This window comes from Solanum stenotomum, chromosome 1 (assembly GCF_019186545.1).
Source record: "Solanum stenotomum isolate F172 chromosome 1, ASM1918654v1, whole genome shotgun sequence".
Lineage (NCBI taxonomy): Eukaryota > Viridiplantae > Streptophyta > Magnoliopsida > Solanales > Solanaceae > Solanum > Solanum stenotomum.
This window is the reverse complement of record NC_064282.1, coordinates 17,600,679-17,744,857: the sequence shown is the minus strand read 5'-3', so window position 1 is coordinate 17,744,857 and position 144,179 is coordinate 17,600,679. Positions and strand designations below refer to the sequence as shown.

The window sequence follows — 144,179 nt, the reverse complement described above, 5'->3', positions numbered from 1 at the left end:
TCCTGCTGAAAATGGTAGGCTTGGATTTGAAGCCTTACCTGGACATTTTCAACCTGTCGGCCTGTGCGTGGCGTTGGGTCAAGTGTACCACGCAGATCATTCTGCAACCATTTTTTATATTCATCCACATACCCGGTTTCATATCTATTTTCTGTCATGCTCTCTTTTAGGTTGACCCGTCCGGACCATTCTTGACAAATATCCTTGGCGTGAGGTATCTTGTCGCACCCGTTGTAGTCAAAGACGTAGCGGCTAGTGTCTCCTTTGAAAGGTAGAATCTGTCTTCTGCCGAATTGCCGCATTACCCTGCTAGGATTATAAGGTCGTAACCCTCTAATGCCAGGAAGGATTAGGAAAGGACACTTAGCCCCCTGAATAGCTATTTTTTCTGACATGAAATCTTGAAACATCCATTGTACGTCTTCCTCTTTTATGTCATGGAAGACTTTGGCCCATGATTCCCTAGTGCTGTGGATCTTGAACCTGTTATTGCTCAAATGAAACTCGTAATGGTCGAGGCAGCTTTCTTTTTGTGGTTCGGCCAATTTCTGTTTCTGAGTCTCGTATGTCTTCACCAGATGTTTAGACATCCACCACTGTAGCAAAATATTACAACCTTGAAAAAATGGAAACCCGTTTTTACATTGACCCAAAGATCGGTAGATGTCAGCCAGAATGATCGGGGCTAGGTTGAAGTATTTCTTAACTCGTCCTTTCTTACCAACACCCTCGAAGATGGCGTGTGTAACCATGACAACCCGAGTATCAATTTCATTCCCTTCACCTTGAGGAAATACCATCGTCCCTAAGAGGCATACAGCAAATGCTAAAGTTTGAGTTTGACTCCAACTACTGCGACTGAGAAACTCATTTGGAAAATTCTTATAATAGTTCTCGTGTCCCCACCGTTCGTAGAATTTCAGAAAAGGAATACTCGGGGTGTCTAGCCAGTCTGCATTTACTAGTAACAATATGTTCTTCAGTTCTGTGCTGGTCGGCTTATCTGGTAGCAAAATGTGGTGATCTGGATGATTTTTCCTTTTCTGGCACATTCCGACATTGTCTAGGCAATCTCTGATTTCTTCAATAGTTGGTGTCATTTCAACATCTCCGAAGCGAAACACCATCCTCTTATCGTCCAAAAATCGAGTGACCACTTCAATGAACTTAGGCCAGACTCTGAGATTCATTATTGACGGGAGGTGACCTAAGTGAATGAAGAGTTCTCTTTTCTGATATGCATTGAGATTGTACCACCATACACGGAGGAGGTTTGGCGTCTCGGTGACCATTTTGAAACTCAAGTGTTGCTTAGCCATCTACAAAAACATACAAATAATTAGATACCCCCCAAACCCAAGACACAACACTTTGTCAAATAGCGCATGCATCCTTCAAACACGTAAGTATGAGCGTCCGTTCGGGCCGTGGGCCCTTTGGACTCAAGGTGGTCTTTCTAATGGACCCGACACGCCTTGGGTATTGGGTCATCTTAGGCCAATGCGCTAAATTTCAGGGATTTGGTCTTGCTCTATCCTAGTATGACTAAGAGTGGGTTTTCTTTAAAGTGAATTGGTGACCCAAGCGGACTACTTGGGCTGAGACAATTAACGACCGTTGACTATCCAGTAGCCAACTACATTCGTCAGGGTGTCCCGAGAACAATTTGGTTAACGAACGACTGCGGCCCGCATAATCGTCCTTTAAGTGAACAGAAAAAAATGTCATTTGACGGAATAAATGATATGGATGCAATGACAGTTGATATCACAATTTAAGCAAATAAGGCACATTTGAGGTAAAACAATTCAACAAATATTAGCAAATAGTCAAAGAGAGTCAAGTCATTATGGTTAGAACCTAATTGAATCCCCAGCGGAAGTCGCCACTTCTGTTGTGCCGTAATTTAACTATTTCTAGAAAAATCAGTTTTTGAAATGTTCTAAGTATAAAATAATTTGAGAAAAATACTTAGAAAAGAGTCACCACTTAAATTTTTTAAAGAAATTAAGAAAACTTATAATTTTCAAAGATTTAAACAGAAAAATCATTTGAAAATACCAAAGAGGGTTCGGGGTTCAATTTACACTTCGAGAAGGGTTTAAGCATTCGAAGTGTCCGCTAACATGCGGTTGACCTGCGACTTGACTAAAATATATTTTTGACTATTTTTAGGAAAATGGTTTAACATAAAAGAAAATATGATCATTTACAATATTCAGTTAACTCTGAAGAATAGTTAAATAACGAACATTTTATATTTCATTTTTTACTTTTTTAGAGAAAGAGATCCAAAATGAAATATTTGAACTAAATTACAAGTGGTTAGAATATTAATATAAAACTAGATTAATTAGAATTTATTTTATTCACTTTGAAATAATAATTTAAACCAACTTAATAAGTTAAGGAATAAAAATCATTTTTAAATTAATTGACTATCCTTTTTGAGAAAACGACTAAGTATATATTTTATATATATATTTTTTTATTTTAATTGGAAAAGTTTTGACTAACATTTTTTTTTTTAAAGTTTATTTAAGAAAAATATTTTAACTAAAAATAATAATTTTAGAATGAGTATAATATGAATAGGTGAAGAGGCGTTAAAACATATATCTTAAGAATAAAAGGTTTAACTTAATTAGAAAGTATAATTTGATCAACATATTTGATTAATAAAATAAAAATAGATATTAAAAGTTAACCAACACAAAGAAAATAACCTATCTTTTGGGGAATCTAATTAAGTTAATTAGAAATTATAAAGTTTGAGTTAAACAACGAACAATAAATAATCATAATTAAATAATTAAAGAGTAAGGAGGAAACGAATTTGGGCCTCCTTTGGGCCCATTTCGCTGTAATATCTGGGGATTTACTCAATCCCCTTTTTGGTATACAGCTGATGTATATCAGTGTATATCGGCATGTATATCAGCCCTTTTCATGTATTTCTTGCTTCCGAATAACTGTATTTCGCCTTAGCCCTGTATTTTTCATTTCTTGACCTGTATATCGATGCATATCTGTGGTATACCGTTGTATACAATATGTATACAGTCCATTTCTTGGACTTTTGAATTAATTTCCAGCAGCAAGTTAAGTCTCTGGGGCTGGTAACAACTTCCGAACATGTAGGGGGCCGACTCGAGAAATAGGGACAGCAGATATCGAGCCTTTATGGCTCAACTCGGAAATGTGTGGTAGATAAATCCACCATGGACTCAAAGGGGAATTCACATACACACAAAGAGGAAGAAAAGAATTAGAACAAGAGATGAAACTTTCAACAAGTACATAATCAAACGATTTACTCATGACGAAGATAAACATACACATTATTTTAAAGAGACGAGAGCAGATGCAGATTCATCAAATAATATGCAGATTTAAGATATGGATCATATGCGTCAAATAAGCATTTTTATCTACAGCAAAAGGCAATGCAATGAAATACAATTGAATTCAAACTGTCAATTCATATAGCTCATTTGTTAATCTTTTGGAAAAAGAAAACCATCTGTAAATGTGAAAGGAATTATAGATAAAGCCAAAAAAAAAAAAAAAAAAATAAAATGTATATAGAATGAAATCAACAACTACTAAGAAGATTCCAACACAACAAGGTCAACTACGTTACAGCAAACTTACACGGTCTTTTCTTAGGCATTAATGGGTTATTGGAAGATAATTTTAATAAATTCCAACATTTAAAGGTAAGAGATATTTGAAAGAAACAAAGACTCAATAGCGATGGACAATCTAATCCAACTCGAGGGCAGATGACAAGATTCGATTTTAGCATAATTTATGAGTGAAGATGCTATAATATACAAACAAAACCTTATCGGAACAGAAGGAGTGTTAATGGGAAACAAATTAAACAACACAAATGAAATCAAGCTCCAGTAGCTTGATCTAAACAGCTATTCAGCATATTTATTTATTTCTTCTTTACTCACTTTGACTCGACGAACCCATCACAAGCTAACTCGGCATGACCGAAAATAAAGAATATGCAAACTGACATTATCACAAGCAAGATTTTATAGATGCAAACGACTAGCAAATGGACTAAAATATTCTGTTTTGAACGCGGAAAGTACAGACGCCATAAGAAGGGAGGTAAAACAGTACACTAATCTACTCACACGGTTTGTGCTAACTGAAATAATCAAAGACCTCCTCACGTATTGGATTGAGAAAACAGGCAAACTATATTAACAACTTCAAAACTAAAACAATACTCTCAGATTGAGAAAACAAGCAGACCATATTTAAAGTAATACTCGTAGGCAACAATGTGAGACTAACAATAAAATGAGGAAACCTCAACAGGAACAAACTAAAACAAAATCATCAAGAAACCTAATCAGCAACATTCGAGTAACAGGCAGGTTACACTACCGATTTGCAGTCAAAAGTAAACATTAATATTCTGTAAATATCAATAATTGAACACCTCAATCAGTCAAAAGCAAATAATCGATACACTAAAAATAAAAGAGACCTGAACTAAGATAAATATTACCTTTTGAGGGGAAGCGAACTGAGACAAGACGAGTGATTTGTAGCGACGACTTCTTGCACCGATTTAGACTCGAGCAATAGACAAGAAATTCGAACCAACCTTTGATCAAAGCTCTCTGTAACTCAGAATTAGGAAATCGTTTTGAAATTTCTCAAGTGTAAAACGACTATTGCCTAAAAAAAATTTAACCCCCACCTCTCTTACAGTGAATAATATATATAGCCAAGAAATTAAGGCAGATTTAGGGGGAAGAACGGATAGGAACTTGGGGCAAAATCGGAATTCCCCAATCAAATCAATTCAAATTTTCTCCAAGGGTAAGGAAAAGTTGTTGTTGTATGGAAATTCAACCAAAATCCCCTAAAATTCGGATGGAAAAGATCAAAATGGGCGGTTGTTGCAGAGCAGGGTGTGGGAGCTGATGTTTGTTGACGCGTGAGGGAGAAGAAAACACGTCCTGCTACTGTCTGATTCACACGGAGAAGAAGAGAAAACGCAAGGGTGGGGCATTCGGCTACTGTTTGCTGTTGTTGTATGTATTGTATTGTTTTTGGTTAATTGGGGATTGTTGTATGTATTATGCTGCTGGGAATGGGTTATTGAATTGAATGGATTTGGGTTGGGTTTGTATTGTATGTTGGGTTGGGAATTGGGAATAAGAGTGGGCTGCTGAATGGGTCAATGTTTGGGCCCAATTTGGTTGAAAATCGGCCCAATTGTGGTCTTGTATGTGGGAGATAAAAAAAAGATTGGAATTTAGAATTTGGTCCATTGGATTGCAATTATAGCCATTGAATTAAAGACTTAGCCAATTTGAGTTAATTAGTGAACTCGGCCAAAATTTAAATAAGACGAGTTTATATAAATTAATCAAGGAGCTTCTCAATCTTAACGAAATAAAATAATTAATTTAATTACAACCTAATTAACTTAAAATTATAACTATAATTTAAACTAAATTAAATTAATAAAATATTTAACAAAATGTAAAATCTTTTGGTGATGATTTTCAAATATTCTTAAAATATGCTAATTATATACATAATTATATAAAACACATATATTATTTAAAATTATAAAAATGACACAACTATTTAAGCTAAGTTGCAAACTCTATTATTTTTCTTTATTATTATTATTATTATTATTTTATTTTTTTTAAAAAAAAATTATAAACTAATTATTTTAAATCGTTTGAAATTGGAGAAGCTTGAAATGATTAATTTATATTGTGGAGGGTCAAAATTGGGTGTCAACATATACTATTTTTTTCCAAAACCTTGTATCATTTCATAAATCATATTCATATGTAATGATTGGATTATATTGAGATACAACCAGTGATATTTTTGTAATACAAATAAAAGAAAAATATATTTGGCAATCATATAACTGGAATACAATTTTAGTTTTCATTATGAAAGTAATATACCAATTTTAGTTTGAATGGTAAAGTGATCACATAAAATGTAAAAATTATTGGTATACATTACGAAGAAAACATAATAAAAAAATTCTCTTTTTTGCTATTAAATAATTGTATTCTTTTAAATCAAACAAATAAAAAATACATCAACCACATACATAACAAACTAAAATATTGACATTTTAAATAAATATTAAAAAGGGATAAAGGACAAATATACCCCTGAACTATCGTAAATGGTATCTAAATACCCTCTGTTATACTTTTAGGACTCTCATGTCCTTGCCGTCCAAAATTTGGAACGTATGTACCCTTTCTACTAACGTCAGAACACGTGTCTCAATCTAAAATGCCTATCCGAAATTTATTAAATTTTGACCCATAATTTTGAAGACCCGCCCAAAATAATTTTAAAACCCACCCAAATAAGATAATACCCACCGCAAATTATAACCCAAAAACACTTCTCCATCTTTTGTAGATTTCTCCGATTTCTCAAAGAACTTCCGGCCAAGTTCTTCATTTTTCAAGCTCCAATAAATTAAAAGCTTCAATTTCCTTCCCCACCAAAACACTAGAGCACCCCACTCGCATTCCCAAACTCCATCAACACCGAGCAACTTTCGCTCGTCCTTTTGCCGCCGTCAAAGCATCGGAGGAGGTAGTCCCGCTGCCGTCGTCGCCGTTCTGGTAGAGCAACAACAGATGATCCAGTTGTGGATGAGGTGAAAACGGAATTTGACGTAATACTCAATGATTTTTTCAAGTAATGCTAAAATTTTGTATCTCGCACTTTTCAACTGATCGGGAGAGGTAGCGATTTGGGTGATGAGTGGATATTCGAACTTCACACTACTGAAACTTCCACTTGATACTCAAACCAATGATTGCTTCTGCAAAAACAATAATCGAAAGAAAAACATCACTCAAATGCTAAAATACAATTGAAAATGTGTCATGAAAAGCTAAGAAAAAGAGAGGCATTGAAGAGGCAGTGGTTTTCATTGAAGAAGATGAAATTCGAAAAGATTTCACTGAAGAAGAAGAAGTGATTAATAGATGAAAGAGGCAATGGCTGTTGTTGCCTTTTTCTTTTTCTTTTTCTTTTTCTTTTTTTCATTTGGGTTAGTTGGTAGATTATAATTTTTCGTTTAGGTCAGTCCGTGGGTTATAATTTGGGTCGGGTGTTTAAATTATTCGGGTCACAGGTAATTTTTGGGTTAAAAATTAAATAATTTTAGGTGGGACATTGAGATGATGCCACGTGTCCTACTAAATGTCAAAATATTGACATTTTGAAAATTTTCCCTTTATTTTTATATATATATTAAAATCATTTATTGATTAGATACCCCGTTTAATAAGAAAAAAACTTTTCAAACTTATGACTTAAAACAAATTTATATATTTGTATGATCATAAAATCATCTCATAAAATGAATTTGTTTCAAAATTTCAAGAAATTTCTTATGCTAATTAAAAAGGAAATTCCACATAAATTGAAACGGTTAGAATAATATTTATAAATAAATAATATAGTTATGTAATTTAATCAGCTTGAAATTTTACATTATAAATTATATAAACCTTATTTGATGGATCCATTCTCAAACAAAAACAAAACCAAAAAACTGAAGACAAGTGAAAAACAATTAGGAGAGAAATGTAATAGTAGAGAACAATGTCCCACATCGGCAATAAATAGAATTTTTTTTTATCCCTATAAGCAGCATAAGTAGTCCACTTTGTCGAAGTATAATTTCGACTGAAGGAAGTATAATAACCAAAAATATATCATGGTTAACCTTAACCATTAAGGAGGAGATTAAAAACCATTATGAGTCAGAATAATGGATAAGGATTCGTATTATGTTTTTTAATTGTTGAAAAAATATTCCTACAGATACTTGCTTGTGTATTTTCCCCACAAAAATCTGCAACTAAATTTCTCATTTTCACAAATTTCCATGTAAAATTTTCTTATTTCTTGTGAAAATATTTGCAGGTAATTTACTTGTGAATTAAAATTCTTAGGTAATATACTTGGGATTTTAAAATTTGTAGGTAATAATTACCTACGAGCTTATTTTCAATGGATTTTTTTAGCAAGAAAATCCTTAGGAAACATATTTACCTGCTAATTTTTCTTCAAAATTCCTAAGAAATTCTCCAAGTAATTCAAGGTTTTCTAGTAGTGTTGACTTGTCCATTTTTCTTGATGTTATATTATTTGCTCGAATTGCCCTTTATCATTAACAATGGGGTAATATTTGAACCAACCTTGTATGTAAATTATGTTATTTTAAAATTTTGGACTAATTTTGAAAGTAAGGTCGATTATGTTTTCTTGGATATTTTTTTATCATGCATTGGAGAAAGTTGTGATTTGTGGTGGACGAATAAATTGATCTCATGGATGAAACAAAAAATAAGATAGGATGTGATCGTCAATGACTAGTTAAATAATGAAGACAAAGTAATGATTTGTGAAGATATATAAACTAACTGAAAACAACGAAATTGAGGATCATGATTGATGGTTGAATAGTACGTAGGTGGTGATGTGGTTAAATTGGAAGAAGGAATATGCGATGAAAGTGAATAGACTCTTTATGTAATGCATTTTGTTGGAAGACAAGACATGTTGAAAATTACGAGTATATATTTTAATTTTTTTCTACATAATATTGACTTGTGAGTTAGTTCGAAACGATAAAAACATAAAAAATAAAACTTGAATTGAAAAGTCAAATTAACATCTATTATCACAAAGTACAAAATCAAGTATGAACCTTGTAACAATAGTGATATGGTGTTTAGAAGTTTGAGTATATATATATATATATATTCAATTTTATCATTTTAGAAAATGATACTTAACTATGGTCTACATTTTAAATAAGCAACTGTTATATGTGAAATACTTGGTGTTTACCGTCCTTCTTTAATGATCTGATTGATGCACTGTTAATATTACTCTAATACATTTTATCTTGCATAGATAATATGTAAAATTCTCATAGCTTAATCAATTTAACACCATCAATTCAACAATGAATTACAAAAATAATACTACATGACAAGTGAAATTGTTCAAATAAAGTAAAAATACACATAGTAGTAATTTGGATGGAAAATATGTGAAAATTAAAATGAAAAATAAATAAATTGAAACTAATATTTAGCACAGTGATGGTGAGTTATTGTGAGAATTATGTCTTTCACTTGATTAAAAAAGAAATGATATGTTAAATTTATTTATTTGACTTATGATACTGAAGTTATAATACATTAATTTGTTTGTATTTGGTGAGTTTGAAAGACAAAAACTTGCTAATTGCTTTTTATTTAATGATAAAAAGGGTAAATATATCTCTAAATAATCAAGAATAGATTATTTTATCTTTGACATCAAAATTATCACCACCGTTAGTAAGGTAGACCACATATTTCCTCCAATATAATAGTTGACTATATAATTTGTAAGGTAAAATAAAATTTGGCTAATCCAACTGACACAACAATACATATTTGTATTTGAAATTCATCTCTTTTTCACTTCTTCGTCACTACCTCATATAAATTCAGACTTTTATCCTTAATATACTTAATCATCAAGTCTTACTGAATTTCCCTCCAGCATTTTTAGTGCATCCTAACATGCGCCTGGAAAACTCTCCAACAATTATTTTTTATCTGATATTTTATCTTCTTTTTTAATGTAATTTTTCAAAATAAAATTTTAAAATATCATGTCAAAATTCATTTTGTTGACCTCACCTATTCAAAGGGAGTTTCCGGAGATTGCCTTAGTGGAAGTAAGTTTAAAATCAAATTAAAGATATAAATAGATCTTAATTGGATAAAAAGTAAATGTGAAAAATGATTATCTTACAAAAAATGAGGATATTTCGAGGTAAAAAATAGAGATGAAAATGATGATGAATAAGTAAAAAATAAATAAAGAAGATTCATAATATTGGAGAAGCATGAAAATTGAAATTTTAGCAAAGAAATACTTTTATAAAAATTAGTAGAGTTAGGCGGACGTGTTCGATCAGAGCTCCATGACAAATAATATTTTTTCTAACTTGGTCAAATATGAGTTGAAGTTGCGAGGAAGTGGTCCATTTTACTAACTACAAGATTAGTTTTGATAAAAAAAATAGGTCACGACAAAAGTAAGGGTTTCTTACCTAACCGTGCACACAAAAAAAAATGGTTGTATGGATATGTAATGTATTGATATTGTATAATTACGTATCACATATGTATATACGTCAATATACACTTTATATAATTTTTATACATTGGAGATTGTTTCTTTTCAATCCCGTCCAACTCAAAAATTTCCTCTTAAAAGTCTCAAATTTTAGGTATGAGCTACTCTTAATAATTTGAGTTTTTTGATATATTATTCACTAAAAATAATTTATGTGTGCGACATGTCAAATTTTATTAACATCAAGCTTTGAAGAAGCTTTAATGGAGTCTTTTGAATCCCGACCAACTCAAATTAATTATCCTTTATAAAAGTTCCAAAATTTCAATATGAGCTTCTCTCAAAGTTTTATATTTTTGATAGATTATTCACCCGAAATCATTTATGTTTGCGGTACGTCGAATTTTAAATTCAAGCTTTTAAGAAATTTCAATAGTTGAACATAGAGTCTTAAACACCATTCCCGTTACCAAGATCTAAAACACGACTACCCAACTTCAAATAATTAGTAAACAATAATGTAATCAACAAACTTACTATTCAAGTTCGAAATGAATATTCTAATTTTTTCTGAAGCCCAAACTCAATCAATAATTGTGGAGCATCTATATTCTTCATGTTTTCCTCCCTCTGATTCTGTTCAACTATATGAACAACTCTAAAATAACAGCATTCAACGATTTCTAAACGTTGAGATTTCAAAACTCCCTAATCCTCAAGTCAAACCACAATGAAAAATGAAGAGAGGAAGAAGAAAAAAAGAAATGTGCACTTCGCCAACAATAACAAAGGTTGAGTGGCATTCTCCATAATAATAGTTAATAATTAAGAAATTTTGACTCAATAAATATTCTATCTAATTTTCTCTAAAAGTAGGGGTGAATAAGGTATGGTATGGTACGGTATTTGAAAGTTTTGATACGTTAATTTTGATATTTGATTTTTAAAATATTATATTATTACTATACTAAATTAATTCGGTATGGTTCGGTATATTAAAGTTTGGTTTCGATAGTTTATGGTATGGTAAATTGGTAACCATAATTTGTTCAAGTTCGACTAATATATACTCGTATAATAGAGTATTATGACTTTGACAATTAAAAAAAGGTCTCAATTGTATTATACTAACACATTACATATGTAAAAATATATATGCAAAATAAAGTACAAAGAATTCCTTTTGTTAATCAATTACAATTCAAATATATTTCAATCAAGTTTATACTAATACTAGGTTGCATATTTCTTAGTATTTTAATAATATATATATATGTTATTTATGTAACTATATACTTCGGTATGTTATTTCTAAATACCAACTACCAAAAAAAATTAAAATGTATACCATATACCACACCAAATTTCATAATACCAAAACCACGATATGATATGATATTTCGGTATATACCATACCATGCTGACCTATTTAGTATTTTCCATAGTCGAAACAAAAGTATTTTTCATTTATTTTGTAATTTTTTAAAAAAATTGTTTGTGATCTTTTATTAGAAACTATGAAAAGAAAAAAACTTCTAGGGCCAAATATTATTTTCAAGGGTACAAACCTAAAACCCTCACGAACGAGCAGTAAATCTCACTTTGCTTCTCCTCATTTTTGTACCCAAACATTCCACACTACAAAAGGCTTTCGTATTCTTCGAGAATCCGCGCTTGTCTTCACTCCATAAGACCATAACCCGATCTAGGGTTTTTTCTCGTTGCCGATCTCCTCGCATTCCCAACAGTCTCATCACTTTTCCGGCCAGATATTCAGTCAGAAATGGCGTATTCAGCACAAACTCTTGATATTTCCGGCGACCGCCAGTCCGGTCAGGATGTTCGCACTCAAAATGGTACTTTCATATCTAGCTACCTTTCCCCCCTCTATTTGTATTAGTTTCTCTTTCTGCTTAGTGAAGTAGTGATTGTGTGTTGTATTTTGGGATTTCAGTGACGGCATGTCAAGCAGTAGCCAACATTGTCAAATCTTCGCTTGGACCCGTTGGCCTTGATAAGGTTCGTTTCTATTTTCCCTAGCTCTTGTATATGTTTATGTACTCGTAGTGTACTCGTATCTGCCTCCGGTTGGCCTTACTTGTCAAAGTTGCTAACTATTTCTCTCGTGGTTATGTATCTGGTTGCCAGTTTTGGGAGGATGTTCATGCCTAGGGTTTTGAGATGTTTTTTTTTGTGAAATTTCTAATTTGAAAGATAAATTTTTGAGAACTCAAGCTTTAATGGAATGGTATATTAATGACAGGTAGAATCTATAGGATCCTTAATTGCTGAAGTAAGCTAACTAGCATTTTCACAGTTATGTATGAATGTACAGAGCAATTCAGAGAATATTATGTGAAAGCTTGAGTTCTCTGGAAGCCTCTTGGATTGTTGTTATTTTGTATCAAGTTTGTTCTTCTTTATGTGAATGATTTAAGGATGAGAATAACAAAACGTTAAGTGAGCATATTTGCCATGCTTGCTCATACTGAGCATTTTAGCCTGTGATTATCAATAATCCGTAAGACAGGTGCAATATGGTATGGCTATGGCTTCTGTTCAAGCTCATTTTAGTTTATAAGTATCAGCACTTGGTTAACACGTCAGTTGGTGGGCTAAAAATTAGTTCAGAATCAAAGCTGATGCCTAATGCCCTGATTTGTGACAGTCACAATGTGTACCGGATGTGAAGTGGCATAAATATATAACAGAATAATCTGTTCTAGTTTAGTTTTGTAATCTGAAGATTGATTTTAAATTGAAGTACCAAGGCTGAATAATCATTTACCAACCCAATGCATTATTTTTGACATTGAACATGATGTATCTGCGCTTAACACTTATTTAATATCTTAAAGTATGGAGTGGATTATACTTTACTTAAAATTCATCGAATTAATCATCTTAAACGATTTTTGAGATAACACAATTGGATCTGGCTTATATTAATGAAAAAGAATAAAATGGCTTTGATTTCAACATTTTAAGTGCCCCTCCACCCTCACCTCCACATATATTTAGTGTTTGAATGGTTACTTGATTGTTGACTCACGGGCATTGCTATGAATCTTAGATGCTTGTTGATGATATTGGCGATGTAACAATTACTAATGATGGTGCTACAATTCTGAGGATGTTAGAAGTTGAGCATCCAGCTGCCAAGGTAACCACATGAACCTTCTATTTTCTCACTCAGGCATAGTGTATAAACATTTTGTAAAAAGTGATGGACCATTGTAAGGCACTATCTCACAGGTTCTTGTTGAGTTGGCTGAACTCCAAGATCGAGAAGTTGGTGATGGAACAACCTCAGTTGTTATTATAGCTGCAGAATTGCTTAAGGTATTCTTGCTGACCTATTGCAATGCACACGCTTCTCTGAGTATTTTCAATTCAAACAGTTAGTGCTCATAGTTTTGGTTGATATTCTCTGTGTTAATATTTGCAGGGAGCAAATGAGTTGGTGAGGCACAAAATTCACCCAACCTCGATTATCAGTGGATATAGGGTAACTATCTGCATTCATTTCACATGCAACTTAAAAGAATAATGACAATCCCTTTTTTTCGTGATTCCAAAAACAGAAAGCCTGTCTAATATTATACTGCACTTGTTTCTGGCAGCTCGCAATGAGGGAAGCATGCAAATATGTTGAAGAAAAATTGGCTGTTAAGGTATTGATTCCTGGTATTTGGCCTTCACGTGTGTAATACTGTGTATTATGCTGATGTGTCTACCACATGTGAAGTAGTTTGTTCAAATACTAATCCAGCTTGCATTATCTTTGAACTGTATATTATACCTAGCGGACCTTATAAGAAAAAGGACATTTTCTTAAATCTATGATTATTAAGTCAAGAGTTTCATTCCTAGTGAAATTGTAAGTACAGGTTGCACTTGCAATTTCGAGTGTCTCATGATTTATGTCATTGCTGAGGTGTAAGAACCAGTTTAATCCTTTATCCTATCAGGTTGAAAGCATGAAAAAGGTTTTCATCAATCTACTGCATTAGGAACCTTAGACTGAACATTTTGCCTCCTTATGTGGTGCTTTAGTGCAGCGGCATGGTTAACACATGTCTCTCATCCTTCATGGGCTCTGCTATTAAGAGCATAACATTGGACAATAAATATTATTGGCAGAATGATATATTAGCTGTTGAGGAAATGGTATAAATGAATCTTTTAGTGATCAGGTTTTAGCATCAGATAACTAGTTCCTGGACACTTGTAACTATATCTTTACATGTAATTGGAAATAAATAGTTTTTAACGTGGTTTATGTGTTTTACTTCATAAAATTCTACGATTATATTTTTTTTATTATAGTTATTTATTGTGTTTATAATTATATATTTTTGCATGTATTGCGTAATTACATTCATATATATATATATATTATTTTGTTCTTTATAAAAATCTTTCATTGATATAAAATTTATATTTAATTGGGCTTTGCACTTTAAACCCTAGCAGACCATGGTGCATTTCAACGCTTTTCACTTTTGATGACTATGTTACTGCAGTTCATGATCTTTCCAGTTTGTTCACTGTTTTTTCAGGTCGATAAGCTTGGAAAAGATTCTCTTATAAACTGTGCCAAGACCAGCATGTCATCGAAGTTGATAGCAGATGATAGTGACTTCTTTGCAAATATGGTATGGTGGTTGTTGAAATTGGATTATCTTGAATAAACTGTGCCCATTCTTGGAAAAAACCTAAGGATAAGCTTTTTGATTATTCAAATCAAGTGTATTAATAGTGCTCTGAGCCTTGTCCCAATACAACAGGAGAGTATATCCATGTTCAAATAACCTAACAAAAATCTTATCTCCCATGTATGTGTAGTGTAATGGTTTGGTTTTATTCCCGTTTTAGTCTGAACCACATCTTAGTCTCTTTGATATTGCTGCCTTTAGGCAATCAATTACTAGACTCGTCATATGACTTCTGGTTAGTAACATTCTCATACTTTGCTTGCATACAATTAGTGGGTAAGTTCATATTTCTTATTGTTTGTGATGCTTTGTAAGGGGGAAAGAGTGCGCCTACCACTACTAAACTTCCTGCAGTTTTGTGTATAGTGTTTTGAAATGTTGTAGCTACCTAATTTAATTTCTTGTCCCATTTGAGCTAGCATGATTATTGTAAAAAAGTTACTTCTTTTTTTTTCTGCTTCCTTTTCACATAAATTTCCCAAGATGTACATCTAACTTAAGTTACTGAAATTATACGGTTAGCAATATTGACCTTTTTTAGTCAACTTCTATTTAATTCATTATATTGTGATTCTGTATTTTTTTTTTGCTTATAGGGCCCTAACTGTATGCTTGTTTAACAATTGTACGTTTGCTCCTTGCATAATTTTTCATACTTGTGTATTGTCAATGTTTGAAGATCTTTTTTCGTTGCTATTCCTTCTCCAATGTCAACCTTTATCATGCATGTGCATCTAAATTATTCAACCAGATACATTTTGCTTTCTAAGGGTCTTTTGTATCCATATCTTTTGTGAAACATCATTCCCAGGTACCATAATCTTTAGCAATTGGTATTTTGTAGGTTGTTGAAGCAGTACAGGCAGTCAAGATGACTAATGTTAGGGGTGAAATCAAATATCCTATAAAGGTGTGTTGTTCGTTCAAGAAAACTTGTTCTGATAATTTGGAAGGTCTTCTCTATAGTTTTGTTAATCTGGAAGCACATTAGAACAATTTTGGCCTGTTTTTGTTTCATTTATACTTTCTGTTGCTTTTTGGAGGTTGCCAACATACCCTTACTGTTGAGGAATACAATAATACCAGTTTCAAAAAACTAATTTTGTGCAGTTTGATTTAGTAGATTCCCTAGATTGTTTGACATCTAGATCAAGCACTAATATAAATAAAAATTTATGTCTATCCAGGGTATTAATTTACTTAAAGCACATGGGAAAAGTGCAAAAGATAGCTATCTATTGAAGGGTTATGCACTGAATACTGGGCGTGCTGCCCAAGGAATGCCTCTGAGAGTTGCGCCTGCACGGATTGCTTGTCTTGACTTCAATCTTCAAAAGACAAAAATGCAGATGGGTGTTCAAGTGTTGGTAAATGATCCTAGAGAGCTTGAGAGGATTCGCCAAAGGTGATTTTTTACTGGACCATTCAGTCTTTCTGCTGCTATCTATGTGTTAGCATCAAAACATCGTTCTACTTGTCAACTTCTCATATCTGAAACCAAAGAAATAGCAACTAATATTTGCCACATATGGCCATGATCAGTGTTGGAAATTTTTTATTCAGAAATGTTATCGGGAGCGTTGAGTGTTAAATATTTCCTACAATTATGTGATTGTTTAAATACGTTGAGTATTTGAGTGATTACTACAGAGTACATTGGATATCTTATTGCGGGTACTGAACGAAATATGAGGCTGAGGCTGTTGTTTTTGACTTAACTTTTTTATCTTTAATGATCTCCCAAGGCTGTTTTGCTTATATAACTTGGGATAACCGATGACATTCTGTAGCTATGATTTGCAACACATTGGTTAAACCACAGCAGCATGTTGTTATCTAGCCCTAATGTAAATTTATGTTTACAGAGAAGCTGATATGACAAAAGAACGGATTCAGAAACTTTTGAGTGCGGGAGCAAATGTCGTCTTGACTTCAAAAGGAATTGATGACATGGCACTGAAGGCAAGCTGCTAACTTTGGTTTCACTTTTCATGTTTTGCTGTCTCCTTCAAATGCTCTACTCGGTTGAGAATGAGTTCCTATACCTAACTCATACTAAAGTTCCCTTTTTTTTGATAAAGGTAACATTTGTATATCAATCATCAGCCCAAAGCTGGTATCCAAAAATTTACATCATATCCTCCCTCCACACGTATGTCGGGCATAAACAAAAGATAAAGAAAAGAAAGAAGAAAAAAGAGAACTATCCCTAGATCCTCCTTTCACCTTTATAAGGACCCTAGAATGTCTACAATAGCCACAGGGTCATCTATATACTCTGAACTACACCAATAGCAAAAAGTGATAATTCAATTCATTTTAATCTTGTGCAGAGGGCTGCTCTTGTTATCAAAATTCCTAGAATTCCTTTCTTTCCATATGGTCCACCAAATAACAGCTGGGACAATTTTCCATCTACTCTTGTCTGTGCTGCCACTGCCCTCCATATTCCAGCTTTCTAGAGCCTGTCCTGTTCTCCCTGGAACAGTCCAACTTATACCTCTGAAGCTAGTAAACAAATTCCACAACTGGCCAACCACTTTACAATGCAAGAACAGATGATTAATTGTCTCTGCAACCTGCTCACAAAAACATCTTGGGCACATTTGTATTCCCCTCTTCATAAGATTCTCTTGCGTAAGTACAACCTCTTTCACCACCAACCAATGAAAAGTCAACAAATGCTTTGTTTAATACCAGGGCTTTATTTTGTACATTCTAGATGTTCTCTTAATTTTTCCTGGCATGTTCTTGATAACTGTTACCCTTATTGTGCCAGTACCGTTACAATCAACTTCAATGCATGGGGTCTTTAAGTTTAAGTCTCAGCAGAGCAAAAAACACTAGGTGATTTCTTTCCATCTGCTGAAGGCTTGGTGGGCATAGCTACTCGGTACCTGTTTGTTGGTGGGAGGTAGCAGGTACCTGGTGCTGATATAAAATTTAGCCCTTTTATAAATTATTTACTTTAGATAAAACAAAAAAGGTTAAAAAACTAGCTCTTGTTGTGGATTTACACGTGGCAGTCATGGTAATGCTTGTTTTGGAAGGTTGTGAAGCTAGCAATGCTGACATCTGTCATAACTGTCCCTGCTAGACAAATTCCATCTTGGTTACTTCTGCTTGTTTCTTGTGTTTCTTTCTAAAGTGTGATTGCAGAAGCTGGTGCAGTTATGATCTAATTTCATATTTTTCTGTTTCAGTACTTTGTGGAAGCTGGTGCCATTGCAGTTAGACGTGTACGCAAAGAAGATTTGCGCCATGTTGCCAAGGCAACTGGTGCAACTGTGGTATGTTAACTAGACTGATACCTAGCTTTAGCATGCATTTTTCATGATCATGAATGTCGAAAAGATACAATTTGTGTGGAGAGTTCTATCATGTAATCCACAGTAGACTAAGATGAACAATGAGCGTCATATGAAGGACAAAAAGGTTAGAGATTTCTACTTGAATGGAGTTGGGATCAAGAATGGATAGGACCAACTTTCAGTGAGTTTGTACTTGGTTTATCAATTGTTGGATTAACTGCAGTCCAGTTGTGAGGACATGAAGTCTCTTATCTTGTGAAAGCAGAATATATGATAAGCTGTCTCCTCCTTAGACAGCTGCTGGCTGCCGCCCCCAGTAGGTGGTTGCAGGAACAAAGAGAAACAATATATGAGTAGGATAGTGGCGATAATTTTGGGCGATTGTGATTTGTGATTTGTGGTAATTACTAGCATAATCATTTCTGGGAACATGACATGTGCTCATGTATAATGCTCTACAGGTCTCAACATTTGCTGATATGGAAGGAGAAGAAACTTTTGAACCATCATTTCTTGGACATGCTGATGAGGTGGTGGAGGAGCGAATTGCTGATGATGATGTGATTATGGTTAAAGGAACCAAAACCTCAAGTTCGGTATGTAGTTGCACTGAATTTTGAGTTTATTCTAACTGTGCTCATTACTTGTTTAAAACTGCAAAATAGTTTAAGCCTATTCTTCCCGTGACTCTTATTTGTTGTCTTCGATGTAAAATGTTGTGGCTCGTGGTGTTTTTTCTTTCCAAAATGATGATTGTGTTGAAACTCAAAGGTTATGAATATGGAATCTGATGCTGCTGCTTTTATCAGGTTTCATTAATACTTAGAGGTGCAAATGACTTTATGCTTGATGAGATGGAGAGGGCCCTCCATGATGCTTTATGCATTGTGAAGAGAACACTAGAGTCATCAACTGTAAGTCCATGTATCCAGAAATTACTTCTAAATGCGGTTGTCGTTTACTTTGATGAAATTATACAGATAACAGGGTATGTTGGGGGCATCACAATTTTATGCACGCTGCAAGGAAGCTTATTCTCTTATACTTGCGACTATGTTTAGATCTAGAATAGGTGTAGGTTATCAGTTTAACTTGTTTGATGAACTACTGTACTAGGGTAATTACATAGGCATGATTAAGGGGTGTAACTCCAACAACATACTCAATGTGATTTCACAAGTGGTGTCTAGGTTTGGGGGGGGGGGAGATGCAAACCTTATCCTCCTACCTTGTGTAAGGTAGAGAGGCTGTTTTCGCTAGACCCTTGGCTCAAGAAAAGTTTTTTCAAAAGATGTTTGGAAAAAAATACAAGAGTGAAAAAGCTATGATGAAAATACCAAAAGTTGCAAATCCATATATTAATAGTGTACCAGTCTCTGGTACTTTAATGACCTTATACTTCGACAAGGACAAGCGTGCATCCTGATTTTACTGCTAGTTGCTTGTGGATATCTTCCAGCACAATATTTGATTTGGCCATGGAGGAAATCCACTACTATAATCTCCATTTCCTCTTGGCTATAGAAGGCAGCAGTGAAATTTTGTAGAAGTATAAAGGCCTGATCAGTTTGTTACCGTGGTAAACAGGTCGTTGCTGGTGGTGGAGCTGTTGAGGCTGCTTTATGTGTCTACTTGGAGTACCTAGCTACTACTCTTGGGTCAAGGGAGCAGCTGGCTATTGCACAATTTGCTGAATCCTTACTTGTCATACCAAAGGTCCTTACTAGTTGTATAAAAAAAATAGATGATGCTCTTGCACCACTTATATCTTCATGATCAATTCTGGTGAATTTCTTCTGGTGCAGGTTCTTGCAAATAATGCTGCAAAAGATTCCAGTGACTTGGTATCTAAACTACGTTCTTGCCACTACCTTGCACAAACCAAAGCTGATAAGAAGCATTTGTCAAGGTATTCTTTGTACATCTTTGTGTCATTTGGTCAAGGCTTCTAGCCAAAGCTGATGCACTACTTTTCAAGTTTATACTTTATACATTACTAGGATTTCAAGTTTTAGTTTCGTAAGAATCTGGTTTTTGGGGTTCGTTTGGAGATCCTTGTGGGTTACAGCTTTCAACATTCTCAAAGGCTTCCTTCGGTGAAGGGATGGATGATTGCCTCGAGTAGGATAAAGTAAAGACTACTTCTATGAGATGTAATATTTTCTTACTATGCAAGGCGTTCTTCTGGCTGGTGCTGACCATCTCTTTCTCAAACCTCCTCAGACCCCATCACTGGCATACACATCTACAGTTTCTCAAGGTTGATGGGTCTGAAAGAGAGTTAGTTGGCCATTTTTCCTTACAACCAGCTTATTGTGTGAGCCAACTATTTGCCCCAAAATTTTGTGCTATCTACAGTTTGGACCAATTTTAAGTTTCTAGATTAATGGCCCAAATGTGTAAAATGGCATTAAATAAAAGGGATCTGAAAGTGATCAGCTCATCCTTGAGGCATTTACTTGTGTCATGCCGTCACTTCACCAGAATGAAAATGTCTGCTTATGCCTTTTGCTTTTAATTTTATGTGGGGTCTACACATATTGCTTCCTTTTTTTTTTTTGAAGGATGATGCACTGCTGAGCCGAATGAATGGTGTTAATCAATACATCTACTGTCCTTCCTATGAACTATCATAATCAGGTTTTGTTGTGTTTTACAGCATGGGACTGGACCTATCAAAGGGCACTGTGCGAAATAACTTGGAGGCTGGGGTGATTGAGCCTGCAATGAGCAAAGTAAAAATTATACAGGTACATCTACACTAGAATGCTGATCTGCTGAAAATTGAGGTATTTGTCCCTTCTAATACGGTGTAATTTCTTACCAGTTTGCTACAGAAGCAGCTATTACCATTCTGAGAATTGATGACATGATAAGGCTTGTCAAAGATGAGAGCCAGAATGATGAGTAGGATTACAGTAGCTGTGTTGCATTTTTCATTGCCCTTTTGAGAATTGATCCCACCAGCTCTTGTTGATCCAGAATGGGTTTTTGTTTTTCCCCTGAAATTATTCCTTAATCTTGTGATTTGTTGTGAGTTTAATATTTAAGGGATTTGTTAACACTGTAGGAAAATTTGAAGTAAAATCTTAGGATACTGAATAGGTAAATTTGAAGTTTTGTTTTTTGCTGGTTTATCCCTCTGTTTAAAATGTTGAGACCGGTCCATATTCTGAAGTACTACATTGGTATTTTCCCTTTAAAGAATGTCAAATCACATCTAGTGTGTCAAATGACATTGATGGCAAAGAAAGATACTACACAGGTCGTCTAATCTATTGTTACAGATATGATACTGATGCTTGTTGCAGCTCTTACAAAATTTTCCACTTTGATATTTAGATAAACTGCTACAAAATGCCAACAGTATCACGAAGGAACATAATTTGAGGAACGGTGTATATGTATAGCTAGGGAAGACTGGGCCTTTTCCTATTGCAGTTCCGTTGTGGACTCTGAATAGAGTAAACTATGAACATTTAAAAAACTAATGCAAACGAGTGAGAAACCAAAAAGTTCGTTTGACCTTTGTGTTGCTTGTAATTTCCATCTGCGTAAAACCAAAAAATAAATATAAAAAGACAGCACTTAGTTATTTTTACCCTACGAAGGGGTGGGGGTTTGTGCCGAGGGCATTGTTTTGTGTATTAAATCAAATTTTAAATAATAGAAGGTCAACTTGAAATGCAGAAAATAGTGGCTTCTCCATATGGGCACACGTGAATTTGCCAGCCATGTTAATATATGGTCTGTCACATGACCTTTTTTTTTTCTTTTTCAAGTGTGTGTTCTCAATTCATACTTGAGCACAAATGACATTTTTATGTAGAATTCGTTACTGTTAGTTGTTAATATATGATCTGTCACTGATTCAGTTGTTCTTTTTACTATAATGGCATCAAAGTATTGCCAACATTATCGTATATCGAGAAGAACAAAACTCTAGTACTTTTTTACCCATTTGGATCTTAAACCATCTGGTCAGAGAAAAGAGTTTTACGAATGGATTTAGTTTATGCACGTTGATAGCATGAACTTGCATATATTTTCACCTTAGTTTAACTTATTATAATATGTTAGTTCTCAAGTTTTTCAAACTATTAATTCATACTAATTTATTTTAGAAAAAATGAAAGTAATAGAAAATTATGTTTCAATTTCGTCAAAGTTTAGCAACTCGTGTACATAAATATGGGCGCTGAATTATTGAACATAGATGCTAGCTACGATTTTTTCTTGTGTATGTACTCCCTCCGTCCCATATTAGTTGATAATTTACTAAAAATAGTTGCCTCATTTTATTTGTCCATTTTACTAAATCAAGAAAGTATCAATTAAATTTTTCGTGTATTACCATGCAAGTAATTCTTTTTGAATGTGTTCACGTTTGTTTGTAATATTCTCAAAAAGTTTTTAAGGGGTGAATTAGTAAAATTATTTTCCTATTTATGATTTCTTAATATGCGTGTAAAAAGGAAAGTGATCAACTACTATGAGACAGATGAAATATATATTTGTACTGAAACGGAGAGATAATATCTACTCCCTCCATTTCTATTTAAGTGATATAGTTTGATTTGATACAAAATTTAAAAAAGAAGGAAGTACTTTGAAAACTTATGATATTAAATAAGTTAAATCATTTCATTAAAAGATAAAATGAGTATTATAAATTTAAATTCTTACCATAAAATTAAATATGTTATTTTTTTTAGATTAACTAAATTGTATAAATTGAGACAGAGAATAGTAAAATGTAAATGCACGAATCCGCCCCTCAAGGACGGAATATTATACAATATCCAAAGTCACAAAATTTAATTTAAAAATAGATATATTTAATTGTTCTTTTAAAAAGGATGCACATGGACGATGCACGTGCCGAGCATTTTGCTTAGGGATCAGCACATCCCCCACCCCTTTTTCCCAAAAGATTATTTATTTTTTATAAAAAATAAAAATAAAACTTTGATGTATCCTTTCTTCCGTGCATGTCACGTGCTTCAGTACTGTCTCATCCATCTCTCTCCCAATGTGTTACTGACACACTCTTGTCATCTCTCTTTCTCTCCATATAGGATTCTTTTTCTCTTCAAAACACTCGTAATATTTAGACCTCACTCGTAAGATTATATTCTTATTAATATTTTAAAGAAAGATTTTAGAAATTTTAGATATATCAAATGATATTATATATATACACACACATTCTTAATCATTCATGTACAATTTGATTGAAAAAATATTGAATTTTTCTGAATTGGAAAATTTAATAATAAATTCATTAGTAATTAGTGGTAGGAGTGAGTGAGGCTAAGGAAATCCAAATTAATGGCCTAAAAGAACCTTGCAGCTTCGTCATCGGGTGTGACCTAGTAATCAAACCTTTCAAATTTTAGTAGAGGTAAAATACGAGATGATTTTAATTCTCATATGTTTTAACTTTATAGGATAGAGTTATCTAGTACGACAGTATTTGTTACTAGTCGATAATAATAGATATCCAATAAAATTAATTGAGACACGCTCAAACACCATGATTATAAAAAAAATGAAAGGATAGGTTTGTCATGAATGACAAAACAATGACAAGTTGGATGCATCATCTCTTGTCTATTCTTTTCCCTTTTTTTCTCGTGCTATTGTCTAGTAAGTATAGTAGTAAAATTGGAGTAACAAATATAATTCTAAAACTTTATTATAAAGGAGAAAACTTTTTGCCTAGCTCCCTCTAGAGAGGTACGGACCGTACGTAAATTTGATTTCACCCTCAAATTCAGTACCAACTGCACTTTCATTTTTTTTCACTTCTACTAATTTGTTATACAGAAACTGAGATTTAACAAGTTTTATTCTCCAAAAAATCATCATTAATGGCATTACATCACTCTTTTGATCATAGTGTAAAGTCAGAACCACCTAGCTGGAGCCAACTGTCACCACATATGAGGCCCCACTCAATCCACACTATTTTCAATTTATTTATTATATTTAATTTATAAAATTAGTAATTCTTTTATATTTAGTATTTTCTTCGTCTTAAATTATGTGATATTGTTGATTTAACAAAAATTTAAGAAAAAAAGAAAAAACTATAAAAATTTATGATCTTAAACGTTTCTTGATCATCTATGTGATGTGGCTATAAATCATTTAATAATTGTAAAAAATACTCCCTCTGTCCCAATTTATGTGACTTGCTTTCTTTTTTAGTTAGTCCAAAAAAGAATGATACATTTATATATTAAGTTACAATTTAACTATAAATTATCTATTTTATCTTTAATAAAATGATTTACAGTCACACAATTTTTTATTATTCATTTTGGACCACGAGTTTTAAAAGTCTCCCTTTTTTTCTTAAACGCCGCGTCGAGTCAAACTACCTCACATAAAACAAGACGGAGGGAGTAATAATTTAAAGTTAAAATATTTTGAACTATCGAGACATGATATTCTTTTTGTTATTGATTAAAAATGAAAGTTTGTCACATAAATGGGGACAAACAGAGTAACTCTTTACACCGTAATCTTACATGACATATTTAAAACTATAAAATTCAAAAGATATTTTAGTATATTTAACATGTTTTTAATTTAAGATTAGAAGATTGACACGGAATTTTTAAAAAAATTTAAGATTAGAAGATTGAAACTGAAAAAGTAGTAAAAATTTACTACAAACATGTTTTTTAATATATAAATTATAGCATATGTTTTACATTAATTTCTTATCACTAAACCACGATTATTAACTATCTATATATTTTCATCTTTTTTTATAAGTTGATAGTATAAATTGATGAAAATAGTAAATACACGTAAATTTGATATAATAGTATGTGAGCCTATTATTTCATAACGGGAAGAATAATAAATTAGTTTATTCTGGGGAATACGGAGAATCCATGCAACTAGCAGCCATATGGATGGCAATGGGGCAGTGCGGGGTGGGGCGGAGTGGGTTAAGCTTAATTCATAAAAATTTTAATTTACCCTGCATAATAATTTTTTTTTATTTTCAACACGCCCTGCATAATTTTTTAAAATATTTTTTTCTAGATAAGTTTGATACTAAAAATAAAATTCCCAAAAATAAATTCATTTTTTCATTAAGTTGTATTAATTTAGTAATTAGTAGGATAGTGACTTAAAATTTTATTTTTTAGAGGTCAATTGGGAAACATGTAAGAAATTGTATTATTTTTTATTGAGTCATTTTTATTTACTATCTTGACTATTTTAGTACTTTAAAGAATTTATTTCCTATCACTTTTAATTTTAAAAAAACCCACTTCAACCCGCCCCGTCCCGCATTAATTTTTAAAAAACCCACTTCAATCCGCCCCGCCCCTTTGCCATCCCTAAGCAGCCAATGTAGGCAGATACCTTGCACCACTAGCCAATGTAGGCAGATACATGCAAACGGGAGCTGGTGGTGAATTTAGAATTTAAATCAATATATTCAAAATAAATAAGATTTTATTTTACGTATTCAATAAATTTAAGGAGAAGAAGAGTGAGCACCGACAAGGGGCAAATAAAAGGAAAAAAATAATTTTTCTCTGGATTGATTATTTATTTATTAGTAGTAAGTATATGTATACTATAATTGATTGGTCATGTGATTTGATTAAATGGTCACATGACAAAGGAGGCAAACCAGTGTGCTTTCTGCAACTGTGTTACTCTTTTTAATTTATTAATTTATTTATTTTCCAGATCTTCTTTTCTTTAAATTATTTATTACTATTCTATATACCAAAGTGATAGGAATTGAATACAAAATTTTAGTACAATAAAGAAAAGGAAATGATACCCATGGAACTAAATTATTGATGATTCCTCTGCTCATAACTACACTCCAAAGGAATCCCCAGAAAAAGAACCACAAATGTTTGGGGAAAAAAAATAACTGCTAAGTAAGCAAGCATCTAAAATTAACATAACAAGTGCTTAAGTAATAAATGTGAGAAAAATGAAAAAACTTCTGCCCCTTCTGTGATAAGAGTTTTTGATTTCGAATTTTTTATATGGAAAATTTTTTGGTGAAAAACATGATCCTTGAATGGTTCCTATCCGATGCAAATCTAAATTAGTCAAATTTCGAAGTAAGAACCAAAAAAAGTGTTAAGAATTCTCACATAGGAAAAGGGATGGAAATTTGGTCTCCTTATATGGATTTGGAAAATCATTCCAAGCTAACTTTTGAGGTTGAGTTAAATCCAAGATCCATTTTTATATTGTATCAGAGCTAGGCTTATCCCAATTTTTCGTTCACTGATGTTGTGCCTCCATATTAGTCGGGGCGTGCAGGGGAGTGTTAAGAAGGAAAAGGGATGAGAATTTGATCTCTCCTTATATGGACTTGGAAAATCCTGCAGAGCCCAAGATCCATCTTTACAAAAAGAAAAACTTTTGGCCAAGCAATGCTTTAGTTTAATTTGTGAGTTAGATTCATGTTAAGAAGTCGAATTGAAGTTAATTAGATTTCATGTCTCCTGTTCAACTATTTGTACTATGATCAAGAGAGGAAAAAATGTTAGAATTTTGTTTAATTTTTTTGACTTTTTTGCCCAATACAAATTCACTGTATAATTGAAGAGTTACATTCACGTTAGGAATCAAATTGAAGTTAATTTGATTCAATGTTTCATGTTCAACTATGTGTGTGATCAAGAGGGAGGAAAATATGTTAGGATTTATTTTATTTTTTGACATTATTACTCAATATATAGCTACAAAAACTTTATAATTGGAGAGGTAAAAACATTAGTGAGAAAGGATTGTGGATAAGAATTGAGGAAATAATTAATAGTGAAAATAGGAAAGAAGAAAAAGGTATTATGTCCGTATCTGAAGAAAGTGCAGTGGTCACTACTCACTAGCACGGGAGGACCACAATCGTCTCATCAAATTGCACATGAAAGCAACCATGCACTCATGTATACATTTTATTTAGGGAAAAAGGACAAATATATCATTGAACTATCGTAAATGGTATGCAAACATCCTCCGTTATATTTTTGGGACATTGGTGCTTCTGCCATCCAAAAACTAGAGCATATATACCCTTTATACTAACGGACATACACGTGTCATAATCCTATCCACCGATCCGACATTTATCGACGGATAAGATTGCGTCACGTGTCCCTATTTAGTCTTCCGTTGAAGGGCATATATGCTTTAGTTTTGGGACGGCAAAGGCACCAATTTCCTAAAAATATGACGAAGGTATTTACATACCATTTATGATAGTTCAGGGGTATATTTATCCTTTTTCCCTTTTATTTATTTTTCGATTCAACCTTCTCACGGACGAATGGTAGTCAGATGCGGCTCTTAGTGATCTAAAATTAAATTTTAGTGAAGATATTAAATTATTAATATATTTTTATAAAGTATTCTTCTAACTTTTTGAGATACAAAAATTGTTAATCACTTTATTTTAGTCAATTTCTATTAATAGTTCTTATTCAATTGATTAATAACTAATCTGATATTTCTCCATACATAAGTTAAACTTTATTTTCCTTTTTACGGAAAGATTAAATTATTTATTTTTCAACTCTTTAGAGCAAAAACTGATCGAAATTCCTCTATTTTTTAATTCGAGATTTTATATCTGAGCTCTAAAAATGAAATAAAAGGATATATATTTGACATATATGGTTTTTTTATTGGATCATGCCAGTAGAATAGGTCAATAAAATAATTAAAATGGATAGGCTTTTATTTCTTATAAATTTAATATTGAATAAAAATTTTATATGAGCAAAATTAATGAAAAATTATTTACTCCATTTTCTTGTTTTTGTTGTTGGTAGACACATATTCTCTTTGTTTTCCGAAAAAGACAAGATTAAAAAAATTACAAAAAAGGATAACTTTTTGCAATATTTTAGAGAAGGTTAGTTTGAATCAAACATTCGCGGGTGAATATTACAAGTAACGCCTTTTCTTGAGCCATATGCACCTAATTGGTTGAGTAATTTTGTGAATAAAATATCAATAATCAAGTGACTTTTAATTATATACATCTTAGAGAATTATTCTTAATTGGATGATCATCAAAATTAAAGTTAAAACTCTAAACATTCTGGGTTAAAAGTAGTTGTAAAATCATTCCAGAATAGTACGTTTGAAGGAAATTTCTCCATAATTTCTAAGTCATAGAATCTCGAAAGTTACGTCGTCATTTTTAGTGATTAAGAAACTTCCCATATAGTTTGCAATGTAACAGCTAGAATAAATCTATAAAAGGTTTAAGAACTTCATTTGTTCATTAGTTAGTCTCTTCGTTTCAAAATAAATGATGTTTTAAAATAAAATATCAATCTAACTCATCTCAATTTGTGATTAATACAATGCTCCTCAAATTATACCGTACTAATTAAATGATTACGCCATGAACACATTTGTGCATCCTTTTTCCTACTATGACAATTCATTTACTAAAACTGGTAATGATTTGCTTGAGTTTAAGATTTTTTGTATCCTTGTTAATCAGCATATTATCAACAATCATAGAGTCTAGCTAGTTCCAAAGAAAAATTGGTAAAGCCTTGTTGAACGACCAAAGTGGGCTCATGTACGAGATAGGTGCAACAAATACTGATGGTGCTATTTTTCATAAATTCTGTTTTCTTTCACACAGAATAGTATGCAATCCTAAATCTTAACTTTAAAATTGGAGGTGAAATATGATTACCACCCGAACTAAAAATGTAACTGATGAAATGGCTTTGATCTGACTCTTGTTTCCTCTAGTTTTATAGCACGCTAAGAAAGATATTCTCTATTTGTTGCTTGACTTGATAGAATTATTTAGAACTCTCTCCCATAGTCTTTCTAAAAATATAAAGACTATAAAATCGTCGATGGATTGTTCTAAGAAGTAGTTAATGGAGGGTTAACACTAATTTTAAAATGAAATTAAGTAAAGTTGTGACCTAATATCACGAGGAAAACTGGTGATTTTCTCTTCACGTTGTTTTGTCTCCCCTCTTGCCAACCTTCACTTGCACTCTACTCCTTTATATCTATTACTATCACACTTCTCACCTCTCTCCCCTCACTCTCAACACTCTATTTCTCTCTCTAAAACCTTCTCTTATTAGAGAGAGAAACTCCAGAGAGTCGACACTTTTTCGTCTTCTCTAATTTTCTCTTATATAGCTCTAGCTCTACTACAATAATGGATGTCTACGGCGTGCACTCTGCACCTGACTTGTTTCGTATCGATGATCTTCTCGATTTCTCTAACGACGAAATTTTCTCCATTAATAACAACTCCTCCAACACTGACTCTAACCACCACCATCAACCTCACTCACACAACTCCTCCGCCGCCGGAGCCGCCAATTATTACGATGCTCTTCTTCCTAATTCTTCCGACGATTTCACCGATAACCTCTGCGTTCCCGTAAGAATTCTCATCAACACGGACTAGTTTACATCAATTATTCAGAAATTATAGCTGTTTTTAATTAGTACTATTTTTTTTTTCGTTGCAGAGTGATGATGTAGCGGAGTTGGAATGGTTATCGAACTTTGTAGAAGATTCATTTAGTAATTTTCCGGCTAATTCCGTAACCGGAACGATGAATATCAGTTCCAATACTGCGTCGTTTCACGGAAGGTCAAGAAGCAAACGTTCTCGCTCTACTTCAAGCTGGACATCGTCACTCCAAAACACTAACGCTACTACTTCTATGAAGAACAAGGAGAGTTCAGTATATACCAGAGAAAGGTCGTCTTCAATGGATGAAGATGTGCCACGGAGATGCACACACTGCGCTTCGGAGAAGACGCCGCAGTGGAGAACTGGGCCTCTAGGCCCAAAAACACTCTGCAATGCCTGTGGAGTTAGGTACAAATCGGGCCGGCTAGTTCCGGAATACCGACCCGCAGCTAGCCCAACTTTTGTGTTAACACAGCATTCAAATTCTCACCGGAAAGTTATGGAGCTCCGTAGACAGAAGGAAGCGATCCATCAACCGCAGCAACAACAACAAATGCTGCCGTCGACGGAGGAAGGAATGTACGGACATCACTTTCGGGTCTGCTGACGTCATATAATGAGAGAAGAGACACGTGTCTTCACCGCCGAGCTAACCGTGGACTCCTTTTTTAAAAAATTATTATCATCATGCTAATTTTACAATCTGAAACGTTCTTTTTTTCTTTGTTTAGTTTTTTTAATTTCGTGGGATTTTCTTGAGAAAATAGAATTTCAGAATAATCTTTATGGAGTAGTACTATTATTATTGTGTTGGTGTAATTTTTGGAAATTTGAGCAACGCATTTTAATTGAATTTCGCAACTGCCGATTGGGGTTGCGTGATGGGAGGTGGGCTAGGCATTGCACGTGACTCGTATAGGCTTCAAAATATTTTACATTTTACGTCACGTTGGATTAAACAGTAATCACATGGCTATCGACTGAATATAATCAAACTTACGCTTATCAAGTCAGCAGATTCAATGTATCCCTATACTAATAAAATGAGTACAAATATATTTGTTTGTGTGTCACAACTAATCATAATAACATATTCAATATAATTTTATAAATGAAGTATCGAGAGGGTGAGTTGTACAAAATTTTATAGTAGAAATATTATTTTCGATAGATTTTTGGTATTGAGAAACTCATTTTCCCAAACAAAGTTGTGGATGTTGTCTAGTGTTACTTACTCGATGAATTGCAATAATAAGTTGTCATGGTTACCAACATGGGTTATAGTGCACTGATTGAAGTGTTTTACCCTTAACAAGAGGTCTCGGGTTCAAGCCCTGGGTATGGAGAAAATTTTGTTGGGAGCGCTACCTCCGAATGGGCGTGCAGTGCAGTGCGCGATCCAGATTTAGTCGGAGCTCCAATGTGAGCTCCGGACACCGGATGGGAAACCAAAAAAAAAAAAAAGTTGCCATGGCTGGAGTTGTAGTCCAATTATTGAAGCTTCATTTTGCATTACTTTGCTACTCTGTTTCTAAGCTAGTTCACTTCCAATTACGGACAACTGTTCTTCTCTAATGTGCAAAAAGTTTAACCATATAGTTCTGTTCTGTAAAAATGCAGATATTCTGAGGGCCTGTATGGCCATGAAAATAGCTCTATTACAGTACTTAATTAAACTATCATATCTTGATAAAAGAGTAAAGGACAATAATGACATATTTCGAGTTAAAAGTAAAAGTCGGGACACAAATGTTCTTGAAACCAATTTCACTGTACTAAAAATACATCTTTCACATGTACTGTCACTTTTAGCATAATAGAATATTTTTTCATGTTTTACTTTTAACATTAATTACTTATTCTCATAGTATTATGATCATCAGATTTTCTAACAGGCCGAACCTGGATATCTGAATCGTTATTTTCACGGAAATATCTCATCTACTATTAACTTCACTTTCATTCTTCTTGTCGGGGCTAAACAATTGGTGCACATGAACCATCAAAAAACACTACAATGTTACTTCTCTTATTAACTTTGAATTGGCCAACTATGGCTCATCAGTTTGCTTAGTACAAACAGCATAACTAGTAGCTCAAATTGGCCAACTGCTAGAATTTAATGGCACAGAGCAGGAATATGATAGTCATGACAAAAGGTTTTTCTGTTTTTGCTTGTAAATTAGTGTCTGAAGTTGTACAAAGCAAGGGTTAGATTCCAGCAACAGCGATCTCTAGTCATTAAAAACCCCATGCCCCAAAACTTCTACTCAAATCATCAATTATTCAGAATAGAAAGAAAAAAACAAGCAGAATCCCTGATTCTCAAGGCTGTGCAGCGAAGTCAGAGTTGATAACTGAACTATAAAATGACCAGAACCGGAGCTTCCTGAATGCTCTTTCTTAAATGAAAAGGAAGCAAAGTGAAGGGAGACAGAGAAACAGAATTTGGCGCCTGACGTCCACCATGTGTTGGATCATATAAAACAAGAGTGCAGTTCAGTCAGATGGATATGCCATAATTGCTTATCTTTGTAACTTCCTTGGTGAGAACATTCCTTTCCTTTTTTGCCTCTGAAGCAAGGTTGGAAACCTGATGACAGAAATCAATGTCATCAAGAGAAGATGGTATAATTTCCACTTTTTTTTTTTTTTTGATGAAGGAGATTTCATTAGAAGGCATCAAGAAGATGCAAGGCAAAAAACCATGGTGTATGTGGCCAAAGTCTGATTATATCAACTTTTACTTTTTTCTTTTTAGAATATATAAGTGGGAAATGGATAATTTCCACTTATTTATTCTAAAAAGAAAAAAAGTAAAAGTTGATATAATCGAACTTTGCCACATACACCATAACATCACAGCATTCCCATAGCATGTTAATGATTTGGATCATTTAACTGAAGGAGCAAATATCCAAATTGAAGCCCTCGTTTTGGATTCTAAAAACTAACACTTAAAAATACATCATTTGAATCTTAATCAGTTGAACTTCATTACAATTTAACCCCACCACATATCAGATAAGTGAAATATGCCTAATGTCATACCTGATACCATATGGTCAAAGTATTATCATCACTAGTCAGGAGCAATTTCGGTAATTTTTGTAGTAAGTTTTTCTAATATTATTTCGGCAGAAGTTCATACAGGAATATTTGTTCAAATAATTGTAAAGTAATATTTTTGAAGTGCAACAGAGTTCTGTGAGATGAAAGAGAAATTATTTGTTAGTCATGCCACATCTCAAAACGTACCAAAGTGTGCATTCCAGAATTTCTCTTTACTCTCAATCTGAAATTTATAGAATGTGCTTGGCTGCTGGTGTGTATTACATGTGGCAAGAGAGGAACAACCGTATATTTCAACGCAAATCATGGACAGTTGAAGTGATTGTGAAGATGATAGTTCAGAAAGTTTACTTTCGAGGGAACTTGAAATCCAGGGTAGCTAGGAAATTGCAAACTTTGAACTTCTATCCTAGTTAACAAATAGGTCCGATGTCTAGAAGTTTTTGGTTGTAACCTTAATCACTGGGGCTCTATGTATGGTTGTAAGGTTGTTTTTCAGCACTGCAATTCTCATTTAGGTAATGGAAAAGTTCTTAGTTACCAAAAAAAAAGGTGGTTCATATGTGTTAAATATGCAAAGCAGTCAAAACAAAGTCAGATTAAGATAGTACAGGCATTATATTATGTTTGATTTCAATTCTTAAAAGTTACTACATATTGCAACATTGTTTAATAAACAATAAGCATATTTATATAAGAGGAATGGGCAGGAGGTGATTATAATATCAAAAGGAAAAAAAAAAACTAAAGTGGAGTTGGCTTTCGAGGATGCAAAGATTAAATTCCCAATTTCTTGTAACCCGTGTCTCCTCCCAAATTTACATTGCAAGGAAGTAGGATTTACAATGCAAAGTCATATGAGGAAGCAGTCAACTAACTGGCTCAATCAGTCATGCTTTCCCATTTTAATTTTCTTGTAAGGCCAAATCTCAAATTCATAGTTCAACAAGTGCAAATATGTTTTCATCTCTTATTTTTTCATAGCAAATTTAAGGTCTTAAGGAAATAGTAGACGAGCCTATTTGATATTTAGAAAAGAGCAGTGTAGGGAACTTACTTGTGACCGGAAGAGTGAAACTTCTCTTCGGGGAAACTCTTTAAGAACATCTTGAAGACCTAGAGAAAACATATATTAATCAGAGAAGCTCCTACCTAATAAATCACTTATAAAAAATATTTGATTTGCTAAGCTATGACTCATCCATATGACAAGTGAGGATTATGGACTTCCTTGAACAAGGATAAACAGAGAGTTGATTGCAAACCTGTAGCTTGCCTTTCTATCTTATATGCTGACTGTATGACACTACGGATTTGTTTGCCTGCTTGCCTGTATAAAGCATTAAGATTGAACAGAAAATCCATCATGTTAAGAAAAATTAGTCATGAAGTATACACAACAAGGCAGCTGGAAATGCAAACCTGAGTTTTGTCCTTCCTCGTATCATCTCTCCTTCAGCTTGTATCGCTTGATTCTGCAATGATAAGCTAAGAGTAAGATTCACTTCACTTCATGAATTGATTTGTCTACAAAGTAATGTAGTTTTTATTGAACTAATCAAATAGGCAATCATCACTAACTTTTACAGCTTGACAAACATTTGTTCCCCCAGCACCAGTTAAAATGGATCCGTCCAAAAAAAAAAACGAATCATAACTTTAAATCAGGGAAAAGAAAAGGTCATACCTCCAATTTCGCACTTTCAGCCTTCAGAAGGTCAATTGACTTCTGTAATTCTTTGACTTTTGCATCTGCCCTAGAAAGCAAGGCCTGCTCCCATGATAAAAAATTAGAAATTCATTATTAATGTGATAAATTTTGTAACAAAATAACCTGCTACTGGTAATTGCCACAAGAACTCAAGCTACTCTAACCAGACAGTATACCCATGAACAATGATTTCAAGTGTTACAAGCCAAATCAAAAAATTTCACAGGAGATATAAAGAATTAAGCAATTTGTCCACTTTTATCATTGGTTCCTAAGCATATAATGAATCTAAGGTCCTCCAATTTGTAACAATACAACCAGCTACTGGTAATTTGTCAAAAGAACTCAAGCTATTCTAATCAGACAGTATACCCATGAACAATTATTTCCAGCATTACACTAGCGACATCAAATATTTGAGAATTGGTAAACATAAGCCACATCAAATATCTCACACTTGACATAAATAGAATAAGCAATTTGTCCTCTTTTATCGCTGGTTCCTAAGCATATAATGAATCTAAGATCCTAAATGAATTTCAGATATACTCCTGTGGAGAACAACATGAAGCACTGGTAGTTACCTCTTCACGCACAAATAGCCGCATAGCACTGTAGTACAAAAAACGCCTTGGCCCTGCAAGAGTAAGGATCACTCAGGCAAACAGGAAGACGAAGGACCAAACAGGTTGGACACACATGAGGCTTATGTACAAAATTTTGAAGGATACATTACATTGACCTCCTTTTTAGTTATTTCATAATAGCTTAGATCTCTAACCTCTCTTTTAGTCTGCATAATAACATAGATCTAAGTTAAGTTTTTCCAATAATTGCATTTACCTTGCCTCAGTTTCCACAAAGAAGGCCAAGTATTAACAAGATGATTAGCTTGACACTTCTTGCTGATCTGCCCATGCTATAAAATGTGACAACTAAATAAAAATATAGGGCACAAGGTAGACATCAAGAAAACACAATTTTTTGCAAGTTCTCCTTATTTTTTGACACGTCGTTCCAAATGAAATTGTTACAATAAACCTCAACTGCCAATAGAAGACCTGATACATCAGCAACTTTGGCACATCAAAGAACAAACCTTATGACAAAAGGGCAGACTTTTGTACCAACTATTTGAAGCCCAATGCTGCAGCATGTCATCATAAACAAATAAGAGGTCTCTCTAGTTTTAACAAAGTACAAGGGAGGTTAATTAAATTATGTAATGATATATTGTATACATACCTATGATACTCAAGTAAGAAAAGTCCAATCCAAGCAAGATGATAATAGACAACTAAAGCTAGGCTAAAATGAGCCAAATGCACAATCAAACACCCTTTGAGTCCCTTATCGTGTGGGACCCAAAGGGAATGAGAATTAAGTAGATAACACTTTGACTATGTCAAACCACATGTGTCCATCCCAGAATTATCATTCAGCACCTAAAGACTTGAGTAGACTTACGTTTCAGACCCAGGACTCCAACACCAAGAACTGCTCCAGTAGTTGCTAGGGGGTGTGAAGCAGCAAGGAGAAGACCCTCTGCAACATATTCTCCATTGATCAAAGCTAAGGCTATGGAGAGAAATTAAAACACAACATAACAATTGGATGAATGGTAAGAACTAACCTTTGATCTTCCCAAAAGCCAAGTCCTCATATACACTATATTCAGACTTCAAATCTTGCAAGGTATCCTGCAACCAGCATGCCCAAATTTAAGTAACTTATGCAATGACCAAAAGAAAAACACGTAATCATTACTTAAAAGAAACCATCTTATTTGAGGTTAGCATAAGTAAGGGGTTTTCCTAAGAGGAATAGGTCTCGGAAACACACAATAGGGTTGTATCATGCATCATCTGCTCCAATTTTTATGCAATACAAGCCAAATACTCCACCATGGTGGGAAGAGATCTGATAGAAGGGAAACAAAAGCAAAGATGATAGGGATAGTATAATCTTCTCATTCATCGTGCAGCATGTCATCCGACATCCAAAGCAGATGAGGCTTGATTCCTCCCAAAATCCATAATACCGTAGAGAGTATCAAGAACTAAAAACAACCTAACAAACTCAGTAATTGTTGAATAACGAAAAATATATCATTGCAGTTTTGGTTTCCTCAAAAGCCTCATTATTTTTCCATGAACCGAAATTATTAACCAAGTCAGTGCTCAAAGTACTGTATAAGCTGTCTATACAATTCAACCCTAGCCATCCACAATCATCTCAATCTGCCAACAATCCAAATAACACATTTTTCTCTCTTTACGCCTAAAACGCAAGTGAAATAAAAGGAATCTTTTAACGATTTCTACATCTCTCTCTATTTTGAGACATTTTTCTGTTTCTTTCATTAGATGTGAGCCAAAGGGGGATAGTGGTGTTGGACATTGACAAACTAAGATGTGGTAGTTTAATATTATTAATTCCTATAATTTATAAATAGGACAAACTTCAATAATCTCAGCAACAGTGCTCCAGTTCTCAGGTTTTAATTCATCAAAAATAGATGCACTTCTATGGTTGTCCAATTTCAAGAATTGGACTGAGATAGTTGTGTTTTGGTAACTTGTGCAACAAATTTCCAGTTATTTACTTTTGAGTGTTGAATATATTTTCTCCAAGGAAAATATAGCCACCAAAGAGGAGCTAATGCTTCCTTCTGATAAGCAAATCTACCCTCACTTACAAACATCATACATCTTTACTTATCACTTACTTCAATCAAAACGTAGAGATTGTTGTGAATATAAATATTATCCTACCCAGTACAATTATCATATCGAACAAACCATGGAAAATGAATCTCCCAATGTAGCTTAAAGCATTTGAATTGAAAGTTGCAGCAATGAAACGAATTGTACTTGTAATTAAGTTGATATGGAGCTACGGGGTCAAACTGCTAATTTGGAAGCAAAGACATACAATAAACACTTGCATTGGGAAGTCATATAATTTCTAACGTGACATGAAGAAGGCATAAAGCATACATATAAAGCAATAATAATGGAACTTACAAGTGTTTGATTGAAGTGCGCAGAGGAGGTGGTTAAAATCCGATTGAGACGAGATTTGGTCACCACAATTGCATTCTCGAAGGTGTCTTCTGCGGTCTTCCGGGCAAGCTGCGCCTGTTGCACTGCGTTGTCGATCCATGGGACAGCCTCTCCCAAGGAATTTGACTTGTCTTCGTGATTAACTCTTTCTGGTGGTAACGACAGCGACGGTGAGTTTACATTTGCTTCCGATGATTCGGCGATTGCCGCCATGGTTGAGTGATAGCGTTTTGTGAAATGGGACTTGGCGTGAAGGTAAAGGACGATCTTCCGTCGGAGTGTGTGTTGGACCCGAATTTGTTGCAAGGATCCAGCTTGAGGTTATTGGAGCAGGAGAGTAAATTGCCAGATTGATCCCCAAATTTCACTTTGGTTGCAATTTGTCCTCGTTCGAGTATTGTTCTTTATTTTATCCTTAATAATTTACTGATTTTAAATCATATATCATATATATCTATATCTATATTTCTATTATATAGAAACATGAAGCCAAGGACGACCAATGGCAAACCTGTAATTATACATATTATGCAAGGGTAAATTAAACATACATGCTTCTGGACCATTTTTTTTTTCTTTTCTTTTTCATCTTCTCGATCATTCTTCAGGAGATTTTTTTACAAAGAAACGATACTTTAAACACCCAATTGAGTTTATCAGCAAAACATTTCATACTTGAGTCATTGGCTCATTGCCCATTAATGGAGTGTTTTTTTTCGAATTTTTAACCCAGATTGAAGTTCCCTTCATTGTTCTTTCGAATCAGTCAGTGTTGTGGATTTAACTATAATCATAAACACCCAATCGATTATCTTTTATCATTTTTGAGCTCTGAAATAACCTATAGTTAAAGAATCTCATTAATGGAGACTCGAACGGTTATCAATAATGGAGGATTTTGAAGTTTTCCACCAAAACCTTTTCTATTCGGTATGTGAATTTCTATTCGGTATGTGCGTGATCAAAACACGCACCTTCTCGATTTAGTTGATATTGATTTACTTACTAAGGTATACTTATTTAGCTATGAATAAATTTGAGGAATTTTATTTTATATTAGATGCACCTAATAGTAGTTTGATAGTGTTTTTTTTTAAGAATGCAACGGTGCTTAGCTTTTCTATGTTGAGCATTCATAATTCATGTATAAAAAATATTGGTCTTGTCATGGCTCATAATCAAAGATAAAGATGAAACTTTTACTATAACTGAAAGATCCATTTGAAAAAAAATATATAACTAAAAGTTGCTTACTGACTTTCATATGTTATTTATGTAGGTTTTGATAAATTCACTGTCTGTTTTGTACCAGCAAGAAAAATAAATATTATAAAACTGTGAATTAATGATCTAGACTGAGTTTTTGCTTTCTTTTAATTTAACACATTTCACTACCATGTTTTAATGATATTGTTAATTTCATAGAGTATTATTTATGTAGGTTTTGATAAATTCTCTGTCTGTTTTGTACCAGGAGGAATAATAAGTATCATAAAACTGTGAATTAACAATCTAGACTAAGTTTTTGCTTTCGTTTCATTTAACACATTTCACTGTCATAATGTGTTAGTTTCATATGTTATTTATGCAGGTTTTGATAAATTCACTGCTTGTTTTGTACCAGCAAGAAAAAGAAGTACCATAAGACTATGAATTAACGATCTAGACTCAGTTTGTGCTTTCTTTTCATTTAACACATTTCACTGCCTCATTTTAATCATAGTGTTAGTTTCATTTGTTATTTATGCGGGTTTTAATAAATTTCCTGTTTGTTTTGTACCAACAAGAAAAATAAGTATCATTAGACTGAATTAATGATGTAGACTAAGTTTTTGCTTCTTTTTTTTTTCATTTAACACATTTCACTGTCCCGTTTTAATCATGTTGTTAGTTGATCTTATTTGTTTTTTCTATGTGTAAAAATTTATAGTTTTCATGATTCATTTTTCTTGATATTAGGCTCAAATAATTAGTAGAACAAAACGGCTAAGAAATTCTTGAGTATAGCTAGCTGTCAAACTTCATCTTCATTACTGAAGAACTTATAGCATGTAAATTAATTTCTAAGAGTTTCTCAGAAATATTGCTCTTTTTTCAGGAAATTTTCAATAGGAAAGCACCATTTCTCAAGGCAATATGGTAATGCCATTATCTATGAGCAGCAATATCTATAGATGCATACCAATTTTTTAAATGTTTCTCCCACAAAATGATCAGTTGAACATCTTTCGAAGAACTGCGGTCAGCCATACTGCAAATGCAGTTGGAAGAACCTGTTCGACGATGCAATTCAAAGTAACTCGGTAAGAAATTCTTCTCATCCTTTCTGCAACTCTCTATGAGTTTAGTTGAACAAATATTATTTATTTAAGTTAAACAAGTAACTGATAGTATTTCTACTCTTTTCTGAACCACCACGAAGCCGAAAAAAGAAAAAGCTAAGCTTATATATGTCATGTACAGGCAGGTAGTGGTAGAAACTAAAGGAGTTAATGTTGCTGAACTTCTTTTTAAATTTTTTGTTTTTACCCTTAACTCTATGGACCTGATTTCTATAATTAAAATGGTAAAATGGAGAAGATTGTTGCTTGAAAGTTGTTATTGAAGGAATTTACTACTACTGAATATCCCATATGCCTAAATCAACCATGCTGCATCATACATTTCTATTCTATTTTTTTTCTTTATACATGCAATATATTTTGTACTTCGGCTATGTCATGGTACAAGTTCTAACACTCATTGTGTTGTGAATGTGAATACTAAGAGAATCCTCCTTTTACCTTTGGAGTTGGTGGAAGGTGTTGAGTTTAAACATCAAAAGGTACATATATATTTAACATTCAAAGTTTTAAATGTAAGAGAGTGACTTTTGATGAGATTATATATTAGATGTACACAAATGTATTTTAGGATGGATAAGATAGTTAATATATATTGTTAGTGATTGGACAAGCTATAGATGACTTACATTTTTGTTTTAGACAAGAGTTGAGATGTAACATTATCAGTTTCAAGAAAAAAAGATGAGAGTTGAGATGTTCTTACTCCTCATCTAGATGTTACATTTATAAGAGTAAAGTGGCAAACATGAATTCCTTTTCTTTCTTTCTAAAACAATCTGCTACATGAATTTTTTATTCCTCAGCATAAAGTGCTTAAGTACCATTATGCTTTTCTAAATGGTATGAGTTTCGTTATGCTATTGTTTTTGGCACATAGAGATCTTTTGGCACATAGAGATCTTCCTTAATCAAGATTCATTATGTCGGGTCTGTGCTTACAACATGCTTCTCCTTTGCATCACCACCAAGTAACATTTTCTAGGAGCATCTATAAGGGAGCTCCTAGAAATATAAAACATTTGGCCCATCAGAGTAATCAGATACACAATTTGAACTAAAAGTACAAACAATAATTCTCAACAGATGTATTGTGCATTTTTTCACAACTCTTGAGTCGCAAACTTAGCTTTGCACTTTTTATATGTCAAATGATAATTTGTATATGTGCAGGAGAAAAAATTGACTGAACAATGTTGAAGCTTAACAAAGAATAAGGTTAACATTTAAACTTATATCATCACTTTTTTCATTTAAACTTTTTTATGTTTTGTTCTTTTACTTAGATTTTACAGTTGTGGTTATTTTTAAGGGTATTTTCATGAATTTAAGGTTGTACAATAGAGATCAATGGTAACTTAGAGCAGATTTATATCTATTGAATGAATTATATGATTATTCATCTTCATTTCTTCTATTATAGCTAAACTTACTGAAATACGTATAATGTATTTTTATATTACAAAAATCAGGAAGGAAATTTATCATTGAAAAAACTGCATAAAGTATCAACATTTCCTAATGGATTAGCTGCATAAGGCAGTGATGCATAATCTTTAACCCAATTGAATGTACTTCATTTAGGAATTGATTAATCTAGAGTCTTCACTTTAATTGACCCATCAGTCTTGCTACTACATGTAATTGCGATACATTCTTTGTGATTGGATTTGATGGAAAAGCTTTTCTTTTCGACTTAAGTTATGAGGATTTTTTCCGAAGATCAGTTATACAACATCAATTAAGTTGATATTTTTCTTTTCTATAAAAAAACTATGAATGGACAAGAACACAGAGAGATATTTGACAATAAAAATACATTGAATAAAAGTAGGCTTAATATCTCTTCTTATGATTTCAACAAAATAGATTTGATCTAAAGTGTCATATTGTGATTGGTCAAACTAATATATAGTTTGCAGACTGTCTAAACTTTCATGCCTATTGTATTTTCAGATTTATATTTTAGGTTTTTATTTATTTTTTCCTTGGAACATTTTATCTTTGCATCATTTGGGAGCTCTTCCTCTTATTAATACCACATTAAATTTGAAAATTTCAGAGCTCCGTCCAAGAGATTGCATTTTAATTATGAATTTGATCATACTATGGATGCTCTCCTTCCTCATGGCCAAATTCATCACCTTCTGATCTTGTTATTTAGTTATTGAAGTTCTTTGATGAACTTTGTGTAGATTTTCCAATATTAGATATTTGTATAGTTCTTTTATTACTTTTTTGAGACAACAAGTATAGTTTTAATCAATAATCTTATATGCTTTCATGATTTTGTTGCGGATACCTTGACAAAATTAGTTGTAGGAACAAGTGTTTCTGTTATTTGTAGTTTTATTTAAAGAGGACCCTAACGACTATTCTTTTCTTTACTTTTTTTAACAATAATAATCTATTCACATTATATTTTCTACCGTGATTATGATTGTCTTTTCGTTATCTGAACCTTCATCTGCTCTTCAGTTCAATCTTTTTTGTTATAATGTTTCTACATTAAAAGCTTAGATTTAAGATGTGTATCGGAGTTTTTTCTTCCTTTTGTTTTTTTTTTTTTAGTGTATGACACCTTGCATTAGATTAATATACTTGGATGTTCTCACTACTATTGATCTTATGAACCTAAGGAGCAAGTACTAAGATCCTTTTAAATTTTAAGGACAATACTAAATCAAATTGGAAGTGCAAAATACACGTACTTTTAGATTAACTCATGAAGAGTACAAAAAAGCTGCAAATTGTCATGGTACTGAAATTTTGTGAACCAGTAGCTTCATGCTATATGACAGTTGCTTAAAAAATACTATACGTATCAAACCTGTCAATTTCATTTATATATATATAAGAATCTTTTTTGATGATATTATTTAGTGATGATGTGAAATAAAGTTTCAAGTGGCTTGGTACTGAATTAACAGTGTTGTCTTTATCCCTGTTTTCTTTTTTCGGTTGACAAGTTTTAATAAATTTAGATTGAAATGTATTATGAGCATATTATTTGATTAATTATTTTCCTGAAAATACAAGTGGTGATGAAACCTAGATATGTTTTCTAGAGATTGTGTGTTGATCTGTTTATCAACATTTTTGGTAGCTTAATTAGGTGATCATTAATACATTTATTCATGTTGCCCAGTTTGAATAAGACGCTACAATTGAAATGAAGATAGAGTTGTGTCAACAACCTATATTGTTTGTTTACTTTTTCTTATCAAATGTTGCAAGAATTTTTAGTTTCTTATTTTACTTAAACTTTCACACAAACAACAAAGGGTACCTAAGAGGCAATTTTGTAGTATATTTATAAATTTAAATTTGCATTCCTTACAATTTTGTAATACAAATAATTTATTTTAAATATCTCATAATAATTGAATTTTTCTCAAGTAAAATGTATCAAAAAAATTCATTAACCAATTTGTTGGGCCCGTGCATAGCACGGGCTGCACTGATCTAGTTACCTTAAAAGCACCAACTCCTAACTTAATGGTAAATTACTAAATAACCCTCCTAACTTAAAGTTAAATTACTAAATAACCCCTATTCTATCCTACACCACCCGCACTATATGCACCGTATCGCATAAACCGCCACTTCCCCCTGTTGAACTTTTAACATGGCCCTTCGTACACCACACAACCATTCTGAAATGCCACCAATTTCAAACCAAACAAACACGTCCACCCAGAATTATCAAACAATCGCAATCCATCGCTTCGCACAATATATAACTCATGAACTCAATTACTTCTACCCATTGAACGTATATTACGCTTAACTCACAGGTTTGAATCAACACATCCTCTCCTTCTCAATACTACCTTAATGCATCTATCAGTTTCCTTCAAATTTTAATTTGTTTTTTCTTCACGCAGCAAACTTACAAACGCATCATCTGCCTTTCTGCCCTGCTTTTAGACAAGTTGTAAGTGAATCCCTTTTCTAAGTTATCCCGTTAATAATTTACACTTTCAGGGATAGGACTCCTTGGCACCATATATATACTCACGCCATTCTGCAAGCACACAATTTTAAACACATTCCACCCTGTATAATGACTACAAGAACAATCCACTCATTCACTTTGATCCTCCCCCTTGCTGCAACAATACGATTACCTCGCCTGCACATATTGCAAACACACAATGTGAAACACATTCCACACATTATACTGGCTACACGAACAATCCACTCATCCACTTTGATCCTCCCCCTTGATGCAACAATACGACTACCTCGCCTGCACATTTATAATTCCCTTCCAATTGCAACTATAGAAGTCCTATATTTGGGGTATTTCTAATTAACCTTAGGAATGGCATTTTACACATATATAATATATAATTCCCTGCCAATTGCAACTATAAAATTCCTATATTTGGGATACTTCAAACCTTAGGAATGGCATCTTTACATCTTATTACTGTGAACATATGTTCGTATATATGTTAGTGCTAACCTTATATTTCTCGCACATTACAACTTACTACTAACGTCTTAATTGCCTGAAATTTTCACCCAAAGTTGCATACTATTATCAGACGCTGCCCTCATCAATCGTCGCCATACACAATTACGCCAAATGTTAACATTGTTTCACTCATTTTGCCAGGTACCTGCATTCTTCCGGATACAATCGAAATGGCAGCTGAAACGGAACTAGCAAAACAGAGTTTATTAATAAACAATATACTAAAAAACTCTGTTGATTCGGTGATGCGGGTCTTAGTTATTCGCAGGGGTTCAATAATACCTTACAAGAATTCAAGGCACGAAGGAACTTTCCGAACTATAATATTAGTTGATGAAGAGGTAACAACATTCACATTTTTACTTACCTTATTTTACTATGGTTCATTTTTTTTGAACTTATTCCATCCCTCCGCCGCTTAATAATAGGGGACACAGATTCAAGCAACACTATTTAATAAGCATATCGAGACATGGAAGGACTCTTTGAAGCCAAATAAGAGTTACTACATCGCCAATGGGCGCTTAGATCGTGTCAATCCCAACTACTCTTCTGTCCACAAAGAAGTTGAATTGGCCTTTACAGATAATACAATCATACAAGAGACTGAACATGCAGTTTCAACTCACAAATTCTCGGATGGCTTTTTATCATTGGAACATGCTGATAAATTACCTAATGGTGTTATTCTAGGTAACTATCCACAATACTAAGCTGTTATTTTCATGCCCCATTACGTTATTCTAATCTCTAATTTACATAATCTATTTCCAGACTTGATTTGCGTTTTAGTTTCGGTGAATCCCCTCATTCAAAATGTTAATTCCAAAAGACGAGAAATAGTTGTTACAAATCAGCTGTAAGTTGCAATGATGCATATACTACCATGTAAGATGATGTATTACCTATTCACTTATAACATTTATTTCAGCATGGAACATACAACTATCACTCTATGGGGAGATTTTGCTAAAAATGACGGTTCATTCCTCGAAAAGCTGCAAGATGATAAGCCTATACTGGCCTTATGTGACGTCAGAGTCTCAGTCTTTAAAGGTAGTGACAGTGTATTGTCGCTATTTAACACCTATAAACTTCTTATACTCATTGTTTCTAAACGTTAAAATGCTCTTGTCATACTAGGCCGAATTGGGATCTCTACCATTCCTGTGAGCAGCGTCTTGATCAATCCAATGTTCCAAAAAGCAAACGAACTTCGAGCATGGTACATTACATACTTCACAAATATATTCTCCATTATTAGTTTAACCAAACTGTCACAACTGTCACGCGCAATTGAACATTGCTATAATAATACATATTTCCTCTATTATGATTGTTCTAAACTTACATATTAAAATGACCGAAAAATTGACAATACTATACACCATTCATACCTCACTCTAAATAGGTGATACAGTTAACTAACCACATCGCAAATACAGGCGTGAAATCATAAAGGCCAACAACAAAGATCTTACAATAACGCCTACTAAGGTAATGAAAAGAGCCATTGAAGTTCCATTGGCCAAAATTCTAGATGGATTTTTCGCTGCTTCAGAGGTACATACTAACTTATACTTCAGCTATCCATTAAATAAACTCATTTGTATGTTCAATGTATATTCTCAAATATGTTTGATTGTCGATGTGCAGGATTGTATGTACAAGTTCAACGCAACAATTAAAGACATACTCAATAAAGATGAACCATGGTATTCGGCTTGCAAAAAGTGCCACAAAAAAGTGCAATTTATCGAAGACACTGCCGCTTGTAACAATTGCAATAGTGACAATGTCGAATATGAAATGCAGTTATACTCTTTTTTAAACAAGATTCAATATTTACTAATTACTAAACACATTATATTAAAGTTACAGCCCTCTATTTTGAATGTATTGCTTACGACTTGAGGTGTGCAATGGAGAGCGCCGTGCTCGAGTCATTCTTTTTGAAGCAACTAAATATATATTAGGTTGCAACGTGCAAGAGTACATTGAATCAAACTCAGTAAAGGTATGAACTTAATGTATAGAGTTGACTGAATGTAAGGGGATATTTATATAGTGTAATTTGTACCGTTATGGCAACCTTACCGACTAACATATCCAATTCCTTACATCTTATCAAGAAGGAAAAATGTTACTACTACCGCAAATTGGTGTTAAGTAAAGACAAGCAATTCAACTTTCTTGTCAGAATTGATATGAATGACCCAAGCCCCCGACGTAGCTTAATTGCTGAATAAATACATCAGGTGGAAGATGAAGCGCCACCTATCGTGGAAGACGAAGCCAAATTAGTAAGGACATACAGGAAGAGGGCCAAGAAAAACACAGAAGGAGCGGCCCAAATCAAACAAAAGAAACAAAAAGCCAATAGAAAATAGATGTATTTTCAGAAATATGTATGTAAACAATTTGTAGCTTTTACTCCATCTTCAATGTTTCTATCTTCATAACTACTTACTAATTGTTAATTTTATATCTAATTTAAATGAAAATTCCATTTGTTACGCAAGTACGATATACATCATCTTGAATTACATGTCATGTTCCAGTATTACTCTTCTTAATATATTCTTTGCTTTTACTGTGTCGACAATATTTTTGCCTTAAATTAAATGACCAATTTTCAACTACCTAATCGGCCTATTGCAATTGGTATAGAAATAGCCTTTATCGTATAGATTAAGCAGAGTTCCCCTGCCCAATTTCACGCCACTTGCTACTCCATGGCTTTGTAAAAAATCATTATAATAAAGGCCACTTTCCGATCGTACAGGGACAAAATTCTAGCTGAGGTTGATCAAGTAAGAAATAAAAGATGCCAAGTGCCCAACATGTGTTGTGACTTGTGATACAGTGATGGGACTGCTCGATACTTAATTAGAGTTTTGATTTGAGCTTTGGGTATAGAGAAAATTTTATTGGAAGCACAACCCCTAAATGAGCTTTAAATCAGTGAGCAATCCGAATTTACTCAGAGCTCCAATGAAGACTCCAAACATCGAGTGAATTTTTTTTTTTAAAAAATGACAAGTGGTAAACCAAGTGGGACAAGAATCAATTAATTTTTATATTCAAGTTATTATTATCTTCAACTATACAAAAAGATTTCATAAGTATTTTTTTGGATTCATCTTTGACTCTAACAGAATTTCCTAATAGGGAAAAAGAAGTGGTAAAAATATTTACTATTATTTTCATGATCTTTTACTACGTGACATTTAAAGAATATAATGATTACGACTTAAAAATAATGATTCCAAAGATTCCTAAAATTGATCAGCCATTCGAAGTCCTATGAAACAATAACAATTAATTACTGTTAACAATTAAAAATAATTTTATTATACCACATTCCATGTTTACACCAAACACCCATTGCCTGAAACTATAGAATCCTACAAAACATAAACACTACAATTTCAAAACCCCAAAAAAAAAACCACAAAATAATACGACGCATCACGAGCAGCGACCCATCAGTCAACAGTCACGCCTTCTCTGCAACATCACAACTTTCTGGAAAATCACAACTTTTTGGTTTTTAATTGCAAATCGCTGCAAATGTTGCCTCTTCAATCAGTGGAACTGCTTCAACTAACCCATCTAAAAAACACAAATGTACTCCAGCATCACAGTAAAATTAATCAGAAAAATTTACACCTTCATCAAGTTTATCAGTATTTTTTCGAAAATTGTACCCATCACATACCATTGTTTAGTCGATACGCAATACCAACACATTGGGAACCGGTCATACTTTCATATAGTCGCAACGTCTATCGATTCAAATTGCATGCTCTTCTGTTCTGTTTTCACATTAAAGACCACCTGCGCGAGTTCAAAATAACATAGCAACATCACTCATCGCGTAATACACACTATAAGTTCCCTTCAATTCCCTACACATATTCGCCAAGGTACAAATTAGGATGCTCTGTAAAATACACACAATAATGGCCTCGCCATTATTCATTTATTCCAAAATACAAATATACTCACAAGACAGCCCCTTCATCCAGGCTGGTAGTAAAACAATGACTCCATCATACATTTTTTGGTCTACCGTATGGTGGTAATAAAACATATATTCCCATGCGTAAATAAACAGATAACATTGCAGCCAACAACAAGGCTAAGCAAGATGTAAACAATATTAGAATTCATTGGGGCTGTGGGGATCGATAGAGAATGCAATTAGAACTTACACGGGCTAATTATAGATGCACACATATCAAACAGAGGGTTTGTACCAAAGTAAACCTTTAAGGAACCTGCCAAAACCATATGGGAATATGTATTCTATTAATTCATCCATGTTGGTTGTAAAACAATAGCTCCATCTTACATTTTTTAAATCTACATTAAGGTGGTAAGAAAACATATATTCTCATCCCAAAATAAACATATAACCTTGCAACCAACAACGTTTCTGAACACGATATAATACAACATTAAAAGCCAGTGGGGTTGTAGGGATAGAGAATGCAATTAGTAGTTCGACCGGATAATTACAGACGCATACATATCAAACTGATGGTCAGATTATTTTTTAAGGGCCTTGGCAGAACCTTAACGGAATATGCTTTATGTTATTTCATACAGGATTTAATCAATTTGCTAATCAAATGATACTAAACCTATCGTTTTAGATACATACTTTCATGTTATGTATATATTAGGACAACTTGACGACCTATAGGACCTCACACAATGCATTGCAACTGTATATTACTTAATAAACACCTTAAATGTTTAACTTCCTGCTACACTAGCACACACTATTAAATAGTCAACTTCGTAATACATAAATAACAGTAATTTCAAACAGGAGACCATTACCTTCAGGACAGTTCAATAAACCATGGAAGATCACTTGAAGAGGCCGCTCAGAACAACAGGTATGCTTAGCAAAATGTCATTTAAATGCCAAATTTTACATATCAGGCCGACTAAAGATTGAAAATTATAACATCATCACATCCTATTTGCACCAGGGGTGAATCGTAAAATACTAACGAATGTAGACAAGCAGCTGCAAACAGTGGAAAGAGTACTGCCCTCGAATGATCAAATTGAAGATGTCCATGTTCATGAACCCCGAGTGAAGAAGCGGCAAACAAAAGTTAAACGACTAGCTATATCTGATGATAATGTTGACGGAGGTATATTTGATCAAATATTCTACACCAAAAGTTATTCCAAAAAATGGTTGTCAACATAAAATAACATTCTCTAACTATATATTATTATGGTTTGTGCTATAGGGCTTACTAATGGAAACTTCAGACGACCAGCAACTCACAGATTGAAAAAAAACCAAGATTGCACATATAGCCATGCTTTGAGGTTTGAATATGAGCCACCAACATTCTGTTGCGCAAGTGGATGTATCAATTTAGCACCCAATGAAGTGGCAGATGACTTTTATGAATTATTTGTGGAGGATACAGATGATGCAAAATTATTCAGGAAAAATATACGTGCATATAATAGCATATTTGCTTTTACATCATTTGGAGTTAAGCTCGACAAAGAATTGGCATCTTCTAGGAAAGGAGTTTACAGTTTCAAGGCACAAGGTCAGATATATCATGATCTACCATCGTTAATTCCAAAAAACGACAGACCACGATACTTTCAACTATACTTCTATGATACTGATCATGAATTAGCCAATAGAATGACGGTACTACAAGATGTAAATTTATCAGAGGAAGTCATGACCAAATTAAGAAATATAATGGAGGGGAATCCATATGCAGAATTCTTCTCACGGCTTAAAGAACATACAAACTTACAAAATCTGCAAGTACGCATAGCTGCAAATGTTTCATTAGATCAAAGGGTGTATAACAAACCGTCGGTGGATTAGGTCGCAGCAATTTGGGTAGACGGAAACAATCCAAATACACCATTTGAAAGAGATATTGCAGTACATGAACATTCAGGAAATAAACATCGAGTAAAACATTATTACGGTTGTTATGATCCGCTTCAATATCCGTTAATTTTACCTAAAGGAGAAGCAGGTTGGTACCAAGGAATACAAAAATGTCGAAAACAGATCAACAACAGCCAAACACCTACAAATACAAGTGTCGAATCGGCAAGATTATCATCCACAACTGTTGTGGGGTTGTTGGCCAATGAAGCACAAGGTAAACACCTTTCAATATATCTGACAATAATATACTATCATTGGACTATCATATCACACTTTTTAACTTAAAATATACTGCTACTACTAACCTTATATGGATAAGTTATCTAAGTCTATTTCTTAACAATTCATATAGCTGTACGACGTGAAACAAAAGGCTGTATTTCATGTAGGGAGTACTATTGTTATAGACTACAAGTACGAATAAGTGACAAATCAATACTATTACTGTGCGGGAGATTGTTGCAGCAATTTGTGGTGGACATATACATTAAGATAGAAACAACTAGACTAGAATATTATAGATTCGAGCAATCAAATTATCGAAGGGAGATACTCGAAGGTATTGTTGACAGTGTCAGTGCTGGTGAGTGTAGAGGAGAAAAGGTAGGACAAAGGGTATTACTACCAGGATCGTTTATTGGAGGGCCTAGGGATATGCGTCGCTGATATATGGATGCAATGGCTTTGGTTCAGGAGTTTGGACGACCAGATGTTTTCATCACCATGACATGTAACCCAAATTGGGTTGAGATTCAGGAACAATTGTGTCCAGGACAACTCCCTCAAGACAGACCCGATTTGGTAACCAGAGTATTTCGAGCTAAATTGCAAGACTTGAAAGATCAAATTTTAAAACAAGAAATATTCGGACCCATCGCAGCACATGTCTTTGTTGTAGAATTCCAGAAAAGAGGCTTACCGCATATACACCTACTTCTAATATTTAAAGAAGGAAACAAGATACAATCAACAGATGAGTATGATAAATACATTAGTGCAGAAATCCCTAATAAAGACACACATCCAAAATTGAACGCCTTAGTTATCAAACATATGATACATGGACCTTGCGGGGATAAACGTAAGTCGAGCCCGTGTATGAAAGATGGACAATGTAAATTCCATTACCCAAGAACATTTACCAACAAAACAATACAAGGAAATGATGGATATCCAATTTACAAAAGAAGAAATGATGGGAGAACAAGTGAGGTCTGTGGAATGAAGATGAATAACCAATGGGTTGTACCTTATAATCCCTATTTATTGATGAGATATAATTGCCACATTAATGTTGAAGTTTGCTCAAGAGTTAAAGCAATAAAATATCTTTACAAATATATATATAAAGGCCACAATAAATGTGCCGTATATATAGAATCTGACGAGGGGGAAAAATTCATTGATGAAATCAGAAGCTTCTAAGATGCACGATGGGTCTCACCACCAGAAACAATGTGGAGAATATATGAGTTTAATCTAACTGAAATGCAACCGGCAGTTATCAATCTACAATTACATCTTCCGGGCAAACAAGCAGGTATTTAACAATTTTAGTAAAAATGCGATTTACAAAAATAGTTTCTACCTTACATAGAACATCAGTTTATGTTATAATGACTAAACCATATGTAGTGTGCTATTGGAAGAAGCAAAATCTACAAAGTATTCTGCAATCAGACTTTGTACAAAAAACTATGCTTACGGAGTATTTTAGGATGTGCTTTATAGACACAGAGGCTCGCAATTATCTTTACAAAGAGTTCCCAGAACACTATGTATGGAACTCACAATCCAAAATATGGACAAAAAGAAAATCACGCACAGTCATTGGACGCATAAATATTGGTAAGACAATTACACATACTGTCCATATTAATTAATCACACACAATGAAGATACTAAATGAATCTACTCAATATCACAGCAAATCCTAGAGAAAGAGAAAGGTATTACGAAAGACTATTATTGAATCACGTACGAGGAGCCACTTCATTTGAAAACTTACTAACTGTTAATGGAAGGCAGTGTGAAACGTTTAAAGAGGCAGCCAAAGAAAGAGGGTTATTAGAATCGGATAATAGCATTTCTGAATGTTTACGCGAGGCTGTCACCTTCAAGATGTCAACCGCACTTCGAAGTTTGTTTGCAACAATCTTAGTTCATTGCAACCCTACGGATGTGAGAAGTCTTTGGGACACATATTACGCTGATATGTCTGAAGACTTTCAAAGGAGCCATTGCACCACAGCCGAGGCACAACTCCAATGTACGTTGCAAAATATAAATTATTACTTGGAAAGTATGGGACAAAGTGTTGACAAATATGACATACCACAAATACAACAACAAATACATCAACAAAACACACGTGAATGTAGAGAAATAATAGAAGAAATTAATGTTAGGGTGCCAGTTGAGGATGCAGCCGCCGAATCCAAATTGAATCAACAACAAAAACAAGCTTTCAATACCATTCTACAAAGGGTCAATTCAAAAACAGAAGGTTTATTCTTTGTAGATGGCCCTGGGAGAACCGGGAAAACATTCCTATATCGGGCATTACTGGCCAACGTGAGACCAAAAGGTACAATAGCATTGGCTTGTGCAACCAGTGGTGTGGCAGCAGCACGATTGCCGGGAGGGCGCACAACACACTCAAGATTTGGAATACCCCTACAAGCAAATGAGACAACTATGACACATATGTCAAAACAAGGCGGCGGAGAAAAACTAATTAGAGAGGCCAAATTAATTATATGGGACGAAGCACCCATGGCAAAGCGGCACACAATTGAAACAGTCGACAGAAGCTTTCGCGATATAATGGATAAAGATGCACCATTTGGAGGAAAAATCATGGTGTTTGGAGGTGACTTCCGACAAGTACTGCCTGTTGTACCAAAATCTACACGAGCAGAGACGGTAGATGCAAGTTTAGTAAGGTCGTATTTGTGGCCTTTGATGGAAAAGATATAACTTTCGACAAATATGCGAGCAAGAACAGATACAACTTTCAGTGAGTTGTTGCTACGTATTGGAAACGGAGAAGAAACCACAATAAAAGAAACCTTGATAGCGCTGCCGCAATAAATGATTATCCAACAAATACAGGATGGTAATCCGGAAGAATCATTGGTCAGGGAAATTTTCCCAGCCATTGAACAAAATTACAGATCTACTGAGTACATAACAGAACGGGTCATCTTAGCAAGTCGAAATGAATTTGTAGATAACCTAAATGAATTGATGATTGGAAAATTCCCGGGAGAAACAAAAACATACATCAGCTTTGACGCAGCGGAAGATGATACCAACAACTACTATCAAGAAGAATACCTCAACACCTTAACACCAAATGGACTACCGCCACATAGGTACATTATCAAATACATAAAAACTTAAACATAACTGTTATTATTAGGTTAGCTCATAACACAAATGAAATAAACAAAATTTGCACTATTACAAATACAATACAACTGATAAATGATTAAGTTGTATGCATTAGGTTGGTTCTAAAAGAAAATGCACCCATAATGATGCTGAGAAATCTAGACCCCTCAAATGGGTTGTGCAATGGGACAAGATTGATTTGTAGAGGTTTCAACAGGAATGTCATACATGCAGAAATAACAACAGGTCAATATGCCACAAAACAAGTGTTTATTCCGAGAATACAACTATCGCCACCTGAGAATGAAGGCTATCCTTTCAAATTTATTCGGAAACAATTTCCAATACGTTTATGTTTTGCAATGACAATAAATAAGGCACAAGGTCAAACAATACCAAATGTTGGATTGTACCTACCACAACATGTATTCTCACATGGTTAATTGTATGTGGCACTATCGAGAGGAATATCTATGGACACAACTAAAATATTGGTAATGACTGAACAACTAGAGCGACACACAGGAACATACACAAGAAATATTGTCTACAAGGAAGTTTTAGGAGATATTTGATTAATACCAACATTCAAATAAATCAAACAGAGATAAACACTACACAACATGAAGCTAATGAAGAATGGGTGGATGCATTCGTAAGTATGGTGGATGAGGAGAGAATATAAACAACATCAGGCAACTACCAAATAAGACATTACTTTTGTGTTTATTCAATTATGTAAATATATAGTACACAATGATTAAACCTTATTGTAAAGGGGTCATGATGGAATATAACTAATAGGGTAGATTGTTAAGTCAAGCAAAATTACTTAACAATAAATAACGTACAATCAAATTAACAGGACGACGCTACACTAAAATCCCCTTAACACAAATAGTACAGATGTGTGTTTGGTCAGTAAGTAGGCTTTAATGAATAATTACTTACAAAGCCATAGGATCAACAACTAAAATGTAGATTAACAAGATACGGCTTACGGTACAGGGAGTTAAAGACTAGACATACAACTACCATAAGTATAATACACAGTCAACTAGCGTTTCAAAATTAGAAATCACAAATTTAAGTACACAACAAGATCAACAATGCATTTCTCAGATTGAATATAACTTCACCCAAGTAGTACACATCAAAACCAAGCAGGTATGTTACCCATTTCTAAAATGGAAATACACATCGTACAACCATCTATGAGATGTTTCACCAAATATTCAACCGGTGATAAAAAAAACGGGCGGTCACAGCATCTACTGCAATACTTACACCAAAAACTACCGCTTGAGTGGGAATTTTTTGGCCTTAATGTTCAATGGAAAGAGAACGCTAATGACAACTGAGTATAATTTATTTATGCAACTATTATGCGTATTACAGGTTAACAGAAATACAAAAAATTGAAATTATTAAAAAATATAACAAAACAAACGACTGGTGGGAAGAACTACAAGGCCACATAATACCGACTTGAAAAAAAGTGGCAAAACACACAAAAAAAATGGGCCAAATTGAGTACCAAAATATTATCAGACATGTAACAATCTTAAGACGAAGCAACCACGTGCAACGCACGTGCGGTGAATCTGGTATATATAAATATATATACGCCTTATGCCCTCCTACGTGGAGCACCACAAATCAGAATTCTCATTTAATTTATTTATTTCCAAAACTAGCTTTCTCCTTTCGTGAAATTTTGTGACATTTATGAAAAGTTGTGACTTTTATAAAAAGTTGTGACTTTAATGAAGAGTTGCAACTTTTATAAAAAGTTGTGACTTTTATGAAAAGTTGCAACTTTAATAAAGAGTTCGCGATTTTTATGAAAAGTTGTGGCTTTTATAAAAGGTTGTGACCTTTCTGAAGGGTTGCAACTTTTCCAAATAATTGTAACATTTCCGATAAGGAACAATAAATATTTGTTCACACTACCCTTTGTTGTCTATAAATAGAGGGATTTCCCCTCATTTTAAAACAATGAAAATTCTAAACCTCTTCTTCTTCTTCACAATTAAATATTTGTGTACTTTGATCCAGTTGAGTGGTTCACTGACATCATTGCTTATGTTATAGATCCTGGTATGTATTTTTATAGTCATTAATTTATGCTTATGTTAGTAAGGATAAATGATAAGATGTAATAATTTTCATTTTCTTTTACATAATTAATGTTTGTTACTACGTAATCTTGTATGTAAGATAATATATTGTTTTAGTTTTAATGACTGATAGGTTTTAAGTATTATTTTATAAATTTCGTGATATTAAATTTCTGTGCAAAGCGTGAATAATTTTACTAGTTATACATAAATGGAGCGAGATTAAAAGACACAAAATGGAACCTCCACAAACAAGGTAATTTTTGTGTGGAGGAAATTATATTTTGTTTTTGAATTATATGTAACTATGTAATAACAATTCATTGATCTTATATTGATATATATACACATTTATATTGTAAGTATTTAATGGTGCTCATTTTTAAAAAAATTGTGGTAATATAGTCATCAACTTATTGTATGAAATTCAACTCAATTTAATATTTTAATTAAATATAATTATTTTAAAAGTTAGTTGAGGTAACACAAGTTGTAGAAAATCATGAATTTAAAATATTGGTTAGTGAACAATTTGAATATTAATTGTTTCTACTCTCTATAACATACATGTAATTTGTAAGATAAAAAATATATGAATGTGATGATATTTATCAATAGTTTTATTTGAATATTTCATTATTTAAATGAAAGGTTTCCCTCTTTGCACATATGTTGGTGGGTGCATATGAATTGCTAACTAAATAATATCGAGTTTATATAGGTAAAATAATTAGCATAATTTTTTTTTTGTTAACTAAAAATATAATTATATGTCATCTACTTATATAATTGTCTCACTCTATATTAGATGCTCTTATTTTATTTTTTTTAACCCTAGGATAACCCTCAGCCGCTACAACCTCTGCTACAGCTTCTGCCCTTCGGGTGAGCACTCTGTGGTGAGGACTTTGTGTGCACTGGGTAATATATGCTCTTATTGTAATATACTATGTATTCATTTTTTTTACTTGCGGTATTATCCTCTTATTTGTTACATTTTACTTATGTTTTCTTTTTTTGTTTGTTGTATGGGTTAAAGCAATTTATATAATTTTAAAAATTGATAGTAGTGTTTTTAAATTTATCTGTTGATTTCTCTTCCACAATCATAAAAAATACACTAACTACGAAAGCTAAATGGATATTTATTCCTAATTTTAAACATTATTAGTGAATAATACATGATAATGTACAAAAAAAGATATTAAAAAACATATTAGTATTAAATATATTATATTTTTTATTCGTAGCAGATTCTCAATTAATAAAATAAACCATTAACATAAAGTGAATGTTGAACTAAAACATGATAAACCATTACATTTGAATTAGTTGAAAAGTTTTAGTTAAATAACAATGTAATTCGTTGAAAAGTTTTAGTTAAATAACTCATACTTGGGAAAAGGTCTGAAATATATTCAAAATTGTGTAACGATACCAAACTTTGGAAATGACCTTTTACCCCCTACACTATTTAATTGTGTATTTTAAAGGTATATATGTGCCCACGTGGACATCATAAATATTGCATAATTATAAATAGTAACGTGGGCACATATATACCTTTAAAATATACTATTAAATAATGCAGGGGTAAAAGGTCCTCCATAAAGTTTGGTATTGTAACAACAATTTCGACCAAAGTTGAAGTATTTTTCAAACCCTTTTTCCTTTATATTTTATTTTAGTAAGATCGTAAATTTTAATGTATATATCATGTGTGAATGATTTTAAAAATATATATATATTTTTTCAAGATATATGGTATTAGAAGAAATTTAATTGACATTTTTTTTTTTATCTTTGTAAGTCAGACACAATTTTAAATTGTTTGAACTATAATTGATCATATATACTACTACAATCAATTTTTACTGTATTCACATTCAACATGCAATATTTTATTTTTTTGATAAAACTAACTTATATATTATAGGAAATGCTATATTTGGTGTCGTTAAGAAAATAATTATTGCCAAAAACTCTATTAATTTAAGTTGCATAAAAGATAAAGGTAAGAATTTTGTTTGACATTATATTTTTAATCAGTTTCATATATAATGTTACATTCTGATTCCTCCTCAAGGAGAAATGTTCATAATCACAAAAATATTATAGTAACATATTTTAAACAATAAAATTTTATTTCTATATTAAACTTATTGTCAAGCCAAATTATAACTAGCAAAATAAGAAAAAATTATCATTTACACAAAAAAAATAATAAAAAAAAGTCATTATACTCTCCACGTTAAGATAAAATAATAGAAAAATCTTTAATTCAACTTTTTAAAATCTCAAAAGTTTGAAACTATTAGGTGCACACACCTACACATTCATGTGTCTTTACGTTGCTTCATTTTTTTCCTCTATATATAATATAAATATAAATTTTATTTATTTAAAATGATAAGTCAATATTTACATATAATTATTGTATTTATTATAACAATTAAAGAAAAAAAGACTTCATCATAACTTGAGTCCAAATTTGAGGTGTGGAAATGAATGTTACGACAACTTTAGGGGCTGTTTATGTTTTTTGACCAAGAAAATACCAAAGGGCAATTTGGGTAACTCCGGTTTTATAGGTGCAGATAGCACCGAATCAGTTTACCCCACCCACATCATATAAAAGCCCTTCTCTAGCAGTCCAATTGCTCTCACCTTCATATTTTCTCTCTTCCCGATCGTTCAGCAAATCTCTCGCTCTCTCAGTCTCCCCCCGCTCTCTTGCTTTCTCTGCTCGTTGAAAAACCCTAGCGTTAACTTCTGCTCTCTTCGCGATGATTCCTTTCGGCTCCGCTGCTTCTACTCAGATTCGGTTTTTGTTCCAGAGTTTGAACGGTTCCAATTCTGACACTGTTTTCCATGAGCTCCGTCAGGTATAGTAAACCCTCCTTACCCCAATTCCGTTATATACGTATCTACAGTCGAGTCTTGATTGTTTCTTGCACAGATTGGAATAATCTTGGAAAGAACGATTTTCAAGATTATGTAGTTGTTATTAATTGCACTTCTTGAGTAATGGCTTCTGTTTCAAATACCCAAAATTGTTTCTTTGTTTATTCGTCACTGCTATTAGTAAAAGATGTTTAATTGGAATTTACATATAATACGCAAGATTGGAATCAATCTTGCTGTAACTTATTGTTTGGTTATGTTTGTACGAGTGTAGGGGGGGGATTAGTTTGTTAATTAGAAGGCACAATCTTCATGGTGATTGGTTGATGTAGTTACACTGAATTGCCCTTCTCTGTAATGGTTTTTTGTTTCAAATATCCAGTGGGGCTTCATGCAGCCCTTTTTTTTTTTTTTATGAATATAATCTATCAAAAAATTCTATAAATTGTAGCTAGTGGTTGCCTAGGTCGGTGTGTTGTAACTTAAAGTGAATTAACCCTTCAGATGCTCTCTTCCCCTGGCTGGTTAGGTTGTATGGGGATTTATTTATGGGGTAGGAACTTGATTAAGATAAGGAATGATTGATAGAATCAACATTTCATAGAAGAATGGTTTAGTCTATAAAATCCTTTCATACTTGCACATGTGGCTGAATATATAAAGAAGTTTAAACACTTAAAATACTTTTAATAATTTTACACTAGCGGATGATGTGCATAATCCAGATATAGTAATCTGTGTTTGTGAGTATACATGCATTTACCAGAAATTTCACGGTTGTTTCTATATGTTTGCGCTGGGGTAGTGATTTAACAAGTAGTTACAAGAACAATGACTGTCAAGGTTGTGTAGTTGCTTAAATTGCCCTTCTTGATTTGTGGGTTTTGCTCCAAATATCTAAAATTGGAATTTTCATTTGCAAATACTGCAAGTAAATTTATGCTGAGGAATACAAAAAGTTACAAGTTTTTTTTTAAAAAATAATACAGCAAGTAAATTACTTAATTGAACTTCATGTATTTTATGCATCAGATGAGAGAGAAGTGAGAACCATAGAAAACACTATCTGTAATTGCCTTGAGTTGCCCTTCTTGAGTAAATGTGGTTTTGCTTTTACTATCCATATTTTGATTTCGATCGTGAAAATTGATGTCAAAATTTACGTAATTTGAGTACATGTAGCATAACAATTTGACCATTTTTTGTGAATTGCGTGTGAGAGAACTGTTGGTGATTTCTAGTATGTGGTTGTGCAAAATTGTCCTTTTTGAGTAATAGTTTTTCCGCAAGGTATTCATTAATATTTTAATTGGATTATTTGTAATTTTGTTTTAGGGGAAATAAAAGTACCTTTATAATAAGGGTTGCATACATTTTACACATCTGGTGCAAGATAGTTGTTGGTGATTAAATAGCATGAAATTTGGTTATTGGGTAAAAGGATTTCTAAAATTTTGGTAACTTTTTGTAGTTTCAATGGAGATGTAGATGCATTTGACCACCATGAATGGTTCTTTTGCTGCTAAATCTAGAATTGATGGGGATAGTATGGGTAACAGACGTGACATCCTTTTGGTTTGGGTAATTAGATTGAGGATTTGTATTATAAAGAACAAGAAATAAGGATTCAAAATGTTCTTGCCTATCCAGAAAAGAAGATTCAAACTTTTTATAGCATAAATGAATAGTGGATTCCTTTACCCTTATTAAGTGATATTATTCATTAGGATCACTGTAGTTCGTATATAGGATATAAATATGAAGATTCAATTCCCAATTGTGCTTTCCCCCCTACATTTTATTTTTTGATTGGTGGAGTCAAAGATTAATTTGTTTCCTGATTTTAAATATGGCGTGTCAGTGCATTCTTCTTCCCTCTTGGGTAATAAGAGGGGGAAATCAAGTAGAAGTTAAGTACTAAATCTGGACACTTGTCTTAGAATGATTCTTATATAATCGTACAATACTCAATAAAGAGAAATATAACTTTTGAAATGGGAGATGCCTTGGTAGAAAAATTGTTAAATTGTCTGTTTTTGGATGTATCAATCAATTTTTTTTTTTGTCTTTCTTGGATGAGGTTCGGTTGACTCACTTACCATATACCATGCATCATGTTGTGGTATTATTGTTGCCCTAAATTATTAGAGCTGTTCTGTGTTGTCACAACAAGCTTGAGGTGCTTATGCTCAGAAGTTGGATGCAATATAGGCTAAATGTTTCCTCAATGCTTTGAATAAGGATCAAGATACTGAGGTGCACACTTGAGCCCTGAAGTTCTTATAATTCAGACTGGTGACTAGTCTTGTTAAGCGGTGCTACTGTGCTGACATGAAGCTACTAAAGCATGTGCTTCATGCTCGTTGAGTGTCTTGAAGAGGGTGGCAATTAATGACCATATCGTTGGCGAGGAGAAGTATTAACTGTCAATATAAAATGTTCATGTTCAGATAGATGTGTTAAAAAGTATGCCAGAGATTATCAATAAGAAATTATAAATATATAGTATAAGAAAATTAGTAACTGAATTTGAAGTTTTTAACAAACAATCAAAACAAGATCTTCGCATCTGAATCAAATTTTTAAACGGATTTGAATTTGATTGGTCTGATTTTACTCCATATATTTCACTTAGTTGCATTTTCTCTGTCTGTCTTTTCATTTTTTTTGGGGGGGGGGGGGGNGGGGGGATTGCATTACATTTATGTCTTTTATCCAATAATGCGCTTGTTTTAATTGTACCTTGCGCTTAAATTTCTAGCAGATCTTAGCCTCTTCTAAGCTTTTTTCCTTCAACAACGCTTGGTCAGTTGTCACTCTATCCTTTTTGTTTAAGACCCAAGCAGTGTATATGTATGATGTGAAACCTTTTATAGATGACTCTTACATAATGGTGTTTTTTGGGATGTAAAGATGGTGAAATTTCCGAAAGTTAAACAAGATATTATACCTTCTCTATGAGAAGAGTAGAGGGGCGGGCCTATTATCCACCGAGTTTAGAAGGCTGTGATTGGTCCAAAGGGCGGGTCACAGACGGATTTCTTGGTTAAAAAAAATAATATTATACCTTCTCTATAGCTGATGTTCTTACCTGTACGTTATCTTCATTTTGCTCTGGATTATACCATTTGATGAAGAATATAGCTCCATGAGCAAAACTGAACATTCTTCTTTCCTGATAGCCTGATAGGTTTTAAGCTGATAGCCTGATACTTTTATACATGGTTTATAAAAGCCTACAGAAGTAATACATAAAGTAGTGAGGTTATTTGGAAGATACCTCATAATTTCTCACTTGGTATGCTGTTATATTTGGAAAATGCATCATAATTTCCACCTCGAATGAATATTTGCCTAATACACTGCATTTCAAAATCTGAGTCAACACTGTTCATCTTAAGGTGGGTTTTGGTTGTATGCTTTTTTCTTAGATTTTACTAGAAGTTTTTCCAAAATGTGTCTCAAGTTTTTTTTTTCCTTTCAAGAAGTTTCTCCAAAAAAGTTTATAATGTCAAAGACGGTCTTTTTCAAAAAATTTCAATAAAATCTTCTTCCGTTAAAAGAACTACATCTATATCCAAACACAGACTTTTTGCTCAAACATTTTCCCCAAAGTATGTTTTAAAATCCTTTTTTTGAAGTGGTTCAAACGACTCTTATGAGAACTGTGTATTGCATTCTTTCCGGAATGCCTATTAAGTGAATGCATTGCAGTTTTGATTAGGTTGCATCAATAATAGCATCAGTGTTCTCTGTAAAAGCAAAAACTGCAAGGAAGGTAAGGTTCGTGGATGTTGAAGTGGAAAACATGACTGAAGTGGACAGTATATTAAATATTTAAATAGCAAGCATATATTAGTAATATAATATTCAAACTGCAATTTAAATAACTAATCAACATCCAACATACAATAATGCCTACATTAATTCAATTCCTCAAAGTTGAGATGAAAGAACTACAACTTTTCAGTGGAATCACTTCGGGCATCATTGTTTGTAGCTCACGCTTCCCTAAGTGTACTGCGAAGAAATGATAGGTGTTAATAACATTGAGTTTGCAACATAGTAATGAATTAAGTCAGACATAAGCCAAATATTTTGAGCTGCTTCAAATATGAAACTGACAACTGACAGACCCATTCAGTCTAAGGTAATAGCAATTTGCCAACCCTCTTACGTGTTATCTGTATTAGATTAACTTCCGAATTGTGAATCACACCGGAATTTCCACATGCAGATGTGCAGTTGATTTTCCAATTGCTTTACTGGGAAAATGCAAGTTGTCTTTGAAACTATGCTGCCGATATTTCAGTTTGAAATTGTCTTGTTCTCTCCTCAGCACTATATTGCTTCAAGTGTTTTATATTTTTGTTCTTTTTTTCTAAAGATAAGAATAACCCTTTAGTGTTGAAATTCCTGTTAAAATAAGCCTTTATTGTTGAAATCTCCATTACTGCTACAGAGTTGTTCTCGAAATGGTCTACCTTGATTTTGTCACTTGATGTCGTTTTGCCTTTTTTTTTTTTGATAGAGTGAAGATTATGTGATTCTTTTGGACATAATCTATTACGGAACCAGGCTGTTTCATTTATCTTTCATTCCCAAATTTATAAGATGCAAATTATTGCTGACACTCTTCAATTACTGCTTTTCTCTCGGAAGTTTTTCCTCTCTCTTCTCAACGCTACTGTAATCAATAAGCATATAAGGTCAGGAAAAGGTATTAAGCTAGCAATTGAGATTGCATCTTGGTTTCTCTTCACCTTCTATGGCATACTACTAAGATCGACCGGGATGTCAAGTTCCATCTGTTACTCTAGAGCAAAGAGGGTAGGGCAGGAGAAATAGATTTTCTTAAGAGAGAATTCCCAAGTATATCTGATCTTCTATTTTATTTTCCCCAACCATCATTGAACTGAGCGTCTGGACCTAACCTCGAAGTGTTGTTCAAATATAAATGCTGAAGTTCTGGTGGCTCAATTTTTTCCTTGGCTTTGGAGCATTTGTTTTGGTAATCTACTATTTTTTATAGTGGAAGCGCTTTCCTTTTTCTCGCCATGATCCTCCGTCTTTGTTGGGGAAGTATGTTGTTGATATTTAACTGGTATCTATTTTTGTTATTGCATGAAAAGCATGATGAATTTTGACTGGTATTGCAACTTACTAAAATGATGCTTATAGTTATAAAAATTTGGGATACATAATTGGGAAGCCAACAAGCATTAGGCTCCTACTTCTGTTTTGCATTTGTAGGAGTCAAATTTTTATTGTTACTTTATTTTTATAAATGGCTTTAGTTGATCTTTTGGAATGTTTAGTTTATTTAATCCTGTAATTGACCATATAGTGTTATTTTAGAAGTTATAACTTTCCAATTTAGGGATGTTATTAGTGTTAGTTATTTTTTCCCAATTGTTAAGTCGATTCTGCACGGTTTTAATGCTCTGCGCTAAAACTTGAGATTGTTTGTGGGAATTGCAATCCTCAGTTATCTTTGAGTTAAATGAAAAACATTATCTTTAGGATATAAGTAGGTAATATTGTTGCAAACAGAGACTGTTTTGATATGTTGCAACTAGATGGTTATCTATATTTGTTAGTCCCTGGGAAAAATATTAAAATAGCACCTCTATCCTCTCACTTTGTTTTCTTTGACATTTTTCTCCTTACAGTATCTGGCATATGGAGTTGAAGGGAGCATATTGCTGCTTCGGACCTGCATCGATCATCTGAATGTTTATGGGAAAGACTCGAAGAACACACAGCTGGATCCTGCATTTGCTTCCATTTTCAGATGCATCTTGGACAAGCCAAATTTGAGCACTGTTTTTTCTGAATCCCTCAAGGACACTGCAATCAGTGAGGAGTTTTTAGTGAATCTATCAAATGCTTTCCACTTGGCAATATCTGAAAAAATTGGAGTTGGCCTTGCATTGTCAGACTCAGAAAATGTTGATGTCAAGAAATGTGGTAAGCCCATCTTTTTCCTACAAATGCTGTCAATAGTACTTGGGTCCTGATTTAAGTTTTTATGTGGTGGAAGAAAGGAGGTAAAAGAATGTGTGTTAAGTTGCTGTATTTCCTTTATCCAGATGTGTTTTTGTTACTTGTATTTTGCAGGAACCAACTATTGCATGGGCCAGATTGCAGAGTTACGTTCCACCAACTCTTCTTTAGATGATGCCAAGCAAATTCAGAATGTTCTTTTGTTTCTGAATCAATCTGAAGGCCTCTCTAAGCATGTAGACTTGTTTGTGCATTTGCTATCACTCGTCCAGTCAAAAGAAGCCCAGTTCATTTTAACTCCATTGCTATCTGACGAACTTCATGAAGCTAATTTTTTGAGGTATTATTATTTTAATTTAGTTGTGGTTCTTTTATGTCTTTTGTCTAGAAACTTATGTATTACTGTAAACATGACACGACCTTGTCTTTTTTGTGGCAGGAACTTAGATTTCTTAAATGACGACGGTGAAGATGATTTTGATGTTCTTTTGGCAGATATGGAGAAAGAAATGAGTATAGCAGACATAATGAAGGAATTGGGTTATGGATGCACTGCTTCTATCTTGCAATGCAAAGAAATGTTATCCTTATTTTTGCCGCTGACTGAAGTGACTGTTGCTAGGATACTTGGTATGGTTGTACGTACCCGTTCAGGCATTGAGGATAACCTTAACATGTTCTCAACGTTCCGTACTGCTCTTGGTAGCATCTCTGCAGCTGATCCATCACCATTGAGTTCCTGGAATGCCGACGTCCTTATTGATGCAATTAAGCAACTTGTGAGTTCCATCAACTTAAATGTTTACTAGTTAGTATTTATTGATTGCAGTTATAGCTTGATGACAAGGAACCCATTTACCAACTTTCCACCTCTTTGTGTGCAGGCTCCTGGACTTAACTGGGTAACTGTTTTAGATAACCTAGATCATGAGGGTTTCTATATTCCCGACGGGGCAGCCTTTTCCTTTTTGATGTCCATTTACAAACATGCCTGTCAGGTACCTCCCTTCTTCCCTCTGTACAATGCATGCATCTATGAGGCTATCCACTTTTCACCTTTTTAGTGTCTTGAAAAGTAGGGAACATGCAAGAAAGAAAAATTTGTAGACTCGCAACAGGGGGATTTGCACTTATTTCATATAATAATGGAACATGCATTTTAATTCAGTTACTCCATTTCCCCGTATCTAAGTAGGATAATTTGTTCTGCTAAATTTTTCTTTGGAACTTACAGTTCTGTTTGTGTTATTCGATGTGTTCATTTCTTTCCCTCTTGTTCTTGTTAAAGGATGCTCTTTCAATGGACCACTTACATTGTACCATGGTCAACAAAAAATAAAATTTTCCTCCTTGACATATTTTTGTTGTATATCATGCCGGACTGTAGGATCCTTTTCCTCTTGGAACTATTTGTGGTTCTATCTGGAAGAATGCTGAGGGTCAGCTTTCCTTACTCAAGTATGCTGTGTCAGTGCCTCCTGAAGTATTTACCTTCGCACATTCTAAGAGGCAACTGGTATGATGCTTTTAACATTTAGCTTATCTACAACCTCATATCTTTTATGATTGGTCTGAAAAGATGCTGTGTTGGAGCAGGATTGCGCTGATGCGGTGAATGACCATAAAATCCAAAATGGACATGCAAATCACGCATGGTTGTGTCTTGACCTTCTCGAAGTTCTTTGCCAGCTGGCTGAGATAGGTTATGCAAGCTCTGTGCGATCCATCCTGGAGCACCCTCTGAAGCACTGTCCAGAAGTCTTGCTTCATGGGATGGCCCACATTAATGTACCGTGCTTGGACAGTGATTATGAGTCTTTCCCTTTTCTTAGTTTATCATCTTTATTAATAAAAATGCCTTTGAATCTTTTTGTAGACTGCATATAATCTCCTCCAGCATGAAGTTGCCGCTGCTGCTTTTCCTGTTATGCTAAAAAATGCTGCTGCTAGGGGTATGATTCTTCATTTGTGGCATGTTAATACTAGCATCTTGTGTTGGGGTCTTGTAGAAGCATTGGACGTTGATCTGGACAACATGCACACAGTTTTGGATGCCTGTCAAGAGCTTAAGGTTGGATTATTTCCCAAATTCAAGTATTTAACAGTGATGCAGAAGATTGATACCATTAGTATGTTATTTGAAATGATCCGTTGTTGTATTCAGTTCTGAACATTTTGACTTGAGTATGTTATTTGAAATGATTGGCTGTTACATGCATCATTCATATAGCAGTCTATTTGTAATATAGTATTGAATGTCTTTTTGCATAGTTATCTGTTGCAGTCAGTAAGAGATAAAGCAATGCAAAGTGAGTTGTCATCACTTAGTGGATGCAGTGATGCACTTCACAGACAATGAAGCACAAGTGATTCCACAGAGAAGCGGTTGATTTCTTTGATTATCAATGTAGAAGATGAAAAAGTGAAAGAGAAAAAGAAGGGAAAAACATTGGGCTATTTAGAATATTAAATTTTGTCTCCACATATGCTTCAGCGTTCTCTTTGTTGTCCCTATCTTCTCTGTCTTCTCGATTTTTTATGCCTATTCTAGAACCACCTGTATTTCTTAATTACTTCTGATATTCTCTTTTTTTTCTCTTTCAAAGAAATGGCTCTCTTTTATATTTTATCCAAGTCTTATTTATTCTCGATCTTCTTTTCTTCTTTTCTTGTTCTTTTTTTTAGTACAGTCAAATATGAAATCAAGTGTTGCAGATAGTTTCCTTTTTGGTTGTTTAGACGAAAACGGAAAAATGTTTTGTGATTGAAGTTTTTGTTTGATGGTCTTGTGAAATTATATTAGTGTTTACTTTAGGGAGGTGGGTTGATAACGTCATTACTGTATATTGGATGCTAAATTAGTAATTTTAGTGCGCTTTGATTATTAGTTATATGTAGTGAATCCATATATGTAAGTGATATCTTACAGGAAACAGCGTGCTTCATGTCCACTAAGTATGGGTTTCGTTTCTCACTCATCACTTTAGCCTGTGGATCTTATCGCTTTTTTGCACTTTATGCTTTAAGAAACCCTGGTTGCACTTTAAATATATTCTGGATGATTCTAGTATGCCAGGTCCTTAACCCAAAAAAGATTCTAGTATGCCAGGTCCTTAACCCAAAAAAAAGAAAAGTTCCTAGTGTGGCAGGTGTAATGGCTAAATAATATTTGTAAGTTTGTTGTTTAAAGAAATAGAAGTATGTTTTTGTTTCATAGTTAATTCTTCTAGTTTTGTTATTATATATTATTTATTTGAGGAATGGGTAGAATTACGACCTTCCGTTCTTTTTTGCTTATTCGAGGAATTTCTTGTACTGTACCAGTGGTTGATTGGAATATATATTGATCTCTTCATGTACCTCTTCCCCTGTTTTGCATATCCTACCCTTGGTCATACTTCCAGTATGTGAACTCATTATTTTTTGTGTGTTGCAGATTCTATCATCAGTACTAGATAGGATACCTTTTGCTTTCGGCATCAGACTTGCTGCCCTTGCTTCCCGCAAAGAACTCTTGGATTTAGAGAAATGGTTGAGCAATAACTTAAACACATATAAAGATACCTTCTATGAGGTTTGTTTTATCCACAAATTTTAAATTCAAAAGGTTCTATATTGTTGCTGTTCTTAACATTTAGTTAGCGTTGTCACTGTTCACAATGTTGGAGAAAATTTTACTCTTCCGTGTGTTAAGTGTTGTGCTGAACTCTATATGTATTTGCAGGCATGCCTAAAGTTCTTGAGGGAAATACATCTCGCTGCCCTAGATGATGCTTCCAACCATTTTGATCCCCCCAGTGCTCTTTTGACTATTTATTCAGAAACTTCTTCTACCTTTTTAAAGGTCTACTTTTGAGATTGATTAGTTTTAGACAACATGCAAAATTTCATGTTTGCTCATCTTTGAATCTTTGTTGGGCAGGTCCTTAAGTCTCATTCTGGCTTAGTTTCTTCCCGCCACTTATCTGAGGAGCTGGACAAGTTGCACATAACATACATGGATGCTAATTCAAGGCTTAAAAGTGTTGGTGGTGCTGATTCATCCACTTCTGATGGTGGTGGTTCTGATGCTATTGAAGCAGAAGCAAATGTATACTTCCATCAAATGTTCTCTGGTCAGCTGAGTAATGATGCAACAGTTCAAATGCTTGCTCGTTTCAAAGAATCAACTGAAAAGAGGTCAGTTTTGCAAAAATCCAGTTGTATTATTTTTAAATGGCCTGCACTGGGGAAGTTGGTCATGCATATGCTTTTCACTTCTCTGCTTCTTTAGTGTAGACAGAGTTGCAGTTGCTTTTCCGTTGGCATTGTGCTCTTTATGCTCTAAAAAGCCCATGTGGCTGTTACTTAATACTTGTCATTCTTCAATATATTATGAAAGGTGGCATGTGATTATTGTTGGGTGAAGTGAAAATTCATATATTTCCCTCATTTTTCTCTATAGTTTGGTATGCTCAAAATATTGAGAGTTCCCATCCTAAACACAGATTCATATTTTATTAATATTGATATTTTGCAGAAAAAAAGTAAGATTTGGTTATATCAATTTAGTTTTTTTCAAGTTGGCATTGGAAACTGATGAAATGGCTCAAGTTATTCCACTGAGTTGTTCTAGTCTACAATCATGATTATTAGTACTTTTCCATTTTAAGAGATATTGAATTGAGTTGAAATTTGTAGGGAGCAAGCAATTTTCGAGTGCATGATCGGTAATCTGTTTGAAGAATACAAATTTCTCTCCAAGTACCCAGACAGGCAGCTTAAAATTGCAGCTGTTCTATTTGGTTAGTTTCTCAGTGTTGATTTTTTAAGTTCTCCAATTTTCGGTTGGATTGCAATAAACTCTGCTCGACTTTAAGGTGCTTTTCTTGAGTTTTCAAGTGTTCTTGTTACCTATACACCATACACTTTTTTTTGATCTTTTAAAAAATATAAATCTGTTTCGGTTGTTTAATTAAATATGAAAAGTCACATTCCCCAAGTAACTTCTTGAAGATGTTAGTTGTGCCCTTTATGCCTTTTGAGGTGTTATCTTTGTTTTCTAGTTTGCACCCAGTATCCTTTTCCTTCAGTTTTAAGGTATTGACTAATGATGGTGTTGGGCATTTGTGGCCCAATGGGCTCTATTGCAGCTAATAGCAGCAATAAGAGGTCATTTTAACTGCATTTGCAAGAGGAGGATTAGAAAAACAATCGGATTATTTAACTGTTGGAATTGAATATCCATGGTCAATTCTTCATATGATCTACCTTGGCAAAGCACAAAGGTCTGGGGGTTATTTATCAAGAGAAGACGCTTGCCAGTTCTGATGGCTTGTTCATCAGAGTGTAGTTAGGTTTGACTTGGTTCTCTGTGGGATTATACACGAGATGAAAAGCACTGACTAAGGTCACGTAAAATATGTTGCTACTCTTATTTGGCTACCTAATTAGATGTTACACTTATTAAGTCTTAAGTCGTCTAGACTCTAGACATCACATAATGAAACAAAGAGCTGATAGCATCTCAGATGAAATGTTGGGAACATCTTAATATGGAGGCAATACTCATTTTAACTTGACACAAGAGTAGCTTTGACTTTGATTTGACAATGTGGATTCTCTGCTCACATACAAATTCTCGCTCTAGATTATTTTAAAATGAACTATACGATATTTTTCTTCTTTGATTGCTGTTGAAAAGTGTACTTTTGTTGAAACTTTTATCTTTCTACAGTAACTTTGTGATTGATCTAAAACAGATGATTTATTGGGGGTCAAGCCAAGGGTCCGTTGTAATTTTTATAAAAGAACTACATGATTTTGTTCTCTTTTATATGCCGTTGAAATAATTGGGATTCTAGATGCTGGCCTCAAGAAAATAGCTTTAAAAATTTAGTACAACAACATACCCAGTGTAGTCACACGAGTGGTGGTCGGGGAATTATCTTTCGTAGTTTTGTTATAATTCTTGTTGTGGTGTGTATTTGATTTTGCAGGGTCACTTATTAAGAATCAGCTGGTAACTCATCTTGCACTTGGTATTGCCTTGCGAGCTGTCTTGGATGCATTGCGCAAGCCTGCTGATTCAAAGGTTTATTTCAGTGATTGCACTTCGTAAATGTTATTTCTGGTTCATATTATTGATAGCCCCTCTGCATGCAGATGTTTGTTTTTGGGATTTTGGCACTTGAACAGTTCGTTGATCGTCTGATTGAATGGCCCCAATACTGCAACCATATCTTGCAAATATCTCATCTCCGAGTAGCTAATTCAGAGCTTGTTGCATTCATTGAACGGGCACTTGCTAGGATATCACTGACACATTCTGAGTCAGAGGTAGGCCACAGTCCTGCTGTTGATCAATTCCATGGTCCTATCCCATCTTCCCCAATGAATTCCGAGGTAAGTTATTATTCTGGTCTGATTATTATTCGTTTTGAAAGAGATTTTAGAAAAAAACATTTTGCCGAATGGATAAGGTTTAGTGCTTTGTTTTGTAAGTGTTGTTTCAGAGAGTAGTTTTATCATTTTTGACTATCCTGGGCTAATCAAATAGTTGCTGGCCTTTCAATTTTTTTTCTTTCCTCAGGGTCAAACATTTCAAGTGGTTGGACAGAGTGGTTTGCAGCAAAGTATGCAAGGACCCTCTTCAAGCCAGCTTCCTCTGAGGCAACAAAGCTCCATAGAGGAGAGGAAACCCTCTGCTGCTCTCTCTGGCTACTTGAAGCCAGCTTTATCACCTGCAGTGCAACCTGCCACAGTTCCTTCAAGTGATAATGCTGGCATTCATAAGGTATACAATGAGCTTGCTTGATGCGTCTTTGGCCATATTATGATTAGTCTATTGCAGGTTATGAAGTGTGACTCTTTTCTTGTTGAATTGTAGCCACAAGGTCCAAGCAGTACTTCAGCAGTACTGACATCTTCTCCTGGTTTTCTTCGCCCATCTAGAGCCATTACCTCAGGAAGTAATGCTTGGCCTATCATAGACTCTTTTTTTTTATTTTTTTCTTCCCTGCTGTCGTTGTAGACAGAGGCGCTGATGGATGTGACACTGTTCTGTTATAGGGTTTGGTTCTGCACTGAATATTGAAACACTTGTTGCAGCTGCAGAGAGAAGAGAAACACCCATAGAGGTATTCTTGTTTATTATCCATTTGGTGAGACTACATGTTTTCTAGCGTCAGTTTCCTGCACCAACATGCTTTAAATGAGATAACTCCATGTTATTGCATCAAAATATATGTGCTCTATTGTGAGCATCCGTATTAATTGGTTGCTGGATATACTATTTTTGTTTTCTATTTTGCTCAAGACACACACGACATTGTGCAACAGAATTAATGACTTCTTCCTTGCAACACATCATGAATTTTGGTAGTTGTGTCTAGATGTATCGGCAAGTCTTTTGGATTACAGATGGCATGGTTAAGCTGAAGGGACTCAGCTAGGTCCTTGTAATATCGTCTGTCAATTTTTAAGTGAAGTATCATTATTTTCACAGGCTCCTGCATCAGAAATACAGGATAAGATTTCATTTATTATCAATAACTTATCTGCGGCAAATATTGAGGCTAAAGCAAAAGAGTTCACTGAAATTTTGAAAGAGCAGTACTACCCCTGGTTTGCTCAGTATATGGTGATGAAAAGGTTAGTTTTACATTATAGTTGTTGTGTTTACTATATTTCTTTTTCGATGAAGAAAGATCATTATAGGGGGGATGGCTTTATTATTTTGTTATTTGAATTTGCACTTTCTTTCCCTTCCCCCTAACTTTGATTGCTCCTTTATGCCATTGCTTATTCATTGACAGAGCAAGCATTGAACCAAATTTTCATGACTTGTACCTGAAGTTCTTAGATAAAGCCAATTCAAAATCTCTGTTCAAGGAGATTGTCCAAGCAACCTACGAGAACTGCAAGGTCTTACAGCTACAGCTCATTACTTGGTCACTGCTGTTGACCTGAAAGTGATATTCATTTGCTTCATATCTGGTTTCGGTTTTCTTTCAGGTTCTTTTAGGGTCAGAGTTGATAAAGTCAAGTTCAGAAGAGCGTTCTTTGCTGAAAAACCTTGGAAGCTGGCTAGGCAAAATCACAATTGGAAAGAATCATGTCTTGAGGGCGCGGGAGATTGATCCGAAGTCTTTGATTATTGAGGTTTTTTGCTTGTTAATGAATATCGTTCTTTTTCAGTTCAAATTGTGGAATTGGTGCATCTTAATCTCACGATAATCTGTTTATTCTCTTTCTTATGCAGGCATATGAAAAAGGTTTGATGATTGCAGTTATTCCTTTCACATCGAAGGTTGGTCTTACTTGACTTATCTTTTTGTAACCCCCTCCCCCTACCCACTCCCCCTCTTCTTAACGGCTTCTTTGGATTTTTGATGACATGGAGTTTGCGTTGTGAGCTGCAGATTCTGGAACCATGCCAAAGCAGTCTAGCATACCAACCACCTAACCCATGGACCATGGGCATTCTTGAATTACTTGCTGAGATTTATGCAATGCCAAATCTTAAAATGAACCTCAAGTTTGACATTGAGGTTTGCGTTTTACTTGTGGTTTGTGACCTTTCTGTTCTGTAATTGAAGAAGTATTACCTATTTATTCGCTTTTCAGGTCCTGTTCAAAAATCTTGGTGTGGATCTAAAAGAGGTAGTTCCAAGTTCTCTTCTTAAAGACCGAGTGAGAGAAGTGGAAGGAAATCCCGACTTCTCAAACAAGGATGCTGGTGGATCTTCCCAACCACAGATGGTGGCTGATGCCAAATCTGGCATTATATCTTCACTAAACCAGGTTGAACTGCCACTTGAGGTTACCAGTCCTCATCCTAGTGGCCCTTCACGAATTTTAACTCAGGTTTGGGCTTTATTTGGGTTGTCATGTCAGAATGGCTTTTATGATAATTGAGTTTCCTGAACTGATTATGTGGTGGATTCAGTATGCTGCTCCGCTTCATCTTCCATCTGCTCCAATGACGGAGGATGAGAAGCTTGCAGCGCTTGGCCTGTCTGATCAGCTTCCTTCTGCTCAAGGTCTTTTACAAGGGCAATCACCATTCTCTGTTAGTCAGGTTTGTTGGCAGTGTTAGTGTTTTACTTATTTGACAATTTTTTTTGGAGATGGTTCTAACTTATAATTGTTCTCTTATAGCTTCCTGCAACTGCATCCAATATAGAGCAGCAAGTTGTTGTCAATCCTAAGCTTCATGCTCTGGGCCTGCAGTTGCATTTTCAGAGGTTCAAAACTGTAATAGCAGTTGTTGCCCCCTTGGGGGTTGGTTCATTACTTACGATTGTATTGTAATCCTCTATCATGTTTGATACCTTTCTGCAGTGTACTTCCTATTGCTATGGATAGAGCTATCAAAGAGATAGTGTCCAGCATTGTGCAGCGCAGTGTTTCTATAGCAACTCAGACTACAAAGGAACTTGTTTTGAAGGTTTTTTCTTCTGAGACACCTCTTACATAAATTTTGACACCCCTTCGAAAAAGAAAGCAAAAAAAGAAACAGAAAAGGTCAATTGTTTTGTTACCTGATTATGATGACACATGACAGGACTATGCCATGGAATCGGATGAGACCCGGATACGTAATGCTGCACATTTGATGGTCGCCAGCCTGTCTGGAAGCCTTGCTCATGTGACATGCAAGGTAGAGGAATACATTTTTACCATTCTCAGTGTCTGATTTAAACATCAGATCTTTCTGATGATATCTTGATACTGCCAAATTTCCTAATTTTTTTTCTTTTTATTGGGTACAATTGTGAATTCCTTTTGTTTTAGGAACCTTTACGTGGTTCAATATCAGGCCAGCTTCGTAATTTACTTCAGGGATTGACCATTGCAAGTGACCTCCTTGAACAAGCTCTTCAGCTTGTTACTAATGACAATCTCGATCTTGGCTGTGCCATGATTGAACAAGCAGCTACAGAGAAGGTATGTTTCTCAATCTGCCTCGTGTTACGTCTTTTGATGGCCAAATGCCATTCAGGACTCTGCATTCTTTGTCTTGTTAGGTGGTCTTTATTGTCCAATGATTGTTTGCCTCATGTCATTTGACTTCCGTTGCTTTCTTTTCCGGATACAGTGTCTCACAGATTGGGCTGGTAGGTGATGTTAGTTGTTGATTGTTCCATTTAAAAAACATGGGATCGAAACTCAGTGGTTTTACCTTTCACCACTTAAATATTAGGCTTTTGTTAGTGCCCATGTTTGAACAGAAATGTGCCTATACCATACATCATGTTCTACGCTCTCACCACTTGACCAAAGCCCCGGGGGCACTTCTTCCACCTTTCCTTTACCTTCTAATTTCATTAGTTGTGGTTGTTGAATTTGGTAAGGATGAATCCCTTGTGTGATAATGATGATTAAGCAGAATACATTTAGAGATTGTATTGGGGCAGGGTAAATTTTTTTTTTGGGGGTGGTATGCACGGAACCTAATTTTGGAAAAAAATATGTTGTGTGGTGGGAGCAGGGGTGTTGGTTATTAAGTGCGTTTCAAGCTAACCATTCAATTTTGCATTACAGGTCAGCCAGTTCTGTTCTTTGACTTTTGAGTCTCTCGGCTTTATCTTTAATATGAATCATGTCTGTGAAAAAATAAGAGGGTATGTGAGTGGTTCTGGTTGTTGGAAAAATTGATAGAAAGGATAAAGCTTCACGTGATCGATACAACTCTTTCGATGGAAAAGAAAAAAGATGCTTCCAAGCCCATCAGAAGCATTGATGTGATTTTGTTTATTTTTTTCTTCCATTAAAATTTCTGCAACTAGATCTGAAAGATCAGGATGTTGTGGACTTGCTACTTGCTATTGAGGATCCAATGTTAATTTTTAATGCATGTTTAGATTGCAATTAAATGAAAAAGCTTAAAAAGAGAATGCTGGATTCTAAGAAAAAATGGAAAAAAGAGAACAGAATAGGGTGGGGCTGGTTGTAAAATGGTAAGGTTGGATAAGGCTTGGATGGTTTCGTGCACACATCTATACGTGAACTATTTTTTATCGCACATACTTGGCAGCTGTAGTGATCTTAGCAAGACTAAGCTGTAATGTGGATCACAAATTTTTCTTTGGAAAGCACGCTGGAAGTGCTCTTAAGCCCAAGAGTTGGGGCAAGCACTGGTACTTCGTGTAGCTTATGCAGGCCTCTACTGAAGATGGCAATATGTTGAGTTCTGCGCCTTGGCAGAAATTAACTTTAGATTAGATTCATTTGTAAGGTACATAGGCTCGATCCTTTTTTCCCTTGTTTTTAATAGGTATGTCAATGCGCTCTATATTGAAAATGGTGGCGCCAAACAAGTTTTTAGCTGGTAAAGTGATGGATTAATTGATGCTCAAACTTTATGAAAAAATATGTTGGTGACTAGTGAGTTGGAACCTTATAGACACTACCTCCTATGAACGCATGCCAGTGTTCAGAGTGCGAGGATTGACACATCTAATTTCGGTGTGGATTCAAGCATCAATTTAAATCTTTTGATATCTAATTTAGATATTTATAATGCAGAGTCTTAAACACAAATGTATTTCTTTGCTAGCCTTTTGGTGCAATATGGTCTTTGTAAATGTCAATTACATGTTAGATATTTGGGGCTTTCACACTTTGTAACTTTTACTGCAGTGTCTTAATGCTGTTATGCCATTTATGGGAATATCATCACGTATTAAAAATAGATATTGAAGAACTTGATAAGTATTAAAAATTAATTTTTTTAATAGTTAAAATAATATAGGAAATATTTAGTGACACGGTAGGAAATTGGGATGATAGTGCCAACCCAAGTTGGGATATTGGACTAATCATTATACCCGAGCCAGAATCTTAAATTTGTATCTTTGCATGAATCAGAAATCTAAAATTGTTTTTGAGGTGATACATTGTTTTAACTTTTCATAATTAAAGTGAATATTATGATTTTGCAACCCATATTATTGTTGATTATGATTGTATTCATGTTCCGCTTGCTTGTCTTTATTCGTTTCTTCAATTTTGAGCCATCACTTTATAGAGTTCATGGTTTAATTGTGCTTTGCACTTAAATCTCATGAAACTTGGTCACTTGTGCCTTTTTCATCATTGGATTGGATGTTAGACTATTTTGTGTCATGGATTTATCATGGAACTTGCTATTGTCTTTGTCTACCGTATTCTTCTAAGTGCAGCAAGTATAATCTGTATAGCCCATATATTTACAGTGCTATAATTCTCTTGAGTATGAAAATCTGATTGTACTTCTGCAGGGTCTAAGTTCACTTACCCTCTCTGTCTGGATAATGCATTTGCAGGCTATACAGACTATTGATGGAGAAATAGCTCAACAGCTGGCCATAAGGAGGAAACAGAGAGAGGGCCCTGGTGCCTCATTCTTTGATGCAAGCCCTTATACACAAGGTCATATGGGTGGGTTACCAGAAGCTCTTCGCCCTAAACCTGGCCGCTTATCCCATTCTCAGCAACGCGTTTATGAGGTGCTTGTTTCCTGTTGCTTCTTCTGTAAGAGGGTTGGCTGATTAACGTGGACACATTAACTCACCTCCGACTTGTCTCACAGGATTTCGTCCGCTTACCTTGGCAAAATCAATCAAGCCAAAGCTCAAATGCTGTGACTGCTGTTCCTTCAACTTCTTCCAGCAGTGTTGGTGTCTCCAGGGCGTATATGTCAGGAACTGGACAAATGAACTCCAACCTTTACTCGTCTGGCCTTATGAATGCAGTAATAACTGCTGTTCCGCAGCCATTGGAAATATCAGAAGAGATAGATACTTCATCTCAACTTAATAGGTCTTTTCCCTTTTCTTGTTGATGGTCTCTTCATTACTTGTCTCTTAGATACTCTTCCACAACTGACATGGTGATTTTGGATTTCTTGTTCCTATCCTCCTGTCGGTTTTATCAGTGCTTCCTCTCCCCATCTTGGGATAGGTGATAGTGTCACTTCTAGCAGTTTTGAAACGGAGGCTACTGTTGAACCATTCACATCGGTCTCAGCTCCTGAATCGCATCCAGTGGAACCATCCAGTCTTGCAAAGGTTGGTTATGGCTTTTTCCCTTTGTATGCCGTATGCTCATGTTCTTTTCCTGTGTATTGGAATGAAAAGCCCCCTAGTTTAGAGGAATGGATATTGAGGATTCAGTGAAACACTCTAGATTGGGGTTAGTGGTTCTAGTTGTGTATATGCATTTTGGCGATTAAACCACCTCTGTTTAAATTATTTCTTACAGGAATCGGGAGCTTCCTTACAGCCATCAAATGCAACAGCTACCTCTGAACGTGTTGGAAATAGTATCTCTGAGCCGTTGCTGACTACTGGTGATGCGTTGGATAAGTACCAGATTATCTCTGAAAAGGTTTGAGACCCATTTTTCTGTTCTTAATCTGTTTCATGTTTCTAGAAATCAAACCCCCTGTGTTGATGGCTGAGGTGTGTTGCTTTCCCTACAAATTCTTGAAAACTATTGTCAGTTCTTGGTATAATTCCATCTGATTGTTTCCTGCAGATATGTTCTCATATTTGTTTCATGCCAATGTACTGTAGCTAATATATCTTGTTTGGTACTTGTACAGCTTGAAAACCTGGTGAGTGAAGAAGCTGAAGAGGCAGAAATTCAGGTATCCTCCTCAGACATTGTTTTGTGAAGAAACCTTGAATGCTGTTACATTGGGTGATTTTGCACTTACTACCCCTGTGTTCTGTACGTTAGAAGTATTCTCGGCCAAAAACTTGTTGTACTTATTTCATATGTTCATCTGGTTCGAGCCTTATGCCAAGCGAACTTGGAGAAGGTTAGAGGGGTGGGAGCATCATCCTGAGTTTCAAAGGCTGCAGTTGGTCCTAGGGTTTGTTCCATAAATTGAATCCCTATAGTTGGAGCTCAGATTTTTTTTTTCATGAACTGTAAACATGGCCTAGCACAGCCTTTGTGCTGCACATGTAATATTGTTATCATTCTCAAATAATAGAACTCTCACATGTTCACATGTTTGTTTGCAGGCACTTATTGCTGAAGTTCCGGTAATCATCCTCAAATGTATTAGTAGAGATGAGGCCGCCTTGGCAGTTGCCCAGAAGGTTAATCTTCTTCTGAATTGTATGGAAATAATCTCTAGATCATCATGATTTCATTTCTAAAGTTAAAAGTGTTCTTTTCTGCAGGCTTTCAAGGGATTGTATGAGAATGCTACAAATAGTGCACATGTTGGTGCCCATCTTGCTATTCTGTCTTCAATCCGTGATGTTAGCAAGCTTTTTGTTAAGGAGCTAACTAGTTGGGTACGGATCTGACCCCAAGCTTCTTTGTATTTTTTGTATTTATTTATTTATTTTAGTCTCCTCAGTATGTTTGGTTTGATAATTAAGAGTGTCCTTTCTCCTCTTTGTATGCAATTTGAATGCTTGCAGTCTAGTAATTACCCTATTTCTGCTGTGCTGTGTTTACTTGGTATAACAATGTCATCTAGTTTTGATCGTTGGAATCTAATGGTAGTTTAAAAATGAAGTTTTAGAATATGTTCTTTATTACTTTGAAAAGTTCCTTCTGCAAGCAACTCCTAGTAATTTGGAAACTCAAAGATTTGAATGTCTTCTTTGTTTCTTCTGGAAGTAATCATCTCCTTTTAGAAGTTGTAGCCACGTTTAGTTGAATGGTTCACCAGGAAAAGAAAAGTATATTCAAATGAGTTCTGCTTCTGGATAGTGATCCATAAGTTTTTTTTTTTTGACACCAAGAATAGGAGGTTTCAACTCTAATTGTTTTCTTTTGTGGTGGCTTCTAACTGCTGCCATGGGTTGTGGGAGTAGAAGTTGGGTCCTTTAAGCACCTTTTTGATGCTTGTAAGGTTTCCAACTTAGCACCTCTCTCTGGGGTGGCAGTTTTTATTGAATAGAACTGTTACTTGTCTCAAAAAAAAGTTGGGTTCTTTAAATTTATTAAGTTCTATTATATGTTTGAAAGTGCATTACAATAAAATATGAAAGTCTGCATGACGCATCAAAATATTCTGGTTCTTACCCTACAAAATTGTTGGAAGTTGGAGTACGACAGACAGTGATGGCAATAAGCTAGGCAGGTTGATTTAATTTCTTGAAAGTATGAGGTTTCTGAAGTATGTCAAATGTTGGGTGCAGCCCTTGAAAAGTGAACTTCGTTAATGCATTATATGTGTGAACTTCTCTTTAAAATGAGTTGTAAATTTATGAGATCAATACTTGCTACAATATCATGTTCCACAGTGGAAAGAATAACTATGAATCATTTTCCTCAACTTGTCATGTGATAGTGTTATGCTTGATATCACTGCAGACTTAGCAAATTTGTGGCATAATGGAAGGAAATGTTCCATATAGGTGATAACCACTAGTCGAGGATATGCTTTTGGACTTGTTATATTATTATTGATAATATACTTTTATTTAGTATGATAATGATGAAATGACCTTAAATGAAGAACTGGGGATTCATATAGCCGGCCCAACTTGTTTGAGACTGGCGCATAGTTGTTGTTTGTTATGCCATAGTGTTAATATTGGCCGACCCTTCCATTAAATGAATATGCAGATAAAATTGATTGTTTGGAAGTTGACCTTTTTCATCACTACGTTTGATTACTAATTTTTGGCAGGTTATTTACTCTGATGAGGAGAGGAAGTTCAACAAAGACATTACAGTTGGTTTGATTCGTAGTGAACTGCTAAACCTTGCCGAGTATAATGTGCACATGGCTAAATTACTTGATGCTGGCAGAAACAGTATGTAACTTGTCTTTCAATTCATGTTCAATTGAGTGTATAAAACACTAATTCTTTTTTTGTCTGACATGCAGAGTCTGCTACTGAATTTGCTGTATCGCTAATTCAAACACTGGTGATAAGTGATTCTAGAGTCATGTCCGAGCTACAGAACCTTGTTGATGCACTTGCTAAGGTACCCGTCCTTTATCTTCTCTTTTTGCCTTACCTTTTTTACTCCCGTCTTTTTCTTTTTTCTGCTCTGGTAAAGAGGTAGGTCATTACCTATATTTTATCATGGTGCAGATTGCAGCCAGACCAGGTTCTCCCGAGTCTTTACAACAACTTGTTGAGATTGCTAAGAACCCTGGTGCTAATGCTGCTGCGCTGTCTAGTGTATCTTTTGGGAAGGAGGATAGCAACAAGCAATCTAGAGACAAAAAGGTTTTTTAAATCCCTCCTTTGATAATATTGATCGTGCAATATTGAGTTGTGTACCCGCTGACTAATCATAGAAGATTACATTGGTCAGAAAATTGACAGCTTTTGTACTTGTTAGAAAATGAACAGATCATTTTATTTGTTTGTGTCTTCAAACAAATAATCTAAGTGTGCCCACTGGCCCTCGAGGATTTTTCAGTTATCAAAAATATTATGATGAATAGTAGTGAAACTTACACCAACAACCTGTGCATGCCACGTGCCATATTAAATTGTGTGTACCGTTTCATTTAAAAGATTAAATTATTATAGAAGAACACTTTATTTACTTCACTATTTCTATAATATATAAAAATTTGCTTTTGTGTCTTTCTAGTTTGAGATCTTGCTAAACTTCTATCTGCTAAGGAAAGAAAACTCTCCAGTAGAGAACTTTAAACAACCCCATAAAACAATATTTTGGTTACCTATATTTGCAGAACACATTCATAAGGTGGTGTAAGGCCCTTTTTTCCCTTCAATCTCGAGAAGCTTTTGTATGATTTTGCATCTATTTATGTAATTTTTGTATCTGTTTTAATTTCCCATCTGATTTGGAATCATGTTGTCAGTGGTTAGTATATGCTGTATATTAACAATATAATGTGCTAATATGTATTTTTTGAAGTATATTACTGGGATATATGTCAAAAAAGGAAAATTACTAGGGTAGTCAATATTAGGACTTACCATAGTTAAATTGTTGAGTGAGGTCAGTTAAATGATTGTAGCAAATGGTTCAACCAACCTTTTGAACTCACCATTAGACCTGGATGAGTTGTACCCTACGATTTAAAAGTAAAAAAAGGCATGTCCACCTCTACTTTACATGCGTTTTGATTTTACGTCAATATTTGAACAGATTGCCGTGACTGCTACTGGTACCAGAGAAGATTATGGAGTTTCTGAATGTATTGAACCAGATTCTGCAAGTTTCCGCGAGCAGGTATTGCCTTTTATGTAATGTGTTTTGTGGCTTTTGCCCAATTGGTCAAGACTTCAATATAGTTAAAATTGGAAAGAAGAAATTGTTAAAGGTTCCAGCAACTTTAATTTTTTGTTCAATGCTGCTGTCCTTTTAGAAGTTTAAGTAATTTTATAGATAATCTTAGCACTAAGCAGTCGTTTGGTTGGGGAACAAGTTATCTCGGGATTAATTATAAAGAGGTGGATTTCATCTTTTCTTCTCAGTCTCTTTCTTAAAGCTGTTGGATCATTGACATATGTAGGTCTCTATGTTGTTTGCTGAGTGGTACCGTATTTGTGAAATTCCTGGGGCGAATGATGCAACTCATGCTCATTATATCTTGCAATTAAACCAGAGTGGCCTATTAAAAGGCGATGAAACTTCAGAGCGTTTTTTCCGCAGACTCACGGTGATTTTTACCTATTCCATTAGTCAAACTCTACTGATCAAATGTTTAAGCTTTTATTGCAAGCTAAGTACTTTGATAATTCAGGAACTTTCTGTTTCACATTGTCTTTCGTCTGAGGTCATGACTTCCACAACTCAGTCTCACCAAGCACAACCACTATCATTCCTTGCAATCGATATCTATGCCAAATTAGTGTTCTCAATTTTGAAGGTTGGTATATTTTTCTGAAGAACTTTCTACTGTCCTCCCGTAGATTAGAATAGGAGTTGTTGCCTGATTTCTATGTGTCTTCTTTCTAGTTTTATCCTGTGGATCAAGGATCTAGTAAATTATTGCTGCTGCCAAAGGTATGTGAATGATCTATAACTTCTTCTTGGGTACTGCTTCTTATCTGGTCTCTTGACTTATTGCACTTCTCTTTCTTTGACAGGTTCTCGCTGTCACTGTAAGATTCATCCAGAGGGACGCTGATGAAAAGAAGATGATCTTTAATCCTAGACCATATTTTAGGCTTTTCATTAATTGGTTAGTGGATCTCAGTTCCCTGGACCCTGTTTTTGATGGTGCAAATTTTCAGGTAATTTTTTTTTTTTTTTTGTATATGTTCATGACTAGATCTTCAGTTACAAAACTGATCTCCACTGGGGCCTTTCAGGTTTTAACAGCTTTAGCCAATGCTTTCCATGCTCTTCAGCCCCTCAAAGTTCCAGGATTCAGGTACATTGTTTCTGGTATGGTAGAGTAACAATGTTAAGTATTGCTGCATATTCAAGACAGATAATTGTAATATACTGTACTGATAGTTCTCTCCAGATATGATAGGTATCTAATTTAGTTTGGACATTTATTTTGTTATACTAAAGATAGTACAGTGTGTTGTAATATGATTAGTTATTGGGATTTTTCTTTGTTGTGTAATCTACACTAAGGTACATTTTTGTGCTTGTCTGAGTGACTAACTTAATGAGTTGCTTTCAGCTTTGCATGGCTTGAACTTGTAAGTCACCGAAGTTTTATGCCTAAACTACTTGCTGGAAATGCTCAGAAGGGGTGGCCTTACTTTCAACGACTATTGGTGGATCTCTTCCAGTTTATGGAGCCCTTTCTGAGGAATGCTGAGCTAGGAGAACCGGTTGGTTTTGAATTTTTTTGTGTTGTTTTGTTCTTTGTGTCGTGTGTTGTTGCTTAAAACCTGGATATCAATTTATGTAATTTATGTTCTTTCTTTTTCACCTTCTAGGTTCAGTTTCTGTATAAAGGGACTCTCAGGGTTTTGTTGGTTCTCCTCCATGATTTTCCGGAGTTCCTCTGTGACTACCATTTCAGCTTCTGTGATGTTATCCCTCCAAGCTGCATACAGATGCGAAATATAATTTTAAGTGCATTTCCTCGCAACATGAGGCTTCCTGATCCATCAACTCCCAACTTAAAGGTAATTTGTTTTGTGAATCTTATTCACATTTTTCTTTACTGTTGTCAAGTTTGACAATGAACTCTTTTTTGGTGTCTATAGATTGATCTACTCGCAGAGATTAGTCAATCCCCTCGCATTCTTTCTGAAGTTGATGCAGCTCTTAAATCAAAGCAGATGAAGGGTGATGTAGATGAATACCTGAAGGTAATCCTAACATAATCAAAATCTTGTTTCTTTGCTGTACACAGCATGTGTATAGGTTCGGGGTGAGAGGACTGGGAGAATGAATTACACTATAGTATGGCTTTTCCTGTCTGCTCATCTTGTTTATACTGTCCTGAATGATTGCAGACAAGGCAACAGGGGTCTCCATTTTTGAGTGAATTGAAGCAGAAGTTACTGCTCTCTCCAAGTGAAGCCGCCAAGGCTGGAACGCGCTACAATGTACCCCTGATCAACTCCCTTGTACTCTATGTTGGAATGCAGGTAAAATCTTGATTCAACTGCTTTCTTCCCTTGTCCTTACTCGTGGAAAATTTTGTGTGCTAGTGAAATCAAAATGAGTGCTGTCATTGCATTTTAATTTATTCCAGGTTTGTATGATCTTATCATCCGCTTTTGTAAAGCTTTTCCTCTTCTGTAATTGCGTTGCATGTTTTTCTTTGGTTCATTTTCATTACCCTGTATTTATTAGATTTGGTGGGTTGCTGTAGGCTATCCAGCAGCTGCAGGCAAAAACTCCTCATGCTCAGTCGATGCCCAGTAGTGTTCCATTTGCAGTATTCTTGGTTGGTGCTGCTCTAGATGTATTCCAGACTTTGATAATGGACTTGGACACCGAGGGGCGTTACTTGTTTTTAAACGCAGTCGCTAACCAATTGCGATACCCAAATAATCACACACATTACTTCTCCTTTATTCTGCTCTACCTATTTGCGGAATCAAATCAGGTGCTCAAGTGCTTTCATTTAGATTTCCAATTTATATATGTTGTTGTCACTTGTTGATTTTTTTTTTCTTTTAATGGCTTCAATGATGATGTTCCATCTTTTGATTAGGTGGTCCTCTATATGTATTAATACACCCGTGTCAAGTGCTCAAGTGTTTTCAATTAGTTTTCCGATTTATATTTGTGGTTGTCACTTGTTGATTTTTTTTTTTTTTTTTGCTCTCAATTGTTTCAATGATGATGTTCATCTTTGATTAGGTGGTCCTCTATATGTATTTATGCAATCGTGTCAATTACTCTTTCTGTCTCCCTCCCGTTTTATATGGCAAGGTTTGGATTAAGAGGGATAAAGTGTTTATATATGTACACACAAACTCTCCCCCTCCCCCTCCCCCTCTCCTTTTCTCATGGGATGGAGGTTTCAAAGTAAGAAGGCCAAAAACATTTTTGTGTGATTTTTGACATACATTTTTCATGTTTTTCAAATGAAATTACATATTTGAGAACTGAAAGTGATAGGCTACAACAGTTTAATTAATGAAAATATTCAAAAGAATATTTAAAAAAATTGTGGTTATAGAAAGTGTATTTGATTCCCTAAATAGTACAAGCATCACATAAATCTCTCTCTCTCTCACATACACACACACACAGAGGAGGGCGGAGGCACATGCATCTGCATATAGCTGCAGAGCTGAATGGATGCAAAACTGAAAGACCATTTACCTGAGATCCCCTAACATCAAAGAGATCACTCCCCCTTTCCCTAAAAAACGAGGAAAGCTTGCTCCTCTTGTTTCGCTTTTTTGTCATTAGCATGCATTATTACATTCCAAGTGAATGCGTCCCAGGATATGTTTGATTTGGTTGCATTCCCCCTCTATTGACCTTATCCTTATTTTACGTAACTGAGTGATTATTTTCTGCAATGCTGAATGAGTACTTGCTATAATTTTATTTATATTTATAATTATGAATTATGTGAAGACGGGTTAGACATTTGATTTGCTTAGTTATGTTTTGGATTGTTATAAGTTACTAATTTTACTGTAAATGGGCAGGAGATGATCCAAGAACAGATAACCAGGGTCCTATTAGAACGCCTGATTGTAAATCGACCTCATCCATGGGGTCTTCTGATCACATTCATTGAGCTGATAAAGGTATTTTGTGTATATTTATGCTGATGCAATCTTCATTCCATTTAGTGTCTTCTCAACTCAGTATTTCTTCTTGTTCAACAGAATCCAAGGTACAATTTTTGGAGTCGACCATTTACAAGATGTGCCCCAGAGATTGAGAAGCTGTTTGAATCCGTCTCAAGATCATGTGGTGGCCCTAAACCTGTGGATGAGAACGTGGTGTCAGGTGGAATATCTGATATCCATTAGATAAATTTTGTTGCCTGGTAGTTAGTACTTCTAGATTTGTAGTTTGCTGAATCTCTTTTTTCTGACCTGTTCATTGGTCGGCATAAATAATTTGAATGCTGTTGTACTGAAATAATGTGATGCTATTGTTAGTCTCGATGAATATTTGACATAAACTTTTATTTTGATTCTGCCTTTTCATTTAGCTATATGCTTTTGAGAAGGTTTTACTGGTTGATTATACTCTTTTTTGTTAACTGGTGGATTATATTTGTTAGCTATAAAATTTCAGTTAGCTATATGCTGCACATTTTGTCCCATGAATTTTGGTGAGAATGTTGACACCAGACCATGTAAAGCTCCTACAATAGGCATTGATTACTTTTGCAGGGAAGGGCAAACCCAGTAGGATTGATTATTGAACACCAAAAGTGACAGTTTTCACCAATTGAATCCTTCCAGTATAGGACATGAAGATTAATTTACCGGTTGATATTTAGGTAAGAAATTACCATTCAGTTTATTCTCATATGAATTTTTTTAGTCTTAATTTCAGATACTCTAGAATTTCTGTGTGTTCTTGTTTTCAACAGAATCTAGTTCTAGTTTTCAAATATTGAAGATATATTTTATACTGGGTTTTCTGATGAATCATTTAGTATTGGAATTGGGCATGATAGATGATTGATTGTTATATTGTTATTCTTTTGACTGACCCGGCTGATTGAGTTTGCATGATTTTATTTTAACGATTAACCTATTTATTTATTTTTTAGTCTGTGTTGAACATTGAACGATCGGATATTTATTCATTTTTGTTCAAACTCGTTTTTGACTTACGATCCCAACATTTCTTTGGCCCATTTAAGTTAAATATTGCGTTTTAATTTTTTATTTCCTGGTAACTAAGTTAAAAAAACTATTCTAAGTTAAATGTTGCGTTTGAATATTTTATTTCCTGGTAACTAAATTAAAAAAACTATTCAAATGTTTCAAAAGGTAATCTGAATTTCTTAGCTAATGTGTAAATATAATATATTTGTTAAGAATGATTTTCCGTTTTACCAGATGAGATTACTTCTTAAAATTGAATATCATCGCCATAATATATTTTTGCTACGTCATAAATTGTTCCAAATACCTTATTCTAAAAAAATATCTATACATATTTGCTACTTTAATTCAGATTTCGATTTTTATTTATTTATATGGAGTATGGACCACATAGGCTAATACTAAGGGCCTATTTGGCTATTTGGATGATCTTACAATTTATGACTCATAGCCTGTTATGTTTACTTACAATTTATGACTCATAGCCTATTATCTTGTCTAACTAATATATTCACTTCAACAAAAAAGAAAGAAAACTATTACAATACATAAGAGTAGAGAGATCAATTTTGTGTTAGTTGACAGTGGATCCAAACACGATTTAAAAGCTCTTTCTGTTGCGTTTTATCCGTACGATTGTCTTTCAATACTTTGAAAGCGACATCTTCCAAAGAGTAGTAAGTATAGTCGTTACAAGTGTTGAAAGTCGGGAAGAAAACTGCATTATCCACATTTACGTGCATGCCACAAACAGCCATAGATGACGCTTCGCTAGTAAAAAAAAGCCAATTTTTGACTTCTTTTACTAATCTGACTATTATGTTCCCTCCAAAGTCTAGTTCATAAACATGAACATGATCATGTTGTGATGTCACAACCACGAAATGTAGCACATTTTGATCCTGTTGAACTAAAAACAAAGGGCAAGCACTAGAAATAGGAGGTGAATGAATTAGTTGATGGATAACCCTTACGTCTTTATAGAAGCCAAATACACCAACATCACCGTGTTGGCCTATGACACAAAATTCTTCACCAAAGTAGATGAAAGTAGGAAAGGCACCTCAGAGTCCCTTGTCATACTAGTCCATTTATCATCCCCTTGTCTCAAATATGAAATCCCCTAGACACAAGAAGCCATCCATCTTTTGCATACCGAATTTCACACCCTACTAAATCATTGTTGCTCATATAAAAGGGATTATAGAAGGTGCACAAACCATCCTTTTGGTTTAGAGATAAAAGCCACATGGATTCTTGATCATAACAAGGAGCCGCATGATGATCATCAACCACTTTCCAACGTAATGGTTGAATAGAGGAACTGAATTGTGAGGACTAAATTGCTGAGTGGTTGAGAAGCTTTGATCGCCAATGTGGAAGGGCATATAAAGTGCGGTTATCATTGCATTGATTTGTTTCAAAGTCGGCGAAACAATTGATCTTGCTAGGAAACCAAGTGTACATAGCAGTGGCATCTGTTGGTGCCTTGAATGTGACAAGTAGAAGTAGTTATTTGGGGAATCATTTGTATTATGCCTAGTTTCACATTCTGGAACGGAGTGCATATTTTCTCACCGTTACAGAACGTGACCAACCTGTTATCATCATCAAGTGTTGAAAGTGTTACCTTTACCCAGTTTTTATAATACAAATTAGAATAGGGAGACGTTGCATAAGTATTCATCGTGGTTGAAGGGGAGGGGAAACAACACACTTGCGCAACTTTATTTCCCATTCATCGCGGAAAGAAGGGAAGGGAGCTTGATTTTGGTATGGCATTTGAAGTTACGAGTTAGGTGCTTACACCATCATATATACAAGAATTCATGCCCTCGTTCTTTAATTTCTGCAAAGCGCTAGCTGATCTCAATCTCAAAGTCTCCACACCATAACTCCCACAAAGTCAATTTTAAGATTTCCTACTGGCACAGTACTAATGATATGTAGCGGTGATTTGCTCATGATAACGCCTATAATTGGTTTGCATAACAAATTTCATGATGATAAACTTACTTTCTGGTATCTCTAGTCTTAGAGTAACTTGTAATGCAGTAAGCTAACTCAAAGAAGAACACGTACTCGAGCTTTCTCAGTTTGCTTCAAATAAAGATGTGTACCTTTCCCACTATGGTAACGATTTTCATCCTAAAATAAAACATACAGCAAAAACAGAACATAACGTCCAACCCTGTTGTATGCAGAAACGTGGAAGCGAATTCAACAAGCTCTAAAACCTTTGATATGGTTAAGGATAGTTTAAGTATGAAACTTTCGAGTGGAGAAAATTTTTCCATCATTATAAAAGCCTCCGTTATTTTAACCCAATTCTTATCTAAATAGTCTTTATATATTTTTTATCCTATGTTACAAAGTGTTATTTCTCTGTTCATTCTCAATTCATGAATACGATGACCACCACCAGGTTTTTAAACTTTTGGAAATTATAGTTTGGCTACCAAAAACAACGTAATTACGTATGAAACAAGTAAAACCAAAATAATTTAGAGGGTTTTGCAATCAAACCATCATTAAATAATAAACATCATCAAATATTCTTTCATATCCAAATCGATTTCATATGATCTTTTACTCATTAAACTTAAAGTCGATCAATACTAATGACATATAGATCAACTACTATGTGTAATTGATAAAAAAGTACCGCTATTTTGAGTTTGTTGCTAATTTGATTAATTATTCGATTAAGATTGTCAATCCTACACAAACAGGAACTTGCATTTCACCCCTAAGATATACTATGGACAAAAAAAACCGTACATTTGAAGGAAGTTGGCATATAAGAAGATCCGATTAGAGATCTCTCCATTCGCACGGAAATAATCAGGCCAAAAAATATAAGGATGTCAACAACAAGGGTTAATATCTTAAAAGATCACTCAACTTTAGAAATTTATTCAGCAAAATCATTAACCTTTATTTTGTATCAATAAAATCACTCAACTTACATCTTTGTATTACTAAAATCACTCAACTAAATTTGTCATTAAATTATTTTTTTATGTGATGTAAAACAGATCCCACAAATAAATAAAATTAAAAAAAAACTAATTAAAATTCTTTTATGGATAAACTTAATTAGTGAAAAAAATACTCTTATGGTGTTATGTATAGTATTATATCTTAATTTAGTAAATAAAAAGAAATAATTAGGACTTTTATTATTAGTTTACTATATCTGTTTCTTAGAATTAGCGCAAAAAAATTATTGATAAAATATTGAAATTTATATTCACGGATCTAATTAGGACTCATTAGACCGAATAACGGAATAAGAATACTAAAAGATTTAAAATTGTGACCTCAATTAATTACTTTATATCACAAGTCATAAGTCATAACTGACACCTTTTCTTCGACGTTGCAAAAGTAACATAACAATGCTGGTATAAAATTTAATTATTTTCTTTACTAACTTTTAAAAAAATATAAAAAGTATCATTTTATATAATATATTATACTTTTGCATCGAAGCTTAGAACTTTTTTTTTGAAATGATAATAATAATGTCATAATGCTTACATACTTTAATATTAAAAGTATTTCTTTCATTAATTAAGTTTGCTCGTAAAAGTTTATTAATGAGTTTTTTTAAAAAAAATTATTTATTTATAGGGTTCATATTTGTATGACATAAAAAATAATTTATTTAATTATAAATTTAGTCAAGTGATTTTATTGATACAAAAGTTTAAGTTGAGTGATTTTATTGATACAAAAGTCTAAGTTGAGTGATTTTATTGATACAAAATAAAATTGAATGAGTTTGTTAGATAAATATTAGAAGTTGAGTGATCTTTTGAGATATTAACTCCAACAACAACAACATATCCAATGTAATTTTATAAACTATGATATAGAGAGGATAAAGCGTATATAAGCCTTACCATAAGAAAATAACTAGGGGAAACTAAGCTAATACCCCATAAAAGCAAAATAATTACAAATATATACCTTTTATTTTCATACCTCACTAAATAACTACATATATACCCTTAATTAATTTCGCTTAACTGAAATTTAATCAGTATATATATATATTGTATTGATATCATTAAGGTTGACAATTTCGTATAACCGATATTAAATCAGTATATATACTGTATTGGTATCATTAAGATTTCTTGTTTAGAAATTACTTATTATCCAATGATACTATAATAGTATATGTATATTTGTGGCATCATAAATGTTTCTTGTTCAAAAATTACTCATTAGTCAATGAGACTATAAGAGTGTGTGTGAATATATATATATATATATATATATATTGTTGTGATATGATTAAGGTTTCTTGTTCACAACCTATACTCATTGGTAAATGGTACGATAAGAGTATATATTACCAAATGGTATCTCTAATAAAGGATATAATGAAAAAGGATAAAGAAAGAAATAATAAAATTGTTACCAAATGGTATCTCTATTAAAGGATAATATGAGGAGAAATATGAAAAAAGAATAAAAGAGAAAATAAAAATAATAAATAAGAAAAGAATAAAGTAATTTATTTTATTTTCCTAAAAAGGTAAAAATATAGAAAGAGAGAAGAAAAAAAAAAGATAAACTAACCAAAAGAAAAATAAGAAAAAATAATAATAAAAATATTACTTACTAAATGGTATCTTTATTATTTTTATTATTTTTATTTTTTTGACAAGAAAATGATAAAATGATTAGTAGCTTGGATCCCCCAAAACAAAATAGAAAAGAAAGCCTAAGGAGGAAAAAGAGAATCTGTAGCCAAATCATAAAATACAGACTACTTTATGCATGACATATACGTAGCTCGTCCAAAATCACATCGATCAATTAAGTCAAACTATGGCTGTAAGAATTGCTACTACAGTATTGACAACTTGAAGATAATTAGCCCATTCAATTACAAAAAGAGGTAATGGTCAAATAAGAACCACTATTGGAAAACTATCAAAAAACGACGGTCAAAAGTGACGGACTGCGTCGTTTTTTTTTATCAAAATCGACGAAAAAGCGACACAGTCACCTCCGTCGCTTTTTAGCCTAACTTTTCAAAAAGTGAAGGATTGCATCGCTTTTTGACTATTTTTTTTGAATTATTTTTAACAAAAGCGACGGACTCCGTCGCTTTATTTTAATTTTATTATTATTTATTTCTAAAAGGCGATGTAGTCTGTCGCTTTTCTGAAAATTTTATTTTTGAAAATCTCTGAAAAATGACGGACAAAACCACGCTGTCCATCGCTTTTCTGGGATTTTAAAAAAATAAAATCCAGAAAAACGACGGACAAAAATACGTTGTCCGTCGCTTTTATTGCAATATTTTTGACAGCAGAAACTGACAGTTTCTACTGCCCACCTACAAATGCAATTCAATTCAATTCTACACTATTCAACCCAATCAAACACACACAATTATAAACAATCTAAACAAAACATAAAACAGCAAACTTAAAATAACATTAAGAAGTATCTAAATAATTAAAGACTTAAAGTCTTTCAAAATCCGTTTCAAAATTACAAAAAGTTCATAAATGTCTAGAGATCTAAACTAGGGAGTGGGTTCTACATAATCATCCTCATCACTCTCGTCGGTGTCATCGGGATCCGAAGTAGTAGGTCAACAAGCGAAGTTCATCACTTGTTCTTTGATTTGCTGAACGGTCTCACTCATGTTTTCTTGTTCAGCTACTTTTCTCCGCTCCGACTCTGCCAGTGCCGCTGTAAATTTAGCTATTTGAACCGACATAGCAGCAATCAGAACACCGTCAAGTGCCTCGACTTGACGTAACGATCCAATTCCTTCTAAGCCTGTCTGGAGTCGTCTTACATCGTTTCGAAAGCCTAGACCATAGACTCTACCCTTGTGTGTCCTCCTAGCACTTTTTCTTTCCAAATTTGGGTGGAAAGTTCAAGTGTCAATTGGACCGAACTATCTAGATTCTCAGCGACGTACTGATGAAAGTCATTCTGCATATTAAATATAAAAATTGACATCAATATATATAGTTTGTTCGGTCCTTTCCTTCACCCACACATCCGGATCTGACTCATTTTCTTTCTTCCTGACATGAGTCTTCTTGAAAACCTTCGGTTCAATGAGAGTGCGTCCCAATTCGTTTTCCTATAAATAAAAGCTGAAATTTATAACGATATATATGAATCAACTAATTATTTATTTAAAAGTTTGAATTAGAACTTACCATCTCTCGTGCAATTGTTCCAACGATCTTTGCACCTCTGGTGTGCAACGAGCCACCCTTAAGACTGCCTCTAGCCTTTTTGGCTTGTTCTGATACTGTTTTAAACTTGTCTGTGTTCCAATACTGACTAATTCATCAAAAACATGAGGCAACATCGGGACGTTCACCATTATCTCGAACTTTTTTTTAGCCAGCTAGACAGTCTGGCAGATGCCTTTCTCTCAAATGTGGTCCCAATGACCAAATTGTACCTCGACTCCCAAGTACACATAGTCTGAATTTTGTTTGAATAATGTTAATTAGATCGATAGTAAAAAAAGGTAAAGTATACTAAACTTAACTAAAAAGTATATACCTTAAAGTTATTAAACATCGCCTGGCATATACTATTTGGAATCTCGCTCCAAGAGTGATAAGCATGTGGATAGAGTCTTCTAACACAGTCTTTTAAAGTCCGGGCATCATCCTTTGCAGGATGCCACCTGCAAAACACATAATAAATATGTTAGTTCATGAATAATATATTAAAGTATAAGAAATAAATAAAATAAACTAACAAATAGATAACAATACAAACTTACGATGATCTATTCGGCTCAATCATGACTCTACTAAGTCTGTCCTTCTAGGCAGAAGCTAGAGTAGGCATCATATCATCTGGTGTAGCACTAGGTGTAGTTGTAGACGAGGGTGATACATCAAGATGCACAAAATGCTGAGTCAATGGAGGCGTACCGGCCATAACATCTGACTGCTCGCTACTAGAATCTTCAATCCTCATGGCAGAGAACTAAGGAGATGTACCTGTGGGAGATGGAGTACTTGTCGATAGGGGTCATGCTCGATGAATAGTCTGTAAAGGTAGGTCCTCGTAGCGTCGTGAAGGCAATGCCTGTGAAGTAGAGGAAGCACCAATTGGTCGACGGTAATTAGGATAATATTTCTGAAGATCCGCGGTACCAAACAGAACATCAAATAAATGAGTGTCATGGCTGATGCGCTCTGGCGCAGAAGAAATAGATTCTGCAATATCTTCAGGATCTATGGGTTTTCTGGACTTCTTTTTCTTTGCATGTTTAGTCTGGCTAACTCCAAGATGCTCGCGATGTCTATCTCCATCACCGCCTATTGACATATGTATGCAAATTTACATGTATTATATATATAAAAATCATAAATTAAATAAAATTAGCAAAATACACTTACATTTATATACTAGCTAGCTTTCATTCTACACTATTCCTCCTTCCTTGTTTCAATTCTATCATTCTCCCATTCCTCTTCCTCAGTTGTTTCATTTTCATTATCTTCTCATTCTTTGTCATCAAATGATTTATTTTTCTCATTCGTGGATATTTCTTCCTCAACATTCAGTATCTCATCATTAGATACTTCTTCTAATATGTGTTGAGGATATTGTAGTGCGGTTTCCAATTCAATATCAACTTGCTGTTGAACAATTGCAATATCATTTTGATACGCCACATCTAAGACATTGTCAATTTCAATTCTTCCCATAAGCTTATTTTTTACAACAACCCACCAATCAGCTTTGTCTCTACACAATGGATATGGAGCATAATACATTTGTTTAACATTTTGTGCAATGATAAAAGGATTATAACTTCTGTATTTTCTGGTGTGCTTAACTTCAATTATATTATATTAATGGTCCACCTTTGTGCCTCTATGTGATGGGTCAAACTATTCACACCGAAACAATACAATCTTCTTCTTAGGCTAACCTGAATACCTTACTTTAATAATCTCATGAATGACACCATAATATTCAATAGTTTGACAAGTACCATCAATATCACCTTGTATGTAGACACCGCTATTATTTGTTTTCTTATTTCTAGAAACTTCTTTAGTTTGAAGCTTAAAACATTAACACAACACTTATTCATTGTCAGTACTTGAGATTCAGGTCCAAGTGCTACTTCTTTCACTAATTGGAAATGTTGGACACTTGAGTATTCATCGTAAACCTACATGATTGTTATTTCAAGTAATATAATTTAATATAACATGAATATATTATATATTAAATACTTAGTGATTGCACACTTTTATAGTTCCTCAGCCATTTGGAAAATTCTGTTTAAAAGGCTTCATTACCCCATGTGTTTACGAACAAGCTGATCATTTTACATTCAAGTATTTCGTTAGTTAATGAACACTTATTAGTATGCAATTTCATAACATGTTTTTAACACTTACTTCATATATGATTGAATCTCTGGACAATTAAGCAAAATATGTGTCACAACTGATTGCATTTTCATATCAGTGAATCCTCGCTTTCCACACTTTTAGATCCTCGATCATTTTGATTAAAAATTGATATCGGTGGAAATAAAGGATCAATATCGCCTTCATCATTGCGATTAGGCCTGTTTCTCCTACATGACACATCATCACCAAAGTAAAAAGAATAAAAATCACCAGTTTCTCTCCCATTATGACCTTGAACAACTGATCCTTCGATCCTTTCCCTTTGCTTAATCGTTTGCTTGGAACTGCCAATTTTTCTGCATGTATATATGTATATATATTTTAATAAAAGACTTGGTGAATATAAATAACTTAGTGAATGTTTCAAATTGATACCTCTCAAATGGATACATCTATATTGTTTGAACCGGACCTCCGAGGGGGGCCTCTTGTACAAGGTGAATTGGAAGATGCTCCATCACATCAAAGAAACCACATGAAAATATCTTCTCCAACTTAGTAGTAGTAACAAGAATATTTTCCTCCATCTTGTCTAAACTACTCTCCAACAACTTTCCAACAACTTTCCAACTCACAAATCTTTAAAAAATACTTATCTCTGTGATTGGTTTCCATATCCTTTCGGGTAGATAGCTAAAAGCGATATGAATTAAAGTTTCCATGAACACATGAAAATCATGACTTTTCATACCTATCAATTTTTCTTCATTCAAATCTGCCCGTTTTCCTAAATTCGAAGCATAGCCCTCCGGCATCCTCAAATTTTTAACTCACTCAATAATTTCACGTTTCTCATCCAATGTGAATGAAAAACTGGCTTTGGGCTTAACTATTTTACCATTATGTAATTCTTGCAACCATAACTTTTTTCTCCTACATTATTCCTTTATGTCCATTCAAGCTTATGGGTTGTCTTTTGTCTTACCCTTAACATTCATCACTGTGTTAAACAAATTGTCAAAATAATTTTTTTCAATGTGCATCACATCAAAATTATGTTGTAGCAGATTGTCCTTCCAATATGGCGACTCCCAAAATATGTTTTGTTTGGTCCAATTATGTTCAACACCATATCCAGGAAGTCTAGAAGGTGAAGCTTCTGTAACTTTAGGTAATTGAGAAACTCTCTGCCAAATTTGATGCCCTGTGAGTAATTGAGGTGGGGAGGGGAGTCATTTTCAACCTTATCTTTCCTAAATGCATTTTTCATCTTTCTAAACTCATGGTCCACTGGCAAGAACTGGCGATGACAATCAAACCATGTATTTTTTCTGCTATGCTTTAAAGTGAATGCCTTACTATTTTCCATGCAATCGGACATGCTAGCTTTCCAACTGTCATCCAACCAGACAACATCCCGTATGCAGGAAAATCATTAATAGTCCACATTAAAAAAATATGCATAACAAAATTCTGCTTAGTTGATATATCATAAGTCAAAACGACTCCAAACCACAATTGTTTGAGCTCATCTATCAATGGTTGCATCAATCAAACTTTTTGTATTACGGGAACTCATGCTTATTGTGAACAACGACACTAACCTACGGTATGAGTGTCTACGATCGTCGATAATATAGTAACCCAACCAAGGGTTGGGGTCATGTCCCAAGGGAGTGATTTTGAGAATTAATAGAAAAATAAAATTAGTTCTAACTAGTCATAGCTAAAGACATTAACGACTAAAAACATTGTAAATTAAAGGGGGTGACACAAAAGTGTCAGATATCAAATAGGGATTTTGTCACAAATATAGCAAAAATAGTAAAAACAACAAAGAAATCTATGAATGAGAGAGGATTCTTGGGATGTGACCGCAATATATATTGGTATAAATCGTTGGGTACATGCTTTTGATAGGAAATTTGCAAGATAATAGTGACTAGGCTAAGCTTTAGATGGAAATAAGTTCCCTCTCGGGCAACATTTCTCCTTTCAAATGGGTTTCTCTCGGACATCCATTTGCCACATGAAGGCCAACCTATGTCTTACCCACTCACTCTCTCGAGCTGAGTGTTAGGATATGGGACTAGGGCTCACCCTCTTGGACTGAACCTCATGTCGACCCACTCCTTAGGCCATCAGTCTAGCGGTCTTGGTTTCGCTACCCCTCTCTCGAGCAAGCTGAAAACACATTGGTTGTTTTGTATTTGCAACTACAAATCCATTAAATTAAACCACAACCACTAGGTAAAATCATCATTAAAATACATCTAACAATCAGCAAGCAAAATCCAATAATAATCTCAACACATATTTTCTAAATCACACTCCAAGAATTGGGATATTAGTAAGACATGAACAAGAGACAGAAATTTATACCTAACTGAGCTTGCATTCAAATGGGTATGGAGATTTAAGTCTTGTTACAGGCCAATAATGAAGAATCCAATAGACCCAACTCCAAATCTAGAAGATAAAACCCTCTTCTTCTTCAAGTCTCAAAAACCCTCTCAAGCTTAGAGCAAAAATATCAAAAAATACTATTCTATATGAAAATTATAATAATTGTTCAACTTCCTAAAATAAAATTCTAACTAGTATTTATAGTTATTACAGATTTGTGCTGCAGCGGATCATTTGGCGTCATTAGTCGAAATCGCTGATCAACTCGGCGATTTGCCCTTTGGTGTAGTTCGTCGCCGTCTTGCACCAACCTTCAGCATCGTCGTACCCTGTGTCATTGGGCAACATAGTACTGATTCGCAGAATTATTCGGCGATACACCGACTTCTCCCTTTCTCCACCGACTTGATCCTTTTCTTCAAGGCTCAACACACTAGAGCAATAGGCGAAGTAAAACCCTTCGGCGACTCGCCAAGTGGACTCGGCGATCCTCGGGCCTTTGTTTCTTTGTTCTATTTAGCCTTTTCGTTCCTTTTTGCGGCGTAGTGTCCATGTTTTCCTTCAAACTTTAAATACCTGAAACTTAAGAATTTCCATCAGATATTGAGGTAAAATAAGTATTTGAGGACACAATTTCTATTAAAATATAGCCCAGATGAGTCCACAAATTGGACTCATCTGGGACCTGTAATAACACAACTTAGAAAGATGTAGGGACTGGTCATGCACATTTCAAGAGAAAGATTATATAGAGTAAGAAATACCAACCAACATGAATAAGGCGAAGCATAATTAGAGAATGGTGTGAAGCTATCTGCACACAATCTCAATCTAACATTTCTTGGTTCACTAGCAAAATCAGAATATACATTATCAAAATGCTTCCATGCTTCACCATCAGATGGATGAGACAAGATACCCGACGACCTTCTAGATTCACGATGCCATCTCATATGTGGGGCAGACCTCATCGATGCATATAACCTCTTCAACCTAGGAATGAGAGGTAGATAGTGCATCTCCTTAACTGGGACCATCTTCCCAGCCGGAGTCCTCTTATAACGAGCATTTCCACAAAATATATAATTTTCTAATTCACTATCAGTCTTGTAAAACAACATGCAACCATTAACACAACAATGAATTCTATCATACGTCAATCCTAACTTGGAAATCAAACGTTTTGCCTGATAGAAGTTCTTAGGTATGTTAAACTTCGGATTAACTAGTTCACTCAAAAGATCAACCATTAAGTCCATAGCAGCATTAGGAACATTCCAATCTGATTTAATATTCATTAGTCTAACCGCAACTGACAAGACAGAATGCAGACTCCCTTCACATAGTGGACGACTAGACTCTTCTAATTGATCATAGAAGCGTCTTGCTTCTTTATTAGGAGCTTCATCAAAATATTATTCCGGTTTCATCCCACCTTGAGCCTCGAAAGCATCATTGATCATCTCATGAACCCTATTATGTTCAACCCTATCCTGTTCAACCCTAATTTGACCATGTGCTGCAATCATATTATATTCATCCACATGCATCAAATTATAAAACATATCATTCAATCCATCTATTTCTTCATGATCAATCCATACAAAATATCTAGGCTTAAATCTATTACGGTACAAATGAGCCATAATTGTACATGGTTTATAATATTTTAAGCACTTACATGCACTACAAGGACACCTAACCAATCCATTATTCTTGAAAATGTCAAGTGTCATTGCACGTTCAATAAAATCTCTAACACCGTCAATAAACTCAAGTTTTAAACCAGCACTAGTTTCATAATGCATATTATACATCCACAAACGATAATCTATCTACAAAAATATAGATATTCAATTAGTTTTCACTTAATTCTAACAGCTAAATCCACCAACTAAACCACATTATTTATTTTTACTTATTTAAACAACTTAGCAACTTTTTACCTTTAACTAGTTTAGTATTGACTTAATTCCAACAACTAAATCCACCAACTAAATCACAATATTTATTTTAACTTATTTAAACAACTTAACAACTTTAACTAGTTTAGTTTTGACTTAATACAACTACTAAATTCACCAACTAAACCACATTATTTATTTAAACTTATTTACACAACTTTAACTAGTTTAGTTTTGATTTAATTCCAACAACTAAATTCACCAACTAAACCACATTATGTATTTGAACTTATTTAAACAACTTAACAACTTTTTAACTTGACCTAGTTTAGTTTTGACTTAATTCCAACAACTAAATCCATCAACAAAACCACATTATTTAATTTAACTTATTTAAACAACTTAACAACTTGACCTAGTTTAGTTTTGACATAATTCCAACAACTAAATCCACCAACTAAACCACATTATTTATTTTAACTTATTTAAACAACTTAACAACTTTTTAACTTGAACTAGTTTAGTTTTGACTTAATTCCAACAACTAAATCCATCAACAAAATCACATTATTTAATTTAACTTATTTAAACCACTTAACAACTTTTTAACTTTAACAACTTTTTAAAGCTAACTGTCAACACTAGATGGACACAAATCGATCTTGCAAGAAAATCAATTTTGTCATCAATTGGATCAACTAGTGTTGGTACTTATGCTTAACAAATATATGATTTCTAAATTTAAAGCTAAGTGTCAACAATAGATGTACATAAATCGATCTTGCAAGAAAATCAATTTTGTCATCAATAGGATCAACTAGTGTCGGTACTTATACTAAACAAATACATTATTCCTAAATTAAAGCTTAATATCAACACTAGATGGATAGAAATCGGTCTTGCAAGAAAATCAATTTTTTCATCAATAGGATAAGTTAGTGTTGGTACTTATGCTAAACAAACACATTATTCCTAAATTAAAGCTTAATATCAACACTGGATGGACACAAATCGATCTTGTAAGAAAATCAATTTTGTCATTAATAGGATCAACTAGTGTTGGTACTTATGCTTAACAAACACTCGATGGACACAAAAAAATTATCACAAAATTAAAGCTAAGTATCAATACTAGATGGACACAAACACATTATTGAAAAAAAATTGTACTTGAACTTTAGAAATTTAGAAGCACCAGCCTTATCTCCTACTTTGATGAAAGAAGCGATATAGTCTTGTATCAACTTTTTTAGATGTTAAGCTTCCTCAGTTGCCTAGCACGAATAGTTCTAAAATTAGTTAAATCTAAACTTCAAATCCAAGAATATTAGTTATATATATTCAAGTTTTAATAAGTTCAAGTTTTCAATTCAAGTTCATATCTAATTTCTAAAATTAATTAGTTATATATTCAAGCTAATTAGTTCCAAGTTCAAGTTCTAATTTCAAGTTCAAGTCTAAGTTCAACTTCAAATTTTAAGTTCAACTTAGAGTTCAAGTTCTAATTACAAGTTCTAAGTTCAAAGCTCAAGTTCAAATTCTAAGTTCAAATTCAAGTTCAAGTTCTAATTTCAAGTTAATGACATTCAACAATTCATCATCTATACTCATAACACTTCATGAATTACTAATTTCTAACTTCAAATTAACAATTTACTAACTAACAATCAATCAAATCCAAAAAAATCTCAATTCAACCTCAAATAACATATTCTCAAGTTTAAACTAGTCCTAAAATAAGAAAATCTTAATTATTCACTAACTAATTAACAATGCCCAATTTTAAAATGCCTAATTTTTTTTTTAAAAAACTCTAAAATAAAAATCTTCAATTCTCTATACCTAACTAACAATAATCAAATCAAATTAACAATTGCATAGTAAAACTCAACAAACAAAAACAATAATATACTAACAAACAATCAATTATAATAACTAGAATTGAAAACAAATATTTAACACTTACCTTAACAAATTAGGAGAGGCAACAACACTCACGAGCAGCGACGACGATGAAGAGAAGCACTGCAGCAACACGACAACCGGTGAGGGCGACGGCGACAGGGAAGGGCGGCGATGTGCAGGGTGATCGTTAGAGAGAAGAAAGAGAATAAGGGTGGAGAGAGAGAGAAGAAAATAAGAAAAAACTAGATCTGTCTTTCAGATATTTCATAAAAATCAACGGACAGCGTCTCTAAGTCAGTCACTTTTTTTAAATATAGTTGATCAATATTTTGACGAAAAAGCGACGGACTAGGAGACATTGTCCATCGCTTTCTTAAAATAGTTGACCAAATATTTTGACCAAGAAGCAACGGACATAAAGATGTCGTCCCTCGCTATGATAAAAAATAATAATTAATAAAATTAAATAAATTAAAAGTGACGGACTGCTTTGTTAATTTTTAATTTATATATAATTATTTTTAGTAAAAGCGATGGATGGCGTCGCCATTTATATTAAATAAATAATTAGTAATTATTTATATATTTGGCGCTAAAATCCACAAAAAAAGTGACATACTAAGAGATGTCGTCCGTCGCTTTTTGTAAAATAATTTTAAAAATAATCATTTTTATTACAAAGCGACGAACAGTGTGGCAAATGACGTTGCTTTTTGGAGCAGCACCGTCCGTCGTTTTTCTGTCCGTCGTTTTTTAGGTGTTTTTTAGTAGTGAACAATCTACAAGTGCTGATAGTCAAATTTTATAAACTCCATCAGAGGCTGATTCTTTGAACTTAAAGTTATATGATTATCTACTTGGGATAAGATGTTAATGCTTCACCAAGATTGTCCTTTTCCTCCAAGTCGTCAAACCAGGTCAAAATCTTATTTCATAAGCGTAACACGCTTTGCATTAATAGCACATAGCATTGCATCTTCAAACAAATGAACTAAAAAATCTTCAGCAACCTCTTGAATAACAATTAACACCTCAGCTTGCCAACGAGTTACCTCAGGTGCAAAAAAGTGACTAACTTCTCTAACATATCTGATGAAAAAAACAGCTGGAATAACAAGATTCCACGTCTTCTGAAAGTGCCTAATTTCTCGAAGCGCCACTGTCCTTGGCTTGTAACGTTTCTCCTGTTTTGACTTCGGTCGGCACTGAAGTTGTCGGCGCAGTCCTTGTACTTTTTCTTGTAGGCATCGATGGAGTCGTTGAAGGTCCAGCTTCAACAGAAGGTTTGGTGCAACTTCGTTTCACTAAGTATTTGGTTCTTGCCATGGCTGCTGGTGCTGTTGCAGAGAAGAGCATATTTGAGTAGATTGTTAATGGAGGATTTCAATAGTTTGAGAGAGAAATTGAGTTCCTGCTTTATATCATTTTTTTATATTTTGAAGAAGAATAAAGAGGTAGGTAACTTGTACTCAACCCTTGTCACTGATATTGATACTGACACTACTGACATTGACATAATATACCTTTGCTTTTTTTCATTAAATGGTATCTCTAATAAATGATAATATGAAGAAAAAATGAGAAAAGAATAAAAGAGAAAATAAAAATAATTTATTTTATATTCTTAGAAAGGTGAAAGTATAGAAAGAGAGAAAAAAAGAAAAGAAGATAAACTAACAAAAAAAGTAGAAATAATAAAATTATTACCAAATGGTATCTTTAATAAAGGATAAAATTTAAAAAATAAAAGAGAAAAGAATAAAAAGGAAAATAAAAACAATAAATAAGAATGAACAAAAGAAATTAATGACAGGACAAACAGAATAAAATGAAGAAAAAAGGGGTGGGGTGGGGGGGGGGGTATGGGCTGTAATTTTTCTTTTTGTTGAGAGAATTGATATTTTTTGAATTACTCTAGATTGGGCTATGGACATGTAATTATGTGAGCGGTTACAGTTTCAATTTTTTTGCCATTAATTATGAGACCCACAATTTCCTTGTATATCGAACCAAGAAAACCTTTCTCGGCCTTGATATATGATTTTATACAAACTAAATTTCATCTCTCCTCTTCACATTCTCTATTTCTCTCCTAAAATCACTCTTACAATTTCAATTTGAAATTTGAAATTCATCGTCTCCCTCCTAATCGTGTTTTCACTTTTGCAGGTAACCGCCTTGATCGTTTCTCAACCTCTTTGTTTTTTTTTTTTTGTCTTTTAATCTGTATATGTATTATTTTTTTTTATTTTTTGGCTAAATTTTTCTCAAAAGTCTATCATCAGTCATTAGATTCTCAGCTTTTTCAAAAATAAAATAGATGATGAAACTCAATCTAAGAGGATTACGAGAGGTATGCCATTGCATGTCCAAGTGGTTGGTAATTCACCTTCGTTTTCACTAGGTTTAACACAAAATTTTGAAGTCAATGCAGGGTTTATTGTGAAATCTAGACAAATTCTAGTGGAAAATTCTATTGAAGAGTATACAAGAAAAACAATAATTCAGTTACATTGCAACAAGTTATTAAAAATGACAAGGCAAGCGACATTAAATTAGTCAAAGGAGGAAATAAGAGAAAAGTCAAAGAAAGTGATTCTNATGGACATGTAATTATGTGAGCGGTTACAGTTTCAATTTTTTTGTCATTAATTATGAGATCCACAATTTCCTTGTATACCGAACCAAGAAAACCTTTCTCGGCCTTGATATATGATTTTATACAAACTAAATTTTATCTCTCCTCTTCACATTCTCTATTTCTCTCCTAAAATCACTCTTACACTTTCAATTTGAAATTCGAAATTCATCGTCTCAATCCTAATCGTGTTTTCACTTTTGCAGGTAACCGCCTTAATCATTTCTCAACCTCTTTGTTTTTTTTTTTGCCTTTTAATCTGTATATGTATTATTCTTTTTATTTTTTGGCTAAATTTTTCTCTTAAGTCTATCATCAGTCATTAGATTCTCAGCTTTTTCAAAAATAAAATAGATGATGAAACTCAATCTAAGAGGATTACGAGAGGTATGCCATTGCATGTCCAAGTGGTTGGTAATTCACCTTCGTTTTCACTAGGTTTAACACAAAATTTTGAAGTCAACGCAGGGTTTATTGTGAAATCTAGACAAATTCTAGTGGAAAATTCTATTGAAGAGTTGAGATCTAAGAAAAACAATAACTCAGTTACATTGCAACAAGTTATCAAAAATGGCAAGAGATATTAAATTAGTCAAAGGAGGAAATAAGAGAGAAGTCAAAGAAAGTAATTCTAATAGTAATCAATCAAGAACATCTGACGAGTTTATGTCTGGTTCATCAGATCACGATAAATTTGAAAAACATCAGATATTTGTACAAAACCTTGATGTATATAAAGTTTGTATTTTTTATAGTTATTATGTATGTACATATATACAAATTGTTCATGTATATGTATATTTCGTATATTAAATTTTATCTTTGTATACATATAAAGTTTATAGTTATATATAAACACAAACAGTTCTTATTTATACAAAATATAAAATATTTGTATAAAAGTATATAATTGTATATAGTAATTAATTTGTATAAATATTCGATTTACACACTGGAATATATTTTTCTTCATGTTTGTATAAGGAATTAGATTCATGTGCAAACTTGTATCAAAAAATGTCCTCCACATGCAGTGCTATATACTAATAAAGATTATGCATAAGTTAAAAAAGAGACTTGCTGAAAGTCAGTACAATCATTTATGTGGGTCATCATGTTTTGCTTAGTTAACTTTAATTAGACGATGTCATGTGCAAGTACAATTACTTAGGTGGTAGTTCTACCAATACAAAAATGGCACGAAGTTTCGTTTTACAATTAGAAAGTTTGCAATATTTCTAGGCTGAATTATTCTGAAAATGACTCTGATTTTTGCTTCAACATTGATCAACCCAACATAAGTCTTCATGATTATTTTCCAAGCAACAGTTATAGCTTTAAACGAGAATTGATTGCTAGTTTTAAAGCTAAGGTATTGAGAAACAATAAGGACAATGCATATATTTGGAATTATATTACACACATTCATAATGTCTATCGAACCTAATACAACATCAATAGAAATGCTACACTTTGATTTGGTTGAATCAGATAAATACATGAATTATCTTTGGGGTAATAGAGCGTTTGATGAACTTGCCAAAACGATCAACAACAAGATAAAACCTAATGGATAGTATTCATGGCCTCCCATTTGCATAAGTTCTTTAATTGTATAAATCATAAAAACATAACAAAAATTAAAAAATCTAAACATCTTGAGGCTTATTCCTACATAAACGCCTATTTTGACCTGCAATTCCACAAGTACTATATGTATTTTTTTTCCTTAGTCCTGAATAACACTTTTGTTTTACTCAAAAAAATAAAATAAAAGAAAAATGAGTAAATTTTCAAAAAATCAATTAAACTTATGATTTACGAGAAATCGAATTTTCAAATGACAGAGTCGCCACTTAATTTTTTAGTAAAAAATCAAGAAAAAACTCAAGGTTTCCAAAAGATTTAAACAGATAAAATCAATTGAAAATAAAAAAGATTGGAGTTCAATGTACATTCCGAGAAGGTATTAGGCCCTCATAATGTCCACTAACTTGCGGTTGACCGACGATTTGACTAAATTTGATTAATTTTAGAAAAAATAAATTAAGTAATAAAAATCATATTTTATGAGAAGAGAAATAAACTAAAGGAAATTTTTTAAGCTAATTAATTCATATGTTGTAAGACAACTAAAATAAAATAAAACTAAGTAATAAATAAGAATATGAATATTTGAATTTGAACATAAAACTAGACATGGCTATTTTTTGAAAATTAATTAAGTTAAAATCAAATCACATAAAAAGGGTTAAAGAGTTAATACAAACAAATAAATAAGGGAAATGGATCAAATATGCCCTTAAACTATGTGAAAGGAACAAAAATGTCATTCGTTTATAGTTTGGCTCAAAAATGCCCTTAGTGTTAATACTTTGGTTCAAAAATGCCCTTAAACTATATGAAAGGAACAAAAATGCCATCCGTTTGTAGTTTGGTCCAAAAATGCCCTTACCGTTAATATTTTGGTCCAAAATTGCCCTTATTGTTATTTAATGGGTAAAAAATGCTCATTTTTCAAATAAATATTTTTTTAACACATTCTTTTCTAATAATGTTTTTTTTTAAAATTAGCAAATGTTTATCCTACTTCAATTTAGAAAAAAATAAAAAATGAAAATATTTCTTATTTTTTATCGTTATATAAATATAAATTAATGATGGATATACTATAATCTTATATATGACATATATTATATGTCCAAAGGGTACATGACGTTATTCTATTTTAATTGATAAACTGAGATTAAGAAGAAAAAAAATATTTCCTACCTTTTTATTTGTTAAAGTGATTTTAGAAGAAAGAAAACAAGAATAGTGTTCTTCAATAATATTTTAATTAGGACGAAGATGTGTTTAAAAAGAAAAAATATATATTTATTCGGAAAAGGGCATTTTTGACCCATTTTGTAACTATAGGGGCATTTCTGGACCAAAATATTGACGGGAAGGACATTTTTGAGCCAAACTATAAAGGGATGACATTTTTGTTCCTTTCACATAGTTTAAGGGCATTTTTGAACCAAAGTATTAACGNGACCTTATAATGATTGTTGGAGAGCTTAGGTCCGAGGAGATTAAAATTGGAGATAACCTTATTGTTTGTGGCATAGTGGATAAACTTTCCACCTTCTTGGAAGGAATTTCAAAAAACTATGCGCCACAAACAAAAGGAAACCTCTCTTGAAACCTTGAAAATGAAAATTCGCATGGAAGAAGAGGCAAGGGGCCAAGATGCACTTTTACAAACAGAAGAGAACAACATCACAACGAAGGTAAATTTAATTACTTCAAATAATGCTACTCCCGAAACTCACAAAAATACTTCTTTGAAGCCTAAGAAGAAAAAATTCAAGAAAAATAATGGTAGACCTCCCAAGAAAAATAATGGTGAAAATAACCAAGCACAAAATCAACAAGTTCAAAACAAAGGACCGTGCTTTGTTTGTGGCAAGAGTGGGCATATTGCTCGATTTTGCAGATTCCGAAAATGTGGTCCTAACCCTCAGGCAAACGTTACCGAAGAACCTTTTGTGGCGGTGATTACCGACATAAACATGGTTGAGAGTGTAGATGGATGGTGGGCTGATTCTGGTGCAAACCGTCATGTCTGTTATGACAAAGACTGGTTTAAAAAATATACTCATTTTGAGGAGCCCAAAACCATCATGCTTGGTGATTCTCACACAACTCAAGTGCTTGAAAAGGGAGATGTCGAATTGTGTTTTACTTCTGGAAGGGTATTAACTTTGAAAGATGTACTTTATACTCCTTCTATGAGGAAAAATTTGATGTCTAGTTTTCTTCTTAATAAAGCAGGCTTTAAACAGATTATTGAATTTGATTAATATGTAATAGTGAAGAAGGGTATTTTTGTGGGAAACGGGTATGCATGTGATGGGATGTTCAAATTGAATGTTGAAATGAATAAAACTTCTACTTTTGTTTACATGCTTTCTTCTACCAATTTTTGGCATGCTCGTTTGTTTCATATTATTGACCGCTATGTTGGAATCATGAGTAGTTTAGGATTAATCCCAATGATTAAAAAGAATTTTGAAAAGTGTTAGGCTTGTAGTAAAGCCAAGATCACTAAAAGGCCTCATTTTCAACTTGAAAGAAAAACTGATTTGTTACAATTAGTTCATACTGATATTTGTGAACTTGGTGGAATTTTAACTCGTGGAGGTAATAGATATTTTATCACTTTCATTGATGATTTTTCTAAGTTTACATATGTTTACTTGATGAAAAATAAAAGTGATGCTTTTGAAAATTTCAAAACTTATCTCCATGAAGTTGAAAATCGGTTTGGAAGAAAAATAAAAAGAATTAGAAGTGATAGAGGCCGTGAATATGAGTCAAATGAGTTTAATTATTTTGTTAGATCATTGGGAATAATTCATGAAACTACTCTTCCTTACTCTCCTTCATCTAATGGAGTAGCGGAAAGGAAAAATAGAACTTTGGTTGAATTGACTAATGACATGCTTATTGAGTCACATGCACCTTTAAATTTTTGGGGTGAAGCTATTTTAACTGTTTGTTATGTGTTAAATTGTGTGCCTTATAAAAAGTCTAAATTGACACCTTTTGAATTGTGGAAAGGTTACAAGCCAAGTTTGGGATATCTAAGAGTTTGGGGTTGTCTAGCCTTTGTGAGGCTAATGGATCCCAAGATTACAAAGTTGGGTAAGAAAGTTACTACTTGTGCTTTTCTTGGTTATGCTTCAAATAGTACAGCCTATAGATTTTTTAATCTTGAAGATAATATTGTGATAGAATCGGGTGATGTTATTTTTCATGAGAATAAATTTCCTTTTGATTCTAAAAATAGTGGGGGTCAAAGGATTGAACAAAATATTTTGTCACTACCTAGTTCTTCTACTTCTACTTTGAAAAATAAAGAAGTTGATGATTTTGAGTTAATAAGAAGTAAAAGAGCTAGAGTAGAAAAAGATTTTGGTCCTGATTTTTATGTGTTTAATGTTGGAGATGACCCTCTCACTTTGAAAGAAGCATTATCTTCACATGATTCTATATTTTGGAAAGAGGCCGTAAATGATGAAATGGAATAACTAATTTCTAATAAAACTTGGAAGTTAGTTGATTTACCACCGGGTTGTAAAACTATTGGTTGCAAATGGGTCTTAAGAAAAAAGTTGAAACCGGATGGATCTATTGATAAATATAAGGCTAGGCTAGTTGCAAAAGGTTTTAAACAACTAGAAGGCCTAGAATTTTTTGATACTTTTTCACCGGTAACAAGAATTACATCCATAAGACTTTTAATTGCTATGGCTGTAATTTTTGATTTGCAAATTCATCAAATGGATGTAAAAATTGCTTCTTTAAATGGAGACCTAAATGAGGAAATTTATATGGATCAACCCGAGTCTTTTGTTGAAGCAGGCCAAGAAAGCAAAGTATGTAAACTTACTAAATCCCTATATGGCTTGAAACAGGCACCTAAGCAATGGCATGAAAAGTTTGATTCTTGCATGATTGAAAATGGTGTTAAAACAAATGAGTGTGATAAGTGTATATATCATAAGTCTTGGAATAATTCACATGTGATTATTTGCCTATATGTTGATGATTTATTGATCTTTGGCTCTAACATGAATGTTATTGATGAAACTAAGAATATTCTTAGAAGCCATTTTGATATGGAAGATCTTGGTAAGGCAAATGTTATTCTTGGAATAAAAATAACAAGAACATGTGATGGAATTTTCCTTGACCAGTCACATTATGTGGAGAAAATTTTAAAAAAATATAACTTTCTTGATTGCAAGCATGTTGCTACTCCTTTTGATTCAAGTGTTCACTTATTTCCTATTGAAAGTGAAAATGATGTAATAAATCAAAAGGAATATGCTAGCATAACCGAAAGTTTGAGATATGTGACTGATTGTACTAGGCCTGATATTGCATATGCAGTAGGAGTACTTGGCAGGTTTACAAGCAAGCCAAGTAATGAACATTGGCATGTTGTAACTAGAGTTATGAGATATTTAATTGGAACGAAAAAATGTGGTTTGTTCTATAAAAAATATCCTGTTGTACTTGAAGGCATTTGTGATGCAGATTGGAACACTTTATCAGGTGATTCATGTTCTACCACTGGCTATGTCTTTACTTTAGGTGGTGGTGCTATTTGTTGGAGATCAAAAAAGCAAACTATTATTGCTAACTCTACCATGGAGGCTGAACTAATTGCTTTAGCTTCAGCTAGTGAAGAAGCGAATTGGTTAAGAGATTTGTTATTTCAAATACCTTATTTTGAAAAACCAATTCCTCCTATTTTAATTCATTGTGATAGCACTGCTGTAATTGGTAGAGTTCAAAATCGTTATTACAACGGTAAATCCAGACCTATAAGGAGGAAACACAGTAATGTAAGATCATATTTGACAAATGGTACCATTAATGTTGATTATGTCAAATCTTGTGATAATCTTGCAGATCCTCTTACTAAGGCCTTAACAAGAGAAAAGGTCTAGAGCACATCGAGGGGATGGGATTGAAGCCTATAAATCATTGAGTCATATATGAGGAAACCCAACCTGGGGACTAGAGATCCTATAACCAGGTTCAAAGGGAAAAACTAATCATATGATGACTTGTTGTGAAAAATGCACTATCTTTTTATTCCCTCCCTTTGATGTGAGTGCATTGTTTCCTGTAGTTATGTGAAGGTTGAGTTGACAAAACTCTTAATGAATATCTGTAGCCCGTATGGGTGGAGTGTTAAGCTTACATGAGCACTCTCGACAGATTTCACCTATGTGATGTGTGGAAGTAGGTCGTTTCCTATGAGAATTGGGCTTTTTCTCAAATGCACTCATGAAACCGGGATAGCACATGGTCATAACGTGCTGGCTTTAAAGCTCATGTCAACACCTTGATTATTATGTGTGAGCAGTGATATTTTATTTCCCTCAAGCAGTCATAGTTCAAGTCTGAGACCACTACGACTCTAGAGTAAAAGTTACTGTTTCACTAAGTGGAGGCTCAATGCAGAGCACACCTTCATTATGCATAATAATATTCCTTCAGCTAATGGACTATCTTATCTAATATTAAAATGAGTGGGGAATTGTTGGTTTATTAGCATTTTAATATTAATATTTTGTATATTAATTTGTTAAAACTTAGTATAGCCATTCTGCCATGAAGATGGAATAGAGGACGTGGGAGTTACATGCATTTGTTCCTCATTACTTAGTGGTCAATTAATGACCATATGTATTATGGACTTTGCTGCTTTCTGATGAACGTTGCAGTGAACGTTAGAATAGTCAAAGTGTAACACTTGGTGCATTTGTTATCCTCTCATTTATTTCATTCTTTTATCCCTCCATTATACCTTGTAACCTATGTAACTCCTAAGGCCATTTATCTTCACTATTTACTACCCATTATCTTCCTATCAATTGGTAGGAAGACTTCCTCAACTATAAATAGTGATAGTCTTCATTTGGTTTGTGAGATACTACACACAAGAAAAATATAGAGTGAAAGAGTTAGTCAAAAAAGAGAGTTCTTATTAGTTGAAGGAAGGTGTTCTTTTTGTGGAGCTTTGAACTCAACTCTTGTCCAGGGTTGTTAAGTTATATATTGTGAATAGGCTGTTGTATCCTGGAAGGGACAAGTCAAGAAGGACTACTGCTGGGCCGGTGAAAACATTTGTTGCAGTGGGCTTGAATCTCCTTAAAGAGAGCGAGATATCCACGTCCCAGCCTGAAGAGATTTATTTCTTCATTTTTATTTTCAATTGTAATCTTGTATTTTTGTTAACTTGTAAGTTTTCACTAACAAAAAGTATATAAAATTGTTGAATAAATTAATCCCTATATGAAAAGGAGATTGTCTTTAGAAAAAATAAATAAATTATTCCTGGACCCTGGTTGAGGGACAATATATGGATAAAAAGTTTTGGGGACTCATTTGTTCCCCATCGAATATGAACAAAGAATTTTAAGTATAAAAAGAATCGAATATTCGTATATATCTTGTTACTCGTTTTTTAGGGAACAAAATCATAAAGTTATATAAATATAAAAAGAAAGTAATATCTTACTAGTGTAAAAGGATTATACAATTATATATTAGTGTATGTCAGTGAAAAAATATTTAATGGACAACAGAATGCAATAGAGATAAGAGAGTATCATAAATTTAAAAAGAGGAAAATATCTACTATATAATTAATAGGTTTTCCTACCTTCTTAGGTGCCGTTTGATTACTGGTTACACAAGAATTCAAGTTTTAAATTAGCATAATTTGTGAGTTGCATAGTTATAAATAGGGGAAAATAATCTTTACGTAAAATTTAGTATAAATTATACAACGAATTAATATTTTTCTCTTTTTCACATAAAGTATAAAATTGCTAATATACACAATATTTGGTTCATGTTTTCCTTTTTTTATAGCTAAATACATGTATAAAATATGAGCAAATTTATGTATTATTATATATAACATAGAGAAAGAATAACTAATAGTCTCTCTGTCTTAATTTATGTGGTGCCATTTAATTTGTCACAAAATTTTCTTTTTTAAAAAAAGGAAAAAACTCTTAAATTAGTGGTCTAAAACACATGCATATTAACTAGTTGTATGGTTATAAATCATTTTATTAAGGATAAAAAGAAAAATTTAAAGTTAAGTGACATAACAAGTCGAAAGAGCTTCGATAGTTAAGTGACAAGACAAGTCGAAAGAGCTTTGATCGTTAAGTAACAGGACAAGTTGAAAGAGATTTCTTCCATTAATCGAAGATTAAAGTTAACCTTCAACACAAGACAATCTTCTGATAGAGGGGAAGTGGCAAAGCACCACTGATTTTGTGGCACTAGATGTGTTGATATATTGCAAGGCAGGAATAAGTTCACAATATTTGAAATCCTAAACAAATGACATTCTTTTTCAAAAGAATTAAAAAAAAAAAAAGACGTGCTGCATAAATTAAGATATAAAAATAACTAAAAAAAATTACTATCTAGTACATAAATAATCATTATATTATTAATACACGTATATCTAATTTATACCTTACTACTCTAACCCAAATTAAACAACCCTTTTTAATTCTTGTTAAGTTTTTCTTTTTTTGTTCATCAGTAGTACCACTTTTTTACAATAGTTGAGTGTTGAGCAGTCCAATCAAAGAAGAATTAAAAAGAGGGACCCTGGCAATAAAACTTAGAAATTGTGGATAAGTTTGATATAGTACTTGTATTATTCTTATACTGAGTGAAATGATATATCCAACAAGAGAAGACAATTAGATGCAGAGATTTTTAATAAAGGAATATGTGGTAATGCACACACCAAGCGTTCCTTACATTCTCCTTTCATTTGGAATGGCCAATGGTAGATACACCATAAATTTATGATATCAAACGTATAAATATTGATTCGTGCGATAATTTTATTAAATATAGAAATATAAAATCAATGTACTAATTTTGGGTAATGAAAACATTTTGCCTATGACAAAGTTCACGTGAGGCTGGTGGATGGCTCAAGTCGAGGTCATATGATAGAACAATATGACGCTTGCTTGGTAGGCTTGGTTAAGAAATAAAATTGTGTCTTTGCAAAAGTTATAACTTTTGGCATGATAGTAAGCTTTTGATCCTAATACTAACGTATAAATATAAATTAAAGGACTAAATTAGACAAAAATAATGATTTTGAACTTCATTATATATATATATATATATATATATATATTGATATTGGACGTTTTGATTTAATTTAATTATGCAAAAAAATAATTTGATAATTTTGTATACCAAAAACAACAATGTATTTATTAAACAATTTAACTAAAGAAATAGGAAAAATTATGAAAGTAAAAAGAACGCAAGCACATGTAACCTTTTCTTGTGAAATATAATCATAACTTATGGTCATTATTTAAATATATTAATTGATTATTATAAATATTTTAATTATTTTTGTAGATAATATATAAAGAGCAAATTTTATATTAAAAAAATGTATCACTATATTATACTGTTATCTATAGTAGTAGATAACAATGTTATTATAGAAAAATAAAATATAAAATACAATTAATTCTGAAAAAAATAGATTATACTAATAATAATAAAATTGGATGTTTTATCATCATCATTGGAATAAAAAGGGAAAAGAGAAAGCAGCAATAATATGAATTGTAGAAAGCGACAAGTCAAATGCTTCCTCCCACAAATTTGTGGTTCCAAAGTAGTCATCAAACATGTAGGACCAACAAATATCTTTGGTTCTATTCCCTCCTGCCATTTTTACTTATATATCCTTAATATCCAAATAAATACTTATTTTTATTTATAAAATTTTTATAATTAAAAAATAATTTATTATTTATTTTTTGTTAGTATTAAATATTTTTCATTATTTTGTACTGAGTAAGATGACTTAGAATAGTTAGAGGTGATGGATGATATAATAAAATTTTGGAAAATCAAACATGAATAGAGAAAATAGTATTTTTTTTACTATTTTAATTTTACTTATAAAAATGACAGTGAAGTAAGTTAGTTTTATATCTTGTATGTATACGTGCGCTTTAATTTGGCTTTGGATAACTATGCTTTTTAATTTTAAGTCATGTAGTCAAGTATATATTTAAGTTTGTATAAAATTGAGCAAGTAAATGCATGTGTCTCATGTTACGTTCTATGTGACAATTCACGTTCTACGTAGTGTCTCATATGTATAATATATTATACCACATAAAATACATGTATCTACTTAATAGTATAACTTTAATGTTTTATACACATTCAAAATTAAAGAAAATTACTATTAGTTGAGATCAAATTATTAAATAGTACTTTTTTCCCCTTTTTATTATGTGGTGTTATCATCTATGCATGATGATGTTTAATGATTACCTTCTCTTTAACTAGTGGTGAGCTAGCCCTTTAACCTAAGTTTGATACTACTTATAAAAAATTCAATCATTTCGATGTACTACTTTTAGCCAACATTGCATGTTTTTGGTGTCTCCTATCTTATGAAAATCTAAAAGCTTTAGGTCAAATAGAGTAAGTATGACTGGTCAGCTTTATCCTAGTTGGTCCTTATTTTTCATTTTAGAAAAAAAATATACTACTAGTAAAAAAGGAAACAAAGAGAAAAATTTGATATACCTAGTGGAGGAAGAAGAAATTTCACTAAAGAAATTAAAATAAAATTCTTGTGTTTAGGGATTTAGAATATAAATAATATATTGCACTTCCATATAAGTATAATTCTTAGTGGAAAATGATTCGATTGAACCCCTTTAGTAGTGATTCCTCCGTTGCTTATAACTTGATAGACTTACAAATTCAGAGGAAAAGTCAAGATTTGTAGCTTTATGAATTTGAGATTTTAATTAGGTTCGCGAAATTACAGCTTTTTAAATAAGTAAGTTATACATATATTCAATGAATATTTTAAAATAAGTACAAAATTTGAATCAAAGCTATTAAGTTCAATTGAATCCGTCATCTAAGCTCTAGCTCCGCCCCAGCCTATAGGTAATATTTTTCATAAATATACATCAAATTAAAAATGCTGAAATAAGTGAGTTAAACATGGCAAGTTGACTTGGGCCTATTGTGTATGAAATTTATAAGGTGCATTTATTTTCATATTAATACAAAGAAAATATATATTCTAAATAATAATTAAAATTCATATAGATTGATTCTCAAAAAATAAAACACGATAAATAAAAGAAAACCGGTGAAATATTTATTATCACTTTTTGTCAACTACGTGGAAAAGATTATTCTACACGTCTAAATTTAGGGAAAGAAAATTGTTGAGACAAAATGTGCGGGTCCTCTTATTTGATTGAAAATCTTTTCATGAAAGTAGAGAAAAGAATAATTGGGAAAATAATCCAACCACTAAGTGGATCAATTGTCAGTTTTATAAGACCTTAGCTGGTTTTTTTTTTTTTTGGTACTTTAGGTTGGTATATTGTTCTGAAGTTGAGGGAAAAGACAATTTATTTCTAAAATAGTACTCCCTCCGTCTTTATTTAGTTGTTGGTGTTTTAGATTTCACACCCCTTAAGAAATTAAGTAAACTTATTCGTACGTGTATTTAGTGTTGTCTATTTAATATTTTTAAAGCGTGAATGCGTGCTAATCTATTTATCGTTCCTTTAGAATATGCCAAGAAAATTCAAAACAAGTAGAAATTCTCACTAGCATAAATCATGAACATCAAAGAAATTAAGTGAAAGTTAAATTTATTGGCGAAGAAAAACAAATTAGAAAATATATATCTCGCTCTTAATTAAGTCTTATTCCTCTCTACTTTCTTTCGTTCATTTTATACCCGTGATTTTTTATTTTTTTTAATGATCGTGGTGTTCGGATCAACTTTCGTTCATCTCGATTAATTTCACGGGATACATGTCACCTATCACCAACAACAAGTACCAAGTAATTATATCCATCAAAGCTAGGTCATATGTGAAGAAAAAAATATCACCCAGTGTTTTTTTTGTCTCCACTAAGTTTTAGACTTGAGATCTCCAGATTTTCAACTACTTCATTGATCCGTAGGCCACATCCTTGAATCGTCAATTTCACGAACCTCTTATCCATTCTGATTGAATGACGACAGAAAGCAAATTCAACTAAACGTTAGTTACTTTATTTGGTCGTGTTACATTTTTCTTTTTCAGTTCTGTGAAATCAATGCTCTCATAAAGCTAGGTACGTTAATCTAATCTAAACCAAAAAAAAAGCCATTAAGGAAATAAGGGTCCTAAGGAATAAATAAAATTAAAAAAGAGGGCCCTAAGATGATGACTTAAATGTGGAATGTGTTTTTCTCAGTTTTTAAAACGATAATAGGTACGAAACCACTTGCTCATTGGAGGCATCTAGTGTAAGAAAATAATAATAATAATAAATCAGTATCCATGCATGGAAAAGATACTTTGTTTAAAAGTTTGACGTAATCAACTGTCAATAATTGTTTATACTGACTCTAATATTGACTAGCATTAAAGTATAGAATAAAGATCATCTCAATATTTACATATATACTTGTCCAGTTTACGAAGGCAACAGTCTATTCAACTTTTTAGATGAAATTTAAAATACAGAATTGGGACAAGTTTATGTGTTTAGTTGGCAAAGTCAAAAGTATACAGACAAAAATTAAATGACAATCTGAAACAAGTAAAAGGGTCTCCTAGTCAATCCAACCGTAAAGAAAACCAGGAGATCACTTTACAAAATGATAGTAACTACTACTATATGGTATATACACTATCAATTTTTAGGGCCAGAGCCTGTTGGTGGCTGTTGGAATTGCTGGTACAATGCTGCCATCCTACTATACGCATCCATGTTAATTGGCTGCATCCATATAAAATTGACTTGTTAGTATTAACTAAAATCATGAAATTATTTGTCTCGTATAATAATTAACCTTGTTTAATTACCTGTGATTGGCAAGCGAGTAAGGCAGCTAAAGGATCAGGCATAGCAGGAGGAGGAGGAGGGGCGGTGCTGGAGTTATCCCAGGAGGTCATAGGCTGCATGAAGGCGGCAGAAGGGTGGAGAAAGGAAGGAAGTCCGGGGATATTGGGGCGGCTAAGGTTATTGATATCAAAAACTCCGGCAACTCCCATGCCCATACCCATACCCATACCCATACCCATCATAGACATCTGTAATTGTTGTTGCATAGCCAATGGTAACATCATGGCTGGTGACATGTTCATCCTACTCATCATGTGCACTTGAGCTTGAAGTTGCTTCAAATATTCTATCACTTCGTCTAGCATTGATGCTTTATCTGTCTGCAACACACAGCCGAATTCAAATTTTAAAGTTTATTATATACTTAATGAAAGATCATCAATAAAATATATATTGAATTTTGTACTTTTCATGCTAGCTTCACTTCTAACGTTAGATCAACCTTCTAAGAGGAAAACCCCTAGTTGTCTAAGTAGGGGTAAACAAATTTCAACCATTCCATTACCACCGCACATTTTAATGGTGGTACAAATTCTATTTCCTACCAAATATTATGACAAGTATGAAAATGATTAATAGATTTACAAAGCCATAGAGAAAAAAACATAATGAGATATATAGACATTGGTTACGATTTAATTATATATTACATATATCCACCCCAAATAAAGTACAAGGGTATCATAAATGCCATCATTATGTACATATGAAAGACACATTGTTTGCTTTTGATTGTTTCTATTTATTTTTTGAAGTTTTCTTTTTGTCGAAGTAGATTTCTTTTGGTTTTTGTTGTTTCACTTTAATAAAAAAAAAATTATACAAATTTTCAGAGCCAAAGATGGTCATATACACTATACACATCAAAATATTGATGATCCAGAGTTATGATGGAATGCATATAATTTCTATATCTTTATTATTTAAAGATCTCGAACTCTAACTCTGAAATGAAAAAATATTAACAGGAAATACTTTTCTTTTAACGGACCTTATGCGATAAGAATCTGAATCAGTCGGATCTCAAAACAGATAATACTAGATATCTAAGTTGAAGATAAAAAGAAGTAAATGTAGAAAGCTCAGCACAAGTGATTGAAGTCGAGACAACCACAAAGAGGGTTTGTACTATTTGTTTAAGGCCCCCAACGTTGGGTTTATGTGGTTAAACAAGATTGTCTTCTCAACCAACAAACATTTGTCGATTTGTCTCCCTCACTACAATATTTATGTGGACTTAGATCATTACAATTTTGTTACTTCCTATATATTCACTTTCATATTTAATTTATTGCCCTTTCAAAAAGTATTGGACCACTTTCCACTAAATTGTCTTCAACTCCCATTATTTGAACACCTCTACTATTGTACCTTTTTGTTTTTTAATCTTAAAGCTGCTCACTTAAAGCCAATATTCACTGACACTTCCATTAAAATCCTTGATTTTTTGGTTGCTTTCAAGTAACTTTTTTTCCCTAAGGGGTAATAAAATTAAGACACTTCTACCAGTACCAATACTTACCGAAAAAACGAGGAAATAATTTTTTTAAATCTTTTTAGGTTAATTACGAATAACTTAAGGGTAGCTAGACACCCTGTTTAATGGTAAATTTTGAATATGATGAATAACCACATATACTAGATTATTCCTTTTATGTAAAAGTAATTAGTAAATAATAACACACGTGAAAATACTTAATAATCTATAAATTCTCATTACCTTACTCGAATTTGGAACCAACTTCTGAAGTGTCTTCATCCTTTGATTAATCTTGTCTCTTCTTTTCTAAAGATATTTAAAAAACATAATTAATTCATAATATCACATCCTATTTGTTTTTTGTTTTTTTTCTTTAGCAAAGACCACAAAAGAGAAAGATTTTTAATAGGCGTTTGGACATGAATTGAGTGATTTTTTTAAAAAATAGTACTATTTGACACTTACAAATGATATTAAAAAGTTTGAGTTATTTTCAAATATGTATTTCATTTAAAAAAAGATTATTTTTTTATGAGCGATAAAACAAAATATACACTTGACCAATTTTTCAATCATCTTCAAAATCTAACTATGCAATATTTTGAAGAAAAAAAAATCAAATTCATGTCCAAACAGGCCCTTACTCGTTCAGACTGGTTGTGGATGGCGGCTGCCCTCTTCCTCTTTGTAAAACATGATGAGTTTTTAGACCCTTTTTTGTTATTATCATCCTCATCATCACCAGCCTCCCTCTGTCGGTTAATAAATAATCACATCACAAATATTAATATTAGATAACCATTTAAAAAATTATGTCACGTCTCAGCTGAAAAACAAGCATTTCATTTTTATGTCATATGAGATGATTTTAGAATAAAAATTATATTATATAAAATACCATTAGATGCAGCCGTTGACATTATTATTTAAAAGATATCTGAAAAGTTATGGTAAAAAGAAAAAGAGACTTATTTCATGATATTAAAAATCAAAAAGTGTAACATAAATTGGTAGGAACCTCATCTCTGCTGTGGCAAACGGAATCGTGATCGTCCCCCGTCCTATTGGTGCACTGCTTGTCGGAGCTGGTGTTTTCCGGCGACCCCATCGACGTAGAAGTGTACATCGTCGTACCAAATTCTCTATCAAACGTGTCGACCGTCAATTGGCGGCTATCTCCTCCGCACGTTTCACTTCCACTTACACTAATCATATCCGTACGGCTATTCCACTCACGTCTCGTGGGCCGTACTCTCATGCGTGGCGCCACCATCCAGTCTCTACTGTTTGTGGCGCCACTACACGACCCCACGTGTGTGGAGCCGTCAATCCCCGGCACGTGCACGGATCGGTGGTTGTCCGAATTCGAGTTGTTCCTCGAACACGGCACCAACGCATCCTTAGTCGTGGTGACTAAACCGGTTGCCGGAGGAGCGTAGGCAACCGTGTTGTGGTTGTTGAACCAAGGAACCACCTCATCTCCACCGTTTTTGTTCCTGTCCACGGTGGACTTCCCGTGGAGATGAGGAGGGACGTCGTTGCAACGGGTGGCTTGGTTCACTATAGATTCAAGGGTGCCACCGTAGCTCGATATGGGCTTATTATTAGCCCGTGGAGGCCCTAACCCATGCATTGCTAACTGCCCATTTTCCCACGTTAGCTCCGCCACTTCATAATCCAATCTGCGAATTCAAAATTTTGAGTCAATAAAAAGAAATAATTAAAAATAACAATATTATATTGTGTAAGAGTACGTAATAGAGAGTACATACGAGGGGACATCAGCTGCTAATGAATTGGATTGAGATTGTATAGGATTTTTTCGAGGAACGGTAGAGTCATCGAGGTCCCAACTCGGTACACACTGATTCATATCGAAGTTAAATAAAAGGAAGGTATTTTTTTGGTGACGAATTAATCGAAACAACAATATATTATTATTTTTCGCAAGTGTTGAAAAGTTTGAATTATAACTTTGGTGTTGGAGAGAAGATAATAGATGGAATAAGGGTAGATATAAGAAAATTAAATGTGATTGACAGTTGGCTATAACTTTTAAGTCATATTCAACATATATATTATGTGGGTGAGGAGGGAGGAGACTTTTTCAGACATGAAAAACAAGAAGAGAGAGTTGGTATATATATATTTTAATGCATTTTTTTTTTCTATAGAGATAAGAAGATAGTGAATTTGAAAGAGAAAGAGGTCCATGGATGAGAAAAGGAAAGAAGAGTACTTGATTGGAAGATATGTATAGAAGGGGATCTTTTAAAGTCATTTTTGTGGGCGGAGGGTTTTTTTTTTTTTTTTTTTTTTTGCTTAGATTAAAATTGAAAAGTACCACACATAAAAATAAAAATAAAAAGTTATATTGCACAATCATTAGATGCCTTAACTAATTATCATCAACGTTATCTTGTGTGTTGTTCACATTCTTTCTTGCACATACAAGTGGACGTACGTAACTATGCCATGTATGTCAAAATTATATGATTCTTCCACGAGTTTAAGTGACATCTATTACAATTTATCAAAAGAAAAAATTAGTATTGTGATGTCCGGATCAAAGGAATTAAATAACTTTATTCGTCAAGTGTGAGCAAACAGAACGGAATGATCAAAAATAGTATTTTTATCTATATTCATTAGAAATTAAACCTAGTATAATTATTTACCTACTTTACTGATCATTAAACTAAACCCTTTGGTTCATGTTGACATTAAAATTACTTCAAATTATATTATGTTTAAGGATTATTTTATTCCATTTTTAAATATTCTTGAAAAGACATGTTATAAGTAGATACTTGTTACATGTCAATTTAATCTAATGATATAGAATATTTATACATTATCAGAAAGAAAATAGAAAGGAACATGAAAATCTGGGATATCTGATCTTCTAACTTTTACATGTGGCATTTGTTCTCCATTTCCAATTTACTTGACCTATATTGAGCTGACCATTTCTTTTAATAAAATTATATGCTTTGAAAATCTAAATTTAATTATTAGTTATTAATTATGTAATCATTTATTGATAAGAATAATTTTGAAAAAAAATATTTTTTAAATTTGTTAATATATATATACACACACTACCTTAAAAAGATAATGAATTCTCAAATTTGATTGTTAAATTATTATAATATCCTCAACTAAAAACACTCAATTTAGTATATCTTTTATATTTTATATTTATTTATTTAATTATATTATATAAAGTAGTCACCTTTTCACATTGAAAGGTTTTGTCAATCCCATGATAAGTTATTCTAGGATAAAGTAGGTAAAATAACAAAAATATCCCCTTAAACCTCATTTTTGTACACCACTTTACATTCATGTATATTAACATATTTTTTAACAACATTTATAATAACATTTACAACCTTAATTATTCATTGTTCTTATGATAATATATTTTTCTGTTAAAAAATTATAGTTTATAAATACAATTTTTATTTATGAATATATTATAAGTTGAATATATTTGTCTAATTCTTATGTTTATTTATATTTTGATTTCTCTCAAAATGTTTACTCCACTACTAAATTTTTCTTAGTTTATTACTCACTTAAAGATTATATTTTATATATCAATTAAAATGTAGATAACTTTAATAATTAAATTATTTTACTTTTTAATAAATTTAAAATAAAAGTTTTATTTTTAAGCTAAATAAAATGAAAGTTTTATTTTTAAACTAAATAAGATGAAAGTTTATTTTTAAGCTAAATAAGATAGAAAATTTTTTTTAAGCTAAACAAGATGGAAGTTTTATTTTTAAGTTAAATAAGATGAAAGTTCAATTTTAAAAACACATGGCACAATCATGAAAATGCACACCCAAAAATATTTAAGCTATATAAGATGAAATTTTTATTTTTAAAAATGAATAACTAAAACTTGCAAAGAAAATATAAAAAAAAACTAAATAAGGTTGGACGTATTTTTGTAAACAAACAATTTATTCTTACAAATTATATCATGAATATAAGTTTGAATATGACAAATCAAACAAGCAATAAAAATTAATTCCATCATAACTTATCCCAACATAATTTATCCCAGCATAAAAAATCTCATCATAACTTGTATTCAAATGATCAAACGAATGTGAGAGCGTAGCGTGAAGAAAAGTCACTCGGGATTAGGTAGTACATTCTGTCATTCTCATTTATGGGAAGATAAAAGGAAAATTTTGACATTTTAAGATCAAGTAATACATGCCATATGTGTTACTACTCCTTGACTTTATTTTGAGTTTTGCAGGTTTATAATTATCAATTCCAACATTCAAGCAACAAAATGAAACTTTGATATTCTGTATCCAAACTTGATACTAGTAGTCTTGATTGTAGAAATTAGAGAAATCAAGGATTGTATTGATGATTAAAATTGTTAAGTACATACTTTTTATATAGGGAGAAAATTGTAGAGTTCTAAGTTAACTATATTTAGAATCCTACTACAATACCTATTACTACTATAATAATAATAATAATGCAATTATAAATAATCTAATCCTAGTCGTAATATAATCCTAATCATAATATAATTCGTCATTATATAATCCTAATTAATATAAGTAGTCTAATCCTAGTGCGACTCTGATTCTACAACAGTGTTGTAAACTCGTCAGCTTCGTTGGACCTGTTCCTTTGACATGTTCCAATCGTCAGCTTTCTTCTTCGTCAATACTTGTTGTAGGCACGTTAGTCAGGTTCGTTGGACCTGTTCCTTTGACACGTTCCAATCGTCAGCTTCCTCTTCTTCAAAACTCGATAACTCTAATTAATTAAGGGTACTCTAAATTCAATAAGACTCCATAACCTAAATTTATTTCACTTTGTCGATCAAGTCAATAATTGTATGGTATCTTTATTGGGGATAAATTGACAATCTAATTATTCACCTCGTATCATTATAATTTCTTAAATAATTTTCTTTCAAGTAAACCTTAGAAGAATTAATAAACTCGTGTTGATTATTTATTGTGGATATGCCTGAGATTTTGTTATAAAATAGTTCTAATAGCTAACTCAAGAAGAAATTACAAAGAAAATGGATTCTTTTTTATGTTGGCTATACAATTTTATCACATAAACTTATATAATAATAATATGTGATCATTAGCATTGTGTTGGAAATATATATCTTGTGAAAGCAATAGGATAACCGTCTACTATAAAAAGTAAGTTTTTGGCATACGTACAGTATTCCTTCAAATAATATAAGGCCATCAATATATACACGTACACTCACATTGGAATCATATAAACAAAAACAAAAAAAGAGATTCCATTATTAATGGCTTGTCTGCATTACTTTATAGTTAAAATAATATCAGATACTCCATCATTCATCGCTCCTCTGGATTTCGTTTCATTTCATTCTTTTGAATTTTAATAAATACGACTTTTAATAATGGCATCAAATTCATCACTCAATTTTTTTTTATCTGCCTATGTTATTAATTATGAAAAAATCTTTTTGGTAAGAAAATTTGGCAAGAATTTGGCAGAATGGTTATCTATATTGTTTTATCTTTTTAAATAGTTTTACACTTTAACTTTAGTACCTTTTAACTAAAAATGGAAAAAAGATTAGTTTATTTTAAAATAAAAAAGATGTTATAGTTTTTTTAAAAATTCTGGCCAAATTTTCTGGTCATTTAACATTATCCATTAATAATTACATTAAAGTTTTGACATATCTAGAAAAGACAATTTTGCTTGTCATTTATTTTTAAAATATATTTTTATTTTTATTTGTCACTTTTGACATATCTAGAAAAGACAATAATTTTGTTCTATCAATTTTTTACCCTGAACATTAAATACTTATTTTCCAAATTATTTTTCAAGACATTATTTAATAGAAAAAGTTTGATGAAATACATATATCATTAATTATTTTTTTAATAAACGTATCAAGTCAAACAGCAACAAATAAAAAGTGAATGGCGGAAATAACATTTTGATGTAGTTAAAGAAAAAAGCTAAAGGAAAGAGTATCAATTAAATGTCTTTACTGGCTACCAAAATGATGCAAAATACTAATATTCAACCCTGAAATTGGAATATAAACTTGACTGTAACCAAACACCACAAACTTTTTTACTTTTAAAAATCAAAGAATCCTACAGTATTTGATGGTAAAAACGCACACCACTTAAATTTTTGACGAGTTTTTAAAGGCACATATAAATCTCAGGAAACAGAAGGTTGTACTTATAATGTGTTTTTGTGTTGCGCCAAATCATGTTAGATCAATATGATTACTTCTGTGTCCCAAATTAATTGTCATATATATTTTATTTTTCGAGAGTCAAATTATGTGAGTTTGATTAATATTTTAAAATAGTTATTCTTTTCATTATTTTGATAAGTGAATTAAAACTTGTATTGATTTTTATATAGTTTATGAATATCTAAATATTAAGTTAATATAATTAAATTTAAGTTAAAAAAGTTATCAATTTAACACTACAAAAGTGAAATATGACAAGTAATATGAAACAGCGTAATAATTAAATACTTAAAATTGGAAATATCTAGAAGGGATAACAAGAGTTTTGGAATGTGGAAAGAAGATGACACGTGTGAATGCATGGGAAGAATTTTAGGACACGCCACAAGTTGGGAATCCACGTGTAATCTACACTCAATTGTTAAGGGCCGGGTCGGGCCGATGTATTGAAGTCCAGTCGATGTAGGGCTTGGGTCGGTCACGGGCCAGTTAATCCAGCTGGCTATAGAGCTGGGCAATTGGAGGCTCGAATTGGGCTTGGGCTAAAGTAATATCTTGAGCTTTTAGAGAAGGATTAATTAGAGAAATCTCACATTTTAGTTTACTTATTACCATTATCTCCTATAAGTTTTACAAATCTCCAAAATCCCTCACTTTTACGCATCAAATTAGTGTATCTCACGCATCAGATTAATGTATCAGTGCATCAGATTAGTGTATCACGTATAAAATGTACATCAGATTAGTGTATCATGTATAAAATGTAATGTATCTTACTTAACGATTAATGTATCTCGCGCATCAGAGTAATGTATCAGTGTTTATATTATTGTATCCGCTTGAGGGATTTCTGTAATTATAAACTTTTAAGGGATAGATTATAATTTTGCCTTAAAAGTATGTGATTTCTGTAATTTGCCCTTTAGAGAAAATCATCTGATTTTCCGCTTTCGTATTTCTAGGCTTAACAATAGTTCTCTTTTTCTTTTCTTTTTTTCAATTTCATTTTTCTTCCTTCTACTTAGGTGAAGTAGAGTTTTCCACAATATAAATGAGGACCACAAGTTTGTGTAGACACTTCAACGAACTAATGTGGACATTTCTTAGTTTGAGGACAATCTCTCAAATACACATGTTGATGTTATTGACCCGTTTTTTTCTTTTTGCTGATTTCTCTCGATGAAGAATTATGCAAATTTATAAAACTTGTACTACTATATAATTTTTGTTGATATTATTGTAACTTTTAAATAAATTCTAAATAAAAGACCATATATTAAAGAGTAAATATTTTTTTTCAACTTTAATTTAGTGATTTTAGATGTAATACCATGAATATTTCAAATTTTTTGTGTTGAAGAGGTAAGTGAGAGAATTAGACTTGAGGGCGAGATTTTTGTGGGAAGAAAGGGGACTATTTATTTATGGTCCTTCCAAAAGGCAAAAATATACGGTTAAAGATAGACTTGTTTGAATCTCGAAATCCGAAAAGTGTCATATAAAATGAAACGGAAGGAGTACTAAGTAGATTTTTTATTATTTTTTTTGTAAGAAATAATATTATTGATTACATATAATTAGGAGAATTTTTGTTTTTTTGCACCAAGGTGGTGGCGCCACGTATACAGATGGTTGGGTTTAACGTATGAGATAGCACCGAGGTGGTTTAACCAATGAGGGACCCCTTTGTTTTCTTATTATTACTCCATTCGTCCCAATTTATATGACTTACTTTTTTTTTAATTAGTTCCAAAAAGAATGATATATTTTTATATTAAGTAACAACTTAACTTTAAAATATTTATTTTGCCCTTAATAAAATGATTTACAGTCACACAAATTTCAATCATTCATTTTAGATCACAAATTTTAAAAGTCTTCATTTCTTTCTTAAACTCCATGCCGAGTCAAACTACCTCCGTTAAAGAAGGAAAAAAGTACATTGAGTCCCATGAACTAAAAAGTGTAATCATCATGCTAATCATGTGGATAATCAAGTTTATTTTAATCAATCAAAAGATAATAATTATGCAGTTTTGCGCCTAATGAAACGTTGCATTTATGTTGTTTAGAAAGTGTGTTTATAAAGTTTAGCCACAAGGCAAAATTTAAACTAGTAAAACTTGCATTTGCACCTAAAAAATTTACATTGTTGAGGTTTTTTTTTTTTTTTCACATTATTGATGTTTAAAGCAGATATCTTTGACTTATTGATCTAATAATGAAAGTAGAAGTTGGAAAAAAGTCTTATTCTAGTTCTTACCAACACATTTATATATGATGTATACTTATGAATGTTAAGTTTGCATCACTTACTGACAAATATAGATTTAGACATCGGCGTCGTTTGATTGGTGAGAAACGAAATAACAATTTTGATACATCTTGTGAAATTACTTTGTTATGTGTTTGATTATGTGTATTAATTAGTCTCTAGAATCATTATATACTAAAATGTGAGATTAATTATCCTACGTAAAAGGTGAATGATATCTCATATCGTTGTCTATCTCATCAACCGAAATAATTGGGCCTAGTTCGAATCAAAGGTGATTGTCCGATATAATTAAGGGCAAATTACAGAAATCACATACTTTTAAGGCAAAATTACAATTTATCCCTTAAAAGTTTATAATTACAGAAATCCTTCATTTTCGCGCATCAGATTAGTGTATCAACACTTATATTATTGTATCTCGCGCATCAGATTAATGTATCAACACTTATATTATTGTATCTCGCGCATCAGATTAATGTATCAACGCTTATATTATTGTATCTCGCACATGTATCAACACTAATATTGCTCTGATACATTAATCTGATGCGCGAGATACAATAATATAAGTGTTGATACATTAATCTGATGCGCGAGATACAATAATATAAGCGCTGATACATTATTCTGATGCGCGAAAATGAGGGATTATGGAGATTTGTAAAACTTATAGGGGATAATGGTAATAAGTAAATTAAAATGTGAGATTTCTATAATTTTTCCTATAATTAACCTCTTAAAGGCCTAAGTCCTCCGACCCAACTATGAAAAAGTGGGCCTGGATCTGTAATTGGACCCATGTACTATTAAATTGGTAGCAACTGCGCAGAATAGCCAATTACGTTTATACTATTAAGAAAATAGTTGCTTTAAAATTTTACATGTTGGTGATTATTTTTTAATTACAGGAGTTGTAAAATAGTAATTTTGTAATTTGTATTTCATTAATCGGGGCAAATGCAAATATTACTGATGTGGGAACATCATAAAATGCATATTTGATTTAAAAAAAAACATAATATATTTTATACAAGTCATGAACAGGAATACAAGTATAAGTAGTCAAGGGTAAAGGAATTGATATCTTGGGCCTAGTAAACCTCAATAGCTAGTTCCTGGGTTAAGTTAATTAGGTCCGACTGTCACATCTTTATATAGTATCAGAGTCAGGTTCATCCATGTTTGAGTTTCTATTCCACACTCCAATTTGGTCTAGGCATGAAAGGGGTTACGTTGTTAGAGTCCCACGTTGGCTGGGAGTGGACTGGTGATTTGCTTATATGGACTTGGTCAATCATCCACTCAAGAGGTAACTTATAGGGTTAATTTATGTCACGCCCCGAGCCTACACCCTGGGCGAGACTGGCACTCGAAGACCATTTCTGGCTCCAAGCAAACCCTTGGCCTGACTTACTTAACTCAGCGGAAGACTTAACTCAATGAAACAGTCTCAAATAATAACTTAAAGAATAATTAGTTGGCAACAATGGCACTTAAGTCTTAAACAACATCTGAAAGATAAAGAAAGATATTTGAACTAATAACTATCTGACTATCTATGAAGCCTTTAAAATACTAAGATGGATGTTGGGATAAACCCCACAACATCTTAATAAATGAAAGATTGAAAACGAATAAAAAAGTCCTCTGGAATGCAAGGAGGCTCACCACTTACTCTGAGCTGCTCAACTGGATCAACGAAGTGCTGGATGCTGATCCTGGTTACCTGCGTCTGCATCATGATAAGATGCAGGCCAACTGGCATCAATACATTGAATGTACGAGTATTCGAGTTGGAATTCTAAACCACACATAGGCTAGAATGAATCTAAAAGAAACTGAATAACTTACCTGGCTCACTCAACTCAACCTAACTGACTCATTTCAATATAGAGCAATTTAAAGCAAGTGCAATATAAAGAAAAGTTGTTTAAAACATGTTATAAACTCTGTGTGTATGCAAAGATACAATAAATCTGAGATATATGTACAAATACAAATGAACTGATGTATATATATATAGAAATACAATAACTGTTGTGGGAGTTTCTCTAACCAACAACCATCACATAAGAGTTATAGTGATGATACAACGATCAACCTTACGCTGCCAGAGCATTCTATACCCGGCCAAAGGTACAGAACCTGAACTGCCTAATAGATCCACTAGTTTAATTTGAAAAGAATTCATCTAAAAAGTATGAACCTCTTCTACCCATGATGGCTACATGGTTCTATGGGGGATGTGGGTTCTTTGAACACTCCCCCAATTCGGTGCTCATTACTACTCCAAAAAATGTACTGGCTCTTATGTTTTTAAAACATATTTCCTCTGTGATTTGAGATTAGTGCTCAAAAACTTACCTCAAAGGCTATCTTGGAAATCTAAGCTCCCCTGTTTACTTCATTTAGAAAGTTGTTACTCTTTTCTGAAAACTAGCCCGAAGGCTCTTTGGAAATCTCAGTTTCCATTCTTATTTAAATGTGAAAACATTTTAAATCTCTTTGGGAATACTTAGTCCCATATACTTTTGAAGAAATGAACTTCAAACTTGACTCTTTACCCTTTACTCAACTTGAATTTTAAGTCTTAAAACAAAGTTAAAACATTTGGAAAAGACTTTTGAAAAACTCTAAGAACTCGTCTTGACTTGACTCTTACTTCTCTTAACTTTGGTCATAACTTTCCTTGAATTGGATTATGGATTCAATGTTCATGATCTCATGTTTATGGATGATTTCATGATGTTTAGGTGTATTTTAGAATGTTAGAATTAACTAGGAAACATAGGTACATCACTTGGGAACACATACGAGAAGGTGGGGAACAAATGGGGAGAACTGGCGTCCCTGGTGCTCTGAGAGGCGTGGGGCGCCAGGCCCCAAACCTCAGAGAGCTGGGTGGGGCGCTCTGGCTGGGGAGACGCGCCAGAGGCCAAACCTCAGAGAACATTTTGGGGCACGCTGAGAGGCGGGACGCCCCAACCCTGTACCCAGGTGTTCTCGACTTTTCTCCTCCGTTTTTCATCTCTAAACCCTCTAAACTTCCATGATGCTTTCCCCAAACCCTAGGATCAATTGTACCCTCAATATATAACCAATCTAACTCGTAAAACAACCTGGAAACATGAATCAATTCAACACTAGGCATTCAACAATCAACCCACAAGAATTCAACAATGTTCTTCAAGAACTTCACTTTCTTAACATTCAAACAACTCCAATTTCGCTGAATTGAAACAAGTTAGTGTGTGGGTGAACTAACCCAACACGAAAGAAATCTCACATACCTTAATAAGGATCACCCCCGACGAATTCCACTCGCAATCTTGATGATCTTGGCTAATTCTTGCCTTCTTCTCCCGTTCTTTCTTTCTTTCTCTCTTCTCCAAGCCCTAAGCGTATTCTAACTTTTCAAAACTGAATTAAGTTCTGTTTTTACCCCTATAAATTCCTAAAAACAAATTAGGAAATTAATTAGAGAAAAGACTAATTTGCCCTTCCCTAAATCCGGATTGAAACTTTCCTCGATCCAACAGCCCAACTTCCGGAAGGCATATCTCACTCATAAAATGTCAAAATCATGCAATCTTGGTGGCGTTGGAAAGATCTCTCCAAGGGATTTCCAAACATATCAAGAGATGCTCCTAAATCCTCTTGAGATAGGAGTTATGGCCGTTTGAAAATTACCAAAATTCACTTTCTTAATTTAGACAAAATTTCCAGATTTCCTTATTCTTTCCAAAAATCAATATTTTCATATTTTAAACTCTTTATAGTCGTTTCTAGGTGCGAGATGTTACAAGTTAGGTCCAAGGGTCCTATGTTTGCATCAAGTTTCCGGATTGCTTTTTGTTATTCAGTGCCTCGACTAGCTCAATTGTACGCTTAAAAGTCTTTTAATTCCTTCTCACAAACATAAACATTTATTATTATTTGATAAGTAGTAACGTTGAGTTTTGGCTACAGTATGTTGTTGTTGGTAAGTAGTACGTAATATTGCAATCAAGTGAATTACTATCCACTTTATATTGCAAGAACTGAGCCAAGTATGCATGGTGGTTGCGTCCTCGCAATAAATTTTAATTAGAGATTGTGCTTATTATTGGATTAATGCCATAACTGGCAAAATGAATGATTGGGTGCATTATATATCTTGTAGAAATAAAATGGATTTTCCCATCATACTGCCATCCCCCACTTTTAACAAAATAATGTGGTCTGATTATGTTCCCCAACAAAGTTTTTTTTTTTTTCTATAAAAAAATGTTATTCTTGTTTTCTTTTGGCAATTGATGTAACATATATACTAGGAGGAGTATTATAATATTGTTGGGCAATCTGATTAATTAGCTAGCTTACTCAAAGGCAAGTGTTCACGTGGAAAGAGTCTTTAAAATTTGTTTCTATTCTAGGTTCATTCAAGACAAGTCTACACATTTTGCTTAGTGAAACTTGGCCATTGAACTTACTGTTGAGGTTTAGGGCTTCAAATTGGGTGGTCATAGATTCTAGGGATGTTTAGGTCTCATGTTCAAATTTGTTTGGAATGAAAAAAATCTTATTTGGCTTCGAATTTGATCGGGCCCAACGCATGTATTGAACATCGGGTCGGAAACAAAATAAAAAAAAACAAGTGCTTTCAACCCGAAGTATATATATAGAGAGAGTTTAAGTTTGAGTAAAAAGATCCTTAAACTACACCCAAAACTTAAACTACATCCTTAAAATATCTTTTTTGATAGAAAACATCCTCCAAGTATTTGAAAGTTAACAATTTTCATCCATATGTTAAATATTGTCAAAAAACTAAGGGGTGCTACAAAAACACGTGCAATTCACGTGACTATCAATAAAAAAATTCCCTGCATAATTTTATTCTCTACTATAAAAAGCTCCTGAAAAAAAGAATATTGAAAATCTTAGACATCATTGCTTGTTGAAACAAAAAATGTTAGGAAGATGTGATGATACATGATATGCTCATCTTCTCATTTACCAACGGAAAAAAGTTGGGACTTAATTGTCTTCAATTTTTTCAAAGACAAAATGTAGTTCGATCAATACTTTTTCGAGGCAATCTGATACTGAGGTGATTAAAATTTTGATTATGTCTCGCATTCGAGTTTCATTCTCCATTATTAGAAGTGGAAGTCTCCAACAAACACCGGTTCTAGCAGATTCAATTGAGAACAAACATATTTCAACAGGCAATTTTTTTTTAATATTAAATCACATGAAAAAAATCTGTTAATTAAAAGATTTTGCATACTGTTAAACTCAATTGACAAAAAAGTTCACGAAAATATTTTTAGCATATATCAGAATAATAAATACGAATGTGTGACTGAATTTTTGTGGAATCTACTAGTTTTCTGACAAATTTTAGCAGAAGAATGAAAGTTGTTAACTTTCAAATACTTGAAAGATATTTTTTGTTAAGAATGATATTTTATGGATGTAATCTACTTTTGGAGTATAATTTAAGGACAATTTTAGCCAAAACTCTTTCTGTCCTTATCTTCAATGCTAAATTCCTGAAATTGTTTTGAAACATCAACATCATCAAATACGGCTACTAGAACTGCTACTTCTGAATCCCTGTGATGAACTGAAACTGTGTCTGATTCTATTTTCCCTGCTCTGATAGAAGTTGAAATTCTCAAAGTTGAGAGTAAAGTATAGAGATAAGTGTCTGAAAAGTACCTCAACTTTGGTCGGATTTGTTGTTGCGATACTAAACTTTCATAAGGACCTATTACCTCCCTAAACTATTTAATACCGTATTTCTTACCCCCTGAACTATTTAATAGTGTATTTTAAAGGTATATATGTGCCCACGTGCACACATTACTATTTATAATTTTGCATTATTTTTTATGTCCATATGGACAATATATATGTTTAAAATACGGTATTAAATAGGCTAGGGAGGTAATAGGTCCTCATGAAAGTTTAGTATCGCAACAGCAAATCCGACCAAAGTTGAGGTATTTTTCAGACCTTTATCCCTAAAGTATAAGTAAAATGTCAGAGATTGACTCCTCTTCTAGGGTCACTCTCTTCATTTATTCAATGCCTTGTAAGTTTTGAAAACGTGTTTATACACATATATTTGATATATATTTATACAAGAGGTGACATCTAATCCGAACAGTATTACTCTGAAATTTCAATAATTTTTTAATAGATGTTAGTATTTTCCATATATTAAAATCACGATTTGTTAGTATTTATATTAATAGAAGTTCACTCTGAGATCCCAATTTTCCAAATTAATTATCAAGATTTGAGACAAAAAAATCACTCTAGATGGCCAGATCAAATCAAATACTAACATTTCTTAATAATGTGGCATTATTATTAGTTATTGCTAAAATAATTGCATAAATAAATCGTAGTAATCTTATATAATTGATTGCTTAGCTTGGAGATAATCTTATTCCACGTTAATTAAGTAATATATAACAATAACATCATACATAGGACCTGATTGTGGTGGACTTATTCATTTCTTTAACATTGCAGCATCTTAAATCCCTATGCTTCATGTGTTCAAGATTATTGAACATATATTATAAAAAAAAAATATTCACACGTGAATATATACGAGTTTTTTTTTTTTTACCAACGTATCTTTCATATATATATTTCAACTTGTTTTTAAGCCTTTTTTATATGAGTAATTTTAGGAATATCAAACATAAAAATCATATTAGAGCTTTATAGATATAGTTTTGCTATTTGCACTCCATAGCCAAATTATGTTTGTTATGGAGCATCTCATTTATATAAATTGCGGCGATTGGAATGAAAATTGTGCTTATATATATATATATATGTTCTCTGTGTCGGGCTAGAGTGGCGAGCGAGATTGGGAGAGAGAGGAGAGAGGCGAGCGAGAGAGGGCAGAGAGTGGAGAAAGGTGAATTGTATATGTATATCAGTTAGATATTTGTATATATGTAACTGCTATGTATATGCATCAATGATTGTGTTTGTTATATGCATAAAACTTGAATTCGTATATAATTTAATCGAGTTAAAACATTTGTATTTGTATATCAAATCTCTCTCTCGTTTTATACAAACACAAATTATACATTGTATTTTGTATAATTTGTGTTTGTATAAAGCAAAGGAAAGAGAAAGACAAAAGATAACTGGAGCAGAGGAAGATTTGTTTTTGTATAATTATAAGTGTATAAGATAGAGATATATGTATTTGTATTTGTATATACAATCTCTCTTGCTTTATACAAACACAATACATTTGTGTTTGTATAAAAAGTGAGGCGAGTGAGAGAGGGCTGAAAAAGAGGAGACTGGAGAGTGACGAGCAAAATTCCAGAGAGAGGAGAGAGAAGTGAATGGCAAGAAGTTTGCTGCGAATTGAAATTAAATTAAATTAAATTATAGCTATATCATTTATTTTAAATTAATAGTTTTGTATGATGCCCAATTTTCCTTTTTTATATTCATGATTAACAGTTAACACACATTGATAGATAAAAAAGGTAAAAGTTCAGCCGCGCTTGACATTTATATTATTATAATATTATATCAAAATTAACCTGTTGAGTTTTATCATTAATCATAATTAATTAATTTATATTTTCATCTTATTAAATTACTTAAACTTAATAAGTTGATACGATTCGTGTAAATATCAGATATAACAACAATAACCTATATATGTAGCATAAATACCAAGGGTATGAAAGTATTTACCAACAGAAGAAAGCATGGGATGGGAAGTGGAAATGATTTTTTTATTTATAACGGAAAATGGTCAAAAATGTTGTTAAACTAAATGGAACGAACAAAATTGTTCTTTGTTTATAGTTTGAAAAATGCCTTTGTCGTTAATATTTTAGTCCAAAAATACATGTATAGTTATTAAATGGATCAAAAATGTCCTTTTCTGAATAAATATATTATTATTTTTTCTTTTAAAACACATTTTCTTCCTAATGAAAATTTTATTAAAGCACCCTATTCTTGTTTTCTTTCTTTTAAAATCACTTTAACAAATAAAAATATAGGAAATATTGTATTTCTTCTTAATCTCATTTTATCAGTTACAATAAAATAACTTCATGTACCCTTTTATCCGATAATATATGTTATATATATAGGATCATAGTAAATACATCATTAATTTTTATTTATATAAGGATAAAAAATAATTATAATAAAATAAGAAAAAAAAATTATGTTTTATTTTTTTGAGTTAAAGTAGGATAAACATTTAAATAATATATTTATTTGAAAAAAAAAATATTTTTGACCCATTAAATAATAATAAGGTATCTTTAAATTAAAATATTTACAACAAAAATATTTTTTAATCAAATCATAAAGAAAGAATATTTTTATTCATTTCATATAGTTTAAAATTTTTTTTGACATTTTTCCGTATTGGGGAAAGGGATTTGTCAATATTGAAATTGACCAAACAAAAAGAAAAACAAACCAGTAAGATTATATTATTTGCAGAATCCACACATGGACAAGTGATAACCAAAGGTTGAAATGTCTAAAAGCCCGTTTGGATATGTTGAATGAAAGTAGTTTTAAATTAAAAAAAAAAGTTAAGTTTTAATTGATTTTTAAGTTAAAAAATAAAAAGTAAAGGGAGTCCTATTTTTGATTTTTTAATTACTTTAAAGTCATTTTTTTATTTTATCGAACACTCTGAAAAACTAAAAATAACTTAAAAGTAGATTTAACCAATCTATATATCATAAATCAAATACTATGTTGACCTTTTTTTTCTCCTTTTATTTTTTACTTGGAATTTTCTGTTTCCTCTTTAACTCATTGGAAAAAGACATTTGGAGGTGTTTGGACGTGAATTTGAAATTATTTATTTTAAAATAATTTTCTATCTTATAAAGGTAGGGGTAAAGTTTGCTTACATCATTTATTTTCTCAAATTTCACTTGTAAAATTATAATGAATATGTTGTTGTATTGATCTGGGCGAAAGTTGATTTGAAGTTGAAATTATGTTTGATCTTAAATTTTATAAGTAAATACTTGAAATTGAATTATATTTTTTCTAATAACCACAAAATCTATAATTTGTAAAAATTATATTAAAATTTTCTCCAACTCTTATATAATTTATCAAATGAGCAACATACTTATATTAAATTACATATTCGAACAAGACTTTGAACCGTCAAAGGGAAAGACAATGAGATACAAGTTACCCATACACTGAAATCCTATGCAAATTTCTAATCAAATAAAAACACATAAATTAATAGGGGGGGTAATAGAAATCGTACAAATATTTCATTTATGACCATTTGACCAATAATAGACAGTATGTTCTAAAGTTGGCCATTTGATAACATGATTTCACAATTTCAATTAACGTAACCTTTTGACTGAACATAGGTATGAAAGGTCATTATTATAGTTAAAACATTGGGTTAGGCCCAAAGTAATTAATTATAGTATAGGCCATACCATACACAGGGCTGTATGGGCAAAAATCATGGAGTAATATAGTGGGACCTAACCCCTTCAACCTTCAACGTTTTGGTACTCATGATATTGTACAAAATCGTACTTTTCAATCTTTTTTATTTGATCAGAAAATCTTATTCTACAGTTATTATTTTATTTTCTTTTGTGTATGTGTGTGTTCATGATCTATCAAGTAGATCTCCTTTAATTTGGTCTCTACTTTTCAATAGTACTCTCATGTCATCACTTTTATTCAATGTGGTAAATGAGTTTTCACAAAAGCACATTAGTATTATTATTTTTTTGTTAATTTGGAGTAGGAGAAAAAAGATCGAAATGTGGATTTTAATAGCTCAGCTGGTTGGCTATCAAAACTAATTTCACCTCAATTATATATTTGTATATCTTAAAAGGTTTAATATTATCTCATATCCTCATACTGTAGCTAAGTTTTCAACTTCTTTGCTATCTCTGAATTTACTTGGGAAAGACTATTTCCAAATTGAATAATGAATGCTATGTTATACGATCCTTTGAACATATTATGTCGATAATGAATTAATAGATGATAAAAAGTTTCACCAATACTATTGTAGAGAGGTTTGTAATTTTGAAATAATATATACTAAGAGACTCACAGTGAGAACACAAGCATTTTGTCACTATACAAAATCCATCCAACCGTAATAAGTGATGAAGAAGAAACTCACATGAAAGCTTCCAACAAATCTCTTTGTACGTATTCGTTTATTATTATTAGAAAAAAAGTAGCAAGTTGCAAAAACCAGAAAGATTTTTGAAGTTAATGTTTGAAGCTACTGCACGTGTGACTTGTACTAGACTTCTAGTCAAAAAATTTCACAACTCCACTAGTTTGTTTTGTACTCCTATTCTTATAATTCGATTAATATATATATTAAAAAATAGATGTTTAATTTTAAAAATTAAATAATATTTGTTATTTATATCTATTTTACCTTCATTTTTCAATGCATGAAACTATTAATAATAACTAGAAATGATATAATACATTACAATATCATTTTATTTAAACAAATAAAAATAAACGGAGGAAATACGTAGTTTATTAGGATAGCTGTGGGACACAAATCTCAAAGAAAGGAAGACCCCTTTCTTAAATGCGTGGACCTTTTAGAGACCTAACATATTTGAATACCTCCTTCCCCACTCCTACCACTTCTTCCTACTGTCGGTGAGTGACTAATTTACCCTTCTTTTGGAGTTATTCATAGGGTAACTATATTTCTTGTCCCTACTTTTATTTCATCATTTTTAAAAATTATTTACAAAATTCAATTAGACATCTTAATCTAGCCTTATATATATAAGAGTTAATTTTGAATGTCAAATATAAAGTTTAATTGGTTGAATAATAGGAATCTTAAAGTTTAAATCAAATAAATTAGATTTACTTTTTCGTAATAATGTACTTATTCTTTCAAAATTTTAAATATGCCTCCGTTTAGGATTGTATAACTTAAAATGCGTTACTAAGTCTTAAGTTTATTTTCTTATATATCTATTATATTATTCATGCTCCGTCGATGTCACATACATCTTTCTTTAGGAATTCAAAGTCTCCATTGAAAATTCTCTATCATCACGTTAGATTTCACGTAATGAAGTCATTCTAATACCATCTGTAATAACCAACTCATTAGTAATAGTATTTGTTTTGAGTATAGACATGTGTAATTTTAAAATGCATTACCAAAAAAAAAAAAAATTCTTACCTAACCAGTATCTTTCTCGTATTTTGTTGATATAGAATTTACTTAGGGTATCTCAATTCATAGATCCATAAATATAAATTGACATGAAGGTCAATAGCCTTGTCCACCCATAGTAAAAGGTACTTATAATTATAATATTGGTGTGTGGAATAACAGTTTGACTTAGTAGCAATTGGGAGATTCAAGAACATACAGCTTGCAGTGATAGTTCTAGCTAGAAGGCAAAATAGAAGGATCATATAAGTATAATATAAGAAATATGCAGAGACAATATAATATGTGATCTAACAATAAATTAAAGCATAAAACTAGCTGGTGTGTCAGGACTTTGCCTTTACAATGAGGAGGCAAATATCTTGTAATTTGATATTACCCCTCCTTCCTACTCACCTTCCAAATGCCTCCAAAAGTTTCTTTTACTTTATATAAAATTCTCTCTACTACTATTCATCTCATTTGTCTCATTCGTTAAAAAAACATATTTCTACACTTAGTAACTATTTAAATTTAAAATGTTCATTTTATCTCTAATGAAATAATTTGTAGTAGAAAGAGTATATTTGAATCAAAAGTATAACGAGATTAGTATATTTGAACTGAAGTATAAAGAGACATATTTAAACTATTTCAGATAATACAGGGGTATACTCGACTATTTTCTATTTATTATAAACCATAAATATTAAAAATTAAATTACATCACATAAATTGAGACGGAGGATATATGAGTGCCAAAAAATCCACCAAAACTCAAATTTCCCTCCCTTATATAAACAATTCCCTTTCCCTAGCCCATAACCATTCATTTCCCAAGAAAAACAAAAAGAATAGAAAACCAAAACCCCTCCTTTCAAATTCCTCTGTTTTTCCCCTGAATTAACATTCATAATCAAGAAATGGCCAACATATCTCCAAGAAAACTAAGAGATGATCTTTATTGTTACTCTTATCAACAAGACTCAAGCATACCATTAGTAATCTCAGTTCTTGCTTCTCTAATTGAGAGGAATTTAGCAAGGAATGAAAGAATAGCCAAAAATTGTACATGGGCATTGTCCAAGAATGTAAGAACAAGAGTATTTGATTGTCATGAAACACCAGACATGACAATACAATCTTATTTAGAGAGAATATTTAGGTACACAAGAGCTGGACCATCAGTCTATGTTGTTGCTTATGTATATATTGATAGATTCTGTCAACTCTATCCTGAGTTCAGAGTTAGTCCAAGAAATGTACATAGGCTTCTCATTACAACTATTATGGTTGCTTCTAAGTATGTTGAAGACATGTAAGTCTCTTTTATTTAATCACACTTTTTGGTTTTTTGCTTCAATTTCAAGACTTTATATTATATTATAAAAAAATGGCCAAACTTAAGTAAATAACTTTTGTTGGTGACTATTGCTTTCCTTCACTCAATATTTTTAAATCAAGAAAGTTGTCAATGAAGTAGTTTAACTAATGTATTTGTGTAATTATTTTTTTTCAGGAATTATAGGAATTCATATTTTGCAAGAGTGGGAGGATTGACAACAAATGAAATGAACAAATTAGAGATGGAGTTTTTGTTTATGATGGGGTTTAAGTTTCATGTGAATGTTAGTGTTTTTGAGAGCTATTGTTGTCATTTGGAAAGGGAAGTAAGCATTGGAGGAGGCTATGAAATTGAGAGGACTTTAAGATGTGCTGAGGAAATCAAATCAAAACAAATAGAAGAAAGAAGTTGTAGCCAAATTACTAGAGTTTTGTTGTAACTCAAATTTTACAAATGGGAGTTTTTTTTTTGTTTTTTTTTTTTTTCAATTACAAAGTGTAAATATTAGTACTATGTAAAGGAGTTTTGACAATTTTTGCTATGTAAAAAAAGCATAGTAGAAGTTCTCAGATGTGACAAAGTTTTGTTGTTACTTTCTGCAGTGAAAATGTAATGGCTATAGTATGTTGAATTTGAAAATCAATTTAAAGTATGTCAATACACATTGACATCATTCTTGGTCAGTATGTCAAAAGTGGTAAAAAATATAAATTCATAACATTGCTATGTACTTGTGGTATTTATTAAAAATAGTTATTGTAAAATGTAAGTCGTTTTAAAAGATCAAGGTAAAATGAATCCCACCACCACAATAATAACCTTAGCATTAATAACTCTACGGAGTATTTATCGAAAAGAGATTAATGTGGTAAAACATGAAAGAAAAAATAAGAATAAGTATGAATATATAAGGGTGACTCTTATTATCATTTTTTCTAAAAGGATATGCAAAAGGCTAATATGAGAAGTAAATGGGAACAAATGAAAGTACGAATTCAACAAAACCCAACCCAGTAGTTTTATTTCAAATTTTGTATATGTACTAAGAAAATGACCAAATATGTATATAAATATACTTTAGAACACATGAGTTAGATTCGCACGAAATATCAGACATGAGTGAAAAATTATCAACTTTTCTAATTAGAAATAAATTTGCAACTTTAGTGAAAGAAAAAGTGAGTAGAGAGGGAGCTTAATTAGTTCCTTGACAGCTGTAGTTTACAAAAGCTTAAGGTAATGTCTGATCACCTAATAATAACACATGATTGCAATTCCTTTACCTTTTGATTTGCAATTAATTTTATATCATATCCCATGATGATGATATGTAGGAATAAATATAATTAAAGTGGTCATTTGAGAAACATTAGAACTTAAAATACAATTGAAGGACCTAAAGTATAAGAGCATCTAATTATGGGAGATCTGATCACAAATCATAATGTCATGCCAACAGAAAACAATTTGTAAGAGTCAATGGAGGAGAATTAAGACAACAAAAATTATTGATACAAATTATTATTATTTTATAAAAAAAATTAAGTATAAAAGAAAGTTCTGGTTTTAGTAAAGGTTCATCTAATCAAAGGAGTAAAATATAATAATATATACTTATAAATAAATGGATTTTGTTCAATTTCCTAATCAAGATTCAATGTTTCTTTCTTCTTTGGCCATTATTATGATTGCTCCTAATAAAGACCGGAGTTTTTCTCTTTCTTGTATTATTATCAACAGTATTAATGTCCTTTCACTAGTATTATTACATCATCATTTACATCGTATTTTAAAAGGTCATATCAATTGTATTATTATTGTGCAAGGCAAAATAGGTAATAATTTTTCTTCCCTCCAATTTAATTTGTGTAAAAGATCAAACACCTCCTCTTCTAAGTTTAAGTATTAGTGATTTATTTTATGATTATGACCTATCTTGAATCGGAGTGTTGACGGGCCATTTTTTTCTATGAAAGAAATGTTAACCTTGTCCTCTGAGGCTCTACCTATCAATTTCCACCTCTTTTTGTTTTTTTTTTCTTTCAAAAAAGTACTTAATTTGTTTTATTTTCCATTATACACATTTCTTTTGGTCCATCTTAAAACCATGATGTGTTTTCATATTTGAAAATTTCTTTATTTTTTTAATTTACCTTTAGTAACATATTTTATGAGCACATAACAATTATAGTATATCCAATGTAATCCTACGAATAGAGCTTGAGGAGAGTGATGTGGACGCAGTCCTTTTTCACTACCTTATAAAGGTAAGGAAATTGTTTTTTGATAAATCCTCGATTTTAAAACATATGGCCTTATAAGCATATAAAAATTATGAAAAATTTAACACCACAAATTATTAGGGGTACCTTTGTCTATTTTTTGTTTTTCTCTTTTTGAATTTCATGTCAACATCTCCATGTAAAATGAAAGCCAAGGGGTTAAGTAATTGATTTTGCACCTACTGATATAGATAGAGTGTGTGGAAAAGGAATCTAATATCATCTCACTGTCACTCTCATTCATAAAAGCTATGAATAATGAATATACATGACCTTTCTTTTCATCAAGAAAATCATTGAAGGATTAATTTCTTTTTTAATGTTATTTTAACTAGTAATATAAATTTTGTATGGATGATATTTTAGTACTAGTAGTTAGTTATATATTACCAAAATGTTAATCAAGATACTGATCTAATTAAGATCTTCCAATGACAAAGACCTCCTTTTTAATCCCCCACAATACATATATTGACAAGTGACAACTATACAAATTTAGGGCCGCTAAATATTAAGGCCCCTTCGTAGGGCCAGTGTTAAAGGCACAAAAATTCATTTATGTTTAATACTGTTGAATTATTTTAACTTTTTGTATATATTTAATTTTTAATATATTTTTTAAAAAAATTCTAATTTCGCTACTGGACCGTTCCAAACTTATCTCTTTTTGGAATAGTCGAACAACCAACAAGCTTACATTATCTGTGGATTAAACTTTTTGACAGGGATTTGCATAATTGAAATCTTTCAAGAATTAGTGGATATATGTGAATCGACAACACCTAAGTACATTACCAAGCTAAGTTTGGCTAAACATGTTGGTGAGGGTTATAACTAAATAGAAAAAAAATTAAGATTGAGAGTTAGTGGGTTAGAATGAGTGCAATCTTAATCGGGTAATTTACATAAATCTCATTAATTTATGAGTTAATACTTAGATACACGCTAGTTAGCAATATTATGAATTTTATCAAATTTTAGGTGCGTCTATATATATTTATCTTGGGATATATGGTATCAAAATTATGTTTAATTTATTTTAGATACACTACATCCAAGAGGATTCACATATATTTGGAATACACAGATAAATCTCGCTCATCTCTTTTCCCATTTCGGTGTATCTGGTCGCAAAAAACAAGTATCTAGGTGAATCTGATATGAAATTATTAATAAGTGAGATAAAATATAATTATTTTAAACTATAGAGAAAATTAGTAAATATGATATAAATATTTATATAATTTGATAGTTTTTTAATCTTACTATAGCCTATAGGTGTATATTTCAAATTTTTGTTATAAACATACAGTTTGAAATTTCGAATCGAATATAGAATTACTCGAACCCCTGCATACGGAAACAAAGACAAATTTAATGTCTTAATTTGACGACCTTTTTAAATATCGACATTAAATTCATTTTACTATCAGAACCTTAGAGTAAATTTATAATTTGTTGTAATTTTAGTGGGTCTTCACATATATATTCATGGTCTAGAAAAAACAATACTAGGTTCGGATAGTTGGAGTATATAATATTAACTATGCGTTTAGATATAATATATTATTAACTATATATTTAGACATAGTATTTATTATAAAATTATATTTTATTAAATTTTAATAAAGATTTAAATAGATCATGTGCTCGTCTGTGTATCATTTACCTATATAATAGATGATTTAAT

At 32.8% G+C, this 144,179-nt stretch overlaps 6 protein-coding genes and 2 pseudogenes across 7 annotated transcripts; 4 read left to right on the top strand and 4 right to left on the bottom strand.

Annotated features, from left to right (window-relative positions):
• The first annotated feature begins 11,767 nt into the window (after window positions 1-11,767).
• LOC125844998 (T-complex protein 1 subunit alpha) lies at window positions 11,768-21,348 on the top strand. Its single transcript, XM_049524371.1, has 17 exons — window positions 11,768-12,038; window positions 12,137-12,201; window positions 13,256-13,345; window positions 13,438-13,524; window positions 13,631-13,690; window positions 13,806-13,856; window positions 14,745-14,840; window positions 15,745-15,810; window positions 16,088-16,305; window positions 16,766-16,862; window positions 18,104-18,190; window positions 18,673-18,807; window positions 19,021-19,125; window positions 19,799-19,927; window positions 20,017-20,120; window positions 20,871-20,961; window positions 21,039-21,348. The coding sequence occupies exons 1-17, from the start codon at window positions 11,966-11,968 to the stop codon at window positions 21,120-21,122; spliced, it is 1,638 nt and encodes a 545-aa protein (XP_049380328.1). The 5' UTR covers window positions 11,768-11,965; the 3' UTR covers window positions 21,123-21,348.
• Window positions 21,349-29,292: 7,944 nt separating this feature from the next.
• On the top strand, window positions 29,293-30,521 carry LOC125845340 (GATA transcription factor 4). The gene is made up of 2 exons (XM_049524832.1): window positions 29,293-29,639; window positions 29,731-30,521. The coding sequence occupies exons 1-2, from the start codon at window positions 29,412-29,414 to the stop codon at window positions 30,283-30,285; spliced, it is 783 nt and encodes a 260-aa protein (XP_049380789.1). The 5' UTR covers window positions 29,293-29,411; the 3' UTR covers window positions 30,286-30,521.
• Window positions 30,522-31,680: 1,159 nt separating this feature from the next.
• LOC125845321 (RGS1-HXK1-interacting protein 1) lies at window positions 31,681-37,867 on the bottom strand. Its single transcript, XM_049524810.1, has 9 exons — window positions 37,488-37,867; window positions 36,095-36,161; window positions 35,929-36,006; window positions 35,046-35,098; window positions 34,438-34,521; window positions 34,173-34,225; window positions 34,016-34,080; window positions 33,808-33,866; window positions 31,681-32,271 (listed from the first exon to the last, which is right to left on the bottom strand). Exons 1-9 carry the CDS (start codon window positions 37,737-37,739, stop codon window positions 32,182-32,184), a joined length of 801 nt encoding a protein of 266 aa, XP_049380767.1. The 5' UTR covers window positions 37,740-37,867; the 3' UTR covers window positions 31,681-32,181.
• Window positions 37,868-58,479: 20,612 nt separating this feature from the next.
• On the top strand, window positions 58,480-86,216 carry LOC125844787 (uncharacterized). 2 transcript variants are annotated; one of them, XM_049524131.1, is made up of 51 exons: window positions 58,480-58,708; window positions 64,400-64,697; window positions 64,848-65,073; window positions 65,173-65,512; window positions 65,618-65,731; window positions 66,121-66,249; window positions 66,330-66,521; window positions 66,610-66,804; window positions 68,170-68,307; window positions 68,458-68,554; window positions 68,657-68,912; window positions 69,414-69,517; window positions 70,712-70,806; window positions 70,878-71,117; window positions 71,305-71,508; window positions 71,602-71,683; window positions 71,784-71,851; window positions 72,220-72,365; window positions 72,530-72,638; window positions 72,729-72,875; window positions 72,976-73,023; window positions 73,136-73,264; window positions 73,341-73,580; window positions 73,663-73,794; window positions 73,875-73,960; window positions 74,058-74,163; window positions 74,281-74,376; window positions 74,511-74,663; window positions 77,024-77,206; window positions 77,290-77,519; window positions 77,635-77,767; window positions 77,961-78,086; window positions 78,304-78,348; window positions 78,731-78,808; window positions 78,893-79,009; window positions 80,359-80,485; window positions 80,560-80,660; window positions 80,771-80,908; window positions 81,807-81,890; window positions 82,174-82,320; window positions 82,405-82,530; window positions 82,620-82,667; window positions 82,751-82,897; window positions 82,976-83,037; window positions 83,299-83,452; window positions 83,561-83,752; window positions 83,834-83,938; window positions 84,086-84,220; window positions 84,448-84,684; window positions 85,745-85,846; window positions 85,928-86,216. In XM_049524131.1, the coding sequence occupies exons 1-51, from the start codon at window positions 58,610-58,612 to the stop codon at window positions 86,072-86,074; spliced, it is 7,233 nt and encodes a 2,410-aa protein (XP_049380088.1). In that variant the 5' UTR covers window positions 58,480-58,609; the 3' UTR covers window positions 86,075-86,216. The 2 variants fall into 2 exon arrangements, with proteins under 2 accessions (XP_049380088.1, XP_049380080.1); XM_049524123.1 differs by having other exon boundaries at window positions 68,458-68,577; window positions 68,656-68,912.
• Window positions 86,217-87,450: 1,234 nt separating this feature from the next.
• On the bottom strand, window positions 87,451-93,694 carry LOC125860633 (uncharacterized; annotated as a pseudogene).
• An 8,667-nt stretch (window positions 93,695-102,361) lies between these two features.
• Window positions 102,362-102,999, bottom strand: LOC125860543 (histone H3-like centromeric protein CENH3; annotated as a pseudogene).
• Window positions 103,000-117,206: 14,207 nt separating this feature from the next.
• LOC125845051 (transcription factor UNE10-like) lies at window positions 117,207-121,235 on the bottom strand. The gene is made up of 6 exons (XM_049524472.1): window positions 120,892-121,235; window positions 120,138-120,801; window positions 119,764-119,871; window positions 119,360-119,425; window positions 117,600-117,959; window positions 117,207-117,513 (listed from the first exon to the last, which is right to left on the bottom strand). Exons 1-6 carry the CDS (start codon window positions 120,990-120,992, stop codon window positions 117,427-117,429), a joined length of 1,386 nt encoding a protein of 461 aa, XP_049380429.1. The 5' UTR covers window positions 120,993-121,235; the 3' UTR covers window positions 117,207-117,426.
• An 18,451-nt stretch (window positions 121,236-139,686) lies between these two features.
• On the top strand, window positions 139,687-140,880 carry LOC125845425 (cyclin-U2-2). The gene is made up of 2 exons (XM_049524932.1): window positions 139,687-140,180; window positions 140,382-140,880. Exons 1-2 carry the CDS (start codon window positions 139,786-139,788, stop codon window positions 140,644-140,646), a joined length of 660 nt encoding a protein of 219 aa, XP_049380889.1. The 5' UTR covers window positions 139,687-139,785; the 3' UTR covers window positions 140,647-140,880.
• Window positions 140,881-144,179: the final 3,299 nt, after the last annotated feature.

Coding starts and splice junctions, on each gene's coding strand:
- LOC125844998 (XM_049524371.1), top strand. CDS start 11,966: ATGGCGTATTCAGCACAAACTCTTGATATTTCCGGCGACCGCCAGTCC. Junction 13,525..13,630: donor TAGCTGCAGAATTGCTTAAG/GTATTCTTGCTG, acceptor TAATATTTGCAG/GGAGCAAATGAGTTGGTGAG. Junction 20,121..20,870: donor GATAAGAAGCATTTGTCAAG/GTATTCTTTGTA, acceptor TGTGTTTTACAG/CATGGGACTGGACCTATCAA.
- LOC125845340 (XM_049524832.1), top strand. CDS start 29,412: ATGGATGTCTACGGCGTGCACTCTGCACCTGACTTGTTTCGTATCGAT. Junction 29,640..29,730: donor CCGATAACCTCTGCGTTCCC/GTAAGAATTCTC, acceptor TTTTCGTTGCAG/AGTGATGATGTAGCGGAGTT.
- LOC125845321 (XM_049524810.1), bottom strand. CDS start 37,739: ATGGCGGCAATCGCCGAATCATCGGAAGCAAATGTAAACTCACCGTCG. Junction 36,162..37,487: donor CGCACTTCAATCAAACACTT/GTAAGTTCCATT, acceptor TGCTGGTTGCAG/GATACCTTGCAAGATTTGAA. Junction 34,081..34,172: donor CGAGGAAGGACAAAACTCAG/GTTTGCATTTCC, acceptor TGCTTTATACAG/GCAAGCAGGCAAACAAATCC.
- LOC125844787 (XM_049524123.1), top strand. CDS start 58,610: ATGATTCCTTTCGGCTCCGCTGCTTCTACTCAGATTCGGTTTTTGTTC. Junction 69,518..70,711: donor AATTGCAGCTGTTCTATTTG/GTTAGTTTCTCA, acceptor TTGATTTTGCAG/GGTCACTTATTAAGAATCAG. Junction 72,639..72,728: donor CAACCTACGAGAACTGCAAG/GTCTTACAGCTA, acceptor GTTTTCTTTCAG/GTTCTTTTAGGGTCAGAGTT.
- LOC125845051 (XM_049524472.1), bottom strand. CDS start 120,992: ATGAATCAGTGTGTACCGAGTTGGGACCTCGATGACTCTACCGTTCCT. Junction 119,872..120,137: donor TTTGCCACAGCAGAGATGAG/GTTCCTACCAAT, acceptor ATTAACCGACAG/AGGGAGGCTGGTGATGATGA. Junction 117,514..117,599: donor TACTCGCTTGCCAATCACAG/GTAATTAAACAA, acceptor ATATGGATGCAG/CCAATTAACATGGATGCGTA.
- LOC125845425 (XM_049524932.1), top strand. CDS start 139,786: ATGGCCAACATATCTCCAAGAAAACTAAGAGATGATCTTTATTGTTAC. Junction 140,181..140,381: donor TCTAAGTATGTTGAAGACAT/GTAAGTCTCTTT, acceptor ATTTTTTTTCAG/GAATTATAGGAATTCATATT.